General features: G+C 40.7%; 3 protein-coding genes across 7 annotated transcripts; 2 read left to right on the top strand and 1 right to left on the bottom strand.

Annotated features, from left to right (window-relative positions):
- Nucleotides 1-11,824: 11,824 nt before the first annotated feature.
- Nucleotides 11,825-30,396, bottom strand: gk5 (glycerol kinase 5). Of its 2 annotated transcripts, none has more exons than XM_038275740.1 (17): nucleotides 30,315-30,396; nucleotides 29,801-30,096; nucleotides 27,845-27,938; nucleotides 25,085-25,160; nucleotides 24,904-24,997; nucleotides 24,591-24,722; nucleotides 22,071-22,146; nucleotides 21,773-21,834; nucleotides 21,624-21,697; nucleotides 19,778-19,838; nucleotides 16,436-16,562; nucleotides 16,250-16,354; nucleotides 16,074-16,168; nucleotides 14,359-14,462; nucleotides 14,213-14,272; nucleotides 13,938-14,071; nucleotides 11,825-12,366 (listed from the first exon to the last, which is right to left on the bottom strand). In XM_038275740.1, exons 2-17 carry the CDS (start codon nucleotides 29,924-29,926, stop codon nucleotides 12,197-12,199), a joined length of 1,590 nt encoding a protein of 529 aa, XP_038131668.1. In that variant the 5' UTR covers nucleotides 29,927-30,096; nucleotides 30,315-30,396; the 3' UTR covers nucleotides 11,825-12,196. The 2 variants fall into 2 exon arrangements, with proteins under 2 accessions (XP_038131668.1, XP_038131669.1); XM_038275741.1 differs by having other exon boundaries at nucleotides 30,326-30,388.
- Nucleotides 30,324-50,942, top strand: LOC119777010 (nucleolin-like). Of its 2 annotated transcripts, none has more exons than XM_038275743.1 (13): nucleotides 30,324-30,475; nucleotides 32,367-32,427; nucleotides 32,516-32,554; nucleotides 34,924-34,995; nucleotides 35,076-35,199; nucleotides 35,268-35,425; nucleotides 38,129-38,255; nucleotides 38,349-38,494; nucleotides 42,006-42,135; nucleotides 42,214-42,347; nucleotides 45,493-45,619; nucleotides 45,694-45,848; nucleotides 50,622-50,942. In XM_038275743.1, the coding sequence occupies exons 1-13, from the start codon at nucleotides 30,461-30,463 to the stop codon at nucleotides 50,666-50,668; spliced, it is 1,335 nt and encodes a 444-aa protein (XP_038131671.1). In that variant the 5' UTR covers nucleotides 30,324-30,460; the 3' UTR covers nucleotides 50,669-50,942. The 2 variants fall into 2 exon arrangements, with proteins under 2 accessions (XP_038131671.1, XP_038131670.1); XM_038275742.1 differs by having other exon boundaries at nucleotides 42,003-42,135.
- Nucleotides 50,943-53,403: 2,461 nt separating this feature from the next.
- Nucleotides 53,404-120,140, top strand: LOC119777016 (probable cation-transporting ATPase 13A3). Of its 3 annotated transcripts, XM_038275748.1 has the most exons (33): nucleotides 53,404-53,572; nucleotides 69,700-69,770; nucleotides 73,073-73,246; nucleotides 73,401-73,565; nucleotides 73,677-73,747; nucleotides 75,042-75,125; nucleotides 75,233-75,302; nucleotides 77,693-77,827; nucleotides 77,981-78,053; nucleotides 78,142-78,273; nucleotides 89,664-89,831; nucleotides 89,921-90,078; nucleotides 92,863-93,051; nucleotides 93,977-94,038; nucleotides 95,789-95,939; nucleotides 96,045-96,167; nucleotides 98,935-99,091; nucleotides 101,828-101,948; nucleotides 106,535-106,659; nucleotides 106,742-106,905; nucleotides 108,845-108,940; nucleotides 109,045-109,124; nucleotides 109,202-109,244; nucleotides 111,517-111,626; nucleotides 111,802-111,898; nucleotides 113,193-113,265; nucleotides 113,353-113,530; nucleotides 115,179-115,360; nucleotides 115,445-115,533; nucleotides 117,948-118,028; nucleotides 118,258-118,353; nucleotides 118,599-118,891; nucleotides 119,286-120,140. In XM_038275748.1, exons 2-32 carry the CDS (start codon nucleotides 69,711-69,713, stop codon nucleotides 118,779-118,781), a joined length of 3,690 nt encoding a protein of 1,229 aa, XP_038131676.1. In that variant the 5' UTR covers nucleotides 53,404-53,572; nucleotides 69,700-69,710; the 3' UTR covers nucleotides 118,782-118,891; nucleotides 119,286-120,140. The 3 variants fall into 3 exon arrangements, with proteins under 3 accessions (XP_038131676.1, XP_038131677.1, XP_038131678.1); XM_038275749.1 differs by lacking the exon at nucleotides 118,258-118,353; XM_038275750.1 differs by lacking the exons at nucleotides 53,404-53,572; nucleotides 69,700-69,770; nucleotides 73,073-73,246 and having other exon boundaries at nucleotides 73,415-73,565; nucleotides 75,044-75,125.
- Nucleotides 120,141-130,973: the final 10,833 nt, after the last annotated feature.

Here is a 130,973-nt window from a genome sequence, read left to right as displayed (position 1 = left end):
CTTGAAAACCACGACTTACACAATCAGACAGCAGAAAACATACAAAATGTATGTTTTTTGTTAGAACGATAATTGAAAACTCTTATAATCTGCCAATCATTTCATGGTCCAGGCTTTAAAGGATTAAGAGTATGAATGCTAATGTGAGTCAGTTCACATGAACAAGATTAACATTCATATTTGTTTCTTGTTGTCAGCAGAAGAAGTTAAGATGTTTTGAATATAATTACAAAGTTACACATTTGCATCAATAATAGAAAGAAATCAATCCCTGATGAAGCCGTTACACTCCTTACTAAGTAATGCACCTGAATTTGCATTTAAAATAAAATGTAGGAAAAAAGACAGATGGGATAAAAACTGAGGATGAAGAAGTCTGAAACTATAAATGTTGGTTAAAAGTTATTCTGCACATCTTAGCAATGATATAATGTTTAACTGATGGTTTGTTTAAATGTTGCTCCTCTTCCTTTCATTTAACGTCAGTGAGCAAACAGCTGTCTGTTGCATCACTGCCACCTACTGGTCAGCAGTATAACAGCCTAGATCAGGGTTGTGCTGGTTGTTCGATCCTCTGTGGGGTGAATTTTGCTCCATTATTGTTGCAAAAAAGCTGTTTTGTAAATGTACATGTGAAAATACATGCAATGCAATAAAATATAATCTCAAAAGAAGTCAATTTGCCATCTTCCTTTTTTCCCTTTGGGATCCACGGCCCGAGACACACCTACCAATTTGTTTACAACAGCCACCTGCCTGGCACTGCGTCACGCTGAAACTTGTGTTGCACGATATGATACAAATCCTTCTTGTCAGAAATGTTTACATTTATTGTTCACTTTTTTGTTTATTATATTGATTTTTTTTCTACAACATTGGAAACATGGTATGTTTGTTTGACCTCCTGCACACTATATTAAAAGAAAGAAAAAGAAAATCCATCTTTTTCTACTGTCATACATTTTTGAAAAAGCTCCAGAGTTGCCGACCCCTGATCTATATAAAGTAATTATATAAACGCATAGATCTATATAATTATTAAAGAGAAAACCTCTGTGGGGGCCTCGGGGGGACCTTAAGTTAGCGTGGAGCCCTAAGCAGTGCCGTCTGCCTTGCTCCGGCCCTGCTAGTGGCCAAATTATTTTTTTTCATGGGTGATACGATGTTAAGGGTTGTGGTTTTGGATTCTGTCAGTAGCTGTCTGTGGTGCTTCGGGTCGGGGGAGTGTGACCAGAAGGAGGGAACACTTGAGGGCAATTAATCCATAACAGAGTGTTATTTTTATTTTGATGTATCAATGAAAGACGAGGCTCCATCAGGGCGAAGCACAGGCCCTCCATTAGAGGCGTATCCAGACCTCTGCTGCAGTTCAGATTCCCAAACGTTTCTAGACGTCACCCCAAAAATATTAATGTGACACACTGCTGACCCTGAAAAATACATATAATTACTTAACTCTACATTTATTCATACATATGAAGGGAATTTATTACATTCAATTTTAAATTGGTGAAGACTCCATTGGATCACCTTCAGTGTTCCTACCATCCTGGCATTGGGGAAGCTGATGCCATCTTATTCCTGCTGCACCAAACTCTGACTCATCCAGAGAAATCTGGAAGCTCTGTGAGGATCATGTTCTTTGATTTCTCCAGAGCTTCCAACACCATCCAGCCAGGCGTCCTAAGGTCCAACCTGGAGCTGTCAGGAGTGGACCAGCACATGTCCCCGTGGATTCTGGCCGCCCACAGTGTGTGAGGTCACAGGGCTGTGTCTCAGATAGGTTGGTCTGTTCCCTGTGGGACCCCCATACTGCAGACTCTATCAGCTCCCTGGTGCTGAACTGGACAGCTCCTTCAGTAACAGACTGCTGCACCTTAAATGCACCAGGGAGCGTTATCACAGATCCTTCCTCCCAGCAGCTGGAAGACTCTAGAACCACCACTGTTCCCAACAACCTCAATCAGTTTCTCCATTCATGCTGATTTTGCTCAGTTTCTACCTTAGTCAGTTAAAGTCAGCTCTGAAAGGGGGGGTCGTTAGAGGGAATGGTTGGCCTGGCTGAATAGGTGAGGTCTTCTGTTCTCCTGTAAAGGGGTTGGAGCTGCGATGATAGCGGGAAGGAATCTACTCTATTGCTGTATTGTAGGTTTTTGAAAGGCGAACAAATCATTTAAAACTCTATTAACACTATATAAGATATATATAATTATATGTAGTCTTATATATATATATATATATATATATATATATAGCCCACAGGCGTAAGTTTGTGAAGGACTTGTGTGGACCCAAAAATATCCACTCTTTTCCCCTTTCTGCGTTTTGAGTCTGTGATTTTCTTCCTCTCTCCTGCTGCTTCCATGTCCCGCCTCTCAGTGTGACATCATCAAATTTGTATCTTTGAGACATCTGATTTGCGATCACATTTCACTACTTCGACGTTTAAGTAAAAGTTGGGAGACAGGTTGGTTAAAAAAATCAGAGATGCCACCGAAAAATCTGTTCATTAGACACACGCAGAGATGAGAAGTAACGAAGTACAAATACTTCGTTACTGTACTCAAGTAGATTTTTCTGATATTTTTACTTTACTTTACTACTTATTTTTATGGCGACTTTTTACTTCTACTCCTCACATTTTTACACAAATATCTGTACTTTCTACTCCTTACATTTTAAAAAATTGGCTCGTTACTTTAGTTTTGAATCATTTCAATGGAGTTACCGTTATTATTTTTCACGTCATCAATACCAAATTCAATCTAATTGGATGGGAATCTACGTTGCATTTGACGCACCACTACAAGATGAATCGACAGATTCGGCGGTATTCATTGGCGGCAAATCATTGCAGCTTGGTGGCGGTGGCGTTAGCATAGTAGCATGGACGACGAGATGATTGAAAATGAACACAACGGAGATCTAGTCCTATTGGCAGACATCCATTTAAAATGTAGGCAACGGCATGAAAAAAGTGGTTTCTACTTTTACTTTTATACTTTAAGTAAATTTACAAGCCTGTACTTTGTTACTTTTACTTGAGTAAAGAAGTTTAATCAGTACTTCCACTTTTACCAGAGTATTTTTTAACACAAGTATCTGTACTTTTACTGAAGTACGGAAAGTTAGTACTGTTGCCATCTCTGGACGTACGGAGCTTTTTCAGCTAAAAACAGCAACAGATATTAAGTTTACACAAGTTAGTAATATAATGCAGGAAGCTTGATAAAACAGTGTAAATGTTCTGCTTTACTTGTTGAAAAAATATGGGTTTCTCAGAGGACCATGACTCCCAGTTACAGCTTGAAATTAACACGTTTTCTTATTGAACAGACGGAATCAGACTGCAGAGCTTCGACAGATCTTGAACTTTTATTTTCTGGCATCATTATATCAGTAAAGAGGTTCATAAATCCTTTTAAACAGAGAGAAGTAGAGAGAGCTGCAGATTTAAAGGGGAAACAGATTTACTGGGATATTTAACACGCAATACAATATATCTCCAAGATAAGAAAAAAGTTTACAAGAAAAGTATCTGCTATGCTATATTTAAAATGGAGCATATCAATATTTATCTGGATGGAATGAAACTGTAAATTCTAGGGTTGATTAATTTATAATTTTGGCACCAGATTCAGCTGTTATTTGTTATAAACATTAATGTTTTTGGGCCCTAAGCGTTCAATAAATATATGATTGAGCTCATTTTTGGAAAAAACAAAACCCGAATGAAAGCATTCAGGTTGAGTAACTTTAGAACCCCACGTTTAGAGCGCCCCCACCAACTTTCACAAAGTTACACTCTTTATATAGTGCTAAGAAAAATATAAGTACGCAAAATTATAATTATAAAACTCCTGTTGAAACAAGAGCTTGACCATTATACACAGGCTGTAAAGGGAGTCTTTAGATATGAAAGATAAAAAAGACGTCTAAAGACACTCAGTGTTTTCAAGAGACACAATTCTGTCTGAGATTGTCCCATTTTCTGCAGTTTCATGTCTTAAGACGCCTTGATTCTTCTTATTTAGACGTCTGCAGACTCTCTGATGGCTGAATAATGAAAAAGAAGGAACAGATCTGTCAAAGAGAGAAAGCTAACGTTTTCCTGCCATGCTCTTCAATCCTCTTCCGCTTTGCCAGAGATGAATGAAATAAACTGGGTTGGGACAAAATCTCCCCCCAACAAACCCCCCCAATTACCACCAAACAATCCCAGCGTGCCACAGAGAGCTGGAGAGAGAAAAAAAAGAATGCAGAAAGGAGTTATATAATGACGAGGGTCCCGCTTTGCTTGGGGGAGGGGGATCGGAGTAGCACTGCTCTCACTTCCTGCTGTCAGTCTGAATTTACTGCAAGGCGAGGTCCAACAGAACTCATAACTGGAACTAGTGAAGCTGCTTCCATCTGGATCAAACCGCAGATTCCAGCAGCTGCTGATGTTTGAGACCAAAGCAGGAAGAGTTATGATGGATGATGGAGGAAACCCAATGGATGGAGCCACATGATGCAGACAACACTCAACTATGTTCTCCTTCTGACCGAACAGACACACAGTACTCCCATTGTTAGAGACACCCCCCCCCCATTTGTGCACTCAATTACCCCCCCCACCCCACCAACAATGCCAGCAGGGACACACATCCCACTTGTTCTCTGTCTCTCCATTCTCAAGCTGCCATAGCAACACTCTTAAGCGAGGTCGGTCACGTCAGAGGGGCTCCCGACGCATCTGACGGTCCGAGTTTCTGACGACTCCCCGGAGGAGAAGAGTTGGTGCAGCATCTGCTCACTCATGATGGCGACGGCGACACCTGAGCAGCTGGAAGCGGGAGACACGTCATCACAGCCAATGGCTGAAGGCTGAGGTGGATTATTTTTATCAGCTCTGTCACAGCATGAAAAGTCCCATCTGGAAACGTTACAGGAAGAAAAAATAAAAGGAGGCACTTTTCACACATCTGCAACAGTATGGCCCTTTGTTCTGCAGAGTAGAAATACTGTTACAGCTTTTACTCCAAGGTAAAAAGTAGTCACACAACAAATTACTCAAGTAAAAGTATAAAACTGAAGTACTGAGTGTCTGTTGGATCATTTCTGATTAAACGCCTAGAAATGTATGGGGAGAAATTGTTTCCAGTATTATTCAAAGCAAAGAGCATGTTTGAAAAATAAAGGAAAATTGAAGCAAAAAAATGCTTTGAGAGTAATTTATTATAAGTTTAACCCTTTTTTTTTATACTTTCAGAATTGGTTTCCCCCAAAGAAATTTAACAATTTCTTTCATTTATCCAGATTCTATTTAACCCCTTAAAGCCTGAATTAATAAAAAAATAGAAAAATATATTTTGTTATTGTTCCCTTCAATGAGATGCCAGATTAAAATGGTTGATGTTACTAAATAAATAGAAATGAAGGTAAAAATATATTATATAACTATATAATAACATACACTGTGAGTAGCTCTGGGGTGATGCAAAAATGTTGGAAAATGAGTAAAAATGTCTTAAAATAAGTGTATTTACCCTTAATATGAGTAGGAAAATAAGATGATCTGTCAATGGAATGAGTATTTTTTCCCTTAAAATAAGATTATTAGATATTATGCACTCGAAATAAGAGACTGCAATTGTTTTTATTCTTTTTTTTTTATTTTAAAAGCACATTGTCTTGTTCCAATGGCAAAGGGTCTAACTTACCTGCTCAATTCAAGAAAAAATTATTTTATTTTAATGCTACAGTGTGTAATAATTACAGGGATATACAGTCAGAAATGTAATATATTATACATAACTATGTTATTTATCATCATCTACGAGCTCAGCCTCTTAACCATAATATTTGCGTTGCCTTAGAATTCGTTATTTATAATTACATAGGAGCGGGTCTCGCAACCATGGAGGCAGACATCTTTGCGCTACGGCAGCGCAGAGCCAACAAACTAGCGATTGCGAGATCGCCTATTACGCTCGAAAGTAACTACGGCAAGTTGAGAGAGATGAACTGAGACGGTACTGAACAGTAGATGGCAGTATTAAAATTATCTATGTAAACAAACCTCATCACTTGAGAAGGTAGGTGATGCGGACGTCGTGGAAGACATTTTGTCCCGTAACGCTCGCCGTACTGTTGGGGGGGGGAGCGGTGGGGGGGGGGGATGTTCATGTTGCTGCGGTCTGCAGTCTGGACGTTAGATGTCGCTGAAAATTACACACTGTAGCTTTAATAAATTTAATAAATTTTGACTTTGATTTACTTTTTTACAGTGTAATACAAGCGGTTTGTTGCTTGTTAGCAACAACAGCCATCAAAGGGTTAAAAATAAAAATTTCATGGAAAAACTGATTTTTTTCCCCGGTTTTGAGCGTAATTTATAATAGAAGTTTTGGTGCTGGTCCCTCCACTAAGGGGGCGGGGCATAGCATCAGGGGATTCCAAACATTTCAGCATATGACTCCAAAATAACAAAACAACTCACCGGCAGCTCCCTAAAATACATAAAATTCCTTCACTCTATATCAGAGGAGGGCAACCCAAACTGTTCAAAGAGCCATAAATTCCATTTAGGAGGTTTTTTTCGGGGGGAGAATGAGCCGATCTCAAATGTCACATCATGTGACTCTGCTGGACCATATTTGGTGCCTTAAGTTTCCTTGGAAATGCCGTTCCAAATTACTTTTTATTATTTAACAACTCATTCTAAAGCAAACAGGCAGTCCTTCCTCATTGGTAATAAAAGCAAATGATTTGCTGAATTCTTCTTTGAATCCTCTTTTCTCATCAGCATTTATTCCCTTTAGGATCCATGGCCTGAGACGCACCCGCCGCTGTTTTACAGCAGCCACCTGCCTGGCGCTGCGCTGAAACCTGCAGCAGGATATGAATGTTTGACCTCCTGTACAACATATTAAAACAAAACAACAAAAAAAATCCATCTTTTTCTATTTTTATAAATTTTTGAAAAAGCTCCAGGGAGCCGCAAGGGGGGCACTAAAGAGCCCCCCGTTGCTGACCCCTTATCTATATGAAGCTAAAAAATGTATAGATTTAAAAAAAAACGTTACATAAATCATAATTTCAAATGTATTTTTTAACTATCTAAATGTGCCTTTTACAGCTGAAAATATTTATTTGAATCATGCATTGCATAGATATATAAATAAATGCTATTTATTTCAAAGGACATTCACATTTGCTTCTTTGGCCCTCCGTATATCTCAGAGATCATCTCCTGCATTAGATGACACGGGTTGTGGAATAATGAGTGAAAGTAAAAACATTCCCCGCTGCTGCATTCAGGAACTGTGGAAAAAAAGAATGAAGTTAAACTGTTTTTAGAAAACATTTTTTTCATCAATTTAGATCCTTAAAATATCTGTGAATCAATGATATTCGATTGTCAATGTTACTTTTTTTTAATATCATGCCTTAAAACACAAAATTCAAATATTGACCAATTTGTGTGACATTTATTCATCTGACATTTCCGATGCGCAGCATTTTGAAACCGAAATACGAAAACATTTAATGTTTTTAAACATTTCTTTTAAGTTCCAAACAACTTTTTCCTAAGTTTCAAACTTGTTTTATTGTTGTATTTTCCAGACTATAGAGCACACCTCACTATAAGCCGCTGATATCTGCCGCTGAAGAACAATGCTAGCCTCCGTTAGCTTGTTAGCTCGCAGCAGTTAGAGCTTCTACTGAAAGATGGAGCTTCATCAGCTCTTTATTTCAGCTCTGCAGGAGTTGAGCTCAGTCTCTTCATTGGTTCAGCAGCTTTAATGCAGCAAATAAATGTCAAAATGTGTGAATTCAGGACATTTGTTTTCCATCGTATCGCTGCTAGCATGTTTTTGTGTTAAATGAAAATTAGCCCATTATTCTCTCATTTCCAGCTTTGACTTCACCCCTCTGGCGGTTAGAAAAAATCCGCAGAAAAGCTGCAGCTTCTTATAACCTGCATGGTTCAAAGCGTGGAAAAACATAGCAGCTTATAGTCTTTTTTTCAGGTTGAAATAAATGCTACTGAACAAAATTTATGGCCCCAATTTAGCTCCATACTTTATACCAAATGGAACAGAGGAAAAAAGCAATAAAACCAACAGGTATAAGGTAGTGGAAGAGTTTTAATAGGTAAATGTATACGCCCCAATCAGGTTAGAAAAATGTTTACATAGATCATCTGACATCAACATGGCTTCCTTTCAATGAAATATACAACAATTATACTGGAATGTTCCTTTTTAGCAGCTCGGTCAGCGCTTGGATCCCCTCGTTACTAAAACATCCATCAAATGAAACTTAAATTAAACATTTTCACAGTGATTTAGTGTTAAAAACCATTCTATCAACATTATCTACAATTATCAAATAATTTAAAATAAACTTTCTCAGAGGAATCAATTTTTATCTTTACTTTTAACCAAATCCATGCCTTCTTCAAATGTCCTCTTAAACATTTCACATTAAATCTCAAAGAGTCATCTGCATGAAATAAAAAAATAATAAAACATTGGAAAGTTGTTCAGGTCCGTTTCTCTTTTTGGTCCAAACTAAACCGGATGAAAAATTTGGCTTCGCTTCCCGGGATCAGAGGCGTCCAAAGTATTCATGTTTATTACTGCAATATAAATCCTGCTGTTTAAAAACACTTTAATATAAGTTAGAGGATCAACTTCAACTTTTTACTACAGTAAAAGCGTAAAAGTACCATTTTTAAAACTACTTAAAGTATAAAAGTAAAAGTAATGCAGGAAAAACTGTTAAAGCCAGAAGCTTTACTGCATTTTCTACATTTCTGGATGATAATTTCCTTAGACTTAATTTTCTTAGTTTTATAACTAATGGTAACAGCATCACATTTAACTTTGCATAATCTAGAAAAATATTTATTAAGTTGGGGCAGCACCGAGTCCAACCACAAGGAAATTAATTGTCTGGATGAAAATTATTATTTTAATGGTTTCTAGTTGCTTTAAAGGAAAAGTCGCTCATATTCAGAATCCAAACTCCTGAAAGTTCTTTAAATCTGAAATGATTCCATCCTGTTCAATAAATGATCAGTGTTTTTAATTCAGAGTAATTTTCATGTGAATGTGCTTTACTGGAGGCATCCATGTTTGTCAAAGAACACTACTGCCACCTACTGGTTAGTGACATTGTCACGGTGCGGTATCGGCTGTTGATCAAGTCCCAGTGCTGTATCTGGTGTTTGTCACAACGCGCTATTATCCAAGTCATCTTGAAAACATTCTTCTTCCAAATGTTGGCTACATATTACGGGTTTTTTCTCTGGCCAGAAGTTCGATGGCAAATCCTCCCTCTTCAAGTTGGCGATCCAACGACCAACCCGTCCGTGGAGGATCAGGAATCAGAAAGGTGGAATAACTCTTTTTTTCCCTTTTACCCGATGTATTCCAGCATCCAGCTGCCATGCACGTGGGCATTGTCAGTTTCACTATAGCTCTGGTGAATTTCAATGGTGAAGTCCTCTGGAAATCTTCAATAATTGTTGTTGATTGCAGATGTGTCTAGTAGTTCCCATTGATTTAGCTTGGAAAGCGGGGAGAATGGCGCTAGGCTTACCGCACCGTGACGTCACTGCTGGAAGATGGCAGGAGGGAGGGGCTACTAGATTTGGGCAAAAATGGCCGCTCCCAGACTCAGTGACCGCAACGAAATTTACTGTTTTTATTTTGTTCCTGATTAACACTAAATTCATTAAATCACTGCAAACGTATTAGTTTTAGGTATAAATAATGATCCATTGATTATTCCTGCTGATCAAACTTTTTATTTTCCAACAGGCCATAATGAAAATGAGCTTAAAGGAAACTAACGAGTCTATTTTTTAAACGTAAGGAGTTGAAATAAAAAGTTAATAAAGTATTTGTACTTTATTACTTGACGCCTCTGCCCAGGATCCATATTTGGCAGTTGGTTGTTGCTATGGAGCACTCATTAATTAAAAGCTGATAAATCAGTGTTTAGCACCAAGTGAAACAAATGTACCGAAAAAGGAAAATCCAGACGTAAGTCGGATTAAAATTAAGGCAGCTCACTCTGGAGTAAAAGGCAGCAATGAGCAGAAAGCATCCGGTAGAAAATCGGTCCTGCTGACGGACGGTGAGCCACAGGTAAACTAAATAAAGGCTGCTTCAGATACAGATGGACACCTTTAAGCTATGGAGTGAATGTTGGTCCGTTATTGCTGCAAGCAGAGATCACAAACACATTTTATAGATGAAAAAAAAAAAGAAAAATTCAATCCAGAAACTTTGAAAAACCTTTTAAACAAACAAGAATGGAGAAGCAACTTTGCTGTTTTCTCAGATTAAAATTTGATTTCCTCTTTTCTAATCTACATTATTTCTATTTTTTTCAGATTTTTTTTTTTCAAATGTCCGTTCTTAGATTGAATTTTACACATTGTATTGTTTTTAAATTGTGTCAGGTCACACAAAAAAAAAATTGTAAAAATTAATAATTATAAAGTCACTGCCTTTAAAATTCGGCTCCTCCACGGAAAATCCTGGCTAAACAGAGAATCCTCTGCCACCTGGTTCTGAGCCTAAAGGAATAGTACACCCAAAACATGATTAGCCTTCATTTTCTACTCACCCCCATGCTGAACAACACTCTGGAGTACTTTTTTGATATCTCAAATGCATCTGGAGATCTGGGAGGCTTCTTGCCGTCTGCTGACATTCAAATAATGGAGGTCTATGGCGCCCGAGGCAGAAAGGTCCATAAAAGTCCACAAAAAACGTGTCAATATTCCTCCATACTGCTCGTCCAATGTATTCCAAGTGTCCTGAGTGGGTAGCATCCAGAATTTACTCGAAACGAAGTCATTTAGAATGTTTTTAGAGCATAAACAGTAGTGTATAGGATTTCCTGAAAGCGCGTTCACGAGTCTACGGAAACCGCGGCAGACCAAACCAGATGAAAGTGCGCATTCAGCTCGGCAAAGAACTCATGCTCTTCCTCAACACTGAAGTCCTCAGACATTTTTCTTTCGTTGTTTCTTTCTTTGCACAGGTAAACAGCACATTTCTTCTTCTACGCTTGCATTATCGGCAGAGCAGACGCTGAATGCGCACTTTCATCTGGTTTGGTCTGCCGCGGTTTCCGTAGACTCGTGAACGCGCTTTTAGGAAATCCTATACACTACTGTTTATGCTCTAAAAACATTCTAAATGACTTCGTTTAGAGTAAATTCTGGATGCTACCCACTCAGGACACTTGGAATACATTGGACGAGCAGTATGGAGGAATATTGACACGTTTTTTGTGGACTTTTATGGACCTTTCTGCCTCGGGCGCCATAGACCTCCATTATTTGAATGTCAGCAGACAGCAAGAAGCCTCCCAGATCTCCAGATGCATTTGAGATATCCAAAAAGTACTCCAGAGTGTTGTTCAGCATGGGGGTGAGTAGAAAATGAAGGCTAATCATGTTTTGGGTGTACTATTCCTTTAACAGCACTTTGGTTATGATGAATATATATTATTAGCTTATTAGCATCAATTACATTTATTAAAATTACATTTTTTTTAAGAGTTTTTTTAAACTGTGCCTTACAGATCACCTCTCTACTCCAGTGCGAGCTTTCCTCTGGACTCTAAGTTACTCTCAAAATTTATTTATTCCTCCTTGAACCCCAGTGGGCCTCAGCAGATGGCCGCTCACACTGAGCCTGGTTCTGCTGGAGGTTTCTTCTTGTTCAAAGGGAGTTTTTCCTCTCCACTGTCACTACAAGCATGTCAATGAATTGATGCAATCAACTGGTTTTCCTTAGAAAATTTGGATGATCTGGTGAACTGCAAAGTGCCTTGAGATGATATGATGTGAATTGGAGTTATAGAAATAAACTGAATAGATTTTTTTCTCCAAAGATGTTTCAAAGTTGAATTTCTGGATTGCATTTTTTTCCATATTTCCATTTGTAAAACAGGTGCCTAGCTATATAATGCAACAATAATGGAACAAAATTCACGCTATAGGTCCAAACCAAAAAAACTGGATCTGTGGACACTTTGGATCCATTTTACGCCTCCAACAGATCCTCCTCACCAGAAACTCTCAGTACGGCGTCGCCCACACGGAACACGACTCGCACACTTCAGCGGGCGGCTCTGCGTTTGACTCCGTTCACGCTGCACCTGGACCTCCTGCACCTGTATCCAGTCAGGGCTTGTACCAGTTCATGGAGCGCCTCAGGGCTCTCTCCCAGCTCTGGAGGACAGGGATGTATTCCTGATCCGGTCCGGCGCCGCCGCCTTTAGAGACGCCTTTAGGCAGGAACACCTTATCAGCGCTCTGCAGCTTCTTCAGTTCTTCTCGGGTCGCCCAGAACCCTGCAGAGACGACCAAAAATTCTAAAATTAGACACCGACTAATCTCTAATAATCTCATTATATAATGTAGTAAATAAGCCTGAAAAAACAGACAGAAAAAGCTTTTTTTCTGCTTTTTCAGCCCTAGTCAGCATAACAAAAATAGGACGTTTGATCACAAACTTTCAAAGGAAAACCTGTCATGAGTTGCAATATATTTAGAGAAAGAAAAGAGCATCTTTAAAGTGTCTGAGCGTTTTTTAACTTCCTGTTTGAATGATTTCAGTTTGTAGAAGATAATTTGTAAGAAGAGCTCTGGTATCTGTCATTTTACTGACAGCAGACACTGATATGCGGCATGTTTGTGTCAGACCCCTTTATGCCGAAACTCCTAAATAAAATCCAATAGAACTTACAAAAGCAGAGTCTGTTTGGCTGTGACTCCATCCTGGAGAGAACTATCAGCTGTGCTGCTGCCATCAACACCTTTGTTTCTAGATGTTGGAGCTTGGCCTGTTTTCCAGTGTAGTCCTGTTTCTCTGACTGTGACTAACTGGATGTGCTCTCTTCATCCTCTGACATGGGAGCTGGCTCGGAGCTCGTCTGCCTGGCTGTGTGTTTCCTGGACGGGGCCGCCTGTGGAGCTGGTTGCCTTTTGTATCTATGCTTCTTTTTCTACGTCTGCTTCTGTCTCCTTGAACCCCAGTGGGCCTCAGCAGATGTAATAATAGATTTTATAAATTACTTTATTTTTGCAGAAACTGAATTTCAGAAAAAAAATCAACTTTTATAGAATTTTTACACATTTTAAAAGGCTGTTCTGGCTTTTATCAGATTGACTGAGTATGTGTTTATGATATCTGAAAAACGTTTCTTCAGTAACAATGGGAATAATGAAATGGTCATTTTGACAATGAAAAAGTATTTTTTCAGATATCAGGAATAAATATTTAAACTACTACATATTAAAACAGATGGAACCTGTTCATCATCTCATGGGTTCCTCCTCATGTTGATTCTGTCTTCTTTTACACAGTAAATACTAAGTGGCTGTTTGCAGCTGCGCTTCAGATGTCATCCCAATAAATGGTCGTTATTAGCGGTTATCCGTCCCATAGAACGGCTTCAGATTGTGCCAGTAGGCTCAGTAGGATGTTATCACTGAGTGAATCCTAATCCTAACCTTAAAGTAATTCCTTTTCCCCTGCGGAATTAATGAATCTATTTATCTTTAATCGGAAAATGATTTCATTAGTTCTTCATGTGCTTATAAAAAAGTTAAAATCAATCCACTGGACTTTGTTTCCGAGTTTGAAGACGTTTCAATTCAAAATATCAGAAATAGCGTTTAGTTCCAGGTTTTATCAGCAGCCCAACAAAGCCTGGTTTGTGTTTTGATGGGTCCCCCCCTTTGGAACGGGGGTCGTTAGGTATCAGGCATTGCAGGCTAACAAAGAAGCCAGTCTATGTCTCTGAAAGGGGGTCGTTAAAGGGAATTGTTGGCCTGCCTGAACAGGCGAGGTCTTCTGCTCCCCTTTACTGTGTAAATAACCCAGTCCTTGTTTTCACTGCTTCCTGGCGCGTCTACGTACCCACGGTGAGGCCTGCGACAAACGCCGCCCCCAGAGAAGACATCTCCCGGTGCTGGGGCCTCACCACCTTCCTGCCGAACAGGTCCGCCGTCAGCTGCAGGACGAAGTCGTTGGAGGAAACGCCTCCATCCACCCTGAGATGGAGACGGACAGAGAGCTGCGTTATCATCCGCCCGTTCACGCCACGCATCATCTAACTGGAACGCATTAGCTGAGGCCACGCCCCCTTCCACGGCTGCCATCTAAGCTCAATATGGAGTCTGGAGCTGACGCACCGGATCTTTGAGATGGGAATGTGGGTTTCTCTCAGCATCGTCTCATACAGCTGCTTGTTTCTGGGGAGAAAAACCAACAAAGAGGCGGTAAAAACAAAAAAACGGTGAAACAAGCAAACGTAAAAAAAAGGAATAAAACGAATCACCTGAAGGCCACCGACTCCAGGATGGCTCGGACCAGATGGCTTTTGGTTGTAGACGGCTTGAGGCCCATGAGGGAGGCGCACGCTCTGGGGTCGTTCAGAGGCGCCTTTAAAAGGGAAACACAAGAATGCAGCTGAACCTGCCATCGAACATCTCCATCTTTCTCCACAACAGCCGCTGTAAAGCTAACGGATGCTTTCTGAGAGTTAAACAGCCAGGGTAACATGACCTAAAGCCTTCTCTTTGGTCTTCTACAGAGATGCATTTGTTTGACAGCATTAAAGGCACACTATGCAACATTTTAGTTAATTAATGTGTTCCATAACGTTTTGGATGATTAAATGAGTCATTTCAGGTCGAACAAAGGTTTTCTCGGCCGCCCTGGTGGTCTGCAGGGGAAAAATCGTACTTGCAATTGCAGGAGCCCTCGGCCCGCACCCACAGGCTCAGAAGTCTCGCGAGAGTCGGTCTTGCTTTACGGCGAGAACTGCTACACGCCCCCAGTGAAAGGCATGCTCGTTGCTAGCGCAGTGGCCATATTTGTGCAGTGATCATGGCAGAACCAGCGAGAATTTTCAAACTCGAAAATTGGAACAAAACAGTCACTTACTGCAGTAGACATGGTGATTCGTTGCGTTCGCCTGTCTGCTAAGCTCAAAACAACCGTGCCTGGCTTGACGGAGAAACCAGGAGACCAGCTGAGCATATTTACGACAGGGCACTTTTACCTTCGCCCTCTGGGGGGAGCCTCGCTGGAAAATCAACACGGGTTGCATAGTTTACCTCTAAAGGCTGATTTATACTCAGAAACCAGGTCGTCTGCGTGTGTGTCGCAGTTCATATCGCCATACGCATCAAAAAACACAGAAAACTAAGTAATTCAATAGTTTTTTGTACATAACTAAAGGGATAAACGGGTATTGACCGGGTACGCTGCTCTGACAGAACGACCTCAATGACATTTGGAAAATAGAAATCAGAAAAAAATATCTGGAAAAATACAAATATATATATTTGAGAAAACAAATAATTCAATTTGAAAGAAAAAGCAAAAATGCGATCTGGAAAAAGGAAAATCGGACCTGAAAAAAAAATCTAAATTTTAAAATTCTGGCTGGATGTTTCCAAAAATATATTGCTCTTGACGAGGACGTTTTATAAAGTTCCATCGTTTTCATCAGTTTTTTGCTTTGCATTATATTGGTACATATTTAGCTCCATACCTCTGCAGCTCACACACCAGCCTACGCTCTGAGCCTTACCAGTCGCCCTCTGAGCCCAAACCTGCGTCGGTTCTCTTCATCTCTGCAGAGGACAGGACTCCTCTACAAACAATCCCTAAAACTCACTCCACTCGTCTCCTTCAGGGACGACTAACGGCACAAACATTCACACCTGCCTTTAACCGCTTATCGCCATTCCTAATTCACTCATCTGATCATTTGCAGCTGCCTCCTGTGTTGCCTTGATTAGAATCGGATTAAAACGGATCTACTTGGTGTAATAAGGGTTAAAAAACCAGATAAATAAAAGAACTAAAACATCAACATCCAGAAAAATAGACTTACAACCGCTAGATCCCAGAGGAGGGCAGTGAAAAAAAAGAAAAGGAAAGCAGATGAGATTAAATAGGAACTATTTCCACAGTCCGTCTGCTTCAACAGGAGAGAGGAAATGATGCATTATTGATTAGAGGGGAATAAATGAGCAAATGTACCTGCAGGCCGCTGAACGACGGAACGAAGCAGACTCCGTCCGAATGGTCCACGCTGTACGCCATGTCGCTGGTCTGGCTGACGTCTGAGAAGAGCTCTGCAGCAGTCACAGTTTCAGGTGAGGAGAGGAACCGTTTTACCCTCAGAGAACCGGTTCAGTTCTGTTCGGGCGTCTCACCGAGCTCCTGGGCCCATTTGATGGCTGTTCCCGTGTCTGCTGCGTTCCCCTCCGCCAGGTACACCACGTCCGAGTCGATCTTCCAACCCACCAGCGGGTACAGACCTGCAGCCGGAGGAGCCAGAGGAGCCGGATGAGTCGGATTCTTCAGTCTGGATTTAACAAAGACGCGGCGGCAGCTCCTACCTGCCACAGACGTGTGCGGTTTGCTCCCAGTGTTGATGTCCATGAAGGTGCCGGTTCCCATGGTGATCTTAACGTCGCCGACATCAAAGCAGCACTCTCCAAACATGGCCGCCTGCTGGTCAGCCATCTACCAGAGAAGGACAGAGGGTTCTGTACCTGTGGGAGACCCTCACCATCCCATCAACGTGCTTTTTGTATCTATGCTTCTTTTTCTATGTCTGCTTCTGTCTCCTTGAACCCCAGTGGGCCTCAGCAGATGGCCGCTCACACTGAGCCTGGTTCTGCTGGAGGTTTCTTCCTGTTCAAAGGGAGTTTTTCCTCTCCACTGTCGCTACAAGCATGCTTAGTGTGAGGGATTGCTGAAGAGTCAATGAGTCGATGCAATCAGCTGGTTTTCCTTAGATAGAAAACTTTGAATCAATCTGACTGGATGATCTGGTGAACTGGAAAGTGACCTGAGATGACATGATGTGAATTGGAGCTATAGAAATACACTGAATAGAATTGAAAATCAGAGCATCTGTGAACCAAACGTCTTTTCTACATTTAAACCAATTTAACTGCTCATTTCCACGTCGATGCGAGAACCGTGAGTCAGCGCTTTGAAAACGTCTTTATTAAATTTAAAGGCCTTTACAGTAAATAACACCAGGTCCCTATAGAGGCTCAACTGCTTTTAAAAGCTGAAACATGCACTTCAGAGTCTTTTAGTGATACAGACTCACGCCGAGTCACAAGTTTGCATGCAGGGGAATGCATGCGCTCCTGAAAGCAAACAAAGAGCTCAACCTTTGAAAGCAGAGGCTCAGCGGCCATCGGGAGGATCCGAGGGATTCCCAAACGGCTGCCATCTTCATGATCTGGCCTGTTTGCTCTCCCTTAATTAGTCATTCCTTTCACCTGTCGTTTTCCCTCCCTGCCTCAATTATTATTTATTCCTCTCACCTGTTTCCTGTTGGTTATATTCAGTTCAGCCTGAGCATTCAGGGCCAGATCATTACTTGTCTTTCTGTCAGTCTGTCGTTTCAGTTTTAGTTCATGGTTCATGTCCTGGATCCTAGCTGCCAGTGGAAAGAGGTTTCTGTGTTTGTCTCGTCTCCTGATCGTCCACTGTTCCTCACCCGCGGAGTCCTCTGGGTTTTTGGCTCTATATGTGGGGAGGTTCAGTTTTTATCTCAGTAAGCCTGGCTCCAGGGAGGAGACCAGTTTAAAGTCCTGCTTCAAGTTCTGGTTCCACGTCCTGTCTCGGCTACCCTCTTCCACTGAGCCTGCTCATCTGCACCTGATCCTGTCTGCTCCTGTTAGTGACCACCTGGTCATGCTTCTGGTCCCAGTCAGACACTGAACCCTCCTGGGAGCCTGGATCCTGCCACCTGTTTCTGTTCCTGTCTGTTCTGGATCCCTGACCAGGATCGCTTCCAGCATGTCCTCTGGGACTGCAGCACTTGGGGGACATTCTTGGACTGGACTGTTAAGCCAGAGTGTCTGTGATTGGGCGGTGCCCTTCTCCCCATCCTGCAGTGTCCCCGAGCCACAGCTCCACTTTAGTTTTTGTTTTATTTATTAAACGTTTTGAACTTTCCTACCGACTGTCTCTCCTTGAATACTGGGTCCATCTGTCCGGTTCGTGACAGCCATGTCACGCTGTACGTCAGAGTTCCACTAAACGCAGCAACACCCCCACAGCACAGAGAGCTCAGTACATTGCTGACAACCAGGACAATATGATTCAATTCAATTCAATTCAGTTTATTTATATAGCGCCAAATTCACAACACATGTCATCTCAAGGCACTTTACAGTTCAACCAGATCATCCAGTCAAATCGATACAAAGTTTTCTATCTAAGGAAAACCAGTTGATTGCATTGACTCATTGACTCAAATACAATCCCCCACACATGCTTTGTGTTTTAAACAAATCCTCTTCGTATGGAAAAAAAAAAGCTAATCTAGCAAACATTACGAGAAAAAAGTCGTAACTTTCTGAACTAAAGCTGTAAAAGTTTTGTTACATTACAAAAACAAAGTTGCAACATTGAGAAAAAAAAGTTGTGACGTTACGAGTATAAAATCATCACATCCTGGACTAAAGCTGTAATGCTAAGATTTGAAATCTGTTTCACTCGGATCAAGAAGTCGTAACATTACGAGTATAAAATAACATTTTGAAGCACTGTTGTAAAGTTGTAATTTTAGACTTGTAACATTCAGAAAAAAAAGTCGTAACGTTACGAGTATAAAATCATCACATTCTGGACTTAAGCTGTCGACTTTTCCTGGCTCCCCACATGAGTTTTTTACGGAAGAGAATTAGGGCCAGTGGAAAAAAAAAAAGTTAACTGATTTTTCAATTTTATTTCAGTTTAGTATGAGGAAAACATCAGAATTCTGACTTTAATCTCAGAATTCAGTCAGAATTCTGACTTTAATCTCAGAATTCTGACTGAATTCTGACAATAAAAAAAGTCAGAATTCTGAGAAAAAAGTCTGAATTCTGACTTTAATGTCAGAATTCAGACTTTTTTTTGGTCAGAATTCAGTCAGAATTCTGAGATTAAAGTCTGAATTCTGACTGAATTCTGAGATTAAAGTCTGAATTCTAAGAAAAAAAGTCAGATTTCTGACTTTTTTGCCATGTTAAACAAAAAATAAAATTTAAAAATCAGTTAACTTTTTTTTTTTTCAGTGGCCCTAATCCTCTTCCGTAGTTTTTTCAGTGTAGTTGTCTGATTCTGACTGAATTCTGACAATAAAAAAAGTCAGAATTCTGAGAAAAAAGTCAGAATTCTGACTTTTTTCCCATGTTAAACTGAAATAAAAAAATTTTCAGTGGCCCCAATCCTCTTCCGTAGTTTTTCCAGTGTAGTTGTCTGATTTTCAATTGTTGTTCAATTAAATCCTGAAGAACTCACCTTTGCCTCATCGCCTCTGCGTTTGGGTCCTTAAACCTCAACCAAACACTGACAGCTTTATTCAAGTTATAATGTTAAAATGCATCTTTATTTACTTTATTATAATTACATTATCCTTACAGTATTATGATTTTATTCCTATAATCTTAGGGCTTTTTGCTTCTCGTTAAAAATAAATCTTAATAAGGATCTTTTACTCTGCTGTATATCCTTATTTTTTCTCAAGTTCACCAATCATTTGCTTATCATTTCGGCTACAGAAACAAATATATATAGAGAAAAGCGGACAGCGCTCAAAGGTGAGGATTTAGAGAAACATTACAGACCTAACAACTTAAATGGGGCCTAAAATCTAAAACTCTGTCGGCCTAAGAGGAGGAACCAAGGAAACTTCACCAATATGTTTATTATATCTATACTGGACTCACCACAGACATGATGGGAACGGACACTCCGAGGACGGACGGATCCGTGGAGCCGAAGTTATGGCTGATGGATCATGAGGGAAAGAAGAGAGAAAGCATTAGCTCATCTTCTCCATCAGTCATTATGTTTAATACTGATGTGCCACAATTTATTAGAAGAGCTTAACCCCAAACCGCTGAGTTTAAGTAAAATACATACAGTCTAAATGCTTTAATTCATCCAACAGGGTTGGATTTTACATTAGGAGGTTATTTATGAGGGATGAGAGACACGTCTTTCAGAGGGGAATGAAACAGGCCTTATTTTAAGCAAAATAATCTTTGGGGGTTTTAAATGTTATGTTTTTTATTGTATTGTGTTAGCAGGACAAATTTCATCCTGAGGAGAAAAGAGCAACAATAAGGGTTTATTAAAATTATTTAATTTAATTTAATTATTCAATAATTTCAAACACAGTCACCCATAAATATGGAGGATAAAAAGTGCCAAAATTAAATAAATAAATAAATGTGTCATTCATTAATTAAAACCACGTCACTAATATAAATTGCCACAATTAAATAAATAAATACAGCAATAAACAATTAATTAAATGTGTCATTCATTAAATAAATAAGGAATTAAATATATAAATGTGTCATTAATTTAATAAAATACATCTTCATTTTATTAAAAAAATATATATAATTATTTCAGTGTGCATTTAATTATTTCATGGTCCTGTGTCGCAGTGCATCGAAACCATTAAAAGAATCTGTCAAACTCACCCATCAAAGTTAGGGGGCGGGGTTAACGCCAATCGAGTCTCTGTAATCGATTTGCTTCGCCTTAATGTGCAGGGTGACCAATCAGGTGTTAGATAACCGCCCCCTAACTTTTATTTATTTAATTCCACATTTAATTAATTATTGACACTTTTAATTATTTATTTAATGCTGTATTTATTTATTTAATTTGGGCACTTTTTATCCTCCATACATAAAGGCGGACATTTTCTTATCTAGCCTGAATTCATTATAGAAACCGACTGAATAGATCTGCTCCTATGTTTGGGGGGTATTATCTCCAATACCTGATCTAAAATGTTCTTCTTTATCTGCATCTGTATGGAGTAAATGTTGTTCCAGTATTGTTAGAAGCAGAGAAAACATTTATAAACAGAAGGATGAAAAAATGCTATTTAGAATTGAAACCTGAAAGGAAACCTGCATACAGATCATAACATATATATTATGCTTCCATTCAAAAAGTTAAAATCAATCCACTGGACTTTGTTTCCAAGTTTGAAGACGTTTCTCTTCCATCCAGGAAGATTTTTCAATTCAAAATGTCAGAAATAGCGTTTAGTTCCAGGTTTTATCCAGCAGCCCAACAAAGCCTGGTTTTAGTTTAGAAAACATGCAAATAGAAACGGGTCTCATACCTGTCTATGTCTCTAAAAGGGGGATTGCAGGTTTTTGAAAGCTGAAATCCGACTCCACCCCCCCTTAAACAGAGGGGGGGGACTCAGGTTTCATCTTTCAAAAACCTACAATGCAGCAATAGAGTTGATTCCTCCCACTGCTGAGGGAGGATAACCAGGCCTTTACTATATTTGGGCAAAAATGGCTGCTCCCGGATCGCAACGAAAATTATAATTTTTATTTTTTTACTGAGTAATGCTAAATTCATTAAACCCCAGCTAATATATTCGCTTTAGGAACTGATAATGATCCATTGATTATTCCTTGCTTTCCCTTTAAGGACCACATGATGTCTGTAAAGAAACATGACTCCGTTCTCCGAAGGGTTAAACTCCTTCACTGGTTGGAGGCTGAGGTCCCGACTGTCACTGCAGGACTGACTTACCCCGTGTTTTCTACTCGTGGGAAAATTGAGAGGGGCAGAGAGACAAGAGAGGAGAGGAATCCACTCCAGCACATCTGTGGATGGACACATAGATGTAAAACAGCACAACACAGACGTCAGCAACACCGAAAGAACGGAAAGATCCATACCTGATAGGAGTCAAAGATCCCAGTGGAACTGGCGTTGGAGTAGTCTGTGGCGTGCACACGTCCTGAAACCAATTAAAACAACAAGGTCTGATGGCTTGTTTTCCACTCGGCCTCCTGCTGAGGGGCTCAAACATTCCTCAGAAGTTTCAGGCAATCAGTGATGCGAGAGAAATTAGAAGGACAAAGAACAGCCTGTCTGGACCTTAATCTCCTGCTGGAAGGCCTCGGCTCGCATATAACCGAGCGGTTTGATAAAAACGCACCGCGTTCAGAGGCGGCACGGCTGACTAGCACCCACCTTTGGTGAGTTTGAACACGAGCCAGGTGTCTATGGTCCCAAAGCAGCAGTTTCCGTCTGCGATCGCCTGCTGGACCTGGAGAGGAGGAAAGAAACACGACTGAGTTCCTCAGGAGGGTTTTATCTTTGGAAAAACGTTTCACGTTCAGTTCAGTTTATTTTATTTCTATAGAGCCAATTCACATCATCTCATCTCAGGTCACTTTACAGTTCACCAAATTCTGCACAGTAACATTTATCTAAATACACAGACATCCTCATGAAATGGCCGAATCTAAAAAAACAAACACATCAACTTCCAAAAATATTAAACTTTGATATTAAGGAGTCTTTTGGGTCGATTGAGAACTCAATTAAGGCCCAATAATAAAAAATAATCCTCAAAAATTCAACTTGCCTAATAATTCTGCACACAGTGTAAATGAATGAGTTAATTTGGTGAATGAAGCCACAAACCTCCCCAATATAACCTCATGTTTCGCCTTTAAATGTGTCTGATCATAACATATAGAAAGAAATGGAAAATCCTGCATGGAGTCCAGGTTTCCTGGATGTGCAGTGAAGCCTTTATTTAACCTTTAAATGACTCAGAACTTCAGGAACATTCAGGTTCCTACGGAAGAGGATTAGGGCCACTGAAAAAAAAAAAAAGTTAACGGATTTTTTAATTTTATTTCCGTTTAACATGGGGAAAAAGTCAGAATTCTGACTTTTTTCTCAGAATTCTGACTTTAATCTCAGAATTCTGAGAAAAAAGTCAGAATTCTGAGATTAAAGTCAGAATTCTGAGAAAAAAGTCAGAATTCTGATAAAAAAGTCAGAATTCTGACTTTTTTCCCATACTATACTGAAATAAAATCAGTTAACTTTTTTTTTTTTTTTTCAGTGGCCCTAATCGTCTTCTGTAGGTTCTACTGAAAGATCTGGATCAAAAATGATTTCTTTTGTTCCTCATTCAGTAGCAGATATTTCCACAGATTTAACTCCATGTGTGGCTTCAGGTGTGAATTGGGCGTGGCTGACGTACGGACTGGTTTGTTAAGCCCCGGTGGGTTTGCACTAAAAAATGTGTTTGGTTTTTTTTGTCCCAGTCTTTCTTTGTTAGTGGATCAAACTCTGCCAAGCGCTCTGCTAAACTGGCATCAGAAATCCCAGCAGATGCGTCTGAATGGAGCAGACTGGAACCAGCAGCAGGCACGCTGCTCCGTCAGGCTGTTTACCGTAATAAGTACCGTAAAACCTGACGTTATCCAATGAGCAGCACCCTGACGTTTCTCACTAATATTGTTAAGGTAACATCAGCAGCACCGCTGATTCTGAAGGCCCTGGGCAGATTAGACTGACATAGCAACACACAGAGGCTGAAATCTGATTGGACAAAAAATACAGCAACCAGATAAAAGTAATGGAAGAAGCACAGCTAAAGAAAACAGATTGTTTGGAATAAATTAATAATTCAATTCTATTCAGTTTATTTCTATATCTCCAATTCACATCTCAGGTCACTTTCCAGTTCACCAGATCATCCAGTCAGATTGATTCAAAGTTTTCTATCTAAGGAAAACCAGCTGATTGCATCGACTCGTTGACTCTTCAGCAATCCCTCACACTAAGCATGCTTGTAGCGACAGTGGAGAGGAAAAACTCCCTTTGAACAGGAAGAAACCTCCAGCAGAACCAGGCTCAGTGTGAGCGGCCATCTGCTGAGGCCCACTGGGGTTCAAGGAGACAGAAGCAGACACGGCACCATCGTCTATAGGGCAGCACCTTTCAGACATTTATTTTTCATTCTCCTCCAACTCGGATAATGCAACACTAATGTTCTACTTTACAGCTGCTTTTTACATTGATCCGTTTGGAAAACTTTCCCTGATAATAGTGATGGTTGGATGGAAGCTCTCTTTCAGTCTGTTTACTCGCCTCATGTTTGTTTTGCTGCAGGATTGGTGATCCGCCCAAACTCCATGGATATATCATTCAATAAATCTGATCCGCTGAAGTATGCAGATTATGTCCGAAGCTTGGAAACCTTCCTCCAAAGTGAGTCCACTCCAACATATTATGCACACAATGACCTGCAGGTTACAGTAGCAGCCATTCAAAATGTCCCCACTTTCCCTGATGGGTACTGGGCTGGTCCCCTTCCATTCCTTTTTAAACATCAGTCTTCGACTAGAATATTCTGTCTTTGCTGATTTGTGGACATTAAGATCTAAAGAGAAGCAGCGTCTCCTGGCCAGATCCTGTAAATCAGTGAAAGGGTGCAGTCAGAGTAAAAAAAATATGCAAGAGGGGGGGTCACTCCAGCTGCTGGAAGTTGGAGGGGATTTCGCTGGGAGTTGCAGGGAAGTGGGCTGCCATTCTGCTGGCGTTTGACTGGGAAGCGCCATTTTGAATGGCTGATACTGTAACAACTTCCTCTCTGCCTGTCCTGGATCTCTAGTTTCTATGGACTAAAACAGAAACGTGTCTGTGTGGCTGCAGCTCCTCAGACTGAGCTTCCACGCGCCGTCCTCTCACCTGCCGGTAGTGGGCCAGCACCCAGACCAGGCGAAAGGTGACGTGCTGAGTTGAGAAGACGATGAGGCTCGCTGCTAGGGATCGTTTGTCCCGCGTCAGGAAGTAGCCCACCTTCATCACGCCATGGATTATCTGAGATGGGGGGGAGAAAATCCAAATAAATAAATAAATGGTTAAAGAGGAGCTAACAGGATCAGCTCCACCTCAAGCAGGCAGCTTCTGACCAGTCAGGCTCATTTAGCTACATGATGCATCCACTGCACTGAGAATGCCTACAAGAAAGTAAAGAAGCACAGAAGGCAAAGAGACCCACCTTCATGGTGCAGGATCTGTTCCAAGACTTGACCAGCTCTGCAGCCCGTTGGTCCTGCCAGCTGATGAAGTTGTGAAAAGGAACCCCGGTTCTCCTGTCAACGTTCCAACAACATCAACCAAAGCAGAAACAGGAAGAGGAGAGGAAACTAAACGCAGCCGAAGCCTTGATTTCCCTCTACCTGTCCCAGGTGGTGAAGGTGGCTCTCTGAGTGGAGATGCCCAGGGCCTCCATCTGACACATCTTCACCCCAGCGTCTGTAACAGGAGCGCAGCAGAGAGACTGATTAAACCGGAAACACCAGACGAATTTAGACAGTGAGGGAAATTCATGCTGAAACCAATTAATCGGATTAATCGATTAATTAAAATAATCATCAACTAATTTAGTAATGGATTAATCATTAACCGGGATATAGAGACTCTAAAACATGCCTTTAGCTGACAGAGGAACCCACTTAGAGCAGGAATTATACAAAGATTGTACAAAATATATATTAAACTTTTGTATTTAAGATAAAAATGTTTTCCGTCTGTCTTAATGCTCTATCCAGAACTTCTCCAGTGGAAAAGTTTAAGTTTCACCTGGTTTCATTTTGTAAAAAGTCTTCTTTAAGAAACCTTTGGCTATTTACGGAAGAGGATTAGGGCCACTGAAAAAAAAAAATGTTAACTGATTTTTCTTATTTTATTTCAGTATAGTATGGGGAAAAAGTCAGAATTCTGACTTTAATCTCAGAATTCTGACTTTTTCCTCATGTTAAACTGAAATAAAATGTAAAAATCAGTTACCTTTTTTTTTTTTTCAGTGGCCCTTATCCTCTTCCGTAGCTATTTGATTATTAATCGATTAATTAAAAAAAATATTCCACAGATTAATGGATTTGCAGAATGATTGTTAGTTGCAGCCCTATTTTTGAGAATAATTAGCAAGTCTCTGGTTACTCTAGTCAAATCATTCCTGTTTGTAAATTAATCCTAAAAGAAAACACACGATTTTAGCCAAAGAAATATTCTGGAGAGATTTTTATTCAAATAGAAGCAGTTTTGCTAACCTGTGAAAAAATTTTTTTTGGCCAGGCAACTGTTTTAACTAGGGATGCAGGATATTGGGATTTTGGCCGATATCCGATATGCCGATATTTTAAAACTCATGTAGACGATAACCGATATCGATACCGATGTTAAAGCTGGACAAAAATAAGTAGTCATTGAAAATAGCAGTTTTGTTATCCATTTCTGACACTTTGAAAAATAATATACTCAAATATATTTTCATATGCTGATATCAAATAGATTTTTAAAAACGCGGTATCGATCTATTTTACTTTCAAAATCTCGTGAAATTTCATCATTCTGTTACAAACTCTCGTGATATTTTGCAAATTCTTGTGAGATTTTGTTTGTAAAATAGATCGATACCGCGTCAATATATCAACATATAAAAATATGGCAACATTTGGTGAATTTTCGGGGGATTTCGTAGCATAACGATGACATATAGCAATATTTCATTAGTAAAAGAGATTGATATGGTGTTTTTAAATGGCAATATATCAGCATATGAAGATATTGGGATATTTTAATGGATCAATATTTTTTCCCTCGTCTTTAGAAGTTTTTAAGTCTGTAAAAAAGAAGTTTTTGAGGAAGAAGAAGAAGTAGTATTTTTTTATTTTAGACGTTAGAAACTCAGAAGCTGATCAAATATCGGGTTAAATATCGGTGGGGGGGCCGATGTCCGATATTCAGTTTTAAGGCCGATACCGATAGGGGGCCGATTATATCGTACATCCCTAGTTTTAACATCTCATTTTCCACCATCTTAAACAGATAAAGAAGAAAAAAACGGAGATAGATGGATTTCACTCATTATTTCTATCTTTGCAAAGAGAGAACGGTTCATCAATCGGCCCTTATTGCTCGGTAATCAGCCCTGTTCTGATCTGGGCAGCGTTCGTTCCTCCTTACTTATAATAATGGAAAGTAGTCAGAGTCAAAACAAATTACAGACACTTTGGTTAAACAATAAAATGTTATGAATAAACCTTGAGAAAGAATCTGACTCGTTATTCAATTCTATATAGTTTATTTCTATAGCGCCAATTCACATCATGTCATCTCAAGGCACTTTGCACTTGGCTGAGTGAAAACTTTTAAATTGAGTAAACAGCATAAATTAATATATGAAATAAGAGAAAATTTTCCATCCACATGGCCTCCAATTGAGGCAAGGCAAGTGAATTAATATAGCACCATTCAGTACAAGGACAATTCAAAGTGTTTTACACGATCAACATAATGAAATATAAGAAAAAAAGTTTGAGTTTCACCTGGTTTAATTTAGTAAAAATCTTCCTTAAGGAACCTTTGGCTATCTTATTATTAATTGAAAAAAAATAGAGCTGCAACTAACAATTATTTAGAAAATCGTCTATACTGTCGATTATTTTTTTTGATTAATTGATTAACAATCAGACAGGTTCCTTAAAAAGAGTTTTACTAAATTAAACCAGGTGAAAATAAAACTTTCCATTTGGGGAGTTCTGGATTATAGAGCAGATAGAATTTTTTGTTTTTTTGTTTTGTTATCTTAAATGCAAATGTTTCTATACGTTTTACAATCTTGGTATAATTCCTGCTCTAGGTGGGTCGCTATGGAAGCAAATCGTTACCATATTTAAAATGAAAAAGCAGCTAAAGGCACGTTTTATAGTCTGTATACTCTAGTTAACGATCAATCGATTACTAAATTAGCTGTTTATTTTAATAATCGATAAATCACCATTAATCCAATTAACTGTTTGAGCCCTAGGAAAAATAATCAACAGATGAATCGATTTGCTAAATGATCCTTAGCTGCAGCCCCTCTTCAAAGTAGCTTCAGCTAAATGAATATTAACAGTGTATTTGCAGATAACAGGAGGCTGCAGCAGCTGTACCTTGCACTGCTCCTTTGACCACGGCGATAAAGCCCTTCCACAACGCCTCCGGGTCCATCTCCACATGTCCCGCCTCCGGATACAGCGGGACGACCTGGGCAAAGGTGGGATGGCAGAGATTAATCAGTGAGTGACAGATTAACGGAGAGGTCTGCAGGAGAACTCGCACCCCTTTGACCTTTCCACGTTTCAATATGTGTCACATTATGGAAAGAGCTCAGTATAGAAACTGAAAAATATGGCATGCATTTGGATTCTGCATTTTCTTCTAAATCTGTCTTAAAACAAATGTTTTCCTTTCATTAAAGCAAGTAAATTATCTGATCTGCCAACAGAATTTTTATTTTTACTCTTCAAATAAGATCATTAGGTATTATGCACTTTAGACAAGTTGCTGGGTTTGTTTTTTCTCATTCTAGTAGCAGTTCTTGCAAATACGCTAAAAAAAAAAGTGGAAATAGACTTTCAGAGAAAAACTGACTTAGTTATATTTCATTTCTGCAGTGCAACTCTGGAGGAGCTGTAACAGTCCACAGTTCAGGTGGGAGAATCAGCTGACATGTTAACTGAGTTATAGGCTGTTTCTCTGTATATGTACTTGTGCGTTCTCGTGCACTCGTGAAACATCATCAGCCTCAGCCCTAGTACTGTTCCAATTCACAAGAACAGCGTGTCACGACCCCATCCGTCCCAGAAGCACGATCCGTCCTGTGCAAACAGATATACATGGAGGACCTACGCCTAAAGTCACAGGACTCAGACCTGAGCCTAAAGTTACAGGATTCAGATCTGAGCCTAAAGTTACAGTACTCAGACCTGAGCCTAAAGTTACAGGATTCAGATCTGAGCCTAAAGTTACAGGATTCAGAGCTGAGCCTAAAGTTACAGGACTCAGACCTAAGCCTAAAGTTACATGACTCAGACCTGAGCCTAAAGTTACAGTACTCAGACCTGAGCCTAAAGTTACAGGATTCAGACCTGAGCCTAAAGTTACAGGATTCAGATCTGAGCCTAAAGTTACAGGATTCAGACCTGAGCCTAAAGTCACAGGACTCAGACCTGAGCCTAAAGTCACAGGACTCAGACCTGAGCCTAAAGTCACAGGACTCAGACCTGAGCCTAAAGTTACAGGATTCAGACCTGAGCCTAAAGTTACAGGATTCAGACCTGAGCCTAAAGTTACAGGATTCAGACCTGAGCCTAAAGTTACAGGATTCAGACCTAAGCCTAAAGTTACAGGACTCAGACCTGAGCCTAAAGTTACAGGATTCAGACCTGAGCCTAAAGTTACAGGATTCAGACCTGAGCCTAAAGTTACAGGATTCAGACCTGAGCCTAAAGTTACAGGATTCAGACCTAAGCCTAAAGTTACAGGACTCAGATCTGAGCCTAAAGTTACAGGATTCAGATCTGAGCCTAAAGTTACAGGATTCAGACCTGAGCCTAAAGTTACAGGATTCAGACCTAAGCCTAAAGTTACAGGACTCAGACCTGAGCCTAAAGTTACAGGATTCAGACCTAAGCCTAAAGTTACAGGATTCAGACCTAAGCCTAAAGTTACAGGATTCAGACCTAAGCCTAAAGTTACAGGATTCAGACCTGAGCCTAAAGTTACAGGATTCAGACCTAAGCCTAAAGTTACAGGACTCAGATCTGAGCCTAAAGTTACAGGATTCAGATCTGAGCCTAAAGTTACAGGATTCAGACCTGAGCCTAAAGTTACAGGATTCAGACCTGAGCCTAAAGTTACAGGATTCAGACCTGAGCCTAAAGTTACAGGATTCAGACCTAAGCCTAACGTTACAGGACTCAGACCTGAGCCTAAAGTTACAGGATTCAGACCTAGGACTACTAATTAATCCTAACAGTTTCTATGAGGAAACACGCGCAGCTCCTCCCGTGGGTGACAACTTCTAATGGGTGACAGGACGCGGTGTCACGCGGGGATGGGAATACCTCGCTGGTGCAGGATCCTCGGATGTTCGCCTCCTTATCGTACACATGGCACCTGATTGACGTCGTTCCGACGTCCACAGATAAAATAAAGCTTTCCTTCGTGAAGCCATTTTTCCGGCTGCCCATTCTTCTAGAGGTCGCGTGGATTTAAAGGAAATGATCGCGTGTCCCGGTCAGGACCTCTCAGATGAACCCCGTGTCCTCCATGGTCAGCTCCCACTGACCGTGGGTGGATGAGTGGGACTCCAACTCAGTTCCTGGACTTTGGTTTCTTGGACCTCTGGTTCCAGTTTAACCTGTTCAGACAAACAAACACAGATCTGCATAAAATACCGACACACTGCGGGAGGCGAACCCGCCTGAATGGATCTAGAGAGTTAGTTCTATATTTCGATGGTCGTTGGTTTAAAACAGATAGTTTTAATCCACTCTGGGATCGACTTATTTAAACATATGAATCAATAAGGTAGAAATTTCTAATTAAAGGAAGAAATCCTAAACTATCCAGAAGTACCCTTCACATACGTATCCGAACAGCGCGCTGTCCTTGCGGGCCTCCGTAGTAAGGTGGTTTCACACATGCGCAGTAGGTAGCATGTGGCTATCTGCAGCTGAGAACACGTTTGTTTATCTGCACGTCAGCGGCTGTTAGAGGATAACATGACAATGAAACAGGTAGGAATTACATTTTTATCTCTGTGAACTACAGCTGGAAGCGGTTTTAGCAGAATGTGGAAGCTTAGCGTCATTTTGTTTGTTTCGATGCTAAATAATGTGCTAATGTTAGCTTGTTAGTTAGCAGCCTAGCTTAGCGAAACAACCCCAACTTGTGTAAAGGATTTTTTTAAATATGATTTAGAATTTCAAAACTAGTTGAAGTTAAATTTTTACTGTTAATAATGTTATAATTACTCCCGCTTTGTCAGTTGAAGTGTTTTTTTACGTTGATAAATAATTGTTTGAGAAACAGTCACTAAAAAAACGCGATGAAAGGGCATTTGTTGTGTTTTAAACGTGGGAATTAAATATTTAGAAACCCAGAAAAGGCATTTATAGCGAACAAGGTGGTGATCAAAGTTAGTAATTCAGATTTTAAAATTTGATCAATGAATGAATCAATTGACGTCATCACAGTGCGTCCCCATCTTATTTTATCAGAGTAGCTGTGCCTTATAAACATCTTTTTTCAGCTTCACTCTTCGTGGTTAGTTTTACTATAACTCAAAGTACTCTATTATTCAGTAGTGGGAAACAAGACAAAAATTATTTTTAGTTAATATTAAAATTATCCAAAATGAAAAATTTAATAATATGTCAGTCAATTTTTCTTGAATGTCCCTTGATTTGAGCAGGTAAGACAATTTGTCAATGAAATAAAATGATTTATGTTTAAGAAAAAAACATCTCAAATTAATTTTATTGTAAAGGAAAGCTCCGTGTTTCCACCTTGAAGCTTTTCTGTCTCCGCTTCTTTTCCTGAGAAGAGATCAGTTCTATTCAGTATATTTCTATAGCTCCAATTCACATCATGTCATCTCTTCCAGTTCACCAGATCATCCAGTCAGATTGATTCAAAGTTTTCTATCTAAGGCATTGAACAGGAAGAAACCTCCAGCAGAACCAGGCTCAGTGTGAGCGGCCATCTGCTGAGGCCCACTGGGGTTCAAGGAGACAGAAGCAGACATAGAAAAAGAAGCATAGATACAAAAGGCAACTGTCAACCAGCTCTACAGGCGGCCCCGTCCAAGAAACACACAGCCAGGCAGACGAGCTCCGAGCCAGCTCCCATGTCAGAGGATGAAGAGAGCACATCCAGTTAGTCACAGTCAGAGAAACAGGACTACACTGGAAAACAGGCCAAGCTCCAACATCTAGAAACAAAGGTGTTGATGGCAGCAGCACAGCTGATATTTCTCTCCAGGATGGAGTCACAGCCAAACAGGAACAGACCAGATGAAGCTACTATGAGAAAAAGCAGAGAGAGCAGAACGTTAGAGATTGAACTAACAGATTCTGCAGAGTGGGAGAATAGAGATAGAATGATGAAAAAGGGGTCCCTATGTCCTCCAGCAGTCTAAGCCTATAGCAGCAGAACTATAGAGATCACTGGGAGCAAACTCTTTAACATTTCATAATGTATATGTTTTAACCATTTTTGAACAGATTTTGACAGAAATTGTAATGTTACTCAGACCAGAGAAGTTGCTTTAAATTTACATTTAAATATTTTAGGCCCCCCCCATATATCACATATTATGAAAACCATCTTTGGTGTCTCGCGACCCCTCAGGGGGTCCCGACCCCCACTGAGGGAACCCCAGCTCTAAAGGGACTTCCCTTTCTAAAAACATTATTAGAATAATTATTTAAACATTTCTGACTTAAAACGCACATCAAATCTTATTTTCTATTTTACTTTATTTTTAGGCGGTTTCTTTATTGTTGGATTCCAGTGAATTTAAGACTTTGATTTATTAGATTCAAACCATCCAAAGGGACCCTAATAAAACCTGATCAGACTGAACTGATCCACAATTTTCTTATTTTTTTTCATTTATTTTTTAAGAATACGAGACATAAGAAAGTTCGAAGCAGCTACAAGAAAGCTGAGGACACCTGTAATAACGGTAGGACATTTTGTTTTAAGGGTTTTTCTGTGAAAGATACTCATGTTTTCTCTGCTGAATAATAATTATTTTCCTTTTTTTGCATCAGATATTCAGCCTGAAGTGGTGGAGAGCAGAGATGAAGAAGGTAAATGGATTTCTGGCTTTTATCACCGGCAGACACAAGGAGCTGCATGCAGTTTGTTGCCATGATGTTCAAATTAGAATATAACAAAAAAGATCCTTAATTAACGGAAAAGTCTGGTCAGTAAGGAATAATCAGTGGATCATTATTTATACCTAAAACTAACACGTTCGTGGTGATTAGTTAATTAATTAATTAATTGTAGCATTATAATTTATAATGTTACAACATTATGAGAATAAAGTCATAATATTACGAGAATAACGTTGTATTTTATTACATCTCTTCCAAGAATCTCGGTCTAGAATGTAAAGTTATACTTTAGTATGGGTTAAATCAAATTATTGTCAGTATCAGAACTTTGAAATGACTGTTCAAATTACTATTTCTGTATGACAGAAAGCATGGTGGGAGCTTTCTTTCTCAGATGGGTCGTGGTTTGATGACTTCATTCTAGTGTTTTTACAGGGTTCCTGCAGGTCCTTAAAAAGTCTTAAAAGGCATTGAATTCTTCAAAATAAAACTAAGGCCTTAATTGGTATTAAAATGTCTTAAATCAGTCTTTCGTAGGTCTTAATTTTTAAAACGTCATAAATAGGAATATTTTTTATTAATTAATTTTTGTAATCTAAATAAAACCTTAAAATTGACTTTTTTTTATGTAAAAAAATAACGGCTCGTCATTATTGGTTCCGTTGTTGCAGCCGGGACATTTGGGAGATGCTCCATTAACTTTTTGTCTGGAAAATATGAGCAAGTACGGAAGAGGATTAGGGCCAGTGAAAAAAAAAAAAGTTAACTGATTTTTAAATTTTATTTCAGTTTAGTATGGGAAAAAAACTCAGAATTCTGACTTTTATTGTCAGAATTCTGACTTTTCCCATGTTAAACTGAAATAAAATTAAAAAATCAGTTAACTTTTTTTTTCCAGTGGCCCTAATCCTCTTCCGTAAGCAAGCGTAAATTTAACCAAAACTGTCTCCAGCCAAGAGTTTTCTCCATGGCTAAAACCAGGGAACATACATGAGGCTCAGTGGATTTATGCAAGAAGTCATTCAAGCTCAGAACGATGGGAATTAAGGCAGTGGAGTCGCACATGCGAAGCACGAAACACAAAGCGTCAAAATGGAGTTACAGAGAAACAGCCGGTATTTCTCAGTTTAGTTCCACCCTTGTCTCTGCAACGCCTCCACTTATCACCAAATCAAACATACTAAGAAAACCATACAAAGAAAAATAGCTGCTAAAAAGACTCAGCACTGGTTATGTTGGGGCTTTAAAACTGATTTGTTTTGTTCCCTGCTAAAACAACGTTTGTGAATTCAGTTAAATAATTGTTCAAATATATCTGTCATTTGTGTGTTTTTAGCTTTCTTCCTGTATGGGAAGCTCTTCAACATTTGAAACATTAGTGCAGTGGTTTATGTTAAAATAAACGTTTGGGTTAAGTCGTCGCAAGCAGGTTTTTCTTGTGTTTCTTGTGAATTTGGTCTTAAATTTGTATTTCAAGTGGCATTAAAAAGTCCTTTCCTTATGCTGTAGGAACCCTGTTTTATGACTTCATTCTTGTAAATTTACTACTTTATAATCTTACAGCGTTATTCTCGTAATGTTATGACTTGATTCTCGTTTTGAAAAGAAAAACTCCAGCCTAGCCTTGATTCTCCGTCGTAAAGTCTGGCTTGAAGAGGACAGAATGTGATGATTATAACACCGTTTGAAGATTCATAAAACTTAATCTTAAAAAAATGAAATGAAAATAATAAAGCTAAAAAAGGATTCAATAAAAAATAAGAAGTTATTCTTAAGCCCATTTATTTATTTATGTAAAAAATTTATTCAATTTTTTTTCAATTTTGCATTTATAAAACGTGTTCTTTGCTTTCAAAAATAATGAAACAAAATTCCCTCCATAGCTAACAGCTCATTAGTAAACTGATTAGGGCTGTAATTAACGATTATTTTGCAAATCAATTAATCTGCCGATATTTTTTTTTTATTAATCGATTAATAATCAGATATCAAAAGGTTCCTTTAAAAAAATTTCTACAAAACTAAAAAAATGTTTTTTCTGAAAAGCAAAATGTTTTTACAATATATATTTTTATAATTTTGGTAAAATTCCTGCTCTAAATGGGTCATTCTATCAGCTAAAGTTATGTTTTACAGTCTGTATGCTCCAGTTAATGAGTAATTAGTTACTAAATTAGTTATTATCACGATTAATCTGATTAATTATTTCAGCCCTAAAGCTGATTTGTCGATGTAATGTATTGTAAATGTATTTATAAAGTTGTGCAGTTTTTCCATTTCCTGCTGTGATGTTTTGGCCGCTGGTTTCTGAAGCAGCTAACGGTTGCTTATGTCTACAGCTAACGGGAAACGGAAAGCTGCTCCTGCCTCGGATTCATCTCCGTCAAAGAAAACCAAACTCAGCAACGATGGTATGAGCCCATTCCCGACTAAACTGCTGCTGCTTCTTCTTCGTCTGGTTCAAAACATCGCTCCACCTTTTCCATTGCAGAGTTCTGTCTGTTTGTGGGAAACCTGAATGTCACCAAAACATCGGAGGAAATCAAAAGTTCTCTGGCGAAGTACTTCTCAACACAGAACCTGCTGTTCCAGGACATCCGGCTGGGACATTCCAAGTGGGTTCACTTCCATGTTCACAGTTAGCCTTGTGTTCTACTCTAGGAATAACTTTCTGTTTTTATAGGAAACACGCGTTTGTAAGCATGGCCTCAGACATGGACCTGAACAAAGCCTTGACTTTGAACGGAGAGGAGATCCTTGATAAGCCGCTGAAGATGGCCAAAGCTAAAGCCAGAAGCAACGAGCAAAAGAAGGCACAGGCTCCGCCGATGGACCAGAAAGGTAGTGAGATATCAGAAGAAAAGAAGAGAACCCCAAAGCATCACAGAACCACACTGTTTCTGGACATAAATAGTTCAGAAACTGTGAATCCACTTTCTGTTTGAACCTTTTTCCAGGAACAGACCAGATGAAGCTACTATGAGGAAAAGCACAGAGAGCAGAACGTTAGAGTAGGGCTGGGCGATATAGGAAAAAAAGCTTATCGATAAAAAAAAATGCATATTGATCGATATCGATAATTATTGAAAAGATTTGAAACCATATTTTATGTGCAGCTCTGCCTGGACTTTTTATGATATTGCTAAATGATTTAATTTTAATAAAGAACACAAACACAGACTTCAAATTAAATCTTTATTTAACCAACTTTTTTAACCATAACAGAATTGTTTTAAAGAAAAATAACTTATGAGACATGAGTTATGTTATTAAATCATGACAAAGAATAAACTAAGGTGACCAGAAAAGTGACCAAAATAGATATAACAAATAAATAAATAAATAGAATACCCTATTTGGGTGGGAATAGTACACCACCAGCTTGTGGTAATTAAAAGATTGTGAGACTAGGCTACCATGTAAACTCCACTCAACAAGAACAAAAACCCAAAAAAATCAACTCACCCTTTAGCCTAGCATTTCTATGGGGTATTTTTTCTCTCCCCTATTCTTCTAGAGGTGCTGCTGACACCTCGTTATGGTTCAGCTTAGTTTCCTGCTTTTAAGGAATAGTACACCCAAAACATGATTAGCCTTCATTTTCTACTCACCCCCATGCTGAACAACACTCTGGAGTACTTTTTTGATATCTCAAATGCATCTGGAGATCTGGGAGGCTTCTTGCTGTCTGCTGACATTCAAATAATGGAGGTCTATGGCGCCCGAGGCAGAAAGGTCCATAAAAGTCCACAAAAAACGTGTCAATATTCCTCCATACTGCTCGTCCAATGTATTCCAAGTGTCCTGAGTGGGTAGCATCCAGAATTTACTCGAAACGAAGTCATTTAGAATGTTTTTAGAGCATAAACCGTAGAGTATAGGATTTCCTGAAAGCGCGTTCACGAGTCTACGGAAACCGCGGCAGACCAAACCAGATGAAAGTGCGCATTCAGCATCTGCTCTGCCGATAATGCAAGCGTAGAAGAAGAAATGTGCTGTTTACCTGTGCAAAGAAAGAAACAACGAAAGAAAAATGTCTGAGGACTTCAGTGTTGAGGAAGAGCATGAGTTCTTTGCCGAGCTGAATGCGCACTTTCATCTGGTTTGGTCTGCCGCGGTTTCCGTAGACTCGTGAACGCGCTTTCAGGAAATCCTATACACTACTGTTTATGCTCTAAAAACATTCTAAATGACTTCGTTTCGAGTAAATTCTGGATGCTACCCACTCAGGACACTTGGAATACATTGGACGAGCAGTATGGAGGAATATTGACACGTTTTTTGTGGACTTTTATGGACCTTTCTGCCTCGGGCGCCATAGACCTCCATTATTTGAATGTCAGCAGACAGCAAGAAGCCTCCCAGATCTCCAGATGCATTTGAGATATCAAAAAAGTACTCCAGAGTGTTGTTCAGCATGGGGGTGAGTAGAAAATGAAGGCTAATCATGTTTTGGGTGTACTATTCCTTTAATCTGAGTTATTACTTTGAAGTTTCTGGCCCCTCAGCATTTCTCTCAATTGTTAGAACTACGTGGGAAACTGCTCAGAACTGAAAATATATATATAAAAAAAAAAATAAAATAGGTTTTGCTATCAGACTTGGTTTTCACTGGTTCCCGACACATTTTACAGATGACTGGTTTGTTTTTGGTCCGACTTGCCATGACCGAAATACTGCCAAACTACAAAAACCCTTCTTTGGAACAATTTCCTCCGCCTCTCCTTGCTGCACAGCTTCATGTGCTCTGTGTTGTGGTTTGAGAGGGCGGCGCTTTGTGACGGCGTGCCTGGGTCCACGATTGCGATTGGTTGGGAGGACGTAGCGACTAGCATAAACCTACATGCTAGGCTACAATGAGAAGGAAGGAAAACTGCGTTTCTTTATCGAACTTTTATCGACCCGCTTTTTTTCTATTGCGCCACACGTCTATCGATCGATATATATCGTTATTGAATTATCGCCCAGCCCTACGTTAGAGATTGAACTAACAGATTCTGCAGAGTGGGAGAATAGAGATAGAATGATGAAAAAGGGGTCCCTAGAGAACTATAGAGATAGCTCAGGATAACCAAAGTAGTTTGGATGAGGTATAATAAAGGTAGAGCCTTTAGTCCTTCTGTAATGGACTTTAAAGTCATAATTAAAGAAAAAAAAATCAAAAATTGTTTTTACTACTTTTGTTATAAAAACAAGGCAAAAAAAAACAGAATAGCATTTGCATCTAAACATCGCTGAATGTCATGCAGAAAAGGAAGAACAGAAAATAAAAAAAGGGAATAAACAAAGCAGTCTCGCTATCACTGCCAAACATCGTGAAAACCAGTTCTCAATGATTGGACGCTACGCAGGAGAATTAGACTGGTTTGTCTTTTTGCCATCAGGCTGTCAATGGAAGGAAAACTGCTGATTTAGTCACAGAATTGGGTTTTTCTCCCACGTTTGATCAGCTGATTACCTTTACCAGCAGCATCTCTAATCGGGGTTACGCCCCACCTGTGTACATTAGCTTTCATTTTTCTGTTTGTTTTTGCTTTTTTACAGTGAAAGACCACAGATGTTTGTTTCTAAAGAACGTGCCGTACAACGCAACTGAAGAAGACATCCGGAAGGTTTTCCGCAGAGCTGTCGCCGTTCGCTTTCCCGGGGGAGCCAAAGGACCGAGTCAGGGGTGAGAGGAAAAAGGAAAAAAATTACGGTCCTTCATCTTTATTTGCTTCACATTTTAACAGATTTATCAACTAAACCTTTGATGTTTTCACAGCATCGCCTTCGTAGAGTTTAAAAACAAAGCAGTGGCAGAAGAAATGCTTAAGAAAAAGCAAAAAGCTCAACTTCAAGGTCGCGACTTGATAGTGGCCCGAATCCAACGGCGAGCTGTCACCAACGCAGACAGTAAAAAAGCCAAGGGTGAGTGACGCCAACCGTGCCAGGTCTATTAAACTGGAAAAAAATAGAAATAGTCTTTTTTTTTCTTAAAATAATTCAACTTTTTCTTGAGTTGATAAGGAAAGTGAGACACTTTGCCAAAAGAAAGAGACAATTACATTTAAAATAAGAAAAAACAATTGGATTGTTTTATTTTGAGCGCATAATATCTACCGTATACTCTGGACTATAGAGCACACCTCACTATAAGCCACGCCCACTAAGTTTTCTGCGGGAAAAAATGGAAATGTACACCTATAAGTCACCGATACTAGTGAACCCACCAAACCTGTAGGGGGAGCTCTACATATAGCCCCTGGAGTAGGGACAAAGAAGAATGCTAGCTCCTGTTAGCTTGTTAGCTCGCAGCAGTAGGAGGTTAGGGGGTAGGGTGGGGGTGGGAGGTGGTGTGGGTAGCTTCTACTCAAATATGGAGCTTCATTGGTTCAACAGCTTTAAAGCTGCAGTCTGTAACATTGAGGAAGAGAGCAGACTTCGACTGAAATTTGAAGAAAAACAGGTTTCACGCCACTCCCCCACCCTTCTTGCTTCACTCATGCCCCACCTCCAAGCTCCACCCCTCTCACCAAAGCCTGCGTCCAAGCAGCGTACGCGGCATGGAGGGTGGGGATAACGGTAAGAGCGATAACACTCACCTCCAAGCAGCTAGATATAAGATGGTGGTTATAAGTTTGCCGTGGAAGCAGTTGTCGGCAGGGGCAGTAAGGGCAGTTTCTCTTTCGCTGGTGGCTGTCGCTCCGCCATGACTTCCACGCTGCTTCCTCCTGACTGCGGCAGCCGGGCGGCAGCGGCAGGTTAAGCGGTGAGGGGGGGGGGGGGGGGGGGGGGGGGGGGCGGGATTCAGTGTGTGTGAGCTGTGATTGACACTCCATCAGACGCTCCTCTGGCTGTGATTGGTTGTTTTGACTCGTCCCGAATTATTCTTTCCAGATTGAAATACAGGCAGTAGGCGGGACCAATTGAAGCAGTTTTTTTCACAGGTTACATATCACATGTACTGCTGTCTGGGCATAGGGACAGTTTTAGCCAATATGACAAAAAAGTGATTTTAAAAACTTACAGACTTCAGCTTTAATGCAGCAAATAAATGTCAAAATATGTGAATTCAGGACATTAGTTCACCGTCGTGCCTGCTGCTAGCATGTTGTGCTAACTGTAAATTAGCTCCTTATGCTTTCATTTCATTTCCAACTTTGACTTCCCCCTCGTGCCATTTAGGAAAAATCCACAGAAAAGCTGCAGCTTCTTATAAGCCTTCTTATAAGTAGCAGCTTATAGTCCGGAGTAGTGATGCACGATATAATCGGCCCCCTATCGGTATCGGCCTTAAAACTGAATATCGGACATCGGCCACCCCACCGATATTTAACCCGATATTTGATCAGCTTCTGAGTTTCTTAAGTCTAAAAAAAAAAAAAATACTACTTCTTCTTCTTCCTCAAAAACTTCTTTTTTACAGACTTAAAAACTTCTAAAGACGAGGGAAAAAATATTGATCCATTAAAATATCCCAATATCTTCATATGCTGATATATTGCCATTTAAAAACACCATATCAATCTCTTTTACTAATGAAATATTGCTATATGTCATCGTTATGCTACGAAATCCCCCCAAAATTCACCAAATGTTGCCATATTTTTATATGTTGATATATTGACGCGGTATCGATCTATTTTACTAACAAAATCTCACAAGAATTTGCAAAATATCACGAGAGTTTGTAACAGAACGGTGAAATTTCACGAGATTTTGAAAGTAAAATAGATCGATACCGCGTTTTTAAAAATCAATTTGATATCAGCATATGAAAATATATTTGAGTATATTATTTTTCAAAGTGTCAGAAATGGATAACAAAACTGCTATTTTCAATGACTACTTATTTTTGTCCAGCTTTAACATCGGTATCGATATCGCTTATCGGCTACATGAGTTTTAAAATATCGGCATATCGGATATCGGCCAAAATCCAAATATCCTGCATCCCTAGTCCGGAGAATACGGTAAATATGTTATTTTAAGAGTAAAAAACGAATCCCATCATCTTATTTACTGCTCTAATGAAGGGTAATTGATTGACCTTATGGATCTCAAAGTGGAGAAATGTGCTCGTTTCATCAGCTCAAATAGTCAAAAGAGTAAAAACAGAGAAAAATGTACATGGGATAAATAGAGTATATATAGTGCGTCCACATATCACAGCTTTTTTTTTTAATAGCAGGACCATTTTACAGGGTAACTGCACAGGGTGTTTACATGGGTATTTATATGAATGGACATTTATATTTATATATATATAGTTATTGCCCTTTGCAGGGCTCGATGTTAACCATCGCCCGATCTCTCGGGGCAAGTAGTTTTTATTGTCAGGAGAGTACAAATTTCATTGCATTTGCCCGCCAGGCAAATGATGCAATGATCGCAAAAAACATTTATTTGTTACTTAAAATTACTTTAAAATCACCGACATTTGATGAAAACGACCCAGAAGCGTTGCCGGCGCAATTTTTTGTTATTTTGTACACATTCTCGCGTGATTTGGAAAAGCTGCAAGATTTTTCTGCCAGAATTGGCGTGAATCAGACTCTTTTTTTTTACTCAGCAGTCTAAAAAACAACCACAAGTAAAAAAAAAAAAATGTAAGTAGAGTAACACACCCACCACCTATTTTAGATTGGTGACCTGTTATGTTATTATTATTGTCTTGTTGCTGCATTTATTTTGTCAGGGAAAACTAATCCTAAGTCAGTTAAAAGTCAGGGAATTCTGAAATGATGTCAGACTGTGGAAACCCTGAATAAAATAACTATGTATAATGATTCTCTAGAAAACTCACATCATATTAATAGTATTATCTTGTATCAACATACCGTGACTCTAAAATAAAAGTTATTCATTTGTGACATTGACTTCTGTCTTGTGATTTATCTTAAGTTTTTAACCTGTCAAGTTTTTTTTAGATTTTTAACATTACAATTTATATTTTTCCAAGCACACAACAGTTTAAAGCAAAGTTTAGTTTGAAAAGAATGAGCAGGAAGGATTGAAAAGCATGTTAACACGGTAATGTAGGCTGGAGTTCATTATCTGACGCATGCAGATACACACCAGGAACCTGGAAACTTAAAAAATACTGAATTACAAAAAAACATTAAAAAAATGTATACAAAAAATGATTATTAGGAATTATATCTATCAAACAATATACTGGGCAAGTAAAAATTATTTCTGGGCAAATGAAATGTGAAAGGCACTAGCCCAAAGGCAAGTGCTAAAAATCCTTTACGTCAACCCCGGCTTTGTGTCAGATATAGAGAAACAGGTTATTGCTCAGGGTATCAAATAGTAAATTGCACATTATACATTGCAAATTGCCTCCTTTACACTTAATTTAAGATTTTTTTCCCCCACTTATTTCTCGATAGCTTTTCAGTGTCTCTGATTGAAGGTTTTTTCTTCTCTCCAGCAGCTGCAGCTCCTTTAAGTAACATCCTGTTTGTAAACCACCTGCCTGAATACGTGAGAGAGAACCACCTGAAGTCGTCTTTTAAGAACGCTCTCCACATCAGGATCCCTCATGTGAAGGACAGACCGAAACGGTAAACGCCTCTTCTGCTTCCTGTTGCGGTGTTCCAGAGGAAAATCCCACTGACCCTCCAACCGCTTAATCTCTCCAGATTTGCGTTTGTGGAGTTTGCATCAGTGGCTGACGCTAAAAAAGCTCTGCAGGCATCCAAAAACAGACAGGTCTGCAAAAGAGGAGCCAAAGTTGAAATGTGTCGCAACAGTTTGCAGCCAGAGAGCTCTGAAGGTAACGGGTCGGTTTATGTAACGGGCAGAGCCAGCGCCTGAACGCCAGAACTCCCAGGGCCCTCATTTTGGTTTACATTAATCATAGATTCAAGATTTTAACTGACTTTTCCTGTTTCTATATTTACTTTATTTTCACATAGATTTATAAAAAAAATAGATATAATAAAAAAAATTTGGGTTTTTTTGGAAAGTAGGCTGACAGGAAAGGAGGAGGGGGAGAGACATGCGGCACAGGACCACAGGCCGGATTCGAACCCGGGTCGGCCGCGGCGAAGACTAAAGGCTGATTTATAGTCAGAAACCAGGTATCTGCGTGTGTCGCACAGATACGCCCCCGCAAACACTCTGCTGTACCTTTCCAACATTGCAGGTGACCGTAGACGGTGCTGCAGACAGGAGGCCTCTGATTGGTCAAATCTACATCTGCTCTACACTATGCGTATTTCCTGTTTTTCGTACATGGGGCGTGTGCGCTAACCACTGCGCCACCGCAGCGCGCCCGATATGGTTCAATTTTACCTCCATCTCCCACAGCCGCCATTTTGACAGCTCTTTTAGGTGCGTTGTAAACACTTTGGCTAACACGGAAAAACGGCTTTCAGAAGAAATCTGACCATGAAACTTTAGAAATGCTTCAACATAATGATGGTAGCGATTCAGGCGGAGATGGAGAGACCGATGAGGAGGTCTGGGTTAGGAGCGGCTCAGATTGGGACGGAGAGTCCGATGATGATCGGATCAGTGACCAATCAGACGTCTTGTTCACGTTTTGATAGAACCAATCACACCTCAGCAGGTTCACTCAGTGGCCCAAAAGCCAAACCGGAGCCAGTTGGCTACTATAATCCCACACAGGCCGGCGTTGATCAGATGATTAGAAAATATTCTAGCTCCAATGTGAAGGTGACCTGTTGCTGTATTCTACGATCCTCCAGACATAGCAGCTATAAACACAGTTTTGTTCATGAGTCGTTGGAACATCAACGTCTCACGCGAAGATTTTATCTTTGAACTGGTGAAACGGTTGCGTGGTGACCTCATGCTCTCCGCAGGTTACCAGCTCCTCCCCCGCGGTAGAGCAGCTTTAGCGAGGCAAAGAAAAACTGCTGGTACGACCTTGTGCTGGAAATGTTCGGACTTAATCGGTTTCGGTAAATAAACCTGTGTAGTAGCTATGGGTGTAAATAAAAAGCGTTTTGTATCGATGCATCGATCCGCCAGCCTACAATCGGATGCATCAACGTGTCTGCAAGCGAATCGATTCCTGTTCTTTTTTCCCTCCGATCTTTGCTCCTGGACGTAATTCTCCTCCCGTGCTGCGGTGGCGCTAAACCTATTTCGCCCTCCTACCTCGCTTCCTTTAGCCACTATCCTCTTTCCGTGTATTTTTCCATCTAAGGCCTTTCAGAATCTATAACAGTATTATTATTTTTCAGTGAGTGAGGTTTTAATAGGCCTAGATGGAGGATAACTTTGCTACTTCTGTTATTTACTGTTGTTTCTCAAACAAAATGCGTAATGATATTACAGCTTTTATTGATTTATTCCAAATTTAAAACATTTTCTAGCCTGGAAGGTAAAAATAAAATAAAATTAACCAATTAATTGAATCGTATCGTGGTGGATTCTAATCATGGGTCAGGAAATTGATATTGAAACAAATCGCCATGATGGGTGTGATTTACACCCCTAGTAGTAAAATAGTCTTATTTAATTGATTTATTGTTTTCCTCTCCAAACCCACCGGGTCGCCTGCGAACCGTTTTAAAGGGTTTACGAATAATAACTCAGAATGCATGAAAATTACACCTGTAAAATGTTCACCAATATAGATGTTAGACATCTTTGGAAAGCTTAGATTCTCCACGATTCAACCACCAAGTTCATTTTATGGACACAGTGGGCAGAAAAAGCACAATTAACACAGATATAGCAGCTTGTCAGAATGTAAACAAAGCAAAATAGATCTATTATTTTCAAGAATAAAAAAGCAACTTTGAGTCATGTTTGAACTGATGCAGCTTAGACTGTTTGACTCACCTAATTTTAATGTATATATTCAGAAACTAGAAGGTTTTATCTTTCAAATAATGTATCACACATGTCATTCACAAAAGTATCACAAAAGTTATTTGCTTTTCCATCTGGGTATTAAAAATAGGCGAGGATTTCCCAAAATGAGGTGGATGTTAAAGCTACAGTGTGTAATAATTTCAGCGATATACAGTCAGAAATGTAATATATTATACATAACTATGTTATTTATCATCATCTACGAGCTCAGCCTCTTAACCTTAATATTTGCGTTGCCTTAGAATTCCTTATTTATAATTACATAGGAGCGGGTCTCGCAGCCATGGAGGCAGACATCTTTGCGCTACGGCAGCGCAGAGCCAACAAACTAGCGATTGCGAGATCGCCAAAACGTCACAACGATGTAGAAAAAATAACGGGTATATTTATTATCTTAAGTCTACATGAAATCTATACCCTACTCAGACTAATGAAGTACTATCTGTAAAATTATCTATGTAAACAAACCTCATCACTTGAGAAGGTAGGTGATGCGGACGTCGTGGAAGACATTTTGTCCCGTAACGCTCGCCGTACTGTTGGGGGGGAGAAGCGGTGGGGGGGATGTTCATGTTGCTGCTGTCTGCAGTCTGACCGCTAGTAGATGTCGCTGAAAGTTACACACTGTAGCTTTAAGAAGTTTTAAGACAAATTTAGACCAAAAATAATGATGGAAAACAACCTTAATTTCAATTTAATTCGGTTTGTTTATATTTTTAGATTGATTCAAAGTTTTCTATCTAAGGAAAACCAGCTGATTGCATCGACTCATTGACTCTTCAGCAATCCCTCACACTAAGCATGCTTGTAGCGACAGTGGAGAGGAAAAACTCCCTTTGCATACAGTGTTTAAAAAATATAAATTAGACCTATTTTAAGGTTTACATCTACATATGGGTTTACAGTTTGTCCACACTAGAAGCGTTTCAGTTGATGACATCATCAGTATTCATGTATTCATTGGGAAAAATGTCACCCATCAAATTGACGGCCAGTGGGAGTTCTAGCGGTATTAGACTTTTGGGAGTTCTAGTGTTAAAGCTGGGAATAAAAATGGTGTTGTTGTTCAGTCAAAGGGAAAACTCTGTTCGTTTCCGGCCTCACTGACGAGACGACTGCAGAGACGCTTCAGGCGGCGTTTGACGGAGCCGTTGCTGCAAGAGTGGCCGTGGATAAAAACACAGGAGCTTCCAAAAGGTGCCTTTCCCTCCGCTTCATCAGTGGCTTTATCTGTTTGGCTCTTATATCTTATGCTTTATTTATATTTGCAGGTTTGGTTTTGTGGAGTTTGACAGCGAGGGGAGCTGCAGAGCCGCCAAAGACGACATGGAGGACTGCGAGATCGATGGCAGCAAAGTCACTGTAACGTATGCGGTGTCCAAGGAAGAAGGTTCGACTCGGCCGCCTAGTGGTGGAAAACAGCAGGGTACGCCAACAAAGAAGCTGCTCTTATGTGGAAGCTAACAGCGTTCAGTGTCTCTGCTCCTGCATGCGCTCCGGGGGTCTCATTTAGAAAGATGACCCGCTCTGGCTTCCGCTCAAAAGGTGTGATTTATTTATAAAAAATAAACTTTAAATCCATCCCTACAGTCCGAGAGAGGACACAGACGGTGTCGGATGCTGTGTTCACACCGAAGGCGTTATGGGTGTAAACGCAGAAATGTGGACTCTGGATCAAACCGAGGTCCAGCTGCTTTGACGCTCGGCGCTCTGGTTGTTCATCTGCTCTGTTCTGTAGCTTCAAGCTAGAGAGCAGCTCGGCTTTATTTACTTTATGAGTTGGGAAAATAGTTTTAACTCGTTTTTAAGTGAGACAGTCCACCTCCAAACATCTGCTGTTCATCAGTTCATCAGGATTATAATCCCACTATAATCCGCAGTTCTTGTTGGGAGCTTCAGTACGACAGGGTTAGGGCCAGGCTAGTGATGCTTTTATTTTGTTGAGAATAAAGTTGTAATATTCTGAGAACAAAGTCATCATATTCCAACCTGTTTCATAAAGAAAGCTCGGAGCTCCGCCCACCAGATGACGGCCAACCAGCTCCACCAATCAGCAACCAGAGTCCACTTTGACATCCTGCCCAGTTTGATGCTGCTGCTAAAAGATTCCCTGATTGGTCAAACCGATGCTAAAGTAGAACTTCCCATGATGCTCCACATTCCTCATTTTAGGGAAGAAAGGGCTTCTGGGAAGAGTTGTTATAAAATATAACTTTATTCTCATAATTTTATGACTATTCCCATAATTTTACGACTTTGTTCCCATAATTTTATGACTTTATTCTCATAATTTTACGACTTTATTCTCATAATTTTACGACTTTATTCTCATAATTTTATGTCTTTATTCCCATAATATTACGACTTTATTCCCATAATTTTACGACTTTATTCCCATAATTTTATGACTTTATTCTCATAATTTTATGACTTTATTCTCATAATTTTATGACTATTCCCATAATTTTACGACTTTATTCTCATAATTTTATGACTTTATTCTCATAATTTTATGACTATTCCCATAATTTTATGACTTTATTCTCATAATTTTATGACTATTCTCATAATTTTACGACTTTATTCTCATAATTTTACGACTTTATTCTCATAATTTTATGACTTTATTCTCATAATTTTATGACTTTATTCTCATAATTTTATGACTTTGTTCTCATAATTTTATGACTTTATTCTCATAATTTTATGACTATTCTCATAATTTTATGACTTTATTCTCATAATTTTGTGACTATTCTCATAATTTTACGACTTTATTCTCATAATTTTACGACTTTATTCCCATAATTTTACGACTTTATTCTCATAATTTTATGACTTTATTCTCATAATTTTATGACTATTCCCATAATTTTATGACTTTATTCTCATAATTTTATGACTATTCCCATAATTTAATGACTTTATTCTCATAATTTTATGACTTTATTCTCATAATTTTATGACTTTGTTCTCATAATTTTATGACTTTATTCTCATAATTTTATGACTTTATTCTCATAATTTTATGACTTTATTCCCATAATATTACGACTTTATTCCCATAATTTTATGACTTTATTCTCATAATTTTACGACTTTATTCTCATAATTTTACGACTTTATTCTCATAATTTTATGTCTTTATTCCCATAATATTACGACTTTATTCCCATAATTTTACGACTTTATTCCCATAATTTTATGACTTTATTCTCATAATTTTATGACTTTATTCTCATAATTTTATGACTATTCCCATAATTTTACGACTTTATTCTCATAATTTTATGACTTTATTCTCATAATTTTATGACTATTCCCATAATTTTATGACTTTATTCTCATAATTTTATGACTATTCTCATAATTTTACGACTTTATTCTCATAATTTTACGACTTTATTCCCATAATATTACGACTTTATTCCCATAATTTTATGACTTTATTCTCATAATTTTACGACTTTATTCTCATAATTTTACGACTTTATTCCCATAATTTTATGACTTTATTCTCATAATTTTACGACTTTATTCTCATAATTTTACGACTTTATTCTCATAATTTTATGTCTTTATTCCCATAATATTACGACTTTATTCCCATAATTTTACGACTTTATTCCCATAATTTTATGACTTTATTCTCATAATTTTATGACTTTATTCTCATAATTTTATGACTATTCCCATAATTTTACGACTTTATTCTCATAATTTTATGACTTTATTCTCATAATTTTATGACTATTCCCATAATTTTATGACTTTATTCTCATAATTTTATGACTATTCTCATAATTTTACGACTTTATTCTCATAATTTTACGACTTTATTCTCATAATTTTATGACTTTATTCTCATAATTTTATGACTTTATTCTCATAATTTTATGACTTTGTTCTCATAATTTTATGACTTTATTCTCATAATTTTATGACTATTCCCATAATTTTATGACTTTATTCTCATAATTTTATGACTATTCCCATAATTTAATGACTTTATTCTCATAATTTTATGACTTTATTCTCATAATTTTATGACTTTATTCTCATAATTTTATGACTTTATTCTCATAATTTTATGACTATTCCCATAATTTAATGACTTTATTCTCATAATTTTATGACTTTATTCTCATAATTTTATGACTTTATTCTCATAATTTTATGACTATTCCCATAATTTAATGACTTTATTCTCATAATTTTATGACTTTATTCTCATAATTTTATGACTTTATTCTCATAATTTTATGACTTTATTCTCATAATTTTATGACTATTCCCATAATTTAATGACTTTATTCTCATAATTTTATGACTTTATTCTCATAATTTTACGACTTTATTCTCATAATTTTACGACTTTATTACCATAATTTTACGACTTTGTTCCCATAACTTTATGACTTTATTCTCATAATTTTACGACTTTATTCTCATAATTTTATGACTATTCCCATAATTTTATGACTTTATTCCCATAATTTTACGACTTTATTCCCATAATTTTATGACTTTATTCACATAATTTTATGACTTTATTCTCATACTTTTATGACTATTCCCATAATTTTATGACTTTATTCTCATAATTTTATGACTTTATTCTCATAATTTTATGACTTTATTCCCATAATTTTACGACTTTATTCTCATAATTTTGACTATTCCCATAATTTTATGACTTTATTCTCATAATTTTATGACTATTCCCATAATTTAATGACTTTATTCTCATAATTTTATGACTTTATTCTCATAATTTTACGACTTTGTTCCCATAATTTTACGACTTTGTTCCCATAATTTTACCACTTTATTCTCATAATTTTACGACTTTATTGTCATTGTGTATTATAGATTGGACCAAAAACAAAGCCTTGTTTTTGGTCAAATTTTTTCCATTTTAAAATCTAAAGTGTTTTTTGAAGTAGAGAACAACAATCGTTCAGTTTGGTTTATAGATAATTTCCTGATTCCCATATTTTCTCAAACCCCTGAACTGATGGTTTGTTATTTTCTTTCTTTTTTCTGTCTTAATGTTGGCAGTGGGCTTTAGGCTGCCCTGCAAGGCTTTAAACCTGGATTTAACCGGAGACTAAGCCATTCTCAAGCACATATCAAGGAGCTCATTTTGAGCCTGGATCCAGATTTATTGTTGATTCTGTTCATGGTGGAGAATCCTGCTTCACAGCAGCAGGTTGAGCCAAACATCCTCTAAATGTTCAGGCTCCGCTCCGCTCCAGCCAGGTCAGGATCTATTACAATTGCACCAAACAGGAGAAAGAACGGCGAGAAGATCTGGTTTATCAAATTTAAATATAGTAACAACTACAACTAACTACAAATTAGAGCATAATTCTTGTATTTTTTTTAAAAACTAACCGTTTATCTAAAAGATTGGATGCAAACTATCGGTTCTTCAACAGACCAGGAAGCAGATTTCTCATCTCCATCAGAAACCGCACATCTTCTGGATGCTGATGGGGATTATTTTAATATGTCATATTAAATTAAGCGTTCATTTCTGCATGTTTTGCTTCTATGAATTTAATGATAATATTGCTCATGCTCTCGAGCTCCAAGGATCAGTCAGAGGGCAGCGATACGGGAGGAACAGCGGAGGCTGTAGGCTTTGCTCTGAGCAGGAGGTCTGGATGCTGCGGAGGGGGGGATATGGGATTTCAGGGTAACAGGAGAAGCGGCGCAAGTGACGTTTAGAGACTGTCGTCAGACAAAACGCAGTAATTTATAAATGTCTTCAATCAGGATGGGTCCAGATTAGCCAGCAGGTGGATCCGGATCCAGGTCCGCTAATCCATGACTTCTGCAATAAACTAAAGCCAAGAGTAACGAGTAACGTTTGTTTTAAAAATGTAAGGAGTAGAAAGTACAGATACTGGTGTGAAAATGTAATGAGTAGAAGTCAGAAGTAGGAAAATAAGTAATGGAGTAAAGGATAGATAGTTAAAAAGTGTACTTAAGTAGAGTAAGTAAGTTGAATTGAAAAAGCTTCCTGGATGGGAAGAGAAACGTCTTTAAACTAAGTCCAGTGGATTGTTTTGAACTTTTCGGTAATGACTATAACCTGGATGACTGAGGATGTTCACCAGCAGACCCCCTCGGTCTCAGAATAACCATTTCCTGCTGTTAAATGTGGTCTGATTCTCTGCATGTCTCCTTTCAGGTGAAAGACGTCGTCATGCTGCTGAAGTCATCAAGTTAAGAAGCTAATGTTGTCTCAGGAGATTCTAATGATGTTCCTTCGTTATTTAAGACCTTCTCCCAGTAACACCTTTAAGCTGCTTTAGGAAAAATGTCACATTTTCTGAACAGATCTGGTTTGGATTGTAAAGTTTTCCATCCCTGAAGGTTTACCAACAAAAATGTCCTCATTATATTATAAGATTATGTTTTGTACTGATGAGAAAAATGTCTTTAAATCCAAATATGCATTTTTTTTTTTAAGTTTTTTGTGAAACCTTAATAAAGTCTAGTAAACCTCCTCTCTGCTGCCTCTGTTATCAACCGGAATGTTCCCTGAAAGCTGCTGTTGGATGTAGCAACATGTTGCTGAACCCTCCTCTAGGAGGCAGTGCTGCTCACATTCTATTCAGTTTATTTCTATAGCTCCAATTAACATCATGTCATCACAGACGATTCAACCTGATCATCCAGTCAGATTGATTCAATATTATTTGAAAATATAAAATCTGCAACAAAAATGTAAAAGATAAAGTATGAAAAAATGTGAAAACAGTAAAGGTCTTAAAACCTTTACAAACATTTACAAAATGTTCTCCTTGCTTTCAAACAATGGAACTAAATTCCCTCCATAATGAGGCATATTTACTCCAATCATTAACGTTTTAAAAAAGGCATTTTGATCAGTTTTATGTTAAAATATCTAATTCGTCGTTATATAATTAACTCAGCAGCGTTAATCTGTCGTCCTGCTGCATTTACCGCGTTCAACAAACTCTTTTCTTTATTTACTCCTAAGTAGAGCACCGGCCATGTATAGAAGTTAATATTTAGCTTTAAGGCTACGCCTCCAGATTATTACAGGGTAAAAAAAAAAACATGTTACTGTAACATTAAATCAGAACATTTATTACTTCAAAAGGTGCGTCTCAGGATTTTAATTTCAAAATAAATGTGTTTCAGGGATTTAATTAAACTTTCCAGTTCACCAGATCATCCAGTCAGATTGATTCAAAGTTTTCTATCTAAGGAAAACCAGCCGATTGCATCGACTCATTGACTCTTCAGCAATCCCTCACACTAAGCAAGCTTGTAGCGACAGTGGAGAGGAAAAACTCCCTTTGAACAGGAAGAAACCTCCAGCAGAACCAGGCTCAGTGTGAGCGGCCATCTGCTGAGGCCCACTGGGGTTCAAGGAGACAGAAGCAGACATAGAAAAAGAAGCATAGATACAAAACGCAACTGTCAACCAGCTCCAGGTGAGTTCTCTGTGGCCTTTTAGAAAAGAAATGAGCACTTAATGTTAAAATCCATTGCTGTAAAGCTGGCGGTGGAATTTAGCTTAATAGAGACATTGAAGTTGTTCAGCCTAGATAGATTAATCCATGATTATTAATAAAGTATCCCACAGGATATTCACCTCAAAAACATATAAAATAGGATAAAAAACACAAAATTAGATTTAAAAAATAAATGAATATAAAACAGTCCTTCAAGAGGCATTAAAATGGAACTTAGGCAGAAGTTCAACTGAGGTGTTCAGGCTGACGGAGAACTAACTGGCCTGCAGAAGATAACGGAAAAACACATTTTTAAGACAGGATTTTCTTTTAAAATAGAGATTTTCTAAATTTTGGGACAATATTGTCTGATAAAGAATAAATTTATATACATGTTTATGCCAGAATGATTTGACATTTAAATATTATTTCCCTACGACTTTAAAGCCTTGCAGAGCAGCCTAAAGTAGCCTGGTGAGACCATCCTGATCTCGCGAGCTTTCAAGGTTTCACTCGCAGATCAGTCTGGAGACTCTCCGTTGAAGAAAATTTGGAGCCGTTCACCAAACGAACGTCCAGTCAGCGTTGGCTTTGAGGCGGGTTGAGGTGTGACGCAACGAGAAGCGCGACAGTTCAGTCTAAAGAACATGGCGGCTTCAGCCGATGAAACTAGCGTTAGCGTGGCTATCGAGCAAGTTTTATCGGAGTTACAGAGTATTTCTTCACTGAAAGAAGAGCAAAACACTGCTCTGGAGGCTTTTCTCAGAGGAAAAGATGTTTTTGCTCTTCTCCCGACTGGTTTCGGCAAGAGTTTGATCTATTAATTGGATCCTCTTCGTCGTCGCTCTGTTAGTACGTCATATCACCAACATAGGCCAATCAGCTAACCAGTATTTTCCCCCCTTCCCAAAATTACTTCAACAGAAGGTTTCCAGATGGATATGTGGAGCAAATCCATCTGGCGGAGTCAGGTTAAGCCTAAAGCCCACTGCTCTCATTAAGACAGAAAAAAGAAAGAAATATAACAAATGAACAGTTCAGGTGTTTGAGAAAATATGGGAATCAGGAAATTGTCTATAAACCAAACTGAACTATTGTTCTCTTCTTCAAAAAACAATTTAGATTTTAAATTGGAAAAACTTTCTATTTTCTTAAAATATTTTTTATTTAAAAAGTCAATGTATAACACCTCATTTTATTTCAGTGTTAAATTCTGTTTAAAGTAACAGATTATAATTAAAAATGTCTCTGGAGCTTTACTGGTTGATGCTTTAATTTTTAACTGGTTACCACTGATCCAGGGCATCATTTAAAGTGAAAAGGGCCAAATATATGAGAGTGTGAATTAAATCACAGCACGGCTTGCCATACTCTGTAGGTTGAATACCTGCTGCGCAACGGTTTGTGTAAACTTACAGAAACTCAGCCCTAAAAAAAAAAAAAAAAAAAAAGCAGGGTGTCCCCCGTGATGACTTCACATCCTGTTTTCCCCACTTCCTTCTGAGGGATCTGCGTGGATTGGCCGGTCCTGCGTCCACGCACCGCACGCTGTCAGATCTGCGGGGTTCTGGGAGCGCAGAGTTCTTCCACAGCAGAGATCCCGTCACGCAGCCATGCAGCTTTTGATTTGTTGAGGCAGAGAAAGGAGGCGTCGGTAAGTAGATCTGACCAAAGCTGTGCTGTAAATCTGGGACTTCAAGTGTGAAAAACAATAAAGTGACTTTAGTGGTTTTCAGGAACCCTGGTGGGAAATCCACACAAATGATCCTTTTTAAAGGATTGTGCAATAGCCTTTCATAAGAGAGCAACAACCTGGCTGAACATTAAAATCCTTTTTGTGCCTCTTTTGTCCTCCTTCAGGCTGATTTATGAGCTAAAATCGAAATCATATTTGCAGTAATCCTGTAATCTGAACTATGTAGAGACTTTTTTCTTTCTTTCTTTTGGATCCCAGCTGAACTCTTTGGTCTGGGTGAATGGGTTTATGTCAGCTCAGCATTCTTTCCTCTGGGTTAAAAGTGTCGCGGTTTGGGTGGAGGATTTTTTAAGAACCCAAATGCAGAAACGAAGGAGTCAGAGATGAGTTCTTGTAGGTTTAATGTCCAAAAGCGGAAACTGAAGCAAAAATCCAAATGAACAAATATAGAAAAGCCAAATCTAGGAGACATCCAGGAAAACAGCCAGAGCCGGGAAACGACGAGGATCCAGCAAACAGTGACTGAACAGGAGGTGTATAAATGGGAGACTGAACAAAGACCAGCCTAATCAGTAGACTGGGAGCAGGTGCGGACAGAGGAGTCTAGAAGGGAGCTAGGCGGCCCCAAGTTCCTTTTATATATATGGTTAATACAACTATTCCTAATTTGTGCACATTACTTATGCTATTTTTTATGATATAAAAATAATTTTGTTCAAATGCCATCAGGACGCTTAAAATATTAAAGTATGTTTACTGGCAGCTTAGTGCTAGCAGGTTCCCAATGGGAAATTCCATTGGGACCAAGTAGCACTAAATTGGTGACTTAGAAACGACGCTGTCAAGGAACGCTATGGACAGAGGAAACATGCAAGAGGAGGAGAGTTTAGTGTCGGAGGTCGTGGATGAGTCTCCTCCGTCATCCATTTTTTATTTAGAGGAGGAAAGCGGGGACGAAGATGTTGTGGAAGAGGACGCCAGGGCGGCAGAAGCTTGGTTTGGTGTAGAAGGCTTCCAGCCGTACATGTTTGAGCCCTTGCCTCGCAACGCTGCCAGTTCTGTTAGCTCTACGCCTGCTGAAGACACAGACGTCCATCCCCGTGAACACTGGGACGCAACTCAATGGGAAAGGAAAGGATTCTGGTTTCAACCGTTGCGTATATTAGCTGCGACACATGAATCAAGATGCTATGACCGAAAACATTTGATTGACAGATGGCCGTTGATATATGATTGGGCGAATTTAGGTGTTCAGGCTGACGTAGAACTAACTGGCCTGCAGAAGATAACGGGAAAAAAGAAACAGATTTTAAGACAGGATTTGTTTAAAATAGAGATTTTCTAACTTTTGGGACAATATGGTCTGATAAAAAGTACATTTATATACATGTTTAAGCCAGAATGATTTGTCATTTAAATCTAATTTCCCTATTACTTTAAGTGTGTCTCAGCCCCCCCCCCCCCCCTTCATATTGGATCAGTCCATTTGCTGCACATGTTCAGAAAGGTCCAAACAGACAGCAGCAAACCATTTGAAAACAAACCATGCAAAGAGCAGTGTTGCCAACTTAGCGCTTTAGTCGCTATATTTAGCCACTTTTCAGACCCCTCTAGCACTTTGATTTCTAAAAAGCTCCTAGCGCCAAATCTAGAGACTTTTTTTCTGCTACTGGAGACTTTGGAGACAACATCTAAAAGCAGCGAACTCTGCTCTCCAGAGCCAGTAGATTGGTAACCCCGCCTCCTGCTCTCCTCTATCTTGTCTGCTGTCATGATTCATGCAGCTATTATTTCATCCAAATGAAAAATGGAGAACAGATAAGCAGATCGTGGCTTGTCTACAGTGAAAAGAAGGACTGGGTTATTTACTTTGGCCTTTTTGGAAACACAGGAAGGAGCAATCAGCTAAGTGAGCTTAGTGCTTGGAAAAAATCTTTCATTCCTTTAGAGACAGCATGAAAAGTCAGCTGAGTACAAAACATAGAGAGGAAAACAAGAAGAAAAGGGACAAGAAGAGAGGGACACAACCTAGAACAGATAATGGATGTCTATTCTATTAACATTTCTCTATCTGGAGAATGGGGCTGTTTATGTGTTGTCTTCTCCATTCAGAGGGCCCCTGCCTGTCTTTGCCCAGGGCCCCACATTTCCTAAATCTGCCCCTGGAGTTAGGGAAAAGGAGACTGACCCAGAGGGCAAACAAGAAATACTTAAGAACTCAAATACAAATAAATACAACAAAAATAACTAATTACTGAATAACTTTATAAATGATAATAATACTGGAGACCAAAACTTGATTTGGGAAGGATTCAAAGCAGACATTAGGGGAATCCTCCCAGATCAAAAAACAAGATTCCTAAAAGATAAACCTATAAGAAAATAAAGTAATGAAATTGGAAAGGGAATACTGGGAAAACTTTAACCCGTTAATCTTTTATAAATGAGTCAGAACTTCATATGAGCTAAATACAATATTCTAAAAAAAAAAGGTAGAGTACTCTATTTTCAGAATCAAACAGAGATGATATGAATCAGGCGATAAAGCTAATAAATTATTAGCCAGCCAATTAAAGACCAAACAGGTAGCACTAATTAGTGCAATAAAGAACGGACTGGGAGGGTAATTAGCAGTCAGAAAGAAATCAATAAATTATTCAAAGATTTCTGTTAATTTGATCTAAATACAGCGGAAGAGTTTTATGGAAGGTTAATCCTCGTGAAGCTCTGGAGAAACTGAGGAAGTTTAAATTTATTTAACGTCCGGTGATGAACCTGACTAAAGTTGGCCCCGCCCCCCCACCTTCTTCCAATCAGACAGAATTGGTGTCAATCACCTCGTCTGTTCGTGCTGCATGTGGAGCAAACATTTTAGTTTGGGCCGCTATCATTTAAAGATTTAAAGACATTATTCTAGAGGTCATCAAAGGTCAACCAGCTCCCCCCCACCCACCTTCTGACATGAAATCTGTGTCAATCACCTCGACTCTGTTTGTGCAGCAAAAATGTTCATTTGTGCTCCTTTCATTCTAAAGATATAAAGAAAAATGTTCTCCAGGGGTCATCAGAGGTCATTTGGTGTCAATCATCTGCGCTACGTTTGAGGACCAAAGATTTTCGTTTTTTGCCATTATAATTTTTTTTCAAGGTTAAAATTTAATTATTCATATTCTCAGGTTAGCAACTTATGATTTATATGAAATTCACAGTTTCAGCATAAACAGATGTTCACTGACCTTTGACCTCTACAAACTATTATTAATATCAATAAAATGATAGCAGTACAAATGAACATTTTGCAATAGAAAAATATAAAATTTTAAAATATATTTAAAATATATATATTCTAAAATGCACATTTTAAAATATCTAACATGTTTGTTGCTGTTCTATTCTATAAGTGTTGCTTAAAGGAATAGTACACCCAAAACATGATTAGCCTTCATTTTCTACTCACCCCCATGCTGAACAACACTCTGGAGTACTTTTTTGATATCTCAAATGCATCTGGAGATCTGGGAGGCTTCTTGCTGTCTGCTGACATTCAAATAATGGAGGTCTATGGCGCCCGAGAAAGAAAGGTCCATAAAAGTCCACAAAAAACGTGTCAATATTCTTCCATACTGGTCGTCCAATGTATTCCAAGTGTCCTGAGTGGGTAGCATCCAGAATTTACTCGAAACAAAGTCATTTAGAAGGTTTTTTAGAGCATAAACAGTAGTGTATAGGATTTCCTGAAAGCGCGTTCACGAGTCTACGGAAGCCGGCAGACCAAACCAGATGAAAGTGCGCATTCAGCGTCTGCTCTTCCAATAATGCAAGCGCAGAAGAAGAAATGTGCCGTTTACCTGTGCAAAGAAAGAAACAACGAAAGAAAAATGTCTGAGGACTTCAGTGTTGAGGAAGAGCATGAGTTCTTTGCCGAGCTGAATGCGCTGGTTTGGTCTGCCGGCTTCCGTAGCGCCGGGATCGCGCTTTCAGGAAATCATATACACTACTGTTTATGCTCTAAAAACATTCTAAATGACTTCGTTTCGAGTAAATTCTGGATGCTACCCACTCAGGAAACTTGGAATACATTGGACGAGCAGTATGGAGGAATATTGAAACGTTTTTTGTGGACTTTTATGGACCTTTCTGCCTCGGGCGCCATAGACCTCCATTATTTGAATGTCAGCAGACAGCAAGAAGCCTCCCAGATCTCCAGAAACATTTGAGATATCAAAAAAGTACTCGAGAGTGTTGTTCAGCATGGGGGTGAGTAGAAAATGAAGGCTAATCATGTTTTGGGTGTACTATTCCTTTAATGTGAGCGTGTGTACATGGTGCAAAGGTTAGAATGTAATTCTACATACAGGTGCTGGTCATAAAATTAGAATATCATGAAAAAGTAGATTGATTTCAGTAATTCCATTTAAAAAGTGAAACTTGTATATTATATTCATACATTACATACAAACTCATATATTTCAGATGTTTATTTTGTTTAATTTTGATGATTACAAATGACAACAAATGAAAATCTCAAATTCATCATATCAGAAAATTAGAATATTACTGAAGACCAATAAAAACAAAGGATTTATAGAAATGTTGGCCAACTGAAAAGTATGAACATGAAAAGTATGAGCATGTACAGCACTCAGTATTTAGTTGGGCCTCCTTTGGCCTGTATTACTGCAGCAATGCGGCGTGGCATGGAGTCGATCAGTCTGTGGCACTGCTCAGGTGTTATGATAGCCCAGGTTGCTCTAATAGTGGCTTTTAGCTCTTCTGAATTGTTGGGTCTGGTGTATTGCATCTTCTTCTTCACAATACCCCATAGATTTTCTATGGGGTTAAGGTCAGGAGAGTTTGCTGGCCAATTAAGAACAGGGATACCATGGTCCTTCAACCAGGTACTGGTAGCTTTGGCACTGTGTGCAGGTGCCAAGTCCTGTTGGAAAATGAAATCTGCATCTCCAAAAAGTTTGTCAGCTGCAGGAAGCATGAAGTGCTCTAAAACTTCCTGGTATGTGGCTGCGTTGACCCTGGACCTCAGAAAACACAATGGACCAACACCAGCAGATGAAATGGCATCCCCAAACCATCACTGACTGTGGAAACTTTACACTGGACTTCAAGCAACGTGGATGAAGTGCCTCTGTTCTTTTCCTCCAGACTCTGGGACCTTGATTTCCAAAGGAAATGCAAAATTTACTTTCATCAGAGAACATGACTTTGGACCACTCACCAGCAGTCCAGTCCTGTTTCTCTTTAGCCCAGGCAAGACGCTTCTGACGCTGTCTGTGGTTCAAGAGTGGCTTGACACAAGGAATGCGACAGCAGAAACCCATGTCTTTCATACGTCTGTGTGTGGTGGTTCTTGAAGCACTCACTCCAGCTGCAGTCCACTCTTTGTGAATCTCCCCCCACATTTTTGAAGGGGTTTTGTTTCACAATCCTCTCCAGGGTGCGGTTATCTCTCTTGCTTGTACACTTTTTTCGACCACATCTTTTCCTTCCCTTCGCCTCTCTATTAATGTGCTTGGACACTGAGCTCTGTGAACAGCCAGCCTCTTTAGCGATGACCTTTTGTGTCTTGCCCTCCTTGTGCAAGGTGTCGATGGTCGTCTTTTGGACAACTGTCAAGTCAGCAGTCTTCCCCATGATTGTGTAGCCTATAGAACTAGACTGAAAGACCATTTAAAGGCTTTTGCAGGTGGTTTGAGTTAATTAGCTGATTAGAGTGTGGCACCAGGGGCCATCAATTTTGAACCTTTTCACAATATTCTAATTTTCTGATATGATGAATTTGAGATTTTCATTTGTTGTCATTTGTAATCATCAAAATTAAACAAAATAAACATCTGAAATATATGAGTTTGTATGTAATGTATGAATATAATATACAAGTTTCACTTTTTAAATGGAATTACTGAAATCAATCTACTTTTTCATGATATTCTAATTTTATGACCAGCACCTGTATATATCACACTAGATCACCAGTGAACACCACAGCACTCACGTTGCACAACAGAGTCAATAAAACTTGAACTGTGGTCGTCAGTAGATCGGAACAGATAAAGTTCTTATGTATTTGAGTTTTTCTGAAGGAGCCCATTAAAGGTTTGCTCCTGAAAGAACCGTCGGTCCAAACGGTGCTTGTTCTGGGTGGACACCTTCCCAGAGTGATTAAAGGTCAAACTGGTCCCACACAAATGGACTCACTGGTTGTCGGTTATGGTTTTCATTTTGTTGTTAGGATTTTTCTACACCCTCCGTTTTTTACGAGGTCTTACCACATTCTGTTATTATTGCCCTTTGCTGTTTCTAGTTTTTTTTTTCTATTTATTTTTTTTTTGTTTTTTCCTCTTTTCCTGTTAGATTTTCTGTTACAGTAGTAGCCATCAAACATTTCCTCACTTTCCTTGATGGGTTCTTGGCTGGTCCCCCAAGATTCCTTCTTAAACATCAATCTTAGTACTAAAATGTTCTTTCTGTCATGATTAATGAAAATTAAGATCTTTTTCAAATCTTTTTTATTGTGAAAAACATTTAAATATATTACACATGTATACACATTAGAGTTTTTTAAGTAGGAGATAACGACACATATAATTCAATTCAATTCAGTTTATTTATATAGCGCCAAATTCACAACACATGTAATCTCAAGGCACTTTACAGTTCAACCAGATCATCCAGTCAAATGTCATGATAGAAAAGAACAACTCAGGATCAGAGCAACCACGGAGACAGACAGTTAGTTTTAACTGGTTTATTGTAAAGTGCTGGTATACAGGTGTTAACTGGATCTTCTGGTCTGCTTGGAGGGGCGAAGGAGGTGGTCAGAAACAGCCTGTGGCAGTAAAAAATGTGGCAAGCTCAAAAACTCAGAGTGGGAGGCTTGCCCGGAGCCAGGGGGGGTGAGGTCCGTGGTCCGGTGCAATCCAGCGGTTCCCTCACTCTCTCTTGTGCAGATGATTTTTGAGGGTGGACAGGCAGGTGAGCTTCAAGGAGGAGGGCAAGTTCAGGCAGGCGATGAGAGGAGTCCAGCTCCCTGGCTTGTGGTTTCTCTGGCTTGGATTTCAGGTTCTAAGGAGGAAAAGACAGAGACAAAATATCAGGTCTGGTTCTGATGAAACTCGGAAAAGTTTGTTAGGTCATGTACCACACTGGAAGCGAGAAAGAACTGACGCCCTCCTCCTGGTCTCTGCTCCTTAAGAAGGGCTGAAATCAGCAGTGATGAGGAGCACCTGCCAGTCCACCCTGCAGAGAAGAGAGAGAGAGAGAGAGAGACAACCCAGCCCTGAACCCAGGCCTGGAGCATGACATCAAATTGATACAAAGTTTTCTATCTAAGGAAAACCAGCTGATTGCATCGACTCATTGACTCTTCAGCAATCCCTCACACTAAAGGGCATGCTTTTGTAGGGGACAGGGGAGGGAAAAAAACCCCCCTTTTGGGAACAGGAAAAAAAAACCCCCCAGCAGAACCAGGCTCGTTGAGGGGCCCAACTGCTGAGGCCCATGAGGTTAAAGGGGAAGAAGAAGCAAAATAACAAAGCCCCACCCTCACAAAAGCACATAACCCACCCCGGGATTTCCCTAAATCCATTACGCTGTGACCCAATTTTGTATCGGGAAAAACAAAACAACATTTAAAAAATAAAAAAAAGTTTGGGGGGAAGGGGGGCCCCAAAACCCCCCCCTTGTTTCCCTTTCCAGTCTGTTTGCACATACTTTATCCTTTATAGGTGTGAGCCAAAAAGGTTTAAAATTTCGCTAAATTTCATCGTGCGTTTGAGGGGGGAAAAAGAAAAAAAAAAAAAATTCCCACAGCGCCCCCAAATGTAAAGAGGAAAAAACAAAAAAAATTTTATTCCACATTTTCTTGTGTTATCCTTTACAGGGAGCGTCAAATCTTAAAAAAACCCCCAAAACAAAATTAGGTTTAAAAAAGTGTGGCTCTGGTCGATTTCCCTTGCAGCCGTCCCCTTTTTTCCTTCTTTTTTTTCCCCCTTAAAACCCCAGGCGCGAAATTCATTTCCCAAAAAATTGCAAAGTGGCCAATAAAGATATAAGGCATAAAAATTTAAAAATAAAACTTATTCACAAAACGTTATAAATTTAAAACTACATGCAATTTAATAATGTTCCAAAACCTCAAAAAATTCACTTTTTAAAATTTTTTAAAATTAAAAAAAAAACGTTTTTACAATAACTGAATATTTTCTAAAATTAACTTGGCCCCCCAAACTTTCCGGGGCCCCCCTAATTGGCCCCCATTAAAAAATTTCCCAAACTTAAAAACTTGGGGGGCGAGGTACTCAAAAACCCCCCTTAAATGAACAACATAAAAATATAAAAACGAACTTATTAGTCTTCCCCAAATGATTGCTTCCCCTGATTCCTTTTAAAGAAAAAATCTTTTTTAGGGGGTTGCCCATTGTCCCTTGTCTTGGTTTTGATCTTCACTTGACGCCCCAGTCCTGTTTTTTCTGAGAGGGTTTGGGTTACTTTCCCCTTGTGACCCAAAAATTTTGGCGTGGGGGCTGTGTCATCAAAAATTTAAGCACGAGTCTCCAACTGCAAAGTTGCGGATGGAGGGTCCTTTTTTTGCCTTTCCTGAAGCAATGGCAAATTTCTCTTTTTCCAACGTTTCCAAAATATTTCTGAATATTTTTGTACTTGCTTCCATCTCCTCTTGGTAGAAAATATGCTTTTTTAAAAACAGCCCAAAGGAGAAAGGGGATGGTTGGTTTTTTTCAGAAGCAATAGGATTAGGGGGTGGTACCCCCAAAAATCGTTTGGATCCCCTGGCCCACCTTGGGTTTAAATTGGGGCCGCCCATTAATAATGTTCTGCCTCACATAAAAGTGTAGGCAGGCCCCCCCTTGGGCCCAGTGTCTGTAGTTTTTGGGGGGGGGGTGCTTTTAAGACCCTTTCTTCCCGGACTTTATTAATCTCCCCCCAGACACCCCTTGAGGGACCCAGGGGGAAAGGTTTTAAACACCCATTGAATCCCTTGCTGTTGAAGGTGGCCTTCAATTTTGGACCTTTCCCATTAAATTAAAATGGTTTTCTTAAGTTCACGCCCCTCCCCAAAAAATGAAATTGTTCCTTTATCGAACAAAGGGGATTTTACTTGCCCGGGTCTAGCAATAAAGGGGAACAAGGGCCGGGGAATTTAAAGGAATCTTTTGTCCAATAAAGGCTTTTTTTCCCAATTTGTACTGCAGGGATTTAGTTAGACAGGAAAAAAGGGAGGGCCGTCCCTTTTTTCATTACCCCTTGTCCACGTCAAACCCCTTTAAAATGGAAAAATAAAGTAATCTACCCCAGAGTTAGTAAAGGGTGGGTTTTCGGGGAAGAACTCTGTTTGGGGGAAGGTACCCCTTTTGTTCCCTTTCCCCTGAAAACCCCATCGCCTGTGGGACGAAAATTTACACTTGAGAGTTTTCTGTCTTACTCCCAGGGGTTGGCCCGGGAAAACCCAAAATTTTAGTTCTAAAACTTTGAGATTACATGTTTTCCGACCCAAAATGTCCCAAAGTTCTCATGAATTTCTTGGGATAAGTTTACGACTTTGTAAAAATTCCTTATTTTGGATTGCGGGCGTTTTTGACTCCCCCGGGGGAGTGCAGCTTTCCTAAGTCTTTCCCCCAAACCCCTGAAAATGCCTTTTTCAAGTACTGGTTTTCAGTTAAAAAGAGAATTTGTTCTTCACTCCCTGACCCTTAAAAAAGTGAGTGATCCCCTTGGGGAAAAACCCCTTGGGCTTGGCAATAGCAAACAATTCTTTTTTCAGCCTTTGCAAGGTTCTCCATAGTTAGTTTTTTGATGTTCGCTTTAAAAATGACTTTCTTTGAAACCCTTTATTTTCCCTTTTTAACATTGATTGGGTTTTAATAGAAATTAGCTTTTTTCCCTTTTTCGACACGTTCCCGCAAATACCCCTTAACTTTAAGATCCCTGCGAACGCCCTTTTTTTGTCGAAACCCGGATGAGAAGTAAATGCCCGGAATTCCTCCCCCTACATCTTTTTTATTCCTCAAAAGTGTGAGCAAAAAATCAGTGTAAATTTTTCACCTCTGGGTCTTGTATAGTCGATCTCCCTGGTATGCATATCTTGGCCCCTTCGTCCATTGTTTCAAAAGAAAGTCCGGCCCCTGTAACCCCTTTGTGGTGGGAATGAAAACTTTCTGCCTTGGACCCCCGGAAAGAAAAGTCAGCGGGAAATTTAATTTAGGTGTTGTTTATACCTCCATTGCTGGGGGATCGGAACCTTTTAGGATGGCATCCCCACGGTTAGCAAAACCCAAACCCTGCGCGAACCCCACTAGTTTGGTTATTGATATATTTCAAGCAACCCGTGGTACTATCTGACCAAAACACAGTTGGGTGGAGTGGAAAATTTTCAGTTCTGATGTTAAAAAAATTTTCCATTTCGGGGCTGCCCCTGGTTTTCTGCAGTAAGGTTTCCATACGGGGAAACCCTTTTCAGGCCCTTTTGTGAGGCCCAAATCTTGCTTTCCCCAGCTGAATGCACAATGGGGCTTCGTTCTGATATTCTTCTGCGCAAATAGCTAATGTACCATAGCCCTCTTCGCTGGATCAGCAAAATGGGTGCAGTGGTTGTTCCGACAGTCCAAAACCTGAGTTTTTTAAAACATCCCTTTGGAACCCCTTTAAAGTTCTCAGCAGGTGGAGTGGGGGCCCCCATCTAGCCCTTATGAGCCCAAATCTTCAGGTTGATGGCATCCCCCCCCAAACTTCCGCCCCCCAAAACTCTTGCGAATCTTCTTGCCCTTTAAGAAAGACTGGGGGACAGGATTTCCCCAAAGGGTATAGACGGAAATCACGTTTGGAAAGGGGTTCCCCCGAGTGGCAGCCTTGTCTGTCATTATGATCTTGAACCGGGAAACGTCCGATGAATACACCAGTGGCTCCCAAAGCCCCTCTCTATGGGTAGCATATTTCCCGGTCCAGTCCCAATTTTTTTTAAATTCTGATGTCCTTTTTCCTCTTCTGGGGATTTGCCGACAGCACTGCTTGCAAATTTTTAAACCCTTTTGTAAGTCTGAATCCCCTCTAATTTCATACTGCTCTTTAGAGGGGGGGTTTTACAAATGGTGGCTTCATTCTTTTTGAACTCACCGGACTTTTTTAAAAAATCATTACATGAAGTTGTTTTAGCCCCGGGGTTAACTGCTTGCTTTTTGGGGCCCGGTCTTGGTTTTTCTTCTGACATTTACGGGAGGCGAAATTGGCACAGGTTGGTGATGAAGGTTGCACCAAAAATGTGAACCCCCCATCTTGTAATCCACATTTCCCGAGAAAAGTGCCAGATTCCCCCCACAGAAAAGGGGAAGGTCAAAAATAATTTATTTAGGCACCCTTACTTGGTGAAAATTGCTTTCCACCAAACTGCCATAATGGCCCCCTCTTCTTGCCCCGAAAACTTTTTAATCATCCCAAAAAAGGGTAATTGTAAGATTTGGTCCTGGGGTAATAATTGGTTATTTAAAAAAGTACCTTTGTTTGGGTGCCCCCACAGTCAAAGGGACCAAATCTAAGTCTTGTTTCTTAGGTTTTAAAAATCCCGGGTGTGGCAGGTACCAAAAACCCTTTCCCTTTGTCAAGATTTAAGGGCCCTTTTTTCGGGAACCCTTTACTGTTAAAACCCTTTTTTTTATAATGTTTTCTCATGAAACCTTTTGGGATTTAGTGTTTGGGAAAGAAGGGTTTCTTCTCCAATTTCCGTTTAGGTTTTTAAGGGGACGTTTTCTCGCCACTTTTGGTTGTTGGGCATTTAATATGTTTTTTCCGTAATGGAAAAAGATCCGGGAATGTCCATCCACGATTTGGGAGCTGCTGTGTCGTAATCTCCCTAAAATTAAACCTCCCTTGACATTTCTTCTTTCTCGTTTCCTTTACAAAACCAGGAAAATTTACTTTTTTAAAATGTTGACTCCAGGGTTTATCCCCCCAAAGTGCTTATGATATGCGAATTTTGCTGAAACTTGAATCCCCCCTTGGGTTGCACTTTTGTGAAATTTGTTTCCCTTGGGGGGGGTTCGCCCGGTTTGGGCCAACCCCAAACCTCGTTCTCCCCGGCGTTTTGGACCCCATTTTTTACTTGCAAAACCTGCCAAGGTTCGGGTAGTTTAGGGGGCGTTTTTGCACCCCATCAGGGAAAACTAACCCTTTGCTTTAATTTTTAGGGGGATTGACAACCCGCTGAAGGGAGGGCCACCTGTTCACATAAACTTGTGAAGGGTTTTTATGGCAAAAAGAGGAATGTTTCTGTGGGCTGTTAAAAATTTTGGAAACTCAAAAAAAAAATTTTTCTGTTTAAAACTGCCCTTATTTCCAAAAAAGAAAAAAAATTTGGGGTTTGACGATGTTTTCTTCCCCCCCATTGGTTTTTTTGCAAAATGTTCGTTTTTCCCGCCTGAAAAGGGTTTAAATCCTTAATTTTGCTCTTCGCCAAAAAAAAAGCTGTACTGCCTGGAACCCGAAAAACATATGTTTTATGTCAAACCTTTTTTACCCCTTTTTTGATTTTACTTTGATGGAACTATCGCCAAAGTGTGTTTTTGGTTTCTCTTGTCCCCTAAATGGGGGGACTCAATTTCCCCCCAAATCCATTTCCCCAATGACTCTGTCGGTTGTTCCTCTGTATCCGTTCCCAAAAACAGGCCATGCTTGTTGTTAACCAATACCGGGGAAACCTTTTTTTTATGGTTTTGGGACTGTGGGGGTGATTATTGTGCACAAACCCGACAGTGGCCTTTTCTTTGCACCCAAATTTTTTCTTTTGTCCCCTTTTTTAAAGGGAGCTGAAACACCCAAACCTTTAGTTCGCAAGAAATCAATTTTTTTCCTTGTGGGAAGTGATTTCCTCATATTCTTGCATTGTTCCTGAGTGGTCCTCGCCAAAAGAAGAAGAGACAAGGCTTGGAAAAAAAGCACATTGGTTTATTTTTCCCTTGACCTTTTTCTTTTGGGTTGGGGGTGTATCCCGGGAAGTGGTAAAAGGGTTTCAGCTGTAGTGAAAACCTTTTTTATGCCCCTTTTTTTTTGCAACCCCTACCACTTGGGCCCTTTTTTTTGAAGCTTTAAAGGGGCTGTCCTTTTTAAAACACCAAACGGGGATGTTAAAAAATTTTTTTGGCCCGTTTTTTGACAAAATCCCCAGATCGGCAAAAATTGACTCTGCGTTTTTTTTTGTCCAAGATTCTACAAGCCTGTGGGTTTCCCTTTTTTCTCTCATTTTGTATGGGGGCTTGGCACTGATGGCAGCAGGGTTTGGGTGTGTTATCCAACTCCTCCATGTACTTAGTCTTTCCCTTGCATTTTGGGCAAACCCCTGAGATTTGAGTCCGAAAGGGATGGAAGAGCCTCTCCCTCGTCAGAAATTTTAAATTTTAGGCCATCCAAGAGCCTTTTTTAATATAAGCTACAGAAACTTTGTAGCTGTTTCCAAAATTTCTCTTTCAAAAATCTTTTTTGCTTCATTATATCCATGCTTTGGTTCCTTTTGGGAAAACAAATTTTATTTAAATTTGTGGCTTTTCCCCTTTGTTTTATGTTCCCCCTGGGGAAAGCCCCGGGGCTTTGTCGCCCTTTTTGTTTTATCCCCCCACCCCCCTGTTCAAATGCCGAATGACTGCCCAAATTTAAAGGGTCTCCTGGGAAAAAAAGGAAAAGTTTGAGGGGGGGAATGCTTTTGGCCCCAAATTTGTGCTTTGTTAGCAAATTCGATACATTTTTGCAGAGCATTGGGTAGCTGCGTGCTGAGAGGTTTTTAAAACATGTGGTTTTGATGCATGTTTTGAACAATGTTATTGTTCCTTTATTTTGTCTCCCCCTGCGTTGGCAAAGGGGACTATTTTACTGCCCGCTGAGCAAAAAAAACTTTCAGCTCCCGTGCGATGCCACGAAGGGGGTTCAATTTTCCCTTTGGTTTTTTGGGTGAAAAACCTGGGTATTTTGGGTGCCATGGAACCCCCCCATGCCTTAGATGCCCCGTCCATCATTTTTCTGACAGGATCTTTTATTTTTTGCCCATTTTTGCTAAGCTGTTTGTTTTTCTTGCTCCTCCTTTTCCGCCTTGGTTTAGCCCCTCCCTTTTTTTCCCGTAAGCGTTTTTTTTTTTTTCAAAAAAGATGCCCCGAAAACCCCAAAAGCTTAGCTCGGGTTTCCCAAATTGCTTTCATTCGGGGAGGGTCCCGAAAGATAACCCCACAAGAACCTTGTTTTAAAAAAAGCTCTTATGGGCTTGTTTTTTGACAAAAAATGTATTGATACACTATCGAATTTAAAATTTAATTTTCATCGTTGCCCTTTTTTGCCCCTGTGTGGCATTTAGCCATTTCCTCAACCAAATCAAAGCTGTCTCGCAAACGCCTTGAAAGGGAAACACCTTAGGTTCAAACCGTTTTCTTGATCTAATTTTAAATCTTTTCTGATTTCTTTTGGGAAAACTGGGTTCATTTGTGTTCAAACCCCAAAAATTTTCCAAACAGTTTTTAAAATCTTATTAACTGGTTTGCTTCAGTTAAGCTGGGTTTATCTTCATTTTCTATCAGCCGTGCACCCGATTTACTGTAAAGTTAACTTTTCCAACTTGGCTCTTGTAAAAACCCTTTTCACGCTTTTTCAAAATTTTCTTCCAAAGCTTTTTTGGTTTTGACTTTTATTGCTCTATCTTCCAAAAAATTTAAGCCACCCGTATCTTCCCCTTTTTAGCATTATTGGGGGGCTTAAATTTTCTAAATAAACAAAAAGCAGAAAAAATTCCTTTTGTTCATCCGGAAAAAACATGTGGGTCATTTTAGAAAAAGCGCTTAAAATTTCCCCTAAGGGCTCAGCATTTTCTTGTTAAATATTTCCACTAAATCACGTTTCTTCCAGATTTTTATTTTCCCTTTTTTGCTGCTTGGGAAAAACCCTTTTCCCCCGGGGAAAATTTAATTTCCCCAGAGGGGTTTTTCAACGAAAGTGATGCCAAAAAGGTTTAAATTTTGCTTTTATTTCACTCCCTGCGTTTTAGGAGGAAAAACAAAAAAAAAATTTTACAGCGCCGATGTAAAAAATGTTAAAAAAAAAAAGATTTTTTCCACAGTTTTTTGTGTTATCCCTTTCATGAGCAGTTCCCCCCAAAAAAAAACTTAAAAAAAAACCTCCAAACAAACTTCCCGGGTTTAAAAAAACCCCTGGTGGTTGGCGGAACCCCCGATTCCACTTTGCAGGGGCCCCCGGCCTTTTTTTTTCCCGCTCCCTTTTTTTCCCCTTAAAAGCCCCGGGGGGGCGCCTTCATTTGGGTTTTAAAATTTCCCAAAATGGCCAATAAAAATTTTAAGGCATACAAACTTAAAATAAAACACTTATTCACAAAACGTTATGAATTTAACTACATGCAATATAATAATGCTTCCTAAACCTCAACAAATTCACTTATTAAATTATTAATTAAACAAATACGTTTTTACAATAACTGAATATTTTCTACATTAACTTGGCCTCCACACTAGGTGAAAAGGTTGGATCATTTAGTCTAGACACATTTTGACAGTAGGGGTCTCCCTTTTCTTCCAAAATTGTAAGAGTATTTTATTTTATCTGTAATTAACATGTATTATGGGAATTTTTGTTTGGATACTGGGAGTGAATTAAACTTTTCTGACATGCCCAGCAACACCAACGTTGGAAGTCTCCAGCATCTCTGATATTAATTTAAATATCTGGACCCAGAATGGTGAAATCTTAGGGCAAAGGCAGTAGCTGTGAAGTAGAGACGCTTCATCTGTCATACATTTATCACACAACGGGGAGATTTCTAGCAATATCTAGGATTAAGATCTAAAGAGAAGCAACATCACTTGTGAGCTCTTGTTTTGTCAGTTGTTTGCACCTTTCCTTGTCATTGATCAAGCCTTCTGATTGCTGTAATTTATTTCTGTTTTCTTCCTTGTCCTGTTTCCTCTTGAGTTATCCAAGTCTTTTCCCATCGTATTCTCTTGATAAAGGGTTATATCCTTCTAACGACCAGACAGATTAAACTTAATTATATCTTTTTGTTTTCATTGCAGTTGTTAGACGGATGAAAATGAGGACAAGAGACGACGTCAAACTGATCAACCAGGGCTTGGAGGATGAGATGGTAATAACATCTTTCTATTTGTGCCTTTACTTCTAGTTAAGAAAATATTCCATGTTTTTTACCTTTGAGGCTTAAATTAGAGTTGGACAGTTAAACGTTCCTTAAATGAAGCTTACATCCTTCAGCTTTAGCTTTTCCTCACATGATTTAGCTAACGTGATTTAGCCCATGCTATGTGGTTCCACTGCTGGAGCGAACCTAAATTTTATGGTCACTAGTCTGATTACCAGTGTTGTGGTCAAGACCACCTAACCCGAGACCAAGACAAGATCGAGACTTTCAGGGTCTGAGACCGAGTCAAGACCAAGACCAGCGCCAGTATGTGACAATAAAATGTAAAACATGATCAAAATCACTAAAATTGATGTAAAAGACCCACATTCACATAAAAACACCTAGATATTTAACACACAGAACTGGAATAAACAAAAACATCTTTATTTAGTACTTCTGTGTAGTAATCGCAGAATTTCTAACAATTAATCAAAGTCGATCAAAATAGTATTTTCTCTGCCTTTCATGAACAGTACAAACATTTATGTTGTTTTTAAATGTGCTATTTCAAAACAATGTGCAAATGTGTAAAACTGAAAAAATGCCAATAATTTCTCTTGTTTCTCTCTCATATACAGATTAAAGCTATACTATATAACTTTTCTTAAATAAATCTATATCTGTCACCAAGTTGTGAAAATATATTGAGACAGATAATTTGTTTAAAAAAAATAATTGATCTCCTTCACTTCCTCCCTGAGCTACTGACATCTGCAGAAATACAAACCCCACTGAAATACAAAGAGCACAGAAGCCTGACTGTCAGTTCTAAGACCCTGTTGCTGAATCAGATGGTTTGTTTTTGACCAAGCGGTGTATTTCTCTAGTTAGCACTGGGAACATGGAGAAAAGGCAGAAGTGCTAAATATTTTCACAGCTTGTCAGTCTCATAACATACTGTCACAACATGTCGATAAAAGTTGGACGTAGTCCCTACCGTCTCTGATAGTGAAGCACTGCAGAACTTACATTGTGCTGTATGCTTTTTTCTCAATGTTGCTTTACAAATATATTCTTTGTGATTTAAATAGCCGAATTTTATAACCGATGATTTGGACAACATCTTATCCCGTTCTCAGACAACCACTTGTGACCAAGCATCCAATAAAAAGAAGGATCTTAAAGAAACTGATAATATTCTGATGATTAGCGTTATTTCCACAGTTGTGGTCTTGACCGGTCTTGAAATAAAATGTCGAGTCCTCAGCGCCCGAGACCGAGACAAGACCGATCTCGAGTACTACAACACTGCTGATTACTGCCGGAGGTAGACCAATACAGGAGCAGATCGATATTTTGGGCAGATATTAGTGTTTTTTTCTTGCATTGGATCATTTATGTGTCCTTTGATTCATTAGTGCATCGCTGCCCCCTCTATTTACCATCTATTGTTAAAAGAGAACTTGGTCAGCAAGGAATGATCAATGAATCATTATTTATACCTAAAACTTTTACGGTGATTTAATGAATTAAGCGTTAGTCAAAGTCTGGGAGCGGCCATTTTTGTCCAAATATAGTAGCCCCTCCCTCCTGCCATCTTCCAGCAGTGACGTCACGGTGCGGTAAGCCTAGCGCCATTCTCCCCGCTTTCCAAGCTAAATCAATGGGAACTACTAGACACATCTGCAATCAACAACAATTATTGAAGATTTCCAGAGGACTTCACCATTGAAATTCACCAGAGCTATAGTGAAACTGACAATGCCCACGTGCATGGCAGCTGGATGCTGGAATACATCGGGGAAAAGTGAAAAAAAGACTTATTCAACCTTTCTGATTCCTGATCCTCCACGGACGGGTTGGTCGTTGGATTGATTTAACTTTTTTGGAACATCTCCTATTTACAGTCAGCTGACTGACATGTTTTCTGGCCTGTCCGGCTTTGTAATTCACAGATCTCTTCACATGCTCACAACACGTACTTCTTCTTAGCCTATTAACAATAAGTGGCATCAAAAGAACATGGTGCAAGGATGCCTTCTTCACCAGACATTCCGCAAACAACGAAATATCACTAATATAACCAAACATAAGTTCCTGTTCATCCATGTTATGGATGCCGCCGTTTCTGTTTGCGTAATTCCCGGCCTGAGAGCTGTAGTATTGCGGACCGCAGATAGGAGGCGAACTGTGCTACTGTGATGTGTAAATGGGCATAAGAACCAAGCTTGTCACGTACGCTGGTGAAGATTCTCAGTCATCCAGGTCAGAGTCATTCTAAAAAAGTTAGAAAACAATCCACCGGACTTTGTTTCCAAGTTTGAAGACGTTTCTCTTCCATCCAGGAAGCTTTTTCAATTCAATTGTAACTTTTAAACTTTTTTTTGATCCAAGCTTGGTCTGAACTCGGCATGGATCGATTACAGAGGACTAGTGGAAATGGGGCATTAGTTGTCGGGTTATGGCAACCAAAGCAGGCTTAAATTGGAGGAGACTGGACTTTCGCTAAAGCAATCTGTAGTTGGAGCACTGATGTTTCAAGCGAGATGGAGGTCCATCCTCTCAAGCACATTCCAAGTCGGGTACAAATCAAAGACCCACCTTTAATTCTCCTAGCCTGGTGAGACCATCCTGATCTCGCGAGCTTTCAAGGTTTCACTCACAGATCAGTCTGGAGACTCTCCGTTGAAGAAAATTTGGAGCCGTTCACCAAACGAACGTCCAATCAGCGTTGGCTTTGAGGCGGGTTGAGGTGTGACGCAACGAGAAGCGCGACAGTTCAGTCTAAAGAACATGGCGGCTTCAGCCGATGAAACTAGCGTTAGCGTGGCTATCGAGCAGGTTTTATCGGAATTACAGAGTATTTCTTCACTGAAAGAAGAGCAAAACACTGCTCTGGAGGCTTTTCTCAGAGGAAAAGATGTTTTTGCTCTTCTCCCGACTGGTTTCGGCAAGAGTTTGATCTATCAATTGGCTCCTCTTCGTCGTCGCTCTCTTAGTACGTCATATGCTTCGTTGATCTGATTGGTTTATTTGGCCCGTCTATCACCAACATAGGCCAATCAGCTAACCAGTATTTTCGCCCCTTCCCAAAATTACTTCAACGGAAGGTTTCCAGATGAATATGCGGAGCAAAACCATCTGGCGGAGTCAGGTTATCATTCTCCTGGGTTGATGAAGTATTTTGGTGTTTAAGGGTTGTGTGTTTGGTCAGTCCAAACACATGATCTTTTTTGATGGTCAATTCAAATGGAGTCTTCTGTGTATTTGGGCTTTAAGTGTTTTAACAGAAACATGTGGCTATGCAGGAGGTCCGTGGGTACCGACCCTGTCTGTGGAAGATGCTCCTGGTTGGCGTGGGCGCTGTTTGCTCTGGTGGTCTCCTCCTGCTGCTGCTCTACTGGCTTCCAGAGTGGGGCGTCAAGGGAACGTGCACTCGCACGTCTGTGAGGGACGCGCACACCCTGCTCCTCAGAACCAAGGTACAAAAATAACACATCTTATGCAATGAAGTTCTGGTGATCTGTGGTTTTTACTTCTGAGACTTTTAAACACCCAGAATAGAAGTTGGGTCTCATTGATTTCATGCTGAAAATAACTGTTCAGAAATGTCCTGTTTTTTGGTGGATCTCCAAGGATGAGTTCAGGCAGTGGTTTCGAGTCAGAGTCCACAGAATGTTGGCTCCTGGGAGGAAACCCTTTGGCGATCTGGATGTGAAACCCCAAACTCCAAACGGAGACTTCGTCCATCAGATCTGCTCTGTTTCTGAGGAACATCCTCCTGATGGACAACAGCTTCAGGTAGGTTTGGTGTTCTCACTTAAATCGATTCATTATTAACTCTGAGGTCTGACTTTGGGTTTTAAATGGGGAAATGTTTTCCCACCGATTTGCTTTATTTTCTCCTCATAGATCCGATACTTCACACACCACAGCTTCAGATACTACTGGAATGATGTTATCCAGAACTTTGAATTATATCAGTAAGTACTCAGCAGTACTGTAGCCTCGTGAGACCATCCTGATCTCGTGAGCTTTCAAGGTTTCACTCGCAGATCAGTCTGGAGACTCTCCGTTGAAGAAAATTTGGAGCCGTTCACCAAACGAACGTCCAATCAGCGTTGGCTTTCAGGCGGGTTGAGGCGTGACGCAACGAGAAGCGCGACAGTTCAGTCTAAAGAACATGACGGCTTCAGCCGATGAAACTAGCGTTAGCGTGGCTATCGAGCAAGTTTTATGGGAATTACAGAGTATTTCTTCGCTGAAAGAAGAGCAAAACACTGCTCTGGAGGCTTTTCTCAGAGGAAAAGATGTTTTTGCTCTTCTCCCGACTGGTTTCGGCAAGAGTAGCCTGGCTTATGGTTGTGTTTTCGTCGTCGCTCTGTTAGTACGTCATATGCTTCGTTGATCTGATTGGTTTATTTGGCCCGTCTATCACCAACATAGGCCAATCAGCTAACCAGTATTTTCGCCCCTTCCCAAAATTACTTCAACGGAAGGTTTCCAGATGGATATGCGGAGCAATACTCTGCCTAATACTCTGCCGTACTTGCCAATCCAACAAACTTGGTCTTAGTTTTAAAGGTATACTATGCAACCGGTGTTGATTTTCCAGCGAGGCTCCCCCCAGAGGACGAAAGTAAAAGTGCACTGTCGTAAATATGCTCAGCTGTTCTCCTGGTTTCTCCGTCAAGCCAGGCGCGGTTGTTTTGAGCTTAGCAGACAGGCGAACGCAACGAATCACCATGTCTACCGCGGTAAGTGACTATTTTGTTCCAATATTCGAGTTTGAAAATTTAGCATGTTAACTAACCATGATAACTGCACAAATATGGCCACTGCGCTAGCAACGAGCATGCCTTTCACTGGGGGCGTGTAGCAGTTCTCGCCGTAAAGCAAGACAGACTCTCTTCTGAGCCTGTGGGTGCGGGCCGAGGGCTCCTGCAATTGCAAGTGCGGTATTTCCCCCACAGACCACCAGGGCGGCCGAGAAAACCTTTGTTCGACCTGAAATGACTCATTTAATCATCCAAAACGTTATGGAACACATTAATTAACTGAAAAATGTTGCATAGTGTGCCTTTAAACCCAGAGTTTGGTTCAGACTAGGTCATTCTCTGAGTCCTCATTCCAACAGTTTTAAGCAGCGGATGTAAATAGTGTGTATCCTGCAAATTAAGGCCTATTGTTTAGAAGTGGGGACTGTATTTTGCCTTTAACCTTTGTGATTAAACATGTGCCTAAATGGTTAGAAGATTAAACTGTCTCCTTCTCTAGAGGCCTGGAGGATGTGAAGGTGAGCTGTGCCCACATCCACTCTGAACACAGCTGTGGTCTCACCAAAACACTGCAGGATTACAGGTACCACTTTGCATTTTAGGTTTTTTTTGCTTTGTTGATCCTGAGAATATCTGTTCATGCAATTATTTTTAAGACAAGTAAAAAAGAGGCTTTTAAATTCCATTTAGGAGGTTGTTTTTTGGGGAGAATGAGATCGCTGTGAGAGTCCCGGCTCTGTTCAAGCTTCTCATAAAGGAGGTGAGTGTGACACCCAACATCCCATAGTTCTCTCCCCACCACACTCCCATTGTACCTCAGGTTGCTCCAGAGCCATAAATCTATAGAGTGAATTATGCTCCATTATTATTGCAAGCAAAAAACATGTTTTGTAAATTGAAATTTTAAAAAATTGCCTTTCAGAAATGATAAGTTTTCTAAATGAATTTTCTTTTTACAAATTGTTTCACCTCTTGGTTTGGCTTTCAGGAAAAATGTTCTTGAATAAGGGTGAGCCTATTAGGCTTGAAGCAAAGATAGTGTCTGTGTCTGAACGTCCACAATGACCCCTACATCCTCCATCACTATATAGCGTGGGGACTATGTTGTGAACTTTATAGTGAACTCAGTTAACTCACCGTTCAGACAGATGATCACTTCTTTCCGCTCCCTGTTGGCAGTGGGGGGGGGTTTACCATTAGGCAACACTAGGCAGTCGCCTTGGGCCCTAAATTCCTGGGGGTCCCATGAAACCGTTTTTACCTGAATGGGTAATGCAACTATTCCTTATTTGTGCAAAATAATTACGATTTCTGGCTAAAATGCCATCAGAACGCTGATAATATTCAGTGTGTCTCAGCCCCCCCCCCTTCAGTGTCCACCATATTGGATCAGTCCATTTGCTGCACATGTTCAGAAAGGTCCAAACAGACAGCAGCAAACCATTTGAAAACAAACCATGCAAAGAGCAGTGTTGCCAACTTAGCGCTTTAGTCGCTATATTTAGCCACTTTTCAGACCCCTCTAGCACTTTGATTTCTAAAAAGCTCCTAGCGCCAAATCTAGAGACTTTTTTTCTGCTACTGTTCTTTTCTTTCTTTTTTCTGTCTTAATGTTGGCAGTGGGCTTTAGGCTGCCCTGCAAGGCTTTAAACCTGGGTTTAACCGGAGACTAAGCCATTCTCAAGCACATATCAAGGTGCTCATTTTGAGCCTGGATCCAGATTTATTGTTGATTCTGTTCATGGTGGAGAATCCTGCTTCACAGCAGCAGGTTGAGCCAAACATCCTCTAAATGTGCAGGGTCATCTTTGAGCACGCCATTTCACTTTTCTTTCACCAGTTCACCGCAGTTCTTCCAGCAGTCCACACTTTCTCTGCTCTCTTTTTCTCATGGTCTTCTCCTTCTTTCCCATCGCCCGGCTTGCCACAGGTTTGCCTGCTGTGTCTAAAAGTAGCAGCAGCAGCAACCCAGACTGACAGCTCATTGGCTCATTTGGATCACGTGCAGCCTGGAGCCGGACGCTCCCCAGGGCTTTACCGTATTAACAGGAGAAGAGGCGCAAGTGAAATTACACACAGTCGTTGGACAAAATGCAGTAATTTATAAATGTTTTAAATCAGGTTGGGTCCAGATTAGCCAGCAGGTGGGTCCAGATCCGGACCGCGGTCCGATAATCCGTGACATCTGGTTTAAATACTCGTACTGATTATTGTTGTTGCGTATTTCCTGCGGATGCTGCGATTATCCTATAGCAATAATCAGATGCAGTAATCTCTTTTAAATCTGAGGACGGTGCCATAAAAGCAGCATTTTAATAAATATTCAGTAAATCGATAAAATGATGCCTGGGTCCTTTAGATGGCAATATAAGACATGCGTTTATACTAGGGATGCACGATTATAATCGGCCCCCTATCGGTATCGGCCTTAAAACTGAATATCGAACATCGGCCACCCCACCGATATTTAACCCGATATTTGATCAGCTTCTGAGTTTCTTAAGTCTAAAAAAAAAATAAAAAATACTACTTCTTCTTCTTCCTCAAAAACTTCTTTTTTACAGACTTAAAAACTTCTAAAGACGAGGGAAAACATATTGATCCATTAAAATATCCCAATATCTTCATATGCTGATATATTGCCATTTAAAAACACCATATCAATCTCTTTTACTAATGAAATATTGCTATATGTCATCGTTATGCTACGAAATCCCCCGAAAATTCACCAAATGTTGCCATATTTTTATATGTTGATATATTGACGCGGTATCAATCTATTTTACTAACAAAATCTCACAAGAATTTGCAAAATATCACGAGAGTTTGTAACAGAACGATGAAATTTTACGAGAAAAAGTAAAATAGATCGATACCGCGTTTTTAAAAATCTATTTGATATCAGCATATGAAAATATATTTGAGTATATTATTTTTCAAAGTGTCAGAAATGGATAACAAAACTGCTATTTTCAATGACTACTTATTTTTGTCCAGCTTTAACATCGGTATCGATATCAGTTATCGGCTACATGAGTTTTAAAATATCGGCATATCGGATACCGGCCAAAATCCCAATATCGTGCATCCGAGTTTATACGGTTTATTAGCAAAACCATTGATGGAGTTTTCTTCTTTGTTTCCCTCCAGGTTCTGAATCCCTTTTACATCTTCCAACTGTTCAGTGTTGTTCTTTGGACTGCTGAGGACTACTACTACTACGCTACAGCCATAGTTTTAATGTCGGTCATATCAATAGCTACCTCTCTGTATACCATAAGAAAGGTGAGCCATCTATAGACTGACCTGAAAAGGTTTGAATTAAACAGTTTTTCTACACAAAGTTGGAGGATATCCTGATGGATATCTTTTATGTCCCTAAGCATATAATAAATCTTCCCTCTTCTCTAAAGCAGCAGCTCTTATTATTTTTTGCAGCAATATGTGATGCTCCATGCCATGGTTTCCGCCCACAGCGTGGTCCGTGTGTCTGTCTGCAGAGGAAATAAAGGCATGTTTCAGCTTTCGCTGCTCATCACTGCAGATGGACCCTCTGCTGAACTTTCCGTTCCCTTCATTGCTTGCTATGTTAATCTCAGATATTGAACAGGCCATGTCGACGGAGCTTGTCCCCGGTGATGTCATCTCCATCCCAGCCAATGGAATGGTGATGCCCTGCGACGCCGTGCTCTTCCAAGGAACCTGCGTTGTGAACGAGAGCATGCTGACAGGTGCTGTAAATCCTCTAAAACTCAGGACTTCTTTCCTGGAGCCGGCTGGGTAGAGCGCCCCCCCCCCCCCCCCTCTGTTTTCAAAGTAAAAACTTCCTCGATCAACAGCTTTTAGAGAAATTACCTCTGGGATGTGTTAAGATGCTGCATGGACTCATTTTTTTATGGAGATTTTTACTTAGCATTAAATTCCCTTTAAACTAGAGCTATATGCCCCATTTACACCAGCCTTTTGGAACCGTGTCGAGCACGGTAACCGAGACAACTGTTGAGAGTAAATGGAACATGCTGGTGAAGATTCTCAGTCATCCAGGTCATAGTGAGTCCAAAAAAGTTAAAAAACAATCCAATGGACTCTGTTTCCAAATTTGAAGATGGTTCGCTTCCCATCCAGGAAGCTTTTTCAATTCAAAATATCAGAAATAGTGTTGAGTTCCAAAATTTATAGAGTGGATCAAAACAAGAAAGGAAGCCATTTATATTGAGAGAGAAAAAACACCCTTAAAGTCATAGGGAAGTTATACTTAAATGTCAAATCATTCTGGCTTAAACATGTACCGTATTTTCACGACCATAAGGCGCACCGGACTAAAAGGCGCACTCTCAGTTATGTGTCCCATTTCTGTATTTAACACACACATAAGGCGCACCGGACTATAGGGCGCGTTTTTTATATACAGGTACAAGTCCTCTACTACCTTTAAATACCTCTACTGCGTATTTAAAAATACAGCGGGGGCAAAACTGAGTATGACTGTGCTTTATTCATGTATTTATTACAAAGTATTAATCAAACCTGGCAGCTGGCCGTGAGACAGAGACATCGCAGATGACGCAGCGCTGTGATCACTCCTAAATTAACTTAAAATCCTGAAACCTGCTGACGGAATATGTTCGCTTTTATTGCCGGTATCCTGGTGCCTGCAGCTAAAATTATTTAGATGAAAAACACCTGCCAGCAGCCGCGGTGAACCCCAGGCTGCCCAGCCTAGAGGCTGCTGATGAAGAGATTTCTGCTGTCAGCGCACCGCTGGTATGTGGGGGTCTGAGCGCCTCCGACAGAAATAGATAATCTGGATGAACTGACTGCAATTATTAAGTTTTCAGGTGGACTTTCTCAATTAAAAACATATTAAAACTACTTTATTCCCACTGATCACAGCAAATATAGCTGCAAGATTTAGATTATTTAGATGAAAAAACACCTGCCAGCCACCGCGATGAAGAGGAGGAGACGCGCCGGGGATGCTGTTGAATTAAGTTTTCAGGGAGAAAAATACAGCGGGAGCAAAACTGAGTATGATTGTGCTTTATTCATGTATTTATTACAAAGTATTAATCAAACCCATCAAAGTCATCATCCTCTGTTTCTGAATAAAACAGCTGCGCTAAATCAGACATGCCAGTTTCCCCTTCTTCGCTGTCAGAGTCACTTTCCGTGCAGCGCGGCTCCTGATAAATAATGCCGGCTTTTGCGAAAGCTTGAACAACAGAGCCAGCAGACACGTTAGTCCAAGCATCTACAATCCATCCGCAAACTGTGGCGTAATCTGCCCGGCGCTGCCTTCTTATCCTGAAACTGTGGTCTCTGTCTGTCATCCATCGCTCCCACGCCGCTTGCAGCCTTACTTTGAACGGCTGCTTCACACCGATGTCGAGCGGTTGAAGCTCCGTTGTCAGACCCCCGGGATAACGGCGAGCACAGCGTTCATTTGATTCACCTTTTTTTCACATCGGCTGTGAGATGGGCACGCAGCGATGGTGATGCGTGGAAAAAACCACCTAGTCTTCTCACATACACCTGCCTCAGCCACGCATCCATCCAGCCTTTTCCATTTGCGTTAATATCATATGTCATCAGAGCGCTGTCTGTCTCGCTGTCAGCTCCCAGATCAGCTTCTCTGATTGGTTGATGCGGCGCGTCCAGCAGCAAAACTTCCATTTTTCCATCTCGAGCAGCAGAAGCGCGGCGCTTCAGATGCTTAAACGCTCCCGACCTGCTGCACCAAAATGCGCTGCGGGACCTTTTGCTGCACCTATATGCCCGTCAACCATTGACTTTGCATGTAAACTCGCTGCTTCTGCTGCACCTGCTGCGTCCGGTTCACACCGATGTCGAGCGGTTGAACAGCGAGCACAGCGTTAATTTGTTTCCCCATGTTTTTCACATCAGCTGTGAGATGGGCACGCATGGAGTTACATATTAACAGCGATGGTGAGGGGTGGAAAAAAAACACCTGGTCTCCTTACATTCAGCCACTCTTTCATCATCTCCTCAATGAGGTGGTCTCAAAAGTCGCAGTTACAACACACATAAGGCGCACCGCACCATAGGGCGCACCGCACATTTTGAGGAAAAAAAAAGACGTTTAAGTGCGCCTTATAGTCGTGAAAATACGGTATATAAATGTTCTCTATTGTCCCAAAAGTTAGAAAATATTCTATTTAAAAAAATCCTTTCTTAAAATCTGTGTTTTTTCCGTTATCTTCTGCAGGCCAGTTAGTTCTACATCAGCCTGAACACCTACATTCGGCCAATCATATATCAACGGTCTTCTGTCAATCAAATGTTTTCAGTCATAGCATCTTGATTCATGTGTCGCAGCTAATATACGCAACGGTTGAAATCAGAATCCTTTACTTTCCCATTGAGTTGCGTCCCAGTGTTCACGGGGATGGACGTCTGTGTCTTCGGCAGGCGTAGAGCTCACAGAACTGGCAGCGTTGCGAGGCAAGGGCTCAAACATGTACGGCTGGAAGCCTTCTACACCAAACCAAGCTTCTGCCGCCCTGGCGTCCTCTTCCACAACGTCTTCATCCCCGCTTTCCTCCTCTAAATAAAAAATGGATGACGGAGGAGACTCATCCACGACCTCCGACACTAAACTCTCCTCCTCTTGCATGTTTCCGCTGTCCATAGCGTTCTTTGATAGCGTCGTTTCTAAGTCACCAATTTAGTGCTACTTGGTCCCAATGGAATTTCCCATTGGGAACCTGCTAGCACTAAGTTGCTAACTGGTTAGCAAGATGCTTCCGACAAACCGGCCACAACCAAACTTGCTTAGGAACCTTCCGCCACAACAGTCCCGCCCCCTTGGTAAACGACCAAACACATTCACTGTATTCACTGGTGTAAAGTCGGGCACCACTGGGAGAATTCGGAAATGCGACGGTTGGAACAGCCGCTTCCCTACGACTTTAAACAGAGGGGGTGGACTCAGGTTTCAGCTTTCAAAAACCTACAATGCAGCGATAGAGTTGACTCCTTCCCTCTATCATCTCATCCCCCAGACCCATGCAGGGGACCAAAACATCTCGCCGGGTCAGCCAGGCCAACAGTGCCCCTAACGACCCCCCTTTCAGGGACATAGACCAGTATGGGTCAACCAAACCGCACTAAATCTAGTACTAGTTCAACAGTAGGGCTTGGCACGGTTCATCTGTGGCTCACTTCTCTGATAACAAAGAGCAAATAAGCTTCAGCTGACTCATTTCAAGGGTTTTCCGGTATGTCCGGCTTTGCAATTCACAGATCTCTTCACCTGTTTACAACACAAAATTCAGCTTATTAACAACAAATGGCATCAAAAGAGCTTTGTTTGCGTAATTCCCACCTTGAGAGCTGTAGTACTGTGGGCTGCCGATAGGAGATGAGGAACGATGCTAGCGTGATATGTAAATAGTCGTAAAAACCAAGCTTGGCGGGGGGCGCTGCTGAGCTTTAATGGAGTAGGACGTGAGTTTGGAGGCTCCTGCCGATTTTGATTTAAATTCTAATTCACTTGCGCTTTTTACTCACATATTTTGTCCTGGCTTGCTCTGCACTACTTTTTTATTGGGAATTCCTACTCTGGACTGTGCAAGATGTCTGGAAAGAACTCTAAAAGTCGTAACACTATTCAGACACAATTAAGGCCGGGTCTACAAGCCGCGACCGCGGCCTCGGGTGAGCCGTCCGCTTTTGCAGAGGTCGCCTCGACGCATGCTAACTTTGACACCACTGCCCTCAAACTCGTGTTGCTGGCTGCGCTGAGGAAAGATATCGCAGATATTTTTAAAAAGGAGCTGCAGGCTACTCTCGGGGATGCTTTGTCTACTATCAAACTCGACCTGCAAGCGGTCAAGACACAGCTGGCGAGTGATAAAGCTGCTACCGATGCTACCATGTCCAAGCTAAAAGATACGGTCGGAGAGATGGAGCATGCACTCACTGAGTGCTCCGATGACATCGCCGAGATGAAAACTACAATCAAGTCCCTCACAGCCGACGTGGCCAAGCTGGAAAATAAATGTGAAGACCTGGAGTCCAGAGCTCGGCGAAACAACATCAGGATAGTGGGAGTACCGGAGGGTCCCGACACCTGTTCCACTACTGCTGTATCCGCCTTACTGAAGGAGGCGTTCGGTTTGGTAAAGGAGCCGCTTGTGGATCGGTCCCACCGGACCCTCCAACCCAAACCCAAACCCGGTGATCGTCCACGAGCCATTGTGTGCAGACTTCACTATTACGGTGACTGTGTGGACATTTTGCGCCGCGCCAGAGAGCTCCGGCAGATTAAGGTCGGAGACTTGACCATCTCAGTCTTTCCTGATCACACCGCCAAGATAGCCCGGGCTCGGGCTGCATTCAACGAGGTCAGACGCCAACTTCGGGGCATTGACGGTGCTCGATACGGTCTGTTTCACCCAGCTCGTCTTCGCATCACATACAACGGTGTTGAGAAGGACTTCGTTTCAGCAGAGAAAGCCAGCGACTATGTCAAATCCTTGATTTCTGAGTGAGCTATGATACGTTTTCTGATCTGTGTTCTTTTATTCCTCGAAGTTTGTGCTAACTAACCTTATTTCTCTACCTGTGCAGTATTTGGTGGTCTTTTGCTTGGATGCACTGAATAGGTTAGTTTATTGTTATATTACGTGTTCATACCATATTTGATAATTTTGTAACTGAGATCAGATCAGCACTACCTTATTTTATGCTTTCTGCAACTATCTGGACCAGCCTGAGGGCCAGCTGTTATTTGTTGATCTGTATTTCACGTGCTTGTCTAAAGCCATCTGATCTATGTGTTATTTGTGTTATTAAGGAGGTTGCTTTCCTTGTTCTGTTGAAACGTTCACCTCAAGATGAGACAATATGTGAGCTTTTTCAATTTAATGTGTTTTTATTGCGCGCACACTGTTAAATAATGTCAAAATCGGCGGGAGTTTTTTTTTCTTTTTTCTCTTTCCTCTCGTACTTTTATATTTGCTTTTTCTGCGTCGTCTCCGGGTTGTTCAACGCTACTGTGGACAACTTTTGGTTTTTGTGGGAAACACTGCTGTCTCCTTTGTTCTGTGGTTATATGGGGACTTTGGGTGTATTTGTGTTTGGGAGTTTGTTAGGGGAGGGTGTCCCACCTCGGCTCTCTACAAACATTTACATGTTTGTTCTTGTTTTTTCTAATGGTTAATGGCAATATAGATCCCAGCATTGCTGGGTCAGGCACACCTCTCAGGTTTGTCAGTTGGAATATCAGAGGTATGGGTAATCCTGTTAAGAGATCTAAGGTTTTTGCTCATTTGAAACGTTTAAACTCTGATTTAATATTTTTACAGGAGACTACCCTTCGTACTAAAGATCACTTTAGATTACATTGCCCTTGGGTGGGCCAAGTCTTCCACTCTAACTTTAATTCGAAAGCTAGAGGAGTAGCCATTTTAATTAACAAAAAAGTTCAGTTCTCATCCACTGACGTTAGGAATGACGTTAGGAACGCTGATAGGAATGGCAGATACCTCATGGTTGCTGGTACCCTAATGCAAAGAAAGGTTTTGTTGGTAAATGTATATGCTCCGAACTTTGATGATGTTGAATTTGCTAATAGATTGCTGAGTAACATCCCCTTTTTGAATACACACCTACTGATCCTTGGAGGAGATCTAAATTGTGTTTTTGACCCGATCCTGGACCGGTCCAATCCTCGCAATCTGACTCAATCTGCTATGTCTAAAACATTTTCTGATTTTATGAAACGGAATGGTCTCATTGACCCATGGAGATCTCGCAATCCCTCTGTTAAAAAATTTTCTTTCTTCTCTCAGGTACATCAATCATATTCTAGGATTGATAACTTTTTTATTGACAGTACGCTTGATTCATGTGTAAATTCTTCTGACTATTTAGGTATTGTAATATCTGATCACTCACCTTTATTATTAGATATTCAGTTCTCTACCTATAAACGTAGCCCTCCACTTTGGAGATTTAATTCTCTTCTTTTGGCAGACAAAGAATTTTGTGAACTTATTTCAAACTCTATTGATGAGTTCTTATCTTTCAATCGTAATGACTCCTCTTCTTATTCATTGTTATGGGAGACACTTAAATGTTACCTGAGAGGTCAAATTATTTCATATTCTGCTCTTTCTAATAAAAGGATTAATGCTAGGCTTGATGTACTTGCATCTGAGATTAGTAACCTTGATCGAAAACATGCACTAAACCCTTCTCCGGAATTGCTTAAGCATCGTGTTGATTTGCAAGCAGAATTTGACCTCATCTCTACTAAAGAGGCAGAGCGCTTGTTGTTACGCACTCGTGGCTCATATTATGAACATGGCGACAAGGCAAGTCGTTTAATGGCACATCAATTAAGGCGACAGGCCACTTCCCGTCTGATACCTAGTATTAAAAACAGGTGTGACACTATTATTACAGATCCCCTGGAAATCAATGCTATTTTTAAATCATTTTATTCCTCATTATATAGGTCTGAATTTCCTACAAAACACACAGAAATGAATAAATTTCTTCAGAATCTATCGAATCCTGTCATTGACACTAATACTGCCGTGCATTTGGACTCCCCACTCTCCCTTGAAGAAGTATCAAATGCAATTAAGGCTATGCAATCTAACAAAGCCCCAGGCCCCGACGGGTTTCCGATTGAATTTTTCAAAACTTTTATTGGTAAATTGGCACCGCTGCTTTTATCAGTATTCAATGAATCCTTGGAAAATGGATTATTACCACCAACCTTGACACAAGCCACTATTGCTCTCCTTCTTAAGAAGGACAAGGATCCAACCTCATGTGGTTCATACAGGCCATTATCTCTGCTTAATGCCGATGTAAAGGTGTTGGCTAAAGTAATTGCATCCCGTTTAGAGAATGTGCTTCCTGATATTATATCCGAGGAGCAAAATGGTTTTATAAAGGGACGTCAATTGTTTTTTAATGCCCGAACACTTTTCAATATAATTTACTCTAAACATTCGGCTGAACTTCCTGAACTTGTGATTTCTTTAGATGCCGAAAAGGCATTCGATAGGGTGGAGTGGGAGTACTTGTTTGCGGTTTTAAAGAAATTCGGTTTTGGTGACAAATTTATTTCTTGGATCCGCCTCCTTTATTCATCCCCTAAGGCCAGTGTCCATACCAATGATGCTTATTCTGATTATTTTGCCCTTGGACGTGGGTGTGGCCAGGGTTGTCCTTTATCGCCTTTGCTCTTTGCCATTGCTATCGAGCCTTTGTCTATTACATTAAGATCCTCCTCCTTATTTAAAGGAATCACCCGTAATCGAATTGAATATAAATTATCGCTGTATGCGGATGCTTTGTTATTATATATAACCGATCCTACATCTTCTATTCCTGCTGTCTTAAGTATTTTGGAGAACTTTTCAGGTTATAAATTGAATCTGGCGAAAAGTGAGTGTTTCCCTATTAACACGGCAGCATGTCATATTCAACAGTCAGATTTACCTTTTCAATTCAGTCCATCAGGGTTTAAATACTTAGGTATTAATGTGACACGTTCTCTGTCTAGCCTTGCATCTGCTAATTTCACTCCCCTTATGTCAAAGATTACATCCGATATTCAGAGATGGGGTAACCTCCCCCTTTCACTAATTGGCAGGATCAATGTTGTTAAAATGAACATTTTACCAAAATTTTTGTTTTTATTCCAGTCCGTTCCTCTTTTTCTGCCAAAACATTTTTTTGTTTCACTGGATAAGATAATTTGCTCTTTTATCTGGGGTGGGAAACCACCTAGGGTTCGTAAAGCTTTACTGCAGCGATGCAATCTTAGTGGGGGTCTTGCATTACCCAATTTTCTAACTTACTATTGGGCTGCTCACATCCATAAACTTTGCTACTGGTTAAAATCTCCTCTATCCTCTTGGTGCAAATTGGAACTATCATCCTGTAGGGGGTCCTCTATACCTGCTTTACTTTATTCCTCTTTACCTACAAAGCCTTCTCTATATACCGATAATCCAGTGGTTCTTAATACTCTCAAAATCTGGTACCAATTTCGACGGCACTTTAAATTTGTGGCTGCATCGACCTTGGGTCCTTTAAATAGCAACCATCTATTTCCTCCATCACTTTTGGACTCGACATTTAAAGAGTGGCATGACAAGGGTATTACACAACTTAGATTTTTATATGTAGAGGGTGTTTTTGATAGTTTTACCAATTTGTCATCTCGTTATAACCTCCCTATTACTCACTTGTTTCGCTATTTTCAAACTCGCAATTTTGTGGCGAAGTGTTTCCCTAATTTCCCCTCTCTACCTCCAGAACACCAGTGGGAAACCATGCTTTCTTTTGTTCCTCATCATAGAGGAATCATTTCAAAGCTGTATGATATCATCTTAACTTTTGGCAACCACTCTAATGGTAAACTTAAGTGTACATGGGAAGGGGAACTGGGAATACAATTACATGAGGAGTCCTGGAAACAGGCCATAGAAAGGGTACGAACTACCACCTCTTGTGCTCGTCTTGGACTTATTCAATTTAAGGTCTTACACAGGGCACATTTCTCCAAGTCAAGATTATCTGAACTGTATCCAGATGTGGAAGACAAATGTGATAAATGTCATGGCTCTCAATCCTCACCTTAGCCACATGTTCTTCCTTTGTCCTGATTTGAAAAGTGTCTGGGCGGATTATTTTACTATTATGTCCTCTGTTCTTGGGGTAAACCTTCAGCCTTGTCCTCTGATTGCTATTTTTGGTATTCCTAACCCCTCAATTGCACTTAACCCTACACAAAAGGACATTATAGCTTTCACATCCTTACTAGCAAGACGTTCCTTACTGTTACACTGGAAGTCTGCCAGATATCCTTCTATCTCTCTATGGCTCAAAGATGTCATGTTTTTTCTGAAACTTGCAAAAATTAAATTCACAATGAGAGGATGTACAGTCAAATTTTTCCACAAATGGCAACCTTTTATTTCTTATTTTACTAATTTGGACGTTTTACCCAATTGAATGTGTGTCTGTTTTTGTTGTATTTTTTTTTATATATATTGAACAGATAACCAGTACTATGTTTGTTTGTTGTGTTGAGCCGAGTGGGGGTGTGGGTGGGGGTGGTTCATTGTTTACCACACGGCACTGTAATTCAATTTAATTATTTTCTTCTACTTTATTATTAGAGTGGGTTTTTGCTTTGTTTTTGTGTAGTTATCCTCGTTTTTTCTGAGTGTATATGTTTCCGTGTGCATATGCATGTGTTTAGGAAAAAAAAAAAAAAGGGAAAATGTAAATTGTATTTCTATGATTGAAAACATTATAATGTTTCTCCAATAAAAATACACTATATTGCCAAAAGTATTTGCTCACCCATCCAAATTATTGGAATCAGGTGTTCCAATCACTTCCATGGCCACAGGTGTATAAATTCAAGCACCTAGGCATGCAGACTGTTTTTACAAACATTTGTGAAAGAATGGGTCGCTCTCAGGAGCTCAGTGAATTCCAGCGTGGAACTGTGATAGGATGCCACCTGTGCAACAAATCCAGTCGTGAAATTTCCTCGCTCCTAAATATTCCACAGTCAACTGTCAGCTGTATTATAAGAAAATGGAAGTGTTTGGGAACGACAGCAACTCAGCCACGAAGTGGTAGGCCACGTAAACTGACGGAGCGGGGTCAGCGGATGCTGACGCGCATAGTGCGAAGAGGTCGCCAACTTTCTGCAGAGTCAATCACTACAGACCTCCAAACTTCATGTGGCCTTCAGATTAGCTCAAGAACAGTGCGCAGAGAGCTTCATGGAATGGGTTTCCATGGTCGAGCAGCTGCATCCAAGCCATACATCACCAAGTGCAATGCAAAGCGTCGGATGCGGTGGTGTAAAGCACGCCGCCACTGGACTCTAGAGCAGTGGAGACGCGTTCTCTGGAGTGACGAATCGCGCTTCTCCATCTGGCAATCTGATGGACGGGTCTGGGTTTGGCGGTTGCCAGGAGAACGGTACTTGTCTGACTGCATTGTGCCAAGTGTAAAGTTTGTTGGAGGGGGGATTATGGTGTGGGGTTGTTTTTCAGGAGCTGGGCTTGGCCCCTTAGTTCCAGTGAAAGGAACTCTGAATGCTTCAGCATCCCAAGACATTTTGGACAATTCCATGCTCCCAACTTTGTGGGAACAGTTTGGAGCTGGCCCCTTCCTCTTCCAACATGACTGTGCACCAGTGCACAAAGCAAGGTCCATAAAGACATGGATGACAGAGTCTGGTGTGGATGAACTTGACTGGCCTGCACAGAGTCCTGACCTCAACCCGATAGAACACCTTTGGGATGAATTAGAGCGGAGACTGAGAGCCAGGCCTTCTCGTCCAACATCAGTGTGCGACCTCACAAATGCGCTTCTGGAAGAATGGTCAAAAATTCCCATAAACACACTCCTAAACCTTGTGGACAGCCTTCCCAGAAGAGTTGAAGCTGTTCTAGCTGCAAAGGGTGGACCGACGTCATATTGAACCCTATGGATTAGTAACGGGATGACACTTAAGCTCATATGTGAGTCAAGGCAGGTGAGCAAATACTTTTGGCAATATAGTGTATGTGGGGAAAAAAAAAAAAAAAACCAAGCTTGGCATGGCAGGGCGAACTTGCTAGAAATGAACCAGACAGATATGGTGGTGAAGATTCTCAGTTGTCCAGGTCATAGTCATTCCAAAAGGTAGAAAATAAATAAAACAATCCACTGGACTTTGTTTCCAAGTTTGAAGATGTTTCTCTTCCCATCCAGGAAGCTTTTTTAATTTAAAATGTCAGAAATAATGTTGAGTTTGAGGCTTTATACAGTAGCCCAACAAAGCCTGGTTTTTGTTTTGAAAACATGCAAATTGGAATGTACGAACAGGTCCACTCCTTTGGAATGGGGGTCGTTTGGCTTCTTTTGCTAGCCTTCAATGCGCCATACCTGTCTTAAGTGTCCGAAAGGGGGGTTGTTAAAGGGGACAGACAAATAACCCTTTTTTGGAGGTATTGTTAAACTAGATGACCTGCTACCGACATTCTGTCAAATAAGTTTAATTATAGAGTGGCATTTCACAACATATCTCATTTCAAGGGTGTGTTGTTTCCCCACATTCTGTCCATAGGCGAAAGCGTCCCAGTGACCAAAACCAGTCTGCCCAGTTCAGGTGACGAGGCAGCTAGGAGATACAACATGGAGGAACACAAGAGACACACACTTTTTTGTGGTACCCATGTGATCCAGACCCGCTTCTACGCCGGGCAGTTGGTGAAGGCTGTTGTAATCCGAACAGGTGAGACCGATGGACCACACACACCGGGACACGTTCAACCTTAAAAAACAAGGCTAGGTGATCTGAACGAGTGTGTGATGATCCTGCAGGGTTCAGCACTGAGAAGGGCCAGCTGGTGCGATCTATCCTCTACCCTAAACCCACAGACTTTAAGCTGTACCGGGATGCATACCTGTTCCTGCTGTGTCTGGTTGGTGTGGCAGGGATCGGCTTCATCTACACCATCGTCCTCAGCATCATGAACAAGGTTTCTTACGCTCCATTTCCAGAGACATGAAGTATTTGTTTGTTTTACCAAGACAACTGGTAAAGCGTGATTTCACATTACCTCATACTAAAATACAGACAAAAGCTTTTGTATATTGAATCAGGATACAAAATATTGATATTCTTGGATATTCTACAGAACAGGGTGCTTATATAAGCTTAATTAATCTGTTCAAGGGCATCTCAAGGGTAGAGTCCTTCATGAAAAATTCCAGCATAATCTTTTCAAGGATTTACTGGAACTGTATCAGAATCCCTGTGTCAGATTTACTTGAATCCCTGTATAGGACTGTCATGGTGAAGAGTGAGCAGAGTCAGGGGGGCAAAGCTCTCTATTTAACGATCAATCTATTTTCCCACCCTCACTTATGGTCATGGGATCTGGGCAATGACTGAAAGGACAAGATCGTGAATACAAGCGGCCAAAATGAGTTTCCTTCGCAGGGTGGCTAGGTATACCCTTTGAGATCGAGCGAGGAGCTCAGTTACCGGGAGGAGCTCAGAGTAGAGTCATTGCTCCTCCTTGTCCAAAGGAGCCGGCAGAGGTGGCTCGGGCATCTGTTCCTGATGCCTCCTGGTCGCCTCCCTCGGGAGGTGTTCCAGGCATGTGCTATTGGAAGGAGGCCTGGTGGAAGGCCCAGGACTTGGTGGATGGACTATGTCTCTGAGCTGGCCCAGTGTCACCTCGGGATCCCCTCAGAGCAGCTGGGGGAGGTGTGTGTGGATCAGGAAGTCTGGGCAACTTTGCTTAGACTGCTGCCTCTGCGACCGGGCCCCGGATAGAGCGTAAGAAAATGGATGGATGGATGGTTTTACAGTAACTAAACACACACAAGTCAGTGAGACCTTACTACTAGACATTGATCAAACTGTTTCCTCCAGAGGTCTCTACACATCGTATCCATTTTACTGCATAATGAAACAGATCAGACAGCTGCTTCCGGAGTCCCACAGGCCAATAAAGCCCCATTGAACTCCTTCATCTTGACAGCTTCCCTCACATCTGCTGTCCACCAGTGTGTTAGAGGGTTGCTGCCGTGACAGGCACCAGCGGCAACAACTCTGAATGGCTGCCTCAATAGAGGCATGGAACATGGTCCACTCAGACTCATGATATGAATCTGAACAAAATTTATTTTTTGTATACACTCTGTGTGTATAAAATGACAATAAAGTCTGTCTAAGTCTAAGTCCCTTGGAACGTGTTCAGAGTTCTCACAAAGGTGGGAGTTAAAGCTTAGTCTCAAGGGGGACTGCAGATGTTCCCAGCAAACCCTCACAATATGTTTGGGCCTGCCAGGTCTGACCGGTATACTCCCCCACCATCTGAGCCAGCTCACCACCAAGTAGTGGTCAGTGGAGAGCTCCACCCCTCTCTGTACCCGCATATCCAATACAAGCGGTTGCAGGTCATATGAAACAATAAAAATTAGATCATTGAACTACGGCCTTGGGTGTCCTGATGCCAAGAGCACATATGGACCCCCTTATGCTTAAACATGATGTTTGTTATGGACAATCCATGATAAGCAAAGAAGTCCAAAAACACCACCACTCAAGTTCAGGTCAGGTGGGCCATTCCTCCCAGCCACGCTTTCCCGTGTCTCACTGTCATTGCCCACGTGAGCGTTGAAGTCCCCCAGAAGAACAAGGGAGTCCCCAGGAAGGGTGTTTGCAGTACTCCCCTTAAAGACTCCAAAAAGGGTGGTTAAGCTGATCTGCTGTTAGGTGCATAAGCACAAACAACAGTCAGAACCCGTTCCCCAACACTTTTGTGGAGACAGGCCATCCTCTTGTTCACCAGGGTAAACCACAACAAGTATGCCCACTCCTGCTCAGAGTCTATCACCAGTGGCAACTCCAGGGTGGAATAATGTCCAGACTCTCTCAAGGAGACTAGTTCAAGAGCTATGTGTTGAGGTAAGTCTAGCTCAGGCTCCTTCCCCACCAGAGGTGTGACATTCCACATCCCAAATACCAGCGTCTTCAGCTGAGGATTAGAACAGCAAGGTCCCCACCCTCAACTGCCACACATTACCCAATCGGCCGACCCCTATGGCCCCTCCGACAAGTGGTGAGCCCATTGGAAGGAGGACCCATGTTTCCTTTTGGGGCTGTGCCTGGCCGAGCTCCATGGGAGAAACCCCAGCCACCAGGTACTCGCCAGCGTGCCCCATCTCCAGGATTGGCACCAGAGTGAGACCCTGGTGACTCGAGTCCATGCAAGACAGCACTACGTCCATTTATTGTACTCAACATATGGGGTCTTTTAGCTGCTCTTTTTCTGGTCCATCACCTAGGACCTTTCTGCCTTCGGTGTCCTAGGTGAGGGACCAGACAAAGAGCAGCCCAAAGACCCCTTACCCTTCCCTGGGCTGGCACCTTACCATGGTGGAGGTGTTTGAGTGTCCTATTGACCCTAGGAGCTATGCCCCTAGTAGGGTAATCCAAGGCAGAATTATGTAACGTTTTTTATTGGTGAGTTTCTATGTCCAACTGAAAAGCTGAGCCTATAGCTATGTCTAGGAGAGACACAGGACAAACTACTGAAAAACAGGCCCAACTTTATCATCTTTAATGTAGCGTAATCTGTGATTTGACAACAGCCATTCAGTTCGTGCCTCCCTCTAGGATGGTGTCACATCTGAAAGTGCCATGCAAGATGAGGCTGCCCCCCACTGAATGTATTTGATTAAACAAAAGCTGTACTTTATTAAGTTCAGTGGGAGATTATTTTATTTAAGGCTTTCTCCAACATTTGCAGGTTTCAGCTAGAACGATCATCATTGAGTCTCTGGACATCATCACCATCACCGTTCCGCCGGCCTTACCGGCAGCCATGACAGCCGGCATTGTGTACGCGCAGCGGCGTCTGAAGCGGGTCGGGATCTTTTGCATCAGTCCTCAGAGGATCAACATGTGTGGCCAGCTTAACCTGGTTTGCTTTGACAAGGTAGTCCACACTCGCTATGTGAGCTTTATCCACAATGTTTCTAGGAAAATCATTAAGATTTGGATTTATTAAATTCGAAAAACACCCAGCTCAAGTCTGTCATTGCAAAGTCAGAATTTTCCGAAACTATGGTGGGGATTTAGTTCCATTATTATCGCAGACCAAAGTTAATTTGGAAAAAGAAAATGAAATGAAGATATGAAACTTTAAAGAAAATTTTAATAAAAAAAAACTTTTCTAAGCAATGTTCCTGTTTTCTCATATTCTCTTACAAAAAACTTTTTAAGTATATTTTTCAAATTTTATTTTATTTTTTTTAATATTTCCAAAAGTCCTTTTTAAAGATTTTATTAAATTTCTTTCTAATTTATGTTTTTAAAATTGAATTTTGCAAATGACTTTTTTTTTTTGTCACTTGAATTGTACTTATTATTTTAAAGGTGCAAATAATATCAAGCAGAACAACTTACAAAGAACAGGTGGTCAGTAATCATTGATGTATATAAAAAAGGGTGCAGTGGGAATACAGAACAGAAAAGACCCACTTGCAATAAAAACACAAAATAAAGACTTCAAGAAATGTATAAGAAAAAATAAGTGGGTTAAAAATAAGTCAGCATAAATGCGAGAAGAAAAGTTTAAATAAAAGTGGAAGTTAAAATCTATATTTTTAGATGAATAATTGATCAACTGATTAAGAAATACCTTATTTTTATAATTGTTTCACATTTAATGGCACACAAATTCATATTATTGGCTACTTTTTAAAGAAATTTTATATTAAGTCTATTTATTTCTGTAATTATGGCAGGATTGGTCCTCCATAGTTTAATTGCAGCAAAGGTTTAAATGTTCAGATTTTCTAATCAGGAATGATTGGCTCTTAGACTACACATGCTACGGGTTTGTTTTTTATATCCTGCAGACTGGTACCCTCACTGAGGACGGCCTCGACCTTTGGGGAATCCAGAGAGCCGATAATGGCAGGTAGGGAAACACCTACAGGTGCTGGTCATAAAATTAGAATATCATGAAAAAGTAGATTGATTTCAGTAATTCCATTTAAAAAGTGAAACTTGTATATTATATTCATACATTACATACAAACTCATATATTTCAGATGTTTATTTTGTTTAATTTTGATGATTACAAATGACAACAAATGAAAATCTCAAATTCATCATATCAGAAAATTAGAATATTTTGAAAAGGTTCAAAATTGATGGCCCCTGGTGCCACACTCTAATCAGCTAATTAACTCAAACCACCTGCAAAAGCCTTTAAATGGTCTTTCAGTCTAGTTCTATAGGCTACACAATCATGGGGAAGACTGCTGACTTGACAGTTGTCCAAAAGACGACCATCGACACCTTGCACAAGGAGGGCAAGACACAAAAGGTCATCGCTAAAGAGGCTGGCTGTTCACAGAGCTCAGTGTCCAAGCACATTAATAGAGAGGCGAAGGGAAGGAAAAGATGTGGTCGAAAAAAGTGTACAAGCAAGAGAGATAACCGCACCCTGGAGAGGATTGTGAAACAAAACCCATTCAAAAATGTGGGGGAGATTCACAAAGAGTGGACTGCAGCTGGAGTGAGTGCTTCAAGAACCACCACACACAGACGTATGAAAGACATGGGTTTCTGCTGTCGCATTCCTTGTGTCAAGCCACTCTTGAACCACAGACAGCGTCAGAAGCGTCTTGCCTGGGCTAAAGAGAAACAGGACTGGACTGCTGGTGAGTGGTCCAAAGTCATGTTCTCTGATGAAAGTAAATTTTGCATTTCCTTTGCAAATCAAGGTCCCAGAGTCTGGAGGAAAAGAAGAGAGGCACTTCATCCACGTTGCTTGAAGTCCAGTGTAAAGTTTCCACAGTCAGTGATGGTTTGGGGTGCCATGTCATCTGCTGGTGTTGGTCCATTGTGTTTTCTGAGGTCCAGGGTCAACGCAGCCACATACCAGGAAGTTTTAGAGCACTTCATGCTTCCTGCAGCTGACCAACTTTTTGGAGATGCAGATTTCATTTTCCAACAGGACTTGGCACCTGCACACAGTGCCAAAGCTACCAGTACCTGGTTGAAGGACCATGGTATCCCTGTTCTTAATTGGCCAGCAAACTCTCCTGACCTTAACCCCATAGAAAATCTATGGGGTATTGTGAAGAAGAAGATGCAATACACCAGACCCAACAATTCAGAAGAGCTAAAAGCCACTATTAGAGCAACCTGGGCTATCATAACACCTGAGCAGTGCCACAGACTGATCGACTCCATGCCACGCCGCATTGCTGCAGTAATACAGGCCAAAGGAGGCCCAACTAAATACTGAGTGCTGTACATGCTCATACTTTTCATGTTCATACTTTTCAGTTGGCCAACATTTCTATAAATCCTTTGTTTTTATTGGTCTTCAGTAATATTCTAATTTTCTGATATGATGAATTTGGGATTTTCATTTGTTGTCATTTGTAATCATCAAAATTAAACAAAATAAACATCTGAAATATATGAGTTTGTATGTAATGTATGAATATAATATACAAGTTTCACTTTTTAAATGGAATTACTGAAATCAATCTACTTTTTCATGATATTCTAATTTTATGACCAGCACCTGTATTGTATCTCATGCGTTTCCAGAAAATTCACAGAAAGTTACTGCCGGTCCATAAGGGAACTTTGGGAAAAGCAGTTAGCTCTTAATAAGGTTGAACTCATCTATCTTCTGTTTACACCACAGCTTTGTTTCAGCGGAGTCGGGCATGGCGGAGGAGCGTCTGATGGACACGGCGTTTGTTGCCTGCATGGCAACGTGTCACTCACTGACCAAAATAGAAGGAGAGCTCTCTGGAGACCCTTTAGATCTCAAGATGTTTGCTGCTACAGGCTGGGTAAGGAAATGTTCGGATAAATCTGGTTTTAGTCTAACCAGGACTACTGGGAATGTTTCCCGAAGAATTTCCCATCTTGCATTTTCATTAATTTTTTTGCTTTAGATATTAGAAGAGTCTACAGAGGAAGAAACGGCTCTCCACGACCCGCTGATACCCACGGTTGTTCGGCCTCCAAAGCAAACCATCTCTGAAAGAAACCAGAACCGTTTAGAAGTCCAGAACACGGTAAAGTAGGCAGCGTATGCACGCTGTACATGAGTTCAATTCAATTCAGTTTATTTATATAGCGCCAAATTCACAACACATGTCATCTCAAGGCACTTTACAGTTCAACCAGATCATACAGTCAAATTGTTAAAGAGTTAAAGACAAGATATTCTATTTATATTCCAGCATATGGTAGCAAAAATATACCGCCCCCGGGGGGTTTGCAGATGGACCAACAAATAGTGGTGTATCATTTTCTAGTGCAAAGAAAACCATACTGGGCTTTTGCATGTCAAAAATAAATATGAAAAGTGTGTCATGCATTTGCTGTCAGCCCATTATTACTTTGAGACCCCTGAATAAATCATATTGTTTTTTTTTTTTCAACAATGGATAATGGAAAGCATCCAATGATAGCATACATTGATAGCATATGACTATAGTATGCCTTGATATTATGGGGTTAAAGCATTTTCATGCATTGATAGCATACGATTATAGCATACAATGATAGCATGCGATGATAGCATGTTATGATAGCATATGATGATAGCATGCCTTGATAGCATATGACTATAGTATGCATCTTCTAAAGAAGCAGAAAGTTAAGAGTCATCCAGGTTTTTATGTCTTCAGACATGCCTGTAATCTATGTAATGGGTTAGCTTCATCTGGATTATAGACAGATATAGCTGGGTATCATCAGCATAACAGTGGAAATTAATCCCATGCTGTCTAATAATTCTACCAATTGGGAGCATGTATAAAGTAAAGAGAATTGGTCCTAGCACTGATCCCTGTGGTACTCCACAGGTAACCTTTGAGCGTGTTGAAGATCTATCATTAACATGAACAAACTGAATTCGATCAGATAGATCAGATTTAAACCAGTCTAGTGCTGTTCCTTTAATTCCAACAAAATATTCAAGTCTTTCTAAAAGAATGTTATGATCAACTGGATCAAATGCAGCACTGAGATACAACAGGACGAGCACAGATACAAGTCCATTATCTGATCCCTGCCAGCTCCCAGATCAGCTTCTCTGATTGGTTGATGTGGGGCGTCTAGCAGCTAATGATGAATTTTTCCAACTCCAAAAGCTGCTGCTTCTGAAGCGCCTCAGCTGCTCAGAAGCTCACGATGCGCTGCTTCTGCTGCTCAGACGCCCTGTAGGACCTTTTGATGCGCCTTGATGCAAGTCAACCATTGACTTTGCAGATAAACCAGCTGCTTCTGTTGCTTGCTGTCCGAACATTGCATCCGTCCTCTACTCGGTAAACAGATGTGTTTTAATCCAATATTATAAATCCAACAACAAACAACATCACAAAGTCCTTGGAACACAGCAAGAGTAGAAAAAGAAAGCTGTTATTGAGGGAAAGAAAGGCAACCATGTTATGGTAATGAACTACTTGATGCAGAACTCTGTGTGTAAATAAACAACCCCTGCTCATCTGCCTCACAGTTAAACATGGTGGTGGCAGCATTATGCTGTTGGATTTTTTATTTATTTATTATTATTCAGCAGCATTAAAGCTGGAGCTAAAAAAGAAATTCTGAAGGAATTCTGAAAGAAAAAAGTAGTTTTGGGATGTTAAAGCAACATTGTGTAACTTTTGACACTATTATAGTATTAGCTTTATTTGAGATAAATGAAAATATTTTTTTGTTTCAAATTTAGCGCTTGAATCTTATCGATGCTTTTCCTAAAAACTGGTCCATCTGTAAATCTGTACCTTGAAGGAGTCATGTGATCCAGAGCGCCACTGAGCTCCCCTTAAACACCAGAGCTAATGTGGCTAACGGTTGTTGTTAGCTAACCAAACAGATGTGGCGCTCACCGGATCAGACGTATCTCTGAGGAAGGATTGATGCTCAATGCAGGCTCCAGGGAAAATAATGCAATTTGTTTAACTCCATCTGAAAAAAGAAATGTGAAAAATACTGTTAAAAATCATTAAACATAGAAATTGGAAAAAAATATTAAAAAACAAAAAATAATCTAAGAAAATAGCAAATTTACTTGAATGAGAAGTTTTTCCATTTATGGATTTTTTTTTTGATTTTCATTGAAAAAAAGTGTTTGAAACATTGATGAGAAAAAAGAAATCACTCCTTGCTCTAACAGTTACACATTGTTGTATTTTGTCACCTGAAAACAAACAAAGCAACAAAAAGAGTGAACAGTGAACTTAAAGGAACAATGTTGTAAACGGTATCATTAGTATGGAAGATGATTACGGCCACTAAAAAAAATAAAAAAAGTTTACTGGTTTTTAAATATTATTTCAGTTTAACATGGGAAAAAAGTCAAAATTCTGACTTTAATCTCAGAATTGTGGATCTTAATGTAGATGGGCTCCATGAAGGCAGAGATGTGGAGCACTCAGCTTCACTGAAAAAGACGTGAGATGTTTGGGAGGAACAGGAACACATTGGTGGAAAATGAGGGAATTAGGCGACTTTTTACGTCCCTGAGGGATTCCTGGTGATGCTGTTTGATTAATGGAAGAACAGAAGGTGATTAAAACAAGAGATCTAAACAGACATGGCTACAGCTTGATGCTAACATGTTTGTTAGCTGTCAGAATTAATTCATATTATAATGAAAAAAATTTTAAAAATCGGTTAACTTTTTTATTTTATCAGTGGCCCTTATCCTCTTCCGTAGATTAGTTTTACGAAGCACAGTGTGAAAAAGTTCCCTCTTTGATGACAGAGAAGCAGTTTTATGGGAGGAAGATCAGTCTTTAATTTTTCTTTTTTATAACGTTGATGTTTCAGCTCCAGTCTGGTGAGATCGGTATAGTGCGACAGTTCCCCTTCTCCTCGGCGCTGCAAAGGATGAGCGTGGTGGTCCGGAGGTTGGGAGAAAAACACATGGAAGCCTTCCTGAAGGGGGCGCCAGAGGTCGTGGCCAGCCTTTGCAAACCACACTCAGGTCAGGCCTTTTTTCGGTTTTATCAGAAACCGTTTCTCAATCTTGTGTGTTCTCATGTCCTCGTGAAACGCCATCAGCCTCAGCCCTAGTACTGTTCCAATTCACAAGAACAGCAGACTGAGAACAAAGTCCCTGGATGTTGTTCTTGCCCCTCCTCTTTACCCAGCATGCATCAGAGGAGACTTGTCCGTTCTCCAGACTGACAGCTGTCCCAGCATGCACCGCCAGGGCTAACGTTAGCCTCTCTGCAGCAGCCAGGGCTAACGTTAGCCCTTCCGCAGCAGCCAGGGCTAACATTAGCCCGTCCGCAGCAGCCAGGGCTAACGTTAGCCCGTCCGCAGCAGCCAGGGCTAACGTTAGCCCGTCCACATCAGCCAGGGCTAACGTTAGCCCTTCCGCAGCAGCCAGGGCTAACGTTAGCCCTTCCGCAGCAGCCAGGGCTAACGTTAGCCCTTCCGCATCAGCCAGGGCTAACGTTAGCCCGTCCGCATCAGCCAGGGCTAACGTTAGCCCTTCCGCAGCAGCCAGAGCTAACGTTAGCCCTTCCGCAGCAGCCAGGGCTAACGTTAGCCCTTCCGCATCAGCCAGGGCTAACGTTAGCCCGTCCGCATCAGCCAGGGCTAACGTTAGCCCTTCTGCAGCAGCCAGGGCTAACGTTAGCCCTTCCGCAGCAGCCAGGGCTAACGTTAGCCCTTCCGCAGCAGCCAGGGCTAACGTTAGCCCTTCCGCAGCAGCCAGGGCTAACGTTAGCCCTTCCGCAGCAGCCAGGGCTAACGTTAGCCCTTCCGCAGCAGCCAGGGCTAACGTTAGCCCTTCCGCAGCAGCCAGGGCTAACGTTAGCCCTTCCGCAGCAGCCAGGGCTAACGTTAGCCCTTCCGCAGCAGCCAGGGCTAACGTTAGCCCGTCCGCATCAGCCAGGGCTAACGTTAGCCCTTCCGCAGCAGCCAGGGCTAACGTTAGCCCTTCCGCAGCAGCCAGGGCTAACGTTAGCCCTTCCGCAGCAGCCAGGGCTAACGTTAGCCCTTCCGCAGCAGCCAGGGCTAACGTTAGCCCGTCCGCATCAGCCAGGGCTAACGTTAGCCCTTCCGCAGCAGCCAGGGCTAACGTTAGCCCTTCCGCATCAGCCAGGGCTAACGTTAGCCCGTCCGCATCAGCCAGGGCTAACGTTAGCCCTTCCGCAGCAGCCAGGGCTAACGTTAGCCCTTCCGCAGCAGCCAGGGCTAACGTTAGCCCTTCCGCAGCAGCCAGGGCTAACTTTAGCCCGTCCGCAGCAGCCAGGGCTAACGTTAGCCCGTCCGCAGCAGCCAGGGCTAACGTTAGCCCCTCCGCAGCAGCCAGGGCTAACGTTAGCCCTTCCGCAGCAGCCAGGGCTAACGTTAGCCCTTCCGCAGCAGCCAGGGCTAACTTTAGCCCGTCCGCAGCAGCCAGGGCTAACGTTAGCCTGTCCGCAGCAGCCAGGGCTAACGTTAGCCCGTCCGCAGCAGCCAGGGCTAACGTTAGCCCTTCCGCAGCAGCCAGGGCTAACGTTAGCCCTTCCGCAGCAGCCAGGGCTAACGTTAGCCTGTCTGCAGCAGCCAGGGCTAACGTTAGCCTGTCTGCAGCAGCCAGGGCTAACGTTAGCCCTTCCGTAGCAGCCAGGGCTAACGTTAGCCCTTCCGTAGCAGCCAGGGCTAACGTTAGCCCTTCCGTAGCAGCCAGGGCTAACGTTAGCCCTTCCGTAGCAGCCAGGGCTAACGTTAGCCCTTCCGTAGCAGCCAGGGCTGTCACTACCAGATCCGTTCAGGAAGCATGATCCATCCTGCAAATGCGCAAACAGAATAATAAGATCTGGATCGCCGGAAAACTACGTAATCACAGTACTGAAAACACTCATTTATATACTTAAAACATTAAAGAATGCTAAACTACATGGTATAGAGAATATTGAAGACTGTTCTGGAAGAAATAGATAAGTTTTAAATTCTCTCCATTGTATTTCGTGAGGTTATCTTTGGACATGCTCAGAACAGTCACAGTAAACTCCCAAAGGCTTTTTAAGTGTATTTCATTTTTAGAAGATGCAATAATTACACAAATACAAAAATATTCAAAAGGAAGCCCCCTGCCCAAAAAAGATAAAAGAATGAAAAAAGTAAGAAAAACAAAGTTTTGCCTTCCCGGCAGTTATTCAGTTCATGCATGCGCAGTATGGATCGGGTAGTGACATGGACTAGCCCGGAAGCCCGTCTGCAGCAGCCCTTTCTCTGCATAGCCATGTGTGAAGGACCGCTGGCTCTGATGGAGGTTTGATTGTTTATTTGGCAAAATGTTCATTTGATTTGTGTTTATCTGACTGTGTTCTTTATTATTCCCCCACTAAAGGAAAAGCTAAGAATTGATTATTATCTAGAGATTATTAATAACAGGAGGTGAAATGCAGCTCCAGACGAGCTTTGAATGTGGTGATGTCATCAGTACGCTTCTGTTCCAGTTCACCCAGATTTATTCTGCGAGCTCCCGTTCTCCCCGAGTCCAGACTTTCCTGTGTTCTTCTTAAGAACATACTTGGCGAGGACACGAGTCCGTACTTGCGTTCTTGTGAATTGAGAAATGGCCAGAGTTTTTGCTTCAAGGCAGGCTCTCCTGTTTTGTCGATTATCTAGCATCTGAAAACGATCCAGCATCCTTTGGTAAACAGTATGTAATCTTAATTTTAATGAAAAGGACAATCTGATAGGACTCTGTCCTTTTCTCCAGTGCCTCAGACTTTCACAGAAACCCTGGAGAAGTACACCAGGCAGGGCTTCAGGGTGATTGCTTTGGCACATCGACAGCTGGAGTCCAAACTCTCCTGGCACAAAGTCCAGACCCTCAGCAGGTACGTCACTAATCGCAGATTATACGGTTCATAGTCCATGTGGCCGCTCCCACTGCATCTAACACCGCCTTAAATCCCTGCATTAATGTTTTACATCAAATGTTCTCCGTTTCTCCTTCAAGCAAAAATGAAGTCTTATGATCTCTGAAAGTATCGAGTCAATTTTGTTTCATTATTGCAAAAAACATGTTTGGTAAATGGAGTTTTGGAAAAAAAAAATCCAATCTAGGAAGGACATTATTGATATACTTCTTAAACAGAAAAGGGTTTTAAGAGTAACTTTTCTATTTTGTTTTCTTATATATTTCCCAAAATATTTTATATATAGCTTTTTTATTGCATTTTTTCTTCTTCTAAATGTTTTTTTTTTTCAGATTTAAATTGTACTTTTCAAATTCTGTTCCAGATCACGTTCACTTTCCTCTGGAATGAGGAACAAAGACGCATTTCTATTGGTCTGTTGGACATTAGCGATTCATTCTGTAATTTGTAAAACACGACCTGAAAAAGAGAAATTTGGGTAAATAAAATCAGAAAAAAAACTCTCAAACTCTCAAGTTTTCTCCAGGGGGGGCTATAACTTCAAAATAGACGTATACCAAAATCTATTTAAACGTATACTAACTTATCACACCAGTGTATTTATATGAATGCCAACAACTACAAACATTATAACAACATAATTTCATATCCAGGTTTACTTTTTGTACATAAATTTTGCCCTTTTGATGCTTTGTGAAGGTAAATCTGTGTTTTAGATGGTCCAGTAGTCCAGTAGACTATATTCTATTATTTTCCATGTGAATCCCAGATTGTTCATTCTTCTTTGCCTTATATAAAAAGTGCTTTAAATCAGTCCTAGCTGTCTTTGTCCAAGCTGGCTCAGATCCTGACGTTTGAAAAAGGAGGCAGAGAAAGCAGGATACAGCGTTAGCCTCGCTGCATGCAGTTAGCCTCGCTGCATGCAGTAGCCTCGCTGCATGCAGTTAGCCTAGCCTGGTAGCTAAATAATTCTACTACTACTATTCTACTACTCTGAGTCCTCCCCGGATGACTGAGCTCCTCCCCCTATCTCTAAGGGAGAGCCCAGACGCACTACAGAGAAAACTCATTTCAGCCGTTTGGATCCGGGATCTCATTCTTTCGGTCATGACCCAAAGCTCATGACCATAAATGAGGGTAGGAACGTAGATCGACCGCTAAATCGAGAGCTTTGGTTTTTGGCTCAGCTCTCTCTTCACCACAACAGAGCGGTACAGTGCCCGCTTCACAGCAGACGCCGCACCAATCCGCCTATCGATCTCCCGCTCCATCTTCCCTTCATTCAATTCAATTCAATCCAGTTTATTTATATAGCGCCAAATTCACAACACATGTCATCTCAAGGCACTTCACAGTTCAACCAGATCATAAAGTCAAATTGATACAAAGTTCTCCATCTAAGGAAAACCAGTTGATTGCATCGACTCATTGACTCAATACAATCCCTCACACTAAGCATGCTTGTAGCGACAGTGGAGAGGAAAAACTCCCTTTAAACAGGAAGAAACCTCCAGCAGAACCAGGCTCAGTGTGAGCGGCCATCTGCCGAGGCCGACTGGGTTCAAGAAGACGGAAGCAGAGACACAAAAGCAGCTGTAATAGGCGGCCCCGTCCAGGAAACACACAGCCAGGCAGACGAGCTCCGAGCCAGCTCCCATGTCAGAGGACGAAGAAAGCACATCCACCCAGTCACAGCACAGCTGATGTTTCTTTCCAGGATGACGTCACAGCCAAACAGGAACAGACAAGGCAAAGCTACTCTGAGGAAAAGCAGATAGAGCAGAAGGTTAGAGATTGAACTAACAGATTCTGCAGAATAGGAGAACAGAGAGAGAATGAAGCAGAATGATGAAATGGGGGTCCCTATGTCCTCCAAAAGTCTAAGCCTATAGCAGCATAACTATAGAGATAGCTCAGGATAACCTGAGCCACCCTAACTAGAAGCTTTATCAAAAAGGAAAGTTTTAAGCCTAGCCTTAAAAGTAGACAGGGTGTCTGCCTCACGGACTAAAACTGGTAGTTGGTTCCACAGGAGAGGAGCCTGATAACTAAAAGATCTGCCTCCCATTCTACTTTTAGAAATTCTAGGAACCACTAGTAAACCTGCAGATTGAGAGCGAAGTGCTCTGTTAGGAACATAAGGAACAATCAGATCTCTGATATCAGATGGAGCTTGGCCATTTAAGGCTTTATATGTGAGAAGGAGGATTTTAAATTCTATTCTGGATTTAACAGGAAGCCAATGAAGAGAAGCCAGGATAGGAGAGATGTGATCTCTCTTTTTAATTTTCATCAGAACTCTGGCTGCAGCATTTTGGATCAGCTGAAGACTCTTAACTACAGTTTGTGGACTTCCTGATAGTAAAGAATTACAATAGTCCAGCCTTGAAGTAACAAATGCATGGACTAGTTTCTCAGCATCACCCCTGGACAGGAGATTTCTAATTTTTGCAATGTTCCTCAGATGAAAGAAGGAAATTCTAGAAACCTCTTTGATCTGGGATTTAAATGACAGGTCCTGATAAAAAATAACACCAAGATTTTTTACTTTATTATCTGAAATCAGTTTAATCCCATCCAAATGAAGTGACTGACTAATCAGCTTATTTTTCAAAGACTCTGGTCCAAAGACTATAACTTCTGTTTTGTCTGCATTCAGAAGCAGAAAGTTAAGAGTCATCCAGGTTTTTATGTCTTCAAGACATGCCTGTAATCTATGTAATGGGTTAGCTTCATCTGGATTTATAGACAGATATAGCTGGGTATCATCAGCATAACAGTGAAAATTAATCCCATGCTGTCTAATAATTCTACCAATTGGGAGCATGTATAAAGTAAATAGAATTGGCCCTAGCACTGATCCCTGTGGTACTCCACAGGTAACCTTTGAGCATGTTGAAGATCTATCATTAACATGAACAAACTGAAATCGGTCAGATAGATAAGATTTCACATTCGTGAACAAGACCCCAAGATACTTAAACTCCTCCACTAGGGGCAGTACATCTTCCCCAACACGGAGAAGGCACTCTACCCTTTTCCGGCTCAAGACCATGGTCTCGGATTTGGAGGCACCGATCCTCATATCGGCCGCTTCACACTTGGCTACAAACCCATCCAGTGAGAGCTGTAGATCACGCCCTGATGAAGCCAATAGAACCACATCTATAATAACAGAGACTTCGTAACAGAGACGCCTTAGGATTGCGTCTCTGTTACGAATAACAGAGACGCAATCCTAAGGACACCAAAACAGCCCCCCTCAGCACCTTGGCTGCTCCTAGAAGTTCTGTCCATGAAAGTTGTGAACCGAATCGGTGACAAAGGGCAACCTTGGTGGAGTCCAACCCTCACCGGAAACGAGTCTGACTTACTGCCGGCAATGCGGACCAGGCTCTGACACCGGTCATACAGAGACCTAACAGCCCTTATTAAAGGTCCTGATACTCAATACTCCCGGATTACCCCCCACAGGACCCCCCGAGGGACACGGTCGAATGACTTCTCCAGATCCGAAAAACACATGTAGACTGGTTGGGCAAACTCCCATGCACCCTCCAGAATACTGCTAAGGGTCTAGAGCTGATCCAGTGTTCCACGGCCAGGACGAAAACCACACTGCTCCTCCTGAATCCGAGATTCAACTATCCGACGGACCCTCCTTTCCAGAACCAGGCATAGACCTTACCAGGGAGGCTTAAGAGTGTGATTATTCTGTAGTTGGAACACACCCTCCGGTCCCCTTTTTTAAATAGAGGGACCACCCCCTCGGTCTGCCATTCCAGGGGAACTGCCCCTGATTTCCACGCAATGTTACAGAACCGCGTTAACTGACACAGCCCCAGAACATCCAGAGCCCTAAGGTACTCAGGGCGAATCTCATCCACCCCTGGAGCCCTGCTACCGAGGAGCTTTTTAAACCCCTCAGTGACCTCAGTACCAAAGATGGGAGAACCAGAGCCCCCAGACTCTGCTTCCTCAATGGAAGACGTGTTGGTGGGATTAAGGAGGTCTTCAAAGTACTCCACCCCCCGAGACACCGGATTGTGGACCAGAATCGCTTCGAAGCCATACGGAAGTCTTTCTCCATGGCCTCTCCGAAATCTTCCAAAGCCCGAGTTTTTGCCTCAGCGACTGACCGAGCCGCCCGCTGCTTTGACTGCCGGTACATATCAGCTGCTTCTGGAGTCCCAAAGGTCAATAAAGCTCGATAGGACTCCTTCTTCAGCTTGACAGCTTCCCTCACCGCTGATGTCCACCAGCGTGTTCGAAGTTGCCGCCGCGAAATGCACCGACAAACCTGTAGCCACAGCTCCGACTAGCTGCCTCAACAATAGAGGCACGGAACATGGTCCACTCAGATTCAATGTCCCCCACCTACCTCGGAACGTGTTCAAAGCTCTGCCGGAGATGGCGGAGTTTTTTTTCTGGATTGCATATTTTTCAAATGGGCTCAACACGCTCCAAAAAAGTGTTTATGCTGTTTAACATTTTGTCATGACCTAAAACTTTATCTCGCTGTTCATAAGGCTCTGTGCTTCCAGGAACCTGATAGAGGACAACATGGATTTCCTGGGTTTGATCATCATGCAGAACAAAATCAAACAGGAGACGGCTGGCGTTCTGGCAGAGCTACACAGGGCTAGCATCCGCACTCTGATGGTCACAGGTAACCCAGCCCTGCAAAGCATCCCCTCCTTAGATACAGGTGCACCAGTTGCTGACCCCTCCCTGTCTGCTCCATCTGTCAGGAGACAACATGCTTACGGCCATTTCTGTGGCCCGAGACTGCGGAATGGTCCGTCCGCAGGAGACCGTCATCATCGCCGACGCTGAGCCTCCAAAAGACTCCCACCGTGCCACCATTACGTGGCATTATGTGGACAGCCCTGCTCAGAGAGGCGGGGCCGATCAGGTGAGCCGGAGGGCTTCACAGGGTGATGATGAGGGATCCATGATGAAGGTCGTTTCCTCTGTGTTGGATAGGACCCATATAATCTGAGACTGCTTTGATCCAGTTGAACTTTCTGAGTTAGCAAAACTATTGTCTTCATCTAAGCCTTCAACTTGGATGTTAGATCCAGTTCCAATCAGGTTATTTAAGGAGGTATTCCCTTTAACCAGGTCATTTAAGGAGGTATTCCCTTTGATCTCCTCCCCCATTTTAGATGTGATTAATCTATCTCTGTTACAGGGATATGTACCTAAGGCTTTTAAGGTTGCTGGAATTAAACCTCTGCTTAAGAAACCGTCTCTTGACCCAGATGACTTGGTCAATTATAGACCTATATCCAATCTTCCTTTCTGATCTAAAATTCTACAAGTAGTTTCCAAACAAGTTTGCGATCACTTACACCATAATTAACTTTTTGAAGAGTTTCAGTCTGGCTTTAGAGATCATCATAGCACTGAAACAGCTCTGGTGAAAGTCACTAATGATATTCTCATGGCCTCAGATAATGGACTTGTATCTGTGCTCGTCCTGTTGGATCTCAGTGCTGCATTTGATACAGTTGACCATAATATTCTTTTAGAAAGACTTGAATATTTTGTAGGAATTAAAGGAACTGGTTTAAATCTTATATATCTGATTGATTTCAGTTTGTGCAGAAAAAGAAGCATAGATACAAAAGGCAACTGTCAACCAGCTCCACAGGCGGCCCCGTCCAGGAAACACACAGCCAGGCAGACGAGCTCCGAGCCAGCTCCCATGTCAGAGGATGAAGAGAGCACATCCAGTTAGTCACAGTCAGAGAAACAGGACTACACTGGAAAACAGGCCAAGCTCCAACATCTAGAAACAAAGGTGTTGATGGCAGCAGCACAGCTGATATTTCTCTCCAGGATGGAGTCACAGCCAAACAGGAACAGACCAGATGAAGCTACTATGAGAAAAAGCAGAGAGAGCAGAACGTTAGAGATTGAACTAACAGATTCTGCAGAGTGGGAGAATAGAGATAGAATGAAGCAGAATGATGAAAAAGGGGTCCCTATGTCCTCCAGCAGTCTAAGCCTATAGCAGCAGAACTATAGAGATGGCTCAGGATCATTTTAGGTGACAACATTATACTTTAAGCTTCACTATATGGCCCGTTTAATTATTTAGTTTATAATTTAAAGAAAGTTCTAATGTTGAGAGGACCATGGCAACCAGTGGAGGTCTGAGGCTAACCAGAGCCAGGGCTAATGTTAGCCCATCTGCAGCAGCCCTCTCTCTACATAGCTACTTTTACAATGTAAATGATGTTAATGAAAAGTATTAGCTTTTGTGTGGAGTTTGAAATAGAGAGAATGTGATTTGTAAAAATGCAATTTGAAAAGAATGCAAATCATCAAATCATCAAATAATACAATAGAAATAGTTTTAAAAATGTAAAAATAGGCTTGAAAAAATTATATTAACAATTCCTAAAAGATAAGTTAAAAGTTTTAACTAAGAAAACAACTTAAAACTTTTTTTTTTCATTTGTGAAATACATTTTTTTTTATTTCCTTTGACATGACTTGTTACTTTCTTTCAACAATAGTGGAACACAGTTCCCTCCATACATTGTATCTGTCTTTCTTTTTCTAATGTTTCTTTAAAAGTCTTCATGAGAAGATTGAAAGTCTCTCCCAGTGTCGTACAAAAATAAGCAAACCTTATTTCCAATCCGGAATGATGCTGAATCTATTTTAACTCATATAAATGAAAAAAAACAATTTGATTTGTAGTCCAAACCTCTGCAGGATCGTCTTCTGTTCAATCTTCCATGAAGTCGTAGTGTTTGTGGAAACGGGCCCTTTGGTAAAATTCATTTATTTTCCTTTTCTGTTTTAACTCTCTGGTTTTTGCGTCTTCTTCTCTCCCTCAGGCGAAGATAAGCGTGGAGGAGGAGACGTATCAGTTTGCTGTCAACGGTCGAGCCTTTGCTGTTATCACAGAGCACTTTCCTCAGCTGATGCAGAAGGTACTCGCTTCTTTTCCTTTAGCACTTTAAAATCCGTCCTATTTACATCAAGTTTGTTTCTTTCTGTTGTATTTCCATTTTCCTTCCACACGGGGGCACCGCAGCTCGCTCTAAGAGCCACCGTGTTTGCTCGCATGGCTCCTGACCAGAAGACCCAGCTGGTGGAAATCCTGCAGGGCATTGAGTGAGCCTCCCAGCTGACGCTCGTCTTTTCCATCTGTTTTCGCTGCTGCTGCTTCATCCGCTGTGTTTACTTTGCAGCTACACTGTAGGGATGTGTGGAGACGGTGCCAACGACTGTGGGGTAGGTATGGGTTTGGTACCAGCAGGCATTTAATACCATTGTTATTGTGAAATATGATGTTTTGCTCTAATAGCAGGTAGGGTCTATGGCAAGCTGTCAGAATAGGTTCCTTGAAATTCATAACGTATACAAATACATAAGTTTCCATTTACTATAAAGCCCAAACACTGTAAAAAGAAAAGAAATGTCGGCAGACGTCAAGATTTAAAGGCTACAAACTTTCATAAAACTTCAACTTCAAATCAGTCATCTAAATTTTAACACTCTTTCAATTTAATTTTATTGACTTTTTCTAACTTCTGGGAAAGTGGTGGTGACTTAGAAAATCTAAGGCTTGAACCACAAATTCTTTTTTACTTTTTTATCACATTTCTTATTTAGATCTTATAGTTTTTGTAGTGTGGAAATTTATGGAGTGAATTTTGTCACATTTTTTTGCTTTCAAAAGGCACATTTCTAAATATAAAAAATAAAATAAAATGCAATCCAGTAACTAAAGGCTGAAATATTTTTTACCATAATTGTTTTTTAAAGTAACTTTGTTGTTTTATCAGACATTATTATGGAATTTTTTTTTTCTCTCTTTTTCAGATTGAGTTTTATAAAATACGTCATTTTCCAGATCACATTCCCTTCACTTTAGGGCCAATATAAACATATAAACCACACAATTCAGTCATTTACTGTATTTATTTCCAAATAGGTTTAAACCTACAAGGAATTTAACTTGATGTTTATGGTGTAGACAAATTACACATATATACAGAATCTATAGTTATATACAATATGCAATATATAGTATATATAGTATCAGGGGTGGATTTAGGAAATGTGGGGCCCTAGGCAGAGACAGGCAGGGGCCCCTCTGAATGGAGAAGACATAAACAGCCCCATTCTCCAGATATAGAAATGTTAATAGAATAGACATCCATTATCTGTTCTAGGTTGTGTCCCTCTCTTCTTGTCCCTTTTCTTCTTGTTTCCCTCTCTATGTTTTGTACTCAGCTGACTTTTCATGCTGTCTCTAAAGGAATGAAAGATTTTTTCCAAGCACTAAGCTCACTTAGCTGATTGCTCCTTCCTGTGTTTCCAAAAAGGCCAAAGTAAATAACCCAGTCCTTCTTTTCACTGTAGACAAGCCATGATCTGCTTATCTGTTCTCCATTTTTCATTTGGATGAAATAATAGCTGCATGAATCATGACAGCAGACAAGATAGAGGAGAGCAGGAGGCGGGGTTACCAATCTACTCGCTCTGGAGAGCAGAGTTCGCTGCTTTTAGATGTTGTCTCCAAAGTCTCCAGTAGCAGAAAAAAGTCTCTAGATTTGGCGCTAGGAGCTTTTTAGAAATCAAAGTGCTAGAGGGGTCTGAAAAGTGGCTAAATATAGCGACTAAAGCGCTAAGTTGGCAACACTGCTCTTTGCATGGTTTGTTTTCAAATGGTTTGCTGCTGTCTGTTTGGACCTTTCTGAACATGTGCAGCAAATGGACTGATCCAATATGGTGGACACTGAAGGGGGGGGGCTGAGACACACTTATTATAAGCGTTCTGATGGAATTTTAGCCAAAGGATCTTTATCTAAAACATAATTAATGTGCAGAAATAAGGAATAATTGTATTAACCATACATGTAAACAGAGTTTTATGGGGCCCCCAGGAACTTGGGGCCCTAGGCACCTGCCTAGTATTGCCTAAAGGTAAATCTATATACTCTATATCTATTTACGCAGCTGTACCTACACCAGACTTGTTTGAATGAAGGTTTTAGAGTGGCCTAGTTAATGAGGCCTAGTCAGTCTGGTGTCGTGGATTTGATCTAGTTAGTTTAGCTAATAAGTGATACTAAGTCTATACAGTCTAATCAATGAGGTCTAGTCAGTTGGGGCAAACAGACAGTTAAGTCAATGTGGCCTAGTTAATATAGCCAGTCGGTGTGGTCTAGTCAGTGAGACTTAGTATGGCTAGTCAGGATGATGTCATCAGTATGCCCTAGTCCAAGTTAAATCAGTGCGTTGGGCCGTCTGTCAGCACTGGATGGAAAGACGACAACTTCTAAAGCATCAACAGGATCCACTACTCTGCACTGACACAGAATAATAAAGGTTTTTATTTGGGCTTTTACCTGCTGCTCCATAAGAATGAACTTAAACATTTTTTAGAAGCCTGTCAGTCATTTACTGTGTTTAGGTATTAATACCACCAATGCTTACGGTAACACAGCACCAGAGTTTTAAGATCGTCTTCAAAGTATTGCTTTGACGTCCCTCTCAGGCGCTGAAGCGAGCTCACAGTGGGATCTCTCTGTCGGAGCTGGAGGCGTCGGTTGCTTCACCCTTCACTTCGTCCACCTCCAACATTTCCTGTGTTCCCAGCCTCATCAGGTAAAGTGAGGATTCATTTCAAACATCTGGCGCATTAATAGGCAATGTGAGGCTTTCTTCTGTTGGCGGATTAAAGTTAGCAGCATCCCCACCAATCACAGCCCAGCTTTCTTCATGCACTTCAAAAATGTTTAGTTTAGTTTAGTTAACAATGGCGTTTTTGTCTTTTCCAAAGGGAGGGACGAGCGGCTCTCATCACGTCGTTCTGCGTATTTAAATTCATGGCTCTCTACAGCATCATCCAGTACATCAGTGTCATCCTGCTCTACTGGGTATGTGCTGCTCTGAACGTCTTTCTAGGGGGCGCTGTCTGTACGGTCAAGCACTCAAAAATTAGGAGCAATATTTATGGTTATTTAGCATTTTATAAGAGAAAAATAAGGAGGTTATTATTTTCCAAATCAATTTTCACTACGTCATTAATTAATTTATAAGAACCTTACTTTGATTAATAAATATTTAGTTTGGAGCTGAATATTTATTTAAAAACTAAATATTTATTTAAAAACTAAGTATTAATTTTTCAAACTAAATATATATTTAACAAACTAAATATTTAGTTTGGAGCTAAAAATGTTGTTAACAAATTAAATATTTTTAAGTATATATTTTTCAAACTAAATATTTACTTAATCTAAATATTTTTTTGTTAAATAAATATTTAGCTAGCACTAAGCTAGCTAAATGTTAAGGTTCTTAAATAAATATTTTACTTGGAACTAAATATTTATTTAAAAACTAAATTTTTATTTTTTCAAACTAAATATTTAGTTAGGAGCTAAAAATTTTGTTAACAAATTAAATGTTTTTAAGTATATATTTTTCCAACTAAATATTTACTTAACAATCTAAATATTTTTTTTGTTAAATACTTAGCTAGCACTAAGCTAGCTAAATGTTAAGTTTCTTAAATAAATATTTTACTTGGAACTAAATATTTATCTAAAAACTAAATATTTATTTTTCAAACTAAATATTTATTTATTTAAAAACTAAATATTTATTTTCCAAACTAAATATTTATTTAACAAACTAAATATTTAGTTAGGATCTAAAAATTTTGTTAACAAATTAAATGTTTTTAAGTATATATTTTTCAAACTAAATATTTATTAAAAAAAATATTTAGTTTGGAGCTAAATATTTATTTAAAAACTAAATATTTATTTTTCAAACTAAAGATTTATTTAAAAAAAACTAAATATTTAGTTTGGAGCTAAAAATGTAGTTTACAAATTAAATATTTTTAAGTAAAGATTTTTCAAACTAAATAGTTAGTTCATTAAATAAATATTTAGCTAGCACCAAGTTAGCTAAATGTTTCTTAAACAAATATTTTACTTGGAGCTAAATATTAATAAAAAAAAATTAAGGTTTGTATAAATCAATGAACGATGTAGAGAAAAAATGACTTGGAAAAAAATAAACTTATTTTTCTCTTAAAATACGCTAAATAACCATAAATATTGCTGCTAATTTTTGACTGCTAAACTTTACGAACGGCGGCCCATAGTTTTCCTGCAGCTTCTTCTTCTTTAATGCAGTCTTAATCTTCTGTTAATCCAGATCCTCAGCAACTTGGGGGACTTCCAGTTCCTCTTCATCGACCTCGTCATCATTCTCATCATTGCCTTCACAAGTGAGCCACATGGAGGCGGCGGCTAAGAGGGTTTTTATCGGGGGAAGACCGTTTGCTGACGGGTTTGTTGGTTTTGTCTGCCTGTAGTGAGTCTGAACCCGGCGTGGAAGGAACTGGTGAGGCAACGTCCTCCATCCAGTCTCATCTCAGGACCTCTGCTCTGCTCAGTTCTCACCCAGATCCTCACATGCCTGGGCTTCCAGGTCTTGGTTTTCAACTTGGTACAACAACAGAGCTGGTATGAGACGTGGACGCCTCAGTCAGAGTGAGTCGCATTTACTGCAAGATGTTGACGCATTTTCATTATCTTCTGCAGGCCAGTTAGTAGAGGTGGGCGATACCGGGATTTTTTAATCGATCCGATACCAAGTAAATACTGGGTCAGTATCGCCGATATCGATACCGATACCGATACTTTTTACATTTAAGCTGCACTTGCCTGTTGCTTTTTTTCTATAAAGTTCTCAATCGTGGAATAAATAAGAGATTATCTAATGTTAGCTTATTTTAGCTAACATTTTTTAATGGGATAAATGTACTGGGTTTTTTCAAGGTCTTAACTACACTTTCTGAGTAATATATGATGTATAATGAAGTGCTGCAGACGATGACCACTGTTATCTACCTGGATATTCTCTGGAGGACTGAAACGCTTGGGTCAAAGATGTCTGTCTGAGGCTGGAGGCGGGTCTTTGGTCTCTCTCTCCATCCAAGTCTGAGTGAGCACTCACCCAGCAACCGGCAGCGCGGTTGTCTGTGTGACGTAGTGCTGAGTGGGCAGGCCAAGCTAAGCCTGCGCGCTGATTGGCTGGCGCCGCTGAGCCATGTGACTGTAGGAGAGGGGAGGGGGAGCAAAGTGCTGTTACACATATGGGGAAACTGGTGACTCCGCAGCAGTCAGCGCGCGCGAGAGAGGATAAAAAGTATCGATCTTGTTAAACGAATATTGTTCAATATAAATACCAGCGTTGGTATCGATAGTATCGATCCTGGGATCGATCCGCCCACCTCTACCAGTTAGTTCTACGTCAGCCTGAACACCTAAATTCAGCCAATCATATATCAACGGTCATCTGTCAATCAAATGTTTTCGGTCATAGCATCTTGATTCATATGTCGCAGCTAATATACGCAACGGTTGAAACCAGAATCCTTTCCTTTCCCATTGAGTTGCGTCCCAGTGTTCACGGGGATGGACGTCTGTGTCTTTAGCAGGCGTAGAGCTAACAGAACTGGCAGCGTTGCGAGGCAAGGGCTCAAACATGTACGGCTGGAAGCCTTCTACACCAAACCAAGCTTCTGCCGCCCTGGCGTCCTCTTCCACAATATCTTCGTCCCCGCTTTCCTCCTCTAAATAAAAAATGGATGACGGAGGAGACTCATCCACGACCTCCGACACTAAACTCTCCTCCTCTTGCATGTTTCCGCTGTCCATAGCGTTCCTTGACAGCGTCGTTTCTAAGTCACCAATTTAGTGCTACTTGGTCCCAATGGAATTTCCCATTGGGAACCTGCTAGCACTAAGTTGCTAACTAGTTAGCAAGATGCTTCCAACAAACCGGCCACAACCAAAAGGCTTGTGAACCTTCCACCACAACAATCCCGCCCCCTTGATGAACGACCAATCACATTCACTTTATTCACTGGTGTAAAGTCGGGCACCACTGGGAGAATTCGGAAATGCAACGATTGGAACAGACGCTTTTCAAAACAAAAAACGAAACAAAAACAAGTTTTGATGTGCTACTGTATAAAGCCTCGAACTAAACGCTACTCCAGACATTTTGAATTGGTTTTTCAATGTTGTTGACTTTGGTGTGGCCAGGTAACACCTTTAAGAATGAAAGAACTTGTTGAAATCAGAAGGACCTTCCATTCCTGTGCCTGTTTTCGTTTTCTCCTGTCTCCTGCAGTGCCTGTAACGCCTCCAGATCCATCTTCTCCCACAGCTCCAACAGAACGACCTCTCACGACCACAAAAACATCAGGAACTATGAGAACACCTCCCTCTTCTACGTGTCGTCCTTCCAATATTTAGCTGTGGCCATCGTCTTCTCTAAGGGAAAGCCCTTCAGGCAGCCCAGTTATAAGAACTGTAAGACATTTTACAGCACGCCCAGTTTCTTATCTCTAAGTCAAAGTAAACTCAGTCTGAAACATTTGTTTTGTCTTTGATAAGGGCCGTTTATGCTGTCTTGCATCGCTCTCTATTCTTTTCTCCTCCTCATCATGCTGTACCCCATCCCTGCTATCGATAACTTCCTGGAGGTAAACCTTTATCATGATTATTTAAAGGAAAAGTCGCTCATATTCAGGATTCAAACATCTGAAAGTTCTTTAAATCTGAAATGATTCTATCCTGTTTAATAAATGATCAGTGTTTTTAATTCAGAGTAATTTTCATGTGAATGTGCTTTACTGGAGGCATCCATGTTTGTCAAAGAACACTACTGCCACCTACTGGTTAGTGACGGTGCGGTATCGGCTGTTGATCAAGTCCCAGTGCTGTATCTGGTGTTTGTCACAACGCGCTATTATCCAAGTCATCTTGAAAACATTCTTCTTCCAAATGTTGGCTACATATTACGGGTTTTTTCTCTGGCCAGAAGTTCGATGGCAAATCCTCCCTCTTCAAGTTGGCGATCCAACGACCAACCCGTCCGTGGAGGATCAGGAATCAGAAAGGTGGAATAACTCTTTGTTTCACTTTTTATGGAAGTAAATCTGTGTCGCTAGGATTTGAATTAAAAATGCCGCTGAAATTTAAATGTTGTATGTTTGTTCTTTCTGTTTCAGTGTTAAAATATATTCAGAACACATTTTTGACCTAAAAAAAATTAATTGTCATTATTTCTACACAGTTGAAATTTCATTTGTTATTTTCTCTTCAAGCTAAAAATTCACATTACTATTTCAAAGTGATTACATTTTCAATACTTATTTTTCAGTGTTAAAAAAATCTGCATATAAAAAAATTCAACCTTTCAAAATTCAAACTCAATATTTTCAGCCTCCTGAGATTCAACTGGCTCTATTTCACCGTCTTAATTTCAGCGTCTAAATTCAGCGTAAAAAGGGAAGGGTTACTTCAGGTCACAGACATTAGCAATGGATTGTGGCGTCCAACACCCAGCCAATCCCGTTACAGTTTCTTAGTCACGTGACGTGACGCTTGTGGCGCTCATACGGAAGGAAAACCAGCATGACGGAGCCGGTCACGCAAGCTAACGCTAACTCAACTACAGAAAAATGAAGGTAATAAACTCACCGTTGAGTTAGCGTTAGCGTAACGGGATTGGCTGGGTATTGGACGCCACAATCCACTGCTAATGTCTGTGACCTGAAGTAACCCTTCCCTTTTTACGCTGAATTTAGACGCCGAATTTAAGACAGTGAAATAGAGCCAGTTGAATCTCAGGAGGCTGAAAATATTGAGTTTGAATTTTGAAAGGTTGAATTTATTTATATGCAGATTTTTTTAACACTGAAAAATAAGTATTGAAAATGTAATCACTTTGAAATAGCAATGCGAATTTTTAGCTTGAAGAGAAAATAACAAATGAAATTTCAACTGTGTAGAAATAATGACAATGAATTTTTTTCAGGTCAAAAATGTGTTCTGAATATATTTTAACACTGAAACAGTAAGAACAAACATACAACATTTAAATTTCAGGTGCATTTTTAATTCAAATCCCAGCGACACAGATTTACTTCCATAACGTTTCCCTGATGTATTCCAGCATCCAGCTGCCATGCACGTGGGCATTGTCAGTTTCACTATAGCTCTGGTGAATTTCAATGGGGAAGTCCTCTGGAAATCTTCAATAATTGTTGTTGATTGCAGATGTGTCTAGTAGTTCCCATTGATTTAGCTTGGAAAGCGGGGAGAATGGCGCTAGGCTTACCGCACCGTGACGTCCCTGCTGGAAGACGGCAGGAGTGAAGGCTGGTTTATGCACAGCAACCAGTTAGTCTGTGTCGCAGTTAACGCAGATATGCCCCCCCCCCGCCTCTACACGCAGACACTCTGGTTGTCTTGTCTTGTAGGTGACCGCAGACAGCAGGCCTCTGATTGGTCAATTCTGCATTCGCTCTACACTATGCGTACTTCCTGTTTGGTCCCTAATGGCAGAAACTCTGGCTGTAGCTCCGCCCACAGCGCCTGGCTCACCTCGGACTCTATCCCAGACACCGTGCAGGACGCTAGTTCGTATCTCTGTTGGTTTACACCAGTCTTTGGGGAACGATCGCGGGTCATCTGGCATTGGTGTGTCAAACCAACACACGGACGCCTACACTCCTAGCTAGTTCCTGATTGGCCCTCTGGCGTTGTGGCTAATAGCGCAGACCACGCTTCAATATTGGGCATAAATCAAAAATATCTGCGTCATACCTGCGGCAAGCTAACTGTGACACACTGCTGCGGGATAACCAGCCCTTTAGGTGTTACTATATTTGTACAAAAATGGCCGCTCCCAGACTCAGTGATTGCGACGGAAAAGTGTTCCTTTTGTTTTTCATTGATTAGCTCAAAATCATGAAATCACCGGACGTATTAATTTTAGGGGGGGGGGCACTATTGTGATGCTTTTTTTTTACTTGCATGCTAATTATTATGTAAGCCACAAACATGCAGGAGACATTGCCTTTCTGTGTCGTCATCACCCCCCCTCCTTCAGGTGGTGTGTGTTCCACATGACTGGCGCACTACTCTGGTCGTCATCATCGCGGCGAACGCAATGGTGTCTCTCGTCTTGGAGGTACGCCGCGCAGACGTCTCGCCCAGCATCATGTCTCCTTCCATCCTCCTCCTTTCTGATCTGCATCTTTATCAAACACCTGCTTTAGCTGCTCAGTCGATTTCCATGAGCTAAAAATCTGTTTAAATAGTTCCTTAAATTGCTTTTTAAATCTGACATCTTTTCCTCTGGTGCTGTTACTCAACCCTGATGATTAGCCGACTCTTTAAGTTCCTGAAATCTCCCGTAGATTTTGATCGTTGACGTCGTCTTATGGAGGCTTGTTTTCAGAGGAAGTCAAGGGCCGAATGGCCCCGGAGAATCCTCCTCTGGGGACACACCACAGGTTGGGAAGCCTTTTTTCCTTATTCAGTCTGTCTATAGATAGCATTCTGTGCTTTACTCTTCCTGGCATTGATTTATTAGGCTGCTGTCAAAGTGCTTTTCTAAATAAGAAATGTTCCCTTTAAGTAAGAGCATTTTCTATTGCATAATCAGTTAGTTTCCATTTCCTGGTCGTTAGTTCTTCGCGGTGCCGATAACCTGGTGAAATGCTCCCTGACTGCTTTCATTCTTCCACTCATCTCACAGGTGGCTAACTACCGCTGGGGGGCGCTGTTCCTGTCCCGGCTCTTCTGTCGGAGGAACAAGCCCCCGAAGGTGCTGTACAGGCAGCTCGCTCTGGAGCTGCAGGAGGACGCCGCCTGGCCCCCCAAACCCTCCGCCGTCACCTACGCCGCCGATCCACAGAACCACATCTCTGCCGCTCTTTGAGACAAACGGCCTGAAGAGACTAAACCCCTGTTCTGTTGGTGGATCCTCTCAGTTAGCTGCTCAATTAAAGGCAAATACACTTTGATCCGGTTTTTAGATGGCAGAGTTAGGAGTAGAGACTGACACGGGAGTGGATTTTCACTCCTGTCCCGTCCCACTCCCACAGAAAAAAATGGTGTCCCGTCCCGATCCCGGGCCAGAGTAGAAATCTAAATCCTGTCCCATCCCACTCCTGGTGAAATTACTCCCACTCCCATCCCGCTCCCATTCAGAATGACTCCCGCTCCTGCTCCACTCCCGTTCTTGTTGTTTTTGAGCGCGGGTGAAAAACTCAGAGCGGAAGTTACTATTGGTTTGCTCCCGCTCCCGTCTGCTCCCGTTAATGTTTAATCCTGTACCGTCCCAATCCCGTGATCGTTACTAATACTGACTCCCATCCCACGGGAATCCCACGGGAATCCCGTGACCCATGGGATTCCCAAAAAAATGTCAGTCTCTAGTTAGGAGCCATGTGGAGAGAAACACTGGAGGGAACAAACATTAGGATTCATACTTGAACTGAAGAATGGAGATTTCATCTGTAGAAACATCTAAATAAGGACATCTGACAAAGATAGTCTGAGTAAAGGCAAAATGCATTATAGTAAGAATGTGAATGAATGAATGAATGAATGAATGAATGAATGAATCTGTTGCTGTACCTCCAGTTCTTTGGTCCTTCCTTTGGAGGCCCCCACTGAGGCTTTTCCATAGCTGTGAGGACGTTTGGTCCAATCTTCTGTTCTGAGTCATTAAGTTCAGCCATATACTAAAACTAATTAGTAAAAAATGTCAACTTTATTTTTTTTAATTTTATATTTCTTATTTTTTTATTTTAATTTTGAGATTTTTCAGATTAAGTTTTAAAATTTTCAAATTGCTTGTTGCAGATTACATTCTCATCACCTTGAGTCCAAAACTACGGAAGCCCAGAGCGGTCGTATCCCTCTGATACTTCTTAACGGTGGTTTTCTCAAAAAACAAGTTAATTTTCTCATTATTTAAAGATAACGAAAGCCGTTTTCTTGTCATTTCCAGATGATCGGTGTGAGTTATAACTGATTCCATCCTTCAATACAACAACAGCGGGAAAGGATTTATACATATAAGTCACGGCAGCCTGTCTGTGATTCAGTAAATAATCCTGTGTTTAACTTTTAGGTAACGAGATGTTGTTGGTTTGCTGGTTTGCTTCCACTTCTGATTCCTAAGCAATTAGACCTTTGCCTCCAGGTGTTCTCAGAACAGCTATGGTGTTACGCCTGGAACAGCTATAAGATGCATTAACCCCCAAAATGAGTCCAGATTAAAGATTTTCATTAAAAAACTGATTAGTTTCTACTGTATTCTATGCAATCCAATCATGAGTGAAAAGAAAAAGGAAACTAAAAAACTGATTATTTGCACACGCTGCTGCACAAATATGGGCCCCACAGGCATGGATGGACTGGGAATCCAGGGCAGTTTGCCTGCCTCATCACTCATACAGGTTAATTATCTCGTTATCTCGAGAAATCTATAACTGTTTTATCCTGATAATGAGATTATTATCCCGTTATCTTGAAAAAACAATTAATGGTTTAACTGGGATAATGAGATAGTTATGTCGTTATGTAGAGAAGACAAAGAAAAAAAAAGTGTCAGTACAACCACTCTTGGCTTCCATACAATATAAATTCTCGCTCTAAAGTGAACTTTAACCGTACAGCGATGATGCCGACATCCAGCAGACCAAGAGAAACATGTCTTAGCTTCTTATCCCACAGGGAGACCCGCCCCCAGATGTTTAAAAAATGTTTTTGTAAAAAGCAGTGTGAAATAAAGGCAATTCTGAAAAATCTGAAAAAAAAGTTCAAAAAAGTTAAAAACCAAAAAAAATACATTTAGAAAAATAAAACCTGAAAAAGATATAAATATAATAAAAAATCAAAAAGTCAAAATTAGATAAGATAAAAATTGAACGATAAAATATGAAAAAATAAATTTGCAAAAAAAATGGGCAAACAAAATAAAAGGAAATGGAATTTGAAAATATAGAATATGAAAAATACATAAAAATACTTTTAAAACATAATCTGGGACCTTTTTTTTACTCAAATGTTGATTTTATTTCATTTAGATTTAGACTTATAAACTTTCTTTTTTTAAATTTCCGTTTACAGAATGTGTTATTACGATTATGGAACAAATTTCACTCCATAGATGCAGGTAAAACATCTGTTTTTATGGCAGTGATTATATCTGCTGATTAACATTTAATAAACTTCCTTTTGTTTGGGATTTTCCTCCTAAATCCTTCAGAATAAAACAATCAGCTTTGCTCTTCCAGGAACTATTTTATGGGATTGATTTTTGCTCACTGAACTAAGATCTGGGGTGACGACCAGATTATTTTCTCACTCTAACTCCGTAAAACTACATAAAATGTTAGAGGGTTTAATTTTACTGTGATTCTACGTTAACGTTATTAACCTGAATGGTGCTGTTATTAACTGTTTTTTTTTTTTTTTTGAGTTAGCTTTCTTCCTGTGGAAGAGAAACTTCCCGTAGATACTTTTGCTCCGTGTCTCTCATAGATATGATCGTCTTTGTAAGATCGTCTCACATTGATCTCTGTCGATGCAGCTTCAGTATATTTTTGTTTACATACCGTATTTTCCAGACAACTCTACTAAATTGAACCTGTAAAAATGTGAAAATGGTTGATTTGAATAAAAAAATGTGATACCGCCTTTTGGACTTTTTCAGTTTGATGTTTGCTCTGCAGAATTTCCATGAAATTCCCCCAATAAATCCGTATTTGAAGGCTTCGTGGGGGGCTGACCTTGGTCACACTTTTTCAGCCGAGGCTCACTGATCAATTATGGGCTTTCCCAGCCTCCTCGCTGCCTGGCATATGGGCCCTTAAGGGCGCAGGAGTGGAGGAGAAAGAGTGGTATCATTTCATGTGGAGATCAGGGCCCATGGGCCTGAATGGACGGATTTAGGAAGCATGGAGGGGGGGGGTCCTCTCTTCTATCCGAAATAAAGGAATCTCCCACAGATGAGGGAAGAGCCGTCTTTTCTGGGAATATTCATGATGAGGATGAGAGGGCATCATGAATTCATGTGGGATCATCTTTTAGGTAAACAGCGATGTGTAGAGAGCGGGGAAATCCTGCATTGGACGGTGTTTGCCGTGTAGTTGTTGCAGAAAGTGTTGCTTCTCCTCAGAGCAACATGGTTGTTTGTGTTGCTTTTGTATCTGCAGACGAACAGATGGAGAATGGAGGAGACAAATAAAGACACTAAAACGCTCTTTATTCCTCGCAGCTAGAAACTCACTAAAAAAGATTTTCTCAAGCTTGTGTTCAGACATTGTAGACTTTTTTTTTGTCCTTCAAGCTAAGCTTTTTTGTTTCAAGATTGGTGCAAGTGGAGACAATCTGCGCACAGTCAGTGGTGGTCCTGGGGGGCAGGATGGGGCCGGAGTTTTTCATGGGAACGATGAACAAAAATGATGATGATGATGAAAACCTTAATATTCAATTCAGTTTATTAGCTTTTCTGTCTCTGGTTCTTTTCCTGAGAAGAGATCAATTCTATGCAGTGTATTTCTATAGCTCCAATTCACATCATGTCATCTCAGGTCACTTTCCAGTTCACCAGATCATCCAGTCAGATTGATTCAAAGTTTTCTATCTAAGGAAAACCAGCTGATTGCATCGACTCATTGACTCTTCAGCAATCCCTCACACTAAGCATGCTTGTAGCGACAGTGGAGAGGAAAAACTCCCTTTGAACAGGAAGAAACCTCCAGCAGAACCAGGCTCAGTGTGAGCGGCCATCTGCTGAGGCCCACTGGGGTTCAAGGAGACAGAAGCAGACATAGAAAAAGAAGCATAGATACAAAAGGCAACTGTCAACCAGCTCCACAGGCGGCCCCGTCCAGGAAACACACAGCCAGGCAGACGAGCTCCGAGCCAGCTTCCATGTCAGAGGATGAAGAGAGCACATCCAGTTAGTCACAGTCAGAGAAACAGGACTACACTGGAAAACAGGCCAAGCTCCAACATCTAGAAACATAGGTGTTGATGGCAGCAGCATAGCTGATATTTCTCTCCAGGATGGAGTCACAGCCAAACAGGAACAGACCAGATGAAGCTACTATGAGAAAAAGCAGAGAGAGCAGAACGTTAGAGATTGAACTAACAGATTCTGCAGAGTGGGAGAATAGAGATAGAATGAAGCAGAATGATGAAAAAGGGGTCCCTATGTCCTCCAGCAGTCTAAGCCTATAGCAGCAGAACTATAGAGATAGCTCAGGATAACCTGAGCCACTCTAACTATAAGCTTTATCAAAACAAAAAAAAAGAAAATTGGAGAAATTAACCTCTGCATTTAACCCCTCCCCTTAGGGAGCAATCAGGGGTTAAGTTCCTGCTCAGAGGACAGGAGTGGCAGTCTGTGGGAGTAGGTGTCGAACTCACAACCTCAGGATTGCAAGCTATATGCCCTAACCATATGATAAACTGATACAAAAAATGAAAATAGTTTGAGGAAATAACAGTTTCTATGGATCTGTTTCAAATCTGCATTTATGATAAAGATGATCCTGAGAAAGAACTCTGCTGGATGTCAGATACTGATTGTAAATAGACTTTTAATCTTCAAACATCCTAAATTATCCCTTCGTTTTCAACTTTTAAAGTTATTTTGTTATATCCTTACTTTCCAATGGTCCGGTTTGATTACCGTTTTTTACCAAAATGCTTGGACCCAAAATAGGCCCCTTTAGTGATTAATGGTTGGGACATAAGGCCAACCTGATGCTCACATACCACAGGCCTCATTTTACAGATGATACAAAGGAAACCGCGTCTGCTAAAAGGTCTGTGACCCACCAGCTGGTCACAAAGCCCCTCACCTCCCTAATGTCCCCCTGAGCATCGGCTTCTTACCCGAGCCCTGATGGCATCGCTGTCCCCCTTCATTTATCAGCCCTTCCTGGCCTGAATGGGCTCTGTGGTTGGTCAATAAATTCAGTGATTCAGGGGGCGGACAGTTGCAGCCGTGTTAGCGTTTGTTCACAGGCTTGTCGGAGGGACGGGTCCCGCCCAGGCACCCTTTGTCTCCCGTGGTCCCTCATCAGGTTAGAAGTCAATGGAGGGCCTTGTGCGGAGGTGGCTGGGGCATGGATGGAGCCGCCTCTCACATGGCATTCACATAGGGGGAGGACTGCTTCGGATCACTGTGACACTTGTTAGTGTGGGGCCACACAACATCGCCCGGTTGCTTGTCCTGCTCCCGCGAGGGGCCTGAGCGATCTCCAGAGCTCAGAACAAACTAATGGCTGAGGCTGCAGGCTTGTAGTGGGGGGGTAAGATGATCCGCACTCACAGGCCTCACAGTGGCCATGCTTTAAAAGGACGACACAAGTCTATCTAACCATCTGGCTTTACAGAGGAGACTCACAATAAAACCAGGTCAGGCCTTCATTTTGCAGCGATGCTAAATCCATTCGTTAAACCTTGGCATAGAGCTGCACTTGTAAGCTTTTGTGTCTCCTAAAGACGTCACATTGTCATCAAGTTTTGGCCCCTTTCTAAGCATCAGCCGAGACCCACGCATGTGAGCAACAACCACACCAAAGAAAAGAAACAGAAAGCCGTAGATAAGGCAACGCTTTGGGAGACGGAAAACAGAGGACAGAAAAAGACGCTCTGTGACTGACGAGGGACTTAGAGACGTGACTGAAGCCTGACTGTCATGAGAAGACGAGTTTCCATGGCCACCCACCAGCCACCCAGGAAGCATTTAAGCAGGGGAGGCTTGGGGGCCCTGGGTTCTGGGCCCAAGCTGGTGAATCACATGCATCAACCAGGGATTATGTGCATAAGAGATGAGCACTAAGCTGGCAGGTGAACAAGGAAGGCCCTGGGACGAGCACTGCAGCATCCCTTAGGAGGAGCACTGTCTGCATGAATCAGAGACCCCTACCCCAACTGAGGATGATCTGCTGTGTGAAGGGGACTCAGCCAGAGGTCCTTGAGTGCTGAAAGGGCATCCTACCGACGGCTTTCACACCATAAGTGGCCACAACTCTGGTCTTGTGAGTCATCTTGAGTGGCAAGAATGGGGCATCTTCACTTTCATAAATGCCAACACAAACACTCTCACGGATATGGACTGAGCTCGCACAGGAGAAAGCCTCCCCATGGAAGAGAGTCTGCAATGCTCGCTCCGACTGGAGCTTTTTGGCCTGCAGTACCTTTAATCCACAGGATCAGCAGGTTCGCAGGTTTTTCTGATGCAGGGAATCAACCCTCATAATATCCACGGCCTTACAGGAATGCGTTTGAACTTTGTTGGCACAAAGAAATCACATTCCCGTGGTGGCAAGGGAAGAAAACGCACAGTTCACCAACCTACCCCCCAACACCTTTTCAAGATGATGCTATCCCTCAACAGATTAACATGTAAATACACTTAGATGCTTTGACAATGCAATGAAATGCATATAATCTACATGCTAACGAGCGCTTTAAAGGGTTGCAACGGCTCAATGTGGTTTAAGCAACACTTTCATGTCTGGGTTTTAAAAATTAAACACGAGGCCTCTCTTGGAATCTCAAAAAGCCTTTTTTTAATTTGTTGAGGGATCAGGCGATGGCTGGGTTTCCCTTTCAAAGGGAGTTTAATAGGGCCTCAGTCTCATTGCCTTTGCCTTCATGCTGGACACATAAATGCCGTCCCCCCCCCCCCCCCCCTCCTTTTATGAAGGACCTTGCCACGTTAGATGACAGATGGAAGGCTGTGATGGTAAAATACCAGTAACTATGGTTCCAGTTCTCCTCAGCAGCCTCTCCTGGTGTACCGTCCAATCTTCTTGGGTCGTCGTTGACAAACATGAACCTGGATGGGTCCCATGATCTCCTGCTACATTATTCCCTCTTTACGACCTGTTTTCAACCTTTAACTCACCCAGGGTTTAATCTAATGGCCTCTCTTCATACATCTCTGCTTGGGCTAAACTCGGCCATATTTTTGATTCTGCACATCACCATGGGAACCAGTTATTTCCCATCCTCAAGCTCCCACCCTCCTCCCTGCCCCTGAGATTTTTTTTGTGTGAAAATAAAACAAAGCAGGGAGTGAATGTGCACTGAGGTAGGTAAATGTATTCAGTGACATCAGCCAGGACGAGTCTATTCTGCCGGATTCCTGTTCCACTTGTTTCCAGCCTTGTCTGGGGGCTGGACACTCTGTTGGACCCATTGTCCCACGTGTATTCCTCACAGGCCTGCAATTAATAGAAGCCTTGTCTAAGGCTCCTGGAGCAGAAACTGCTATTTGGGAGAGGGGGACAAAAGGCAGGCAGATACGGGGAGGGGGGGTCGCTGGGAGTTGCTCTCTTAGCAACCCCTCCCTTCCCTTTTTATGGGGGAATTAAAGGGAGGGATGAGGGGAGGGCTGGATTGAGATCTTTAAGTGATGCCTGCTTTCTGCGCCCTCCCCTCCTGGCCTGAGATGTTTTCCAAGCGGATCCTTAAAGGGAGACCTTGCTGTATTTGATGATGAGGATGATCATTTCACTGCCTGCTCAGCGGGGGGGGCTTGCTGACTGGGTGGGAGGAAGAGCCGGCAGAGGCTGGAGCTGATGAACCAAGTGAAGGAGGGGGGGGGCCGTGTAGCCGGCTGCGAAGACAAAGTCACGTTTTATGCGTCTTATTTATGTTTGCTCTTTAACTCTTTGGTTAAAACGCTCAATAAAGACCATTTATTTGGGCCCTGATATGTATTATTTTAGTATGCAATTTTTATTACATTTTTAGTTTATTTATATATCGCCATTGCTCTTTAGAGAGATCATTCAACCAGGTCATTCAGTCAGATTGATGCCAGTTTTCTTTCCAAAGAAAACACGATGATTAACTCTGCAGCAATCCCTTCAGTTCAGTGGAAAATTTCCATTTTGACAGAAAGAAACCTGCAGCAGAAACAGGCTAAGGAACATAAAAGCACTGATTCATAAATATTTTCAAAGCTTGGAAAGTGAATGGCAAACCTGCTCCACAGGTGGCGCTGTCTAGCAATGAAACAATAACAAAGATGAGTTCTGGGACAGTTTTTCACATTAAAAGCTGATGTGACAGAGAAACTGTCACGGCTTCTGGATCTGTTTAAGTTTTCATTTTGACCTTTTGTGTTATTCTAGTTGTTTTTGGTTATATTTTTTTGAGTTCTTATGTATTTGTTGTTCACCCTCCATTTCCCTCCTTTCCCCTTGGCTCCCTTCTAGATGCTTCCATCCACACCTGTTGCTTGTCAGCTCATTAGCCCAGTCTTTGTTCTGTCTCCTATAAATACTCTTCCTCTGCACATCCTCATTGCTGATTCCTTTTTATTTCTTGATCCTAATGTGTTTTCCCTGATGTCTTCTAGTTTTGGGTTTTATGCATTTTTTTTTATTATTATTTCTGCCTTAGCTGCCTTAAAACTGCAAAAAACAACTTCAGCTTCCTTCTCTGCATTTGGATCCTCCAAAACCTCCATTCAACCTGACAGAAACAGGGCCAAGCACTAAAAATACTCCCAACTCTATTATATCTAAAAGGAGGTGTTGATGGCAGCATTCAAAGCTGACGCCTCCCCCCCATAATGGTGTCCCAGCTGAACTGCTTAACAGAGCTATGGTGAGAAAAGAGAGAAAACATCAAGTTAGAGCAAATAAAGCAAGATTAGAGAGTAAGTGGAATGAAGCAGAATGATGAAAAAGGGGTCCCTATGTCCTCCAGCAGTCTAAGCCTATAGCAGCAGAACTATAGAGATAGATCAGGATAACCTGAGCCACTCTAACTAGAAGCTTTATCAAAAAGGAAAGTTTTAAGCCTAGCCTTAAAAGTAGACAGGGTGTCTGCCTCACGGACTAAAACTGGTAGTTGGTTCCACAGGAGAGGAGCCAGAGAACTAAAAGATCTGCCTCAGACTATAATTTTAGACATTCTAATTCAAATGTGTAAATCCCTTTCTTAGTATTTCTAGTAGTATCCAAAGGTAGTTCGGACTAAAGATGGGAAAGACTGATAAAGATAAAGACTGTGGATGTTAATAGAGCTTAAAGCTGACCTTCACTTGCTTTAGATTTTTACTCCTTTAGGTCAAAGGTCTCTTCCAAGTTGAGCTGAAACAAAGACACAGAACGCCGGTGAACAGATGTGATCAACCCCACGACTTTCACATGAAGACATCAATAGACAGACAGACGTCTTTATGTGGGAATCTTTTCACCTTTCACTTTCACTTTTTTCCTCCTTAGTGGAAATACACTTAGAGGCTGGACTGTCTGTAGGGTGTCCTCTGGGGAGACTTGGCTTTAGGTTTTCTTTAACTATTTTTTAATTGTCTTTTGGTTTTATTCATGCATTCTGTGCATTAAACCAAAATATCTTCACAGACCAAAAAAAAAAAAAAAAACTGTTAAATTGTCTGCATCTTTATAATTCACCTGATTTGTGTGTCGTCTCCCCAGTCCTGCCTTCCACACAATTCTTCAATCTACTACTTAGTGCAGCAAACTATTACTAGATGAAATGTAACAAATAAAACAGGATCTGAATATTAAAAGATCTCTAAAAGTCTCTTTGTTTTGCATCTGGAGCCTTTAATGAGACACATTCATAAAAAAGCTGCTGTCCTCCACATTTTTCCTCTCTGTCAGATATGGCCGAGCAGCACGAGGAGTTTGTGTTTGAGTCACAGCTTATGATCCTCTTGTGTTTTTAAATTAATTATTGTTAAAAATCAGAAACATTTACAACGATTGGATCTTAATCGTACACTTCTTTGAAACGTAACTAGAGATCAGGGGATGGATGTAGGAAATTTGGGGCCCTGGGCAAAGACAGGCAGGGGGCCCCTCTGAATGGAGAACACATAAACAGCCCCATTCTCCAGATAGATAAATGTTAATAGAATAGACATCCATTATCTGTTCTAGGTTGTGTCCCTCTCTTCTTGTCCCTTTTCTTCTTGTTTTCCTCTCTATGTTTTGTACTCAGCTGACTTTTCATGCTGTCTCTAAAGGAATGAAAGATTTTTTCCAAGCACTAAGCTCACTTAGCTGATTGCTCCTTCCTGTGTTTCCAAAAAGGCCAAAGTAAATAACCCAGCCCTTCTTTTCACTGTAGACAAGCCATGATCTGCTTATCTGTTCTCCATTTTTCATTTGGATGAAATAATAGCTGCATGAATCATGACAGCAGACAAGATAGAGGAGAGCAGGAGGCGGGGTTACCAATCTACTCGCTCTGGAGAGCAGAGTTCGCTGCTTTTAGATGTTGTCTCCAAAGTCTCCAGTAGCAGAAAAAAGTCTCTAGATTTGGCGCTAGGAGCTTTTTAGAAATCAAAGTGCTAGAGGGGTCTGAAAAGTGGCTAAATATAGCGACTAAAGCGCTAAGTTGGCAACACTGCTCTTTGCATGGTTTGTTTTCAAATGGTTTGCTGCTGTCTGTTTGGACCTTTCTGAACATGTGCAGCAAAAGGACTGATCCAATATGGTGGACACTGAAGGGGCGGGGCTGAGACACACTGAATATTATCAGCGTTCTGATGGCATTTTAGCCAAAGGATTTTTATCAAAAACATAATTAATGTGCAGAAATAAGGAATAGTTGCATTAACCATACATGGAAACAGAATTTTATGGGCAACTTCCTACTATTGCCTGATGGTAAATCCCTTTTGCTTGAGATAAAAAATGTTTTGTATTTGCTAAATAGAAAAAAAACCCAGCTAAAGATTAAATTGAAAATTTAAGATATTTACCCATCTGATTCGTTGCACATATTGATGGGAAGCAGCGATCTAATCTAACCTTCCTTTATCTTTCTTTTTTTTTTGGTCAGGTGGCAGAAGAAAGCGTTCTTTTATTTTAAATCTTTTATTTTTCTTAGAACAAACTAAACTTCAGAATATTGTGACATTATTGCGTCATTTTTATCTAAATTGATCACATATTAGACCAGGGAAGGAAATATATCTCAGGAATAATCCGCTCCCCCCTGCTGGAGTCTCTCTAAGGCCTTTCATGCTCAGTGGTTCCTCCCATCTCCATGTTCCCACACTGATACGGATCGGGATGTACGGCAAACCCCACATGTCTTTATCACTATCTGCACAATAAAGGATTGTTTGAACCACAGCAGTCAGCCTGCAGGTTTGATTTATATTAGTTTGCCTCCTAAAGTCAAAAAACTCTGCGTGTTAAAATAAAAGTTTGATTATTTTCTGTTATGTTTGATCAGATATAAACATGTTTTTTTTTTCTTTCTAAGTCAACCTAAGTGGATCCAAAAGTGACTGAATTTTATTTCCCCAGATTTAAATAAAGGTTAAACTGGTTTTATATAATCTAAGGCGTTTATTAGGAGGAGGTTAATTTGTGTTTCTCTCTGTTCATTGAACCACTGGAAGTTTTTTTTATAAAGATACCAGAAGTAGAAATATGCTTAATTTTGCACTTAAAATAAGACAGCTTACCTTAAGTTTACTTTTTATAAACTACACTTTATATACTGCAAAAAATTGAAATCTAAACAAGTAATCTTTTCCTAATATAAGTGCATTTTTTCTTCAATTTAGGTGGAAAGTGAGACACTTTGCCAATGGAACAAGACAATTTACATTTAAAATAAGAAAAAACAATTACATTGTCTTATTTCAAGTGCATATTATCTAATTATCATGTTTTAAGAGCAAAACTACTTATTCTTTTGGCAAATCATCTTATTTACCTGCTCAAATTCAGGGGAAATACACTTAATTTAAGAAATTTTTACTTATTTCTAGATTGTTTTTGCAGTGTATCCTTTAGGTGGTGAACCTACTGGGCTTATACTGAAAAACATACTGGTACAATAATACTTATATACTGAGGCTTACTTGTACTTTTATTATTTTACTTATTATCACACTGATACTTCAAATATGCTGAGGCAATAGGGATTAAGAGAAGTTTATTTGCAGTATAATTTAAATGCACACTGCAAAAACGATCTAGAAATAACAAAATTTAGAAATTAAGGGTATTTACCCTTAATTGAGCAGGTACATAAGGTAGTCAGCCAATGAAATGAGTTTTTTTACTCTTACATAAGATAATTAGATAATTTG

This window comes from Cyprinodon tularosa, unplaced genomic scaffold (assembly GCF_016077235.1).
Source record: "Cyprinodon tularosa strain WSP-4 unplaced genomic scaffold, ASM1607723v1 ctg977, whole genome shotgun sequence".
Classification (NCBI taxonomy): Eukaryota; Metazoa; Chordata; class Actinopteri; order Cyprinodontiformes; family Cyprinodontidae; genus Cyprinodon; species Cyprinodon tularosa.
This window is presented reverse-complemented; position numbering and strand designations above follow the sequence as displayed.

Bases quoted from the DNA above. Each gene is read 5' to 3' on its own strand.
- LOC119777010 (XM_038275742.1), top strand. The intron at 32,428-32,515 runs GTAGGACATTTT...TTTTTGCATCAG, and splicing joins TGAGGACACCTGTAATAACG to ATATTCAGCCTGAAGTGGTG. The intron at 32,555-34,923 runs GTAAATGGATTT...TTATGTCTACAG, and splicing joins GGAGAGCAGAGATGAAGAAG to CTAACGGGAAACGGAAAGCT.
- gk5 (XM_038275740.1), bottom strand. From the start codon at position 29,926: ATGGGCAGCCGGAAAAATGGCTTCACGAAGGAAAGCTTTATTTTATCT. The intron at 24,723-24,903 runs GTGGGTCTCTTT...CCCCCATCTCAG, and splicing joins ACAGATCCTGCACCATGAAG to ATAATCCATGGCGTGATGAA. The intron at 21,698-21,772 runs GTATGGATCTTT...GTCCATCCACAG, and splicing joins GGATCTTTGACTCCTATCAG to ATGTGCTGGAGTGGATTCCT.
- LOC119777016 (XM_038275748.1), top strand. From the start codon at position 69,711: ATGAAAATGAGGACAAGAGACGACGTCAAACTGATCAACCAGGGCTTG. The intron at 93,052-93,976 runs GTAGTCCACACT...TATATCCTGCAG, and splicing joins ACCTGGTTTGCTTTGACAAG to ACTGGTACCCTCACTGAGGA. The intron at 106,906-108,844 runs GTGAGCCGGAGG...TCTCTCCCTCAG, and splicing joins AGAGAGGCGGGGCCGATCAG to GCGAAGATAAGCGTGGAGGA.